The 144,179-nt window shown below is 30.8% G+C and overlaps 9 protein-coding genes and 2 pseudogenes across 13 annotated transcripts in view; 5 read left to right on the plus strand and 6 right to left on the minus strand.

The window, feature by feature from the left end:
* MOT1 (molybdate transporter 1) overlaps positions 1 to 715 on the plus strand; it is a 2,060-nt gene extending 1,345 nt beyond the window's left edge. The window contains exon 1 of the mRNA XM_016306886.3: positions 1 to 715. This exon is cut by the window's left edge and continues 1,345 nt beyond it. Within this exon, the coding sequence (XP_016162372.1) occupies positions 1 to 357 (357 nt within the window). The 3' untranslated portion in view covers positions 358 to 715.
* Positions 716 to 2,436: 1,721 nt separating this feature from the next.
* LOC107605129 (C3H4 type zinc finger protein) lies at positions 2,437 to 7,595 on the minus strand. The gene is made up of 5 exons (XM_016306884.3): positions 7,186 to 7,595; positions 5,886 to 6,749; positions 4,235 to 4,360; positions 3,863 to 4,148; positions 2,437 to 3,248 (listed from the first exon to the last, which is right to left on the minus strand). The coding sequence occupies exons 2-5, from the start codon at positions 6,596 to 6,598 to the stop codon at positions 3,063 to 3,065; spliced, it is 1,311 nt and encodes a 436-aa protein (XP_016162370.1). The 5' UTR covers positions 6,599 to 6,749; positions 7,186 to 7,595; the 3' UTR covers positions 2,437 to 3,062.
* A 9,811-nt stretch (positions 7,596 to 17,406) lies between these two features.
* Positions 17,407 to 20,139, plus strand: LOC107647505 (serine/threonine protein phosphatase 2A 57 kDa regulatory subunit B' kappa isoform pseudogene; annotated as a pseudogene).
* A 664-nt stretch (positions 20,140 to 20,803) lies between these two features.
* LOC107605128 (2Fe-2S ferredoxin-like superfamily protein) lies at positions 20,804 to 30,416 on the minus strand. 2 transcript variants are annotated; one of them, XM_016306883.3, is made up of 6 exons: positions 30,127 to 30,416; positions 29,826 to 29,939; positions 29,490 to 29,543; positions 22,208 to 22,270; positions 21,190 to 21,252; positions 20,804 to 21,015 (listed from the first exon to the last, which is right to left on the minus strand). In XM_016306883.3, the coding sequence occupies exons 1-6, from the start codon at positions 30,274 to 30,276 to the stop codon at positions 20,980 to 20,982; spliced, it is 480 nt and encodes a 159-aa protein (XP_016162369.1). In that variant the 5' UTR covers positions 30,277 to 30,416; the 3' UTR covers positions 20,804 to 20,979. The 2 variants fall into 2 exon arrangements, 1 of the variants encoding a protein (XP_016162369.1); XR_001612468.3 differs by having other exon boundaries at positions 20,852 to 21,015; positions 22,183 to 22,270.
* Positions 30,417 to 39,132: 8,716 nt separating this feature from the next.
* LOC107605125 (uncharacterized) lies at positions 39,133 to 42,274 on the minus strand. Of its 2 annotated transcripts, XR_015885797.1 has the most exons (3): positions 41,469 to 42,274; positions 39,920 to 41,303; positions 39,133 to 39,694 (listed from the first exon to the last, which is right to left on the minus strand). XR_015885797.1 is itself a non-coding variant. In XM_088489752.1 (2 exons), exons 1-2 carry the CDS (start codon positions 42,067 to 42,069, stop codon positions 40,057 to 40,059), a joined length of 1,848 nt encoding a protein of 615 aa, XP_088345878.1. In that variant the 5' UTR covers positions 42,070 to 42,210; the 3' UTR covers positions 39,775 to 40,056. The 2 variants fall into 2 exon arrangements, 1 of the variants encoding a protein (XP_088345878.1); XM_088489752.1 differs by lacking the exon at positions 39,133 to 39,694 and having other exon boundaries at positions 39,775 to 41,303; positions 41,469 to 42,210.
* A 4,534-nt stretch (positions 42,275 to 46,808) lies between these two features.
* Positions 46,809 to 54,416, plus strand: LOC107605122 (polyphosphatidylinositol phosphatase). Of its 2 annotated transcripts, XM_016306878.3 has the most exons (9): positions 46,814 to 46,950; positions 49,290 to 49,391; positions 50,014 to 50,173; positions 50,254 to 50,376; positions 50,873 to 51,078; positions 51,551 to 51,694; positions 51,998 to 52,215; positions 53,193 to 53,451; positions 54,135 to 54,416. In XM_016306878.3, exons 3-9 carry the CDS (start codon positions 50,098 to 50,100, stop codon positions 54,261 to 54,263), a joined length of 1,155 nt encoding a protein of 384 aa, XP_016162364.1. In that variant the 5' UTR covers positions 46,814 to 46,950; positions 49,290 to 49,391; positions 50,014 to 50,097; the 3' UTR covers positions 54,264 to 54,416. The 2 variants fall into 2 exon arrangements, with proteins under 2 accessions (XP_016162362.1, XP_016162364.1); XM_016306876.3 differs by lacking the exon at positions 49,290 to 49,391 and having other exon boundaries at positions 46,809 to 46,950.
* On the plus strand, positions 46,816 to 49,265 carry LOC148563041 (Ubiquitin carboxyl-terminal hydrolase family protein). The gene is made up of 2 exons (XM_088489753.1): positions 46,816 to 46,950; positions 47,844 to 49,265. The coding sequence occupies exon 2, from the start codon at positions 47,863 to 47,865 to the stop codon at positions 48,985 to 48,987; it is 1,125 nt and encodes a 374-aa protein (XP_088345879.1). The 5' UTR covers positions 46,816 to 46,950; positions 47,844 to 47,862; the 3' UTR covers positions 48,988 to 49,265.
* Positions 54,417 to 69,073: 14,657 nt separating the features above from the next.
* On the plus strand, positions 69,074 to 71,646 carry LOC107605124 (gibberellin 3-beta-dioxygenase 1-like). The gene is made up of 2 exons (XM_016306881.3): positions 69,074 to 69,591; positions 70,928 to 71,646. Exons 1-2 carry the CDS (start codon positions 69,116 to 69,118, stop codon positions 71,499 to 71,501), a joined length of 1,050 nt encoding a protein of 349 aa, XP_016162367.1. The 5' UTR covers positions 69,074 to 69,115; the 3' UTR covers positions 71,502 to 71,646.
* An 11,469-nt stretch (positions 71,647 to 83,115) lies between these two features.
* LOC107648447 (putative 2-oxoglutarate-dependent dioxygenase AOP1) lies at positions 83,116 to 89,787 on the minus strand. Its single transcript, XM_016352308.3, has 3 exons — positions 89,283 to 89,787; positions 85,780 to 86,119; positions 83,116 to 83,516 (listed from the first exon to the last, which is right to left on the minus strand). Exons 1-3 carry the CDS (start codon positions 89,729 to 89,731, stop codon positions 83,274 to 83,276), a joined length of 1,032 nt encoding a protein of 343 aa, XP_016207794.1. The 5' UTR covers positions 89,732 to 89,787; the 3' UTR covers positions 83,116 to 83,273.
* A 13,755-nt stretch (positions 89,788 to 103,542) lies between these two features.
* Positions 103,543 to 113,436, minus strand: LOC107605121 (transcriptional corepressor LEUNIG). Of its 2 annotated transcripts, none has more exons than XM_016306874.3 (18): positions 113,097 to 113,436; positions 112,464 to 112,561; positions 112,234 to 112,343; positions 110,908 to 111,312; positions 110,735 to 110,814; positions 110,512 to 110,590; positions 110,351 to 110,426; positions 110,092 to 110,141; positions 109,262 to 109,573; positions 108,961 to 109,155; positions 107,886 to 108,131; positions 107,659 to 107,776; positions 105,846 to 105,955; positions 105,527 to 105,676; positions 104,976 to 105,131; positions 104,710 to 104,826; positions 104,247 to 104,453; positions 103,543 to 103,954 (listed from the first exon to the last, which is right to left on the minus strand). In XM_016306874.3, the coding sequence occupies exons 1-18, from the start codon at positions 113,126 to 113,128 to the stop codon at positions 103,811 to 103,813; spliced, it is 2,685 nt and encodes an 894-aa protein (XP_016162360.2). In that variant the 5' UTR covers positions 113,129 to 113,436; the 3' UTR covers positions 103,543 to 103,810. The 2 variants fall into 2 exon arrangements, with proteins under 2 accessions (XP_016162360.2, XP_016162358.2); XM_016306872.3 differs by having other exon boundaries at positions 107,659 to 107,803.
* Positions 113,437 to 113,869: 433 nt separating this feature from the next.
* Positions 113,870 to 114,435, minus strand: LOC148563042 (dehydration-responsive element-binding protein 1A pseudogene; annotated as a pseudogene).
* Positions 114,436 to 144,179: the final 29,744 nt, after the last annotated feature.

The following is a 144,179-nucleotide window of genomic DNA, read 5'->3' on the forward strand; positions in this document are numbered from 1 at the left end:
TACAAATTTGGAGGGAGGAGTGGCGGGTGCGTGGCGCTTCTCGGCGCCGCGAAATTGGTGTTGGGTTTGGTGTTGGGGACTTCTTTGGCACATGTATTGAACCAGTTTCCGGTTGGAATCTTGGGAGTGTTGTTGCTGTTTGCTGGGATTGAATTGGCTATGTGTTCTAGGGACATGAACACAAAAGAAGATTCTTTTGTGATGCTTATGTGCACTGCAGTGTCTTTGGTTGGATCTAGTGCTGCACTTGGATTCTTGGTTGGGATGATTGTTTATGTTATTCTTAGGCTAAGGAATTGGACTAAGGATAAACCACTTTCTACCATTTGGATGCAAAAACATGATGACCAACTCTGAAGTAGTACTGGAATGTTATTTGCACACTAAAATAAATCGTTTGACAATTTAGACAATAATTTACGGTCGTTTGAGTGTGCACGTAACATTTTTTGAAGAAAAGAATAAAAAAAGTGTGACGAGATTTGATTGCTTGATGTTGCTTATCCGGTGCTATTATTTAGATGTAAATACTACTTGGTGTGTTTAATTTGTATGGATTTCAGTTCAAGAATGATGTTTTCTGTTTTGTTCTTTTCTTTGTATCAAGATTCTAAGAATGTAAGCATAGTGGTAGTTCCAATCCTAGCATACATCATAGTGTATGCGTGGTTATTGTACAATCAATATAAGAGAATAAAGATGCTTGATTAATGTATGATATTCTTTAAATAGCCAAATCATAGTATTTCATATCAAGATTCATCCTAGAACAAGATATTTTAAACCGTGTAATCAACACTTATATAAAAGGTACAAAATATGATGATTCACACGCACAATTTTCTGTACTTTACATGCAAATTATGTGTAACGTGAGTATAAATCATACTAAATTCGTATATGTATGTGTATGTATAAAAAAATTTCTTTATTTGATTTCACAAAATTATGTAAGAGTACAGTTATAACAATTAAAAATCTAGTATAAACTTACGTATAGTTTTTTTTTTTTTTTTGTGAGGTTGATAGTTAAAAATTATTAGATAATTTAATAAATTTGATTAAATTGTTTTTAAATGATTCTCAACTATCAACTTCATATGAAGACGACTACATATAAGGTGTCACTTAAAAATTTGTCTCTTTTCTTTTGTGTCATATGAACTTATTTGTGTCTATGTTCAATGGGTTCCCCATGTTTAATTATGTGCATGTTGTCTAAGGGTAGATTTTCGCCATGATAGGATCAAAGAAGAACAAATAGTCAAAAAAGCAAACAGTTCCTCTCTGAGCTAATCTGATAAGACTTTTTCCACTAAAAATTGAAGATTTAAAAGCCTGATTAAAGGGTGTATTTTATTTTTTGGTTACATAATTGAGTGTAGTTTGACAAAGGCTTTCCAGAAGAGTAATCTGTTTGATAATGTGCATAGCTTTATCCAACATTAAATTGTGGTGTGACTCCATTCCAACATTTATAATATGCCCAACAACCGGGAAAGAACTTGTCATCCCATTGTTAGCACTTAGCAGAGTTAATTTCTTTGTCCTTTTCATTATTTTTCTTTCTGCTATTATCAAGGTGTCTCCATGAATTTGTTTTATAAGAGAAAAAGAGAAATACAAAGTCTTTCAAAATTTAACCTTATTTATGTTTTTTGTTATTTGGAAGGTTTTGGAAGAACTTTTTCAACCCTTCAGAATTCTTCTAAGCATACATTTTCTAGTTTCTAAAATTGGTGGTATTTTAATAAGATTCACAAAATTAGTACAATTCTATTTTTGTCAAATTATGATAATTTCACACCATCTAATAAAACATAAAATATAAAAAAATATAGCAAAAACCAAAAAGCATTTGTTTCCTTTTTCCTCTTGTCTATTTTATTGCCAATTAGAAAAAGTTCTAATAAATATAAAGTCTGAACTTCTTGTTCACTTTCTTTTTCTCTAAAGCTCTCACTTTCCTAATTAATTCCCTCAAACTCACAAAATACATTACTAGAGAAAGACTTTAGAAAATAGATTTTAAGCACTTTGTTAAAATTGTGCATAGCAGAAAAAACAATTACTAGTTGCAAAATTGCAACTTAATAGTTAGAATAAAAATGTGATTTTAAAACCCTCAATTATCGGTGTTAATTATTAACTAATCTCTTTGAAATTTTAATAATCAACTAACATAACTAACATAAATAAAACGACTATGCTACTTACACACCAAAAATAAACCATAAAATCGGTCATTCGTATAAAATATATGTTTAAAATATATGTTTGAAAATGAGTTAAACAATACATATGTTTATATACACAATGTACCTGATTTGATGGTTGATTTTTTTTGTATAGAAATAGCATTTTTGATATAAAGAAAAGGGGGCCAAATAATAGTATCCATAGTGAAATACCTACCAAAATATCTCCCAAGACACATAATGAAACTCGCAGAAATTTCACTTAATATATTTCTGAGACTGATCCATTTACATGAAATGATGTGTTTTTTTACTTCTAATTGGCAGCACCACGCATCATATGGCCAGTGATGAGCATCCCTTGAACAATCAACTCAGAAGACTACGAATGCGATGAGATGTATCAACCAACTTACAGTTCTAACAAGACGGGAAAAAAATATAAAAAAAAAGGATACATCAATGAGGATGAAGTCAGAATCAAACATCCCTCAAAGTAAGTAGTAAGAAAAAAAAAGAAAGAAACTGATGATGCTGAAGCATACAAGAAGCTTTACAAAAATGAAAGTGTGAATATGTATACATATATAAGGGACTCGAATGCTCGAATTCTTTCAGTGCCCTTGAAAGCTTGTATTATGAGAGAAAAACACAATTTATTGGGGAGGGACCTACCATTACCTTTGCAGGGTCCACCAATTTTATAGATATGCATCTTTTGTCTCCCTTTTCCAAACTCATTAGGGAAGAGATTATCCAGTTCAAAAGGAAAATGAGAGACCCAAAATTGAATACAAGTAGATTAATCTCCGACATTTGAATCGGTTTTAGACATTTGAATCGGTTTTAAACCCTGAGCTCGCTCTATTGGCTGGCACCTTCTGCAGCGCCCGATCCGGTTAAGTTCTCACCAACCTCACTCTTGCAAAGAGGGCACAATGCATTTATCTTTAACCACTTGTCTACACAGTCTTTGTGAAAAAGATGAGAACAAGGCAATTCTCGCAGCTCATCATTATTTTCATACTTTGCCAGGCAGATGCAGCAAACCTGCAGACATCAACAGAGCCGGTAAGGTGCAGCAGATCAATAAGGGATTAGGCAGGATAACATGAAGAAGAATTCAACAATAGCATCAAACCAAACCAAGTGTAGATTACCTGATTTCATGAACGCTAAAACATTTATACCATAAAAAAATAAATAAATAAGACAAGATTTATAAATGGGAAGAGGTGTAGAAGCTAAGGTATGATAATTGTGAATTGTAACATATATATATAATTTTCAAGCTCATTATTTTTTAACAATATCAAGCTTATTATTTATATTTATAAAACTAAAAAATTACACCATGAACTCTCTTAGATAAATTTTGCCAAATTATAGTATATGTAAATTACTATCATGGACATTGCATCGAATTTAAGAAATAAAGGTTGCAAGAATCTTTTTGTCCAATAAAAGAGTGAACCTTGATAAACTTTACCCCAAGGAAAAGGTTAGCCTTCCCCCCATATATATATACACACACAGATCTGTTAAAGAATAAAATCTTCGCGGATAGAGGGACATGGTGTAACTAGACAAAAAGAGCTAGCATGCCAGAATTTTCATGAAGTACTCCCAAATAATTAAAGATTAGATAGTAGTATAGTACTTACTGCATCATCTCCAGATATCACTCGCTCCTTTTCAGTTCCTGCAGCTACAACTCCCCCATCAACAACAGCTGAGTTACTGTCGCCACTTCTTTTATTTTTCTTCATCTTGAACTTGTAAGTTGGCAGGGCATTTATGGATTCAGAAGTTGCCCCTCTGTTTTGTGACATATCCTCTCTAACGCCAAGGATGGAGATAATACAAGGGAGACAACAGCAGATTGTTGAACAGAGAATGAAGGGCATAGCATAACCAATACAGCTAAAGGCGAGAAACACTATACATAACCTGCAACAAAAGGAAGCAGACATTAGTTGAGAAATCCTTGAAAAATCAGATGAAATCAAGAGCTAATGGAAGGTTATACGCCTAACCTATACAAGTTAGGAGCTTCATCAGCAGACGAACGTCCTCCAAAGATCCATACATTTCCAACAACAAACCATATAGCAAAAAAGCAATCTAAAGATATTTTGAAGTATTCCACTAGTGTCTTCATTCTGCAGAACAAGTATTAATACAGGTTTAGGAGTTTCATAAACTACTTACAAGTTACACGGTTAAGTTACAAGCATAGAAAAATAGGGTAGGAGTAAACAATGACAAGCATGATAGAGGAAAACAACTGCTTAAATTTAAGAAAGATTGTCAAATTGATCCATCAGGTTGCCAACATTCAGAAACTCTTAAATCTTAATGAAACAAAACGTCAAGATTTATTCAAAACACGGAACCATAAGTAGATTAACCTGTTAAGTTGGAGACTTGTTGGAAAGCTATACTACCTTACCATTACTGAACAAAATATTCCTTTGTTTTAACTGCATTTAGTTATGTCCTACTTTCTCCATGTGATACCCATTGAGGTTATACAATTTGAATAATTAGGTAGAAAGAATTACCAGGTGCAAGACATTTCTAAATTGGTTTTTGGACACAAATGAGGCTATGTGACCCTCACATAGACAATGCACTTTAGGATACTGCATAATGATTGGAATGGAGGCAACTGAGTTTATTTGGAAGAGAAACAATTTCAAGAACCAGTGCAAAAGTAGCGTACTGGGTCATGGCAATGGTGAGTAACACGTGAACTTAAACTACAGAAACGTTTCCCCCTAAAATTGAGATCGAGGCACTGAGAAGTTAAGAAAATGCAAGTGCTTTGACATAATAGGAAAACCTTGCACATTGTTAGAGACTTGGGTAATATGGGGTGCCCAATGTCCCATATCGTGTAATATGGGATGCTTGATGTTGCATTTAAGAAGAATGGTTCTTTCTGCTTAATATCTAGCTTTTAAGGTGTGGCTTCCTACTTTTCCTAGATACCTAACAATGGCATAGAGGCTAGGTTGTTGGTAGCACGAACGACTACCTATAGGCTAGATTAAGGTGAATACTAAATATTAGTAGTCAATAGCAAGTGGCTACCGCTGGTCAAAGTCGAAAGAGTGAAACCTCCATGGACGTCAACTCTCAGCTAGTGTATTGTTAGGGACTTGGGTAATATGAGGTGCCCCAAGTCCCCCATCAAGTAATATGGATACTTGATGTTTTATTTAAAGAGAGTAGTTCTTCCCCCTTAATAGCTAGCTTTTAAGGTGTGGTTTCCACTTTAGGTACTTAAAACACATTGCCTAAAGTCTGGTGTTTAATATGTAGAATAATAATAAATAACAGAATTCTCACTTCAATATTTCATCAGAGAAGACTTTGCCTGAATATCTGGTTACTACATGTGTCAACTGCAATCATTATATAGCATATGCATTCACTAAGTCCCTAACAGGACATCAGATTAGCTACATTTGGAAAGGGGTTAAAGGGGATGTATGGAGATGTGGGTAAAGATATTATTTACAAATTCCCTCCCTCCTTTGTTTAAACATCCATTTTTACTATCATAACTAGAATATTGCAGGACCATTTATTTTGCTGATTCATTTCTGAGTTAGTGATTTTTCTATGATTATATGAAATAACGTTATCATAAACGATGAGCAACGATAACTAACTCACTACCTTCTGTTTGTCAATGGTGAAGCTTGATTGCTTCTGGACAGTGAAGCAGCAGCTTGACCATCTGCTCCTCCATTACTTCTGGAACTGGAATGAAATGTCCCCGAAGGATCATTAACCCGAGGAGATGTTTGACGGGTTTGGGGTGAATCTTGATCTCGACTTTGGTTATGATGATAATACCGCCAATAAAGCAGAGGTAGGGTAGCAAGACATCCACTTGCATAACCCACAATCCACGCAAACAATGGGGAACGTGGATGCTCGTGCCTTGACAAAGACAATACAACAATTGATGCAACGATTTGACTTACTAAGAGTGCTAGTTCTACAGATATCCACAACCCCGAATGCACTGGACTCCTACTCCGGCGTGAATCTCCACGTCTGATGAACGAAGAATTCCTGGAGTTTGATCCATTGGATCCATTGTTGGATAAAACCGAAGGCTGGGAAACAGGTACTCTCACACTGCCCGCTCTCTCTACATGCTGTGATGTATCCACACCATTAGAATGTCTATCATGAGCTGAGCCTGAAGTGGAAGCATCACCGTTTCCAGCTATGTTAATGTCTATGATATGCTGATTGTCATTCAACCTCTCCGGCTGCACGATCATATGCTGATTGCTGTTCAAGCTACCCAGCCGCTCCATCAACAACGGAGATGTGTCAGGTGGACCTTCAATATGCACTTCTGGTGCGAGAACATGCATCTAACTCCAGCACCAACACAAGAAGCCGCCAATGAAGCATGAAACTTCAAAAACCAGGAAACAAAGTACAGAACCTTTCAAATACAAATCTCTGAGCTGTGTGGAAACAAATGGTGAACCGTTCTGATTAGCACAACTCTGAGACTTCCATCTGTTAAGCAAATATTAAATTGTCAATTTCCAAAGCCATAGTTGCCTTCTGTTATCACAACACATAACATATACACTAACAATATTAACATCTGTCCACATAAAAAAGATATTTAAATTAAAACAGTATAAGATAACAACATAAAGCATCTAATGGTTGCTTACAAAAGGAGAAAGGCACATTCCCGAATTAATGTTTCCCAGTTATATATAAATATCATAAAGTTCATAAATATCTTATAACAAAGATGATACTAAACCCTCTCTGCATCTCAAAAACCTAAAAAATTAAATTAAATTAAATTAACAAAATTGGACACAGGAATTTCTTTCAACAAAATACCACCGCTAATTTTCATCATCGTCGACGTGTCTTTCATCTTGTTGAAGAATTAAGCAAAATTCAGTAACAAAAATTAAAAATTAAAAGGCGATACCTGAAGAAGAAGTGAAGGAAGCGGTGAATCCGGTGCTTGAATTTTTTTACTTATGAATCGGTGAAACTCGAGAGAGAAGAGTGAGATGGAAGAGAGGGATAGAAGCGGCGTTGACTAGGAGCGAATTAGAGAGCAAAACGACTGCGTATAATGAGATGGGAAAAGCGCGTCGGAGAGGAGTAGAGGACCAAGAAATGGAGATTGGAAACGACAGAGAGAAAAGGGCTAAACGGCGCCGTATAAAGTAAGGGGTGGTGACGGAAGAAAAGAGGGGAAGGTGTCGTAATCAAAAGGGTGCCAAGCGCACCTCCACTGCTTCCCTTCCAGGTCATGCCTCACCGTATCTTCTTCTCCCTACATTATTAGTGCTCATTAGGCAAAAACTATCTTATTGTTGTATTAAGTTGATTGATGAAAATTGTTAAATATAATATAATTAAATATATTAAATTATTTAATAATTTTTAATTATAAATTTTATATAAAAATAATTATATGTGAATCTTTATATGTTTATTATTATTTTTTTTAGTAAAAAAAATAAATAATGTATTGAAAAAATAGAGAATCTAATATTTTTTGTATAATATAGTAATTTTTTTTAAAAAGATATAAGTATAAAAAATTAATTTTTAATTAGTTAATATAAACTTATTTTTTATTTATTGTAAATTGTTTTAACCCTATTTTTTGGAGAGTTTAAGATTAAGATTTAGAATTTAAAATTTAAAATTTAAAAATTTATTAGAGTTTTAACTTTATAATAAAATAATAATTTCAAAAAATTAGTTGATACTTGATAATAGTCAAGAAAAATTGACTTTCTAATTAAAGGATTTTTTATATTATATTCTAAATTAAATATTTAAGTTCTAATATATGATATAGTATATATATAAAAATATATTTTTTGTCTTTAAATTTTTTTAAAAAATTTTTAAAATATTTATAATATTTAATTTGATTAAATTTTATCTTTAATATTTTTAAATAAATTTTAATTTTATCTTTGTCAATTGTAAGTAGTCAACTATCTTTTTGTTTTTGTCCTTAATCTCATCTCATTATCATCATCATTTGTCTCCTAATACACTTTTCCACCACTATAAGAAAAACGGTTAATACTGTCGAATTTAGCGTCAGATATTAGTGACGGATTTATGATAAATCTCAATTTTAGAATTTATTTTGTGTTGAATTTAGTGGGTTTCATCAATTCTTTTCACACTTATTCATATAAGTGGCATACTTTTATGATTTCTTCCTAATTATGCTTTATAGTTGAAAACATGCTTTCAACACCTTAAAAATACTAAATTTTAATTCTCTCCTATTACCATTCGATGCCGTAATATGTTTGTTAAGTGATTTCAGGATCTATAGGGAAAGAATGACTTAGAGGATGGAAATGAAGCATGCAAAAGTGGAAGGAATATGAAGAATATAAGTTTTGAGAAGCTGGTTCTTGCGCATACACGTCACTTTCGCGTATGCGTGACATTTGCAAAGTTTAACTGATGCGTACACGTACGCGTGACATGCAGTGTGTGATCTCATCAGAATTGCACGTGCTAGCGATTTCTGGACCTTTCTTGGGTTCAAATCAACTCAATTATGAATGGAGAAAGGCCAAAAATTGAAGGGGAGAAGGGAGTCAATAAAGCATACACACAATTAGACTTAATTTAGCTAGTTTTTGTTCTTTATTTTCTAGAGAAAGAAACTCCCACTTCTCTCTAGGTTTAGTGCCTTTTGATTATCTTTTGTTTGAATTTTTGAATTAGAACTTGTTAATTCTAATTTTATTGTCTTAATTTTAGTTTCTCTAGTTCTAATTTTACTTAATTCCTTTGTTAGTATTGTGTTCTTCTCCTTAGTTATCTCTTATTTCTCATTTTGTGGACCTTGTTAATTTTGAATTCTCGTTAATGCATTGAGGTTTTTATGTGTTATAGTTTTAGTTGAGTTGTTATTGTTGATAATTGTTAGTTGGTAGCTTTAATTTCTATTTAATTTTGCAATTTAGTTATGTCTTAGACTATTACACATCAAGTGTTTGATAAATTGTTTTCACTAGTTATGGAGTAGTTTCATATAGTCTTGGCTTAAGCTAAGGGAATTGAGTAATTTTGAGTAACTGGGTCTAATTGGATTGATGATTTGGGAACTCTTGTTGGTCAATTTGATATCCATTAACACTAGTCTACTACTAAGTGTGTGTTTGGATTACAGTTTGCAAAACAGAGTTTACATAAAATTGATTTTGTAAAATTGATTTTGATGATAAGTTAGTTTGGGTTAACGTGATTTATGTTTGGTAATCTTTATATCAAAATTGATTATAATAAAATAAATGTTGTTTGGATTATACTACTCAAAATCACTTTTAGATGAAAAATTACTAAAATAGACATCAATTTTATATACCTGCAAAATCAGAATACTATAAAAAATAATATAAAAAATATTTATCATATAAATAAAATAAATACAATAAAAAATAAAAATATAAAAGAGAGTACTATAAATTTTATAATGTCACACAAAAAGAAAATATTCTATAATTTTTTTTAGTATTGTCAGTGCTCTTTAATTTAGTATTATTTTAGACTATAAATTTTTATTATTTATGACTCTATTATTACTTATAATTAATTTTTTATTTATTTTGTCCTTTTTTTATAGGATCATAATTTATATTATTCAAAATTTTGATAATAAACGTAGTATATAATAATTACAATTACAAATTTTACAAATTCAGAATAAAAAATAAAAAAATTAATACAAAACAAAAATAGAGTACATCAAAGAATAGAAAAAAAATTATACAGATAAGAAATAATAAAAATTCCATAAAACCAACAACATATATCATATGAACAAAAAAATACCATAAAACGTAAATAAAATTCATATGAATAAAATCAAATAAAAATAAAAAAATTTCAATTTGTCAGTGATTGAAATAAATATGAACGATTTTGATGAAAAAAAAAATGGAATTAAAAAATTATAAAGAAGTAGGAAGAACTACAAAGAATGACTGTGAAGATAATAGTTACTAGTATCATTCTTATAGAAGAAAATGAAGGGTAGGATTGGTAAAAAAGAAATATTTTAGCTTCTCCTAAACGTGAAACGTGAAACGTGAAACGCAGAAGCTACAAATTTGAGCTTCTCCTAAACGTGGGTTCAGAGGCAGAATCAATTCTGCATTCACAAAGATAAAAATTGCCAAACATCAAAGTGAAACTTTCAAGAAGCTCAAACGAGCTTCTCTCCTCCCCAACGTGTTTGCCAAACACACCCTAAGTTAATTAGTAGCTAGGTTGAGATTTATGGATTGATGTTGATCAAGCCTATTTGACATATTTCAAGCATAGAAGTAGACTTGATGGAATTGGTCCCTCATAATTGTCAATATATGATTATTAGACAAGGATAGTGATCTCAATTCATATGCCTTAGCTAAGAGTTCTTTTGCAATTCATATTCGAAAATCCAATTTCTAATTACTCGGTTCTTACTTTAGTTAATTTTAGTTGTTTAATTAGTTCTACAATAGAATTAGATTTATATATTATCTTGTTAGATTGCCATTTACTTAGATATTTCTTTAATTGTCTTGATTTAATTTCTTGGGATTTTAGTTTCCTATGTTAAGCTTTGCTAGTTTAAATCCATGCTTATGTCTTTCAATCCTGGATTTCTAACCAACTTTTATACACACTATTGTCCATTCTCTTGAGGACGACCCAAGAGTAATACTCTCGGTTAAATTTTATTAGGTTGAATTTGTGACAACCAAATTAAACTTTGATTGAGAACTAGTTGTCGGTTTAGAACTATACTTCGACGTGATTCTTATTGACAAATTCTAGACCGACGATCGCCCTCCATCAATTTACCGACGGATTTGCCAATAAATTTGTCGGGTAAAAAATTACCGTTATATTTAGTTTTTTAATGGTAAATAGTTGGTAATAATTGGAGGAAAAAATTTGGCGCGATCATTACCGACGGATAAATCCGCCAATAATTTGAATTAGTGCAATGCTGTGTTTTAGTCATTCACAAAGTGTTACCGCCAGATTTATCCGCTGGTAAATCTGACAGTAATCTTACCCTAAATTCGAATCGCGAACCATCTCCTCCCTCATTTTTGAACTTCTCTCTCTCTCTCTCTCTCTCCCTCCCTCCCTCCCTCCCTCCCCCTCTCTCTCTCTCTAAATCACCTCTGGCAGCCTCTCCACCAGCGTCAGCCACCACCAACAGCGTTAAAAGACTACGTGAACTCCTTTGCATTGCATTGGTCACTCTATCGCATGTGCTTTTGTCGCTCCCGTCACTGTTGTCGTTGCTACTCCTTATGTTGTAGGAGTTGCCTTCTTCCTCTCTCCAAGTATGTTGTCCTCTTTCTTTTTCTATTTTTTTCAATTTATTTAAAAAAAAAATTCTACTGCAGCCGTGCTGATTGGTTACCTTTGTCGTCTGTATTGCCACCACGCTAAAAGAGTCTTCTACACTGCCACTCCAAATAACTCACTAATTAATTTTGAGTAGTTAAATCTAAATCCTAATTTATCTAATTTTAATTTGTTGTGTATTAAAAAATTTATAATTAAAATGTTTATATTAGAAATTTAACTATGTTTCAGATTTAGTTCATCTATGTTTTTTAAATTGTTTAGCTAGTAAGCACTTATGAATACTCCCAGAATTAGATCATGGGGCAATCATGGTACAGAAATATCCATCATTAGCAAAGGTAACATTTTACTTAATTTATGGTAGTGAAAAATTTCAAGTAATAAAATTTTGATTATTAGGTTGCAACTCTAACTGGTCACGGTATGAGAGTGCTTTACCTTGTAATGTCTCCTTAATCCTGATGGTCAGATACCCTACATAATGTAATACTAATCCTTGAACTTTCAGGTCCCGATTAAAGATACAGATCTTTGATTGATTATGCCTATTTTACTTTAGTTCTTTCCTCTTTTACTTTCTTTTTATTTTTTGCTTATTTTTTGTTCATTTTTTTAGTTGTTTATGCCTATAAAATTAATGTTCATATCTTATTTTCAAAAAAAAAAAAAAAAAAAATCAAAGTCACATACAATGATACCAGACATTGACACAGTGAACATTGTCTCTAAATTTTATATTCCATTTTCGGTTCTTTTGGAATCTTAATGGGTTATTTTTTATTGAATATTTTCTATAAATTTTTAGTCATAATACCGTGGTCATTTGTTAGTGTTAGTGTGTTACTACAGGAATTATCTTAATTTCTCAAGGGTGTTATTGAAAAATGGTTATGAAACTTAATTTTATCTTAATGTCGTGGTCATTTGTTTGTAGATTATGGGGTTACTGTTGTATAGTGCAGTTGGTTATTATATTTTTTTTGTACTTTAATTTTATCTTTTTTACTTATTTATCTGGTTGGTATGAATTATTCTTTTGTTCTCTTCTACTTTAGAAAAAAGATGATGTGTGTAAATTTATAAAAAAAAAAAATTAAAATTTAAGTTTACGGCAAATTTACTGTAGGTTAAATCTGCCTGTAGTTATTAATTTAATTATTAGTAAATATTATATTACCGTCAGAAAAAATTCGACGGTAAAAATTATCGAAAAAAAAAATTCACTAGTAAATAATTACCGACAAAATTTATACCATCAGATTTATTCTGACAATAAATAAGTTATCGACAAAATTTTTAGATAAATTCACCAATAAATTCGATGATATCCAGTAAATTTTTGGTAGTGCATTCTCATCTTTAATATAATCTAATTTGACCAGAATTAATGCGAATTATAATTATAAATTTTAGTGTCCAATTTGAATTTATTGGAATTTCGAAGTTCAAATTGAGTTTAATATTAAATTTCAAGAACCAGATTGCATTGTGGAGCCTGAATTTCAAACAATTCTTCTAATTAAGTTTCATGTATTTTTGTTTTTAAGAGTTTCATTTTTTTTTTCTCTTATATTAATGGTTAGTTGTATAATGTTGGTTTCCAAAATTTTCTACTCTCCAAAAATATTGGGACTAGAAGTTTGGTGATCTCCATAAACACATTTATTTTTTCGAATGATTTTATCTTTAATATTCTTAAAGATTTTTAAATATACTCTCTAGCCCTCTCCTATCTAGATTTGTCCCTTGTTGCCTCTTAATCTAGTAAATCTACAATGGTGAGTTCCTCTTTCACTTTTTTCTCACATATAGGAATTCTAACCATTGGAGAAGAGAAGGAATGAGTTCCCGCACGGGTCTCAAGGTGAGGGAGTCCCTTTAAACAGGGACTCAAGTTAACCAATAATAACTTGCCATTTGGCAAATTATTTTAAAAAAAATAATAATATAAAATTTGAAATAATTAAATAATTATATTAAATAATAAAATAATAATTAAATTAGTAATAATTATAATAAAAATTATATTAAATAATTATATTTTTATTTAATTAATAATTTATATTAATTATTAAAAATAATTAATTAGATTAAATAATTACATTTTTATTTAATTAATGATTTATATTAATTATTTATATCATAATTAATATTAAATATTATTTATATTATTATATTAAATTATAATTAATTAAATTTACTTACATTAAAAAATAAATTTAATTTTTACACCTTACAAAATAATTCTTAGTTGAGTTAGTTATTTTTATTTTTAAAATTTAAAATGCTAACGATATTATTAAAATTAGCAATTGTAAACACAAAACTATAAGTTAGTGTAATCTCGAATTATATATTGTGTATTATTATTATATATGAATTTATTTAATATTAATATCTTTTAATAGTGAATTATTTTTAAATTTATAAATTTAAATAATATTATTAAAAAAATCAATTACATTAATTTTAAGTATTTTAATTAATTAATTAAATGGGACCACAGCAGGGACTAAAGTTAGTTCCTCCTAATAGAGAAGAGATAGATGCTTTAAGTTCCTATTTACTGTTTATGACGCAAAAGCTGATGTGGAATTATTTTTTATGACAGGTGGGCCATAAATAGAAACTAGATGAGTTCCCTACTGAAGATGGTCTTAGTCAGTTTATCTCTCTCGCATTGCCTTCCAAAATCACCATCCTCATCATCTTCATTTTTATCTCACCTCCCTCACTTCATCCCTCTTTCTTTCATCATACTTACAGATATATTATTTGTTGACTCTCTAAAACAATTTCTAAAAACATTTTTAGTCAAAAAATTTAATCCTCAATAAATTTTAATCATCAGATTAATTTTTAAACTTTTATTTTATTAGACAATTCAATCTTTAAGTCAAATTTTGATAAAAAAAAATAAACAAATCAGTCTATGTCATTATATATATATATATATAAGAATTTTTAAAATTTTTAGTTTTGTTTTACATAGATGAATAATATAATGTGTGGATTGATTTATCTAACGAAATAAAAGTTTGATAACTGATTTGGCGATCAAAATTTATTACAAACTAAAGTGTCCGATTAAAAATGTTTTAAAGACTGATTTGGAATATTAAAATAATTGGTATTTTTAAAATATTATAGTATATACTGTTTTATTGTGTTTATATATAATTATATCAAACCAGATAAACGAATTTGTCTTATTTTATATTTATGTATCAAAGTCTTATGCCATAAATAAACCAACTTAGCTATAATCACTTTTTAGTGACAATTGGTATGGTATTCAAACTCGTGCACTTTTATAAGAGCGGCGAGCGCATTTTAACCATTTTAACAAAGGTGACGATATAAAACATTTTATTATTTAATATTATCAAAAAATAATATTCACTCTTCATTAAAAAACAATCCTCACTGTAATATAATAATCCTATCGTATCACTAGTAGTAGTGTTATTTGTGATGCTAGTCCCTTGTTTCCCTCATTCACTACTTTCATTTTTCTTTTTTTGTCCCGCGGATATATATTGGATTGATTTGATTCATCTGTTATTAGAAAGAAGTTGAAAAATAAAAGAAACCACATTAGAAAAAAAAAGAGTTCCTATAAAAAAGGATATCTATCTTACTATATTTGCGGTGGGCGTCGTAGAATCCCATTTTGAAAAAATTTACGAACAACTAAGGGTAAAATATTATTTTGATTTCTAACATTTTAAAAATTTTATTTTAGTCTAAAATTTTAAACATCTTAAATCAATCCAAAAAAAATTAAATAAGTTCAATATGGTTTTATCATTAAATTTGACACAAGCAGTTTATATATTGAAGAGTCAATAGCATTTAATTTTAATATGTAAGTAAAATCGATCTACCAATAATCATTAATATAAAAGTTTTTTCTTTAATTCTGAAATGTTGATGATTGATGTTAAGATTTAAAATTTTGTACAAAAAATAAAATTGAGAAGAAGAAGTGTTACAAAAAGGTTTTGGTTTTATTTTTCTAACACATGAAAGAAGATATAATTAACTAATAACGTTATTAATGTAGACGTCACTCATTTGATTAACTATTAATGTCAAATTTAACGATAGGACCATATTGAACCTATTTAAAATATTTTGGGACAGAAATAAAACTTTTAAAACTTTAGGGACCAAATTAAAATTTGACTCAAACGTTGAGGACCAAAATAGCACTTTACCCTACAACTAAATATCATACACAAATTTGATATAATGAAACGTATTTTTTTTAACAAAAATGTTATATATATACAAAAAATTAATTATCAAATCAATTATTATATATTTGGAGTAAATTTTTAAAGTCGTTTCTTGGATTCACAACTTTCACCATTTTAATCCTTCATATCCAAAATTTACTATACTGGATCAATCCCAAGATTTAGGTCTAGTACCATATTAGTTTTTGGATTTTTTTAGCACTGAGTCAACGAATGAAGTACTGAATTAGCTTTGACTTGTCGCGCTAGACACAAAATGATGTCATTTTGTTTTGGTGCTTAAACAAGACAAAAATAAGAAGATGAAGATCGAAGAATTTATACGATATATATGTACAAACCATTTTACCTCCTCTCATTCTCTAAAACGATCTTGTTTTGTCTTGTTTAAGCGCATAAATGAAACGACGTCATTTAACCATATGTCTAGCATGACAAATTAGAGTTAACTCAATATTTCATCATTTGTTGACTCAACGTTGAAAAGAATTCAGAGACTTAATACTTAGAGCTAAATCTCGAAGATCAGTATAGTAAATTTTAAATATGAAAGACTAAAATAATGAAAGTCATAAATTTAAAAACCACCATAAAAAATTAGTCATGTATTTATGTATATTTATACAAATCGATTTATAATTTTTTTAGTTAAATAATCAACTACTAAAATAATTAAAATCTAACATAATCAAACTTATCATAATAGAATAATTAAATTTATTTACAGTAGTATAATATTTTTCATGAAAAAGGAGCATCTAAACTAATAAACAACAATAAAAATATTAAAAAAAAAACTAAAATCGGAACTTGCATTGTGAATAAATTTTAATTATTAATTTTGCAAGACAAAGGAAATGGATAAGTAAATTAACAGCTTTTATTTGCTGCAGATAGAAAGAAAAACAGAAAACCCATTATACTTTTTGTTTTGCTTTTTTCTTTTTTTGTGTTATTTTAACGTTTTCAGTTTTATAGAGAGAGAGTTGATATGAATTATCATTAACAAAAAAGTACAAATAATAATAAGTTCGTTCCTTAGTTAAGCATCAGAATCATCACCAATGTCTAGATCTTATTTGTTCGCCAACAATCTTCCTTTTCCAAATTTGAAAACGGTTTGTCTTTTCCTTTTTGTCATATTATTAGTTCTGAGAAAAAAAAAAAGCGAAGTTGAATTCATATGTAGAAAAGTTATTATCATTACTTTCAATTCTTCTTCTTGAGTTATTTTGTAAAAAACATAACCATTATTTTCAATCATTTCCGTTTATTTTCTTCTAAATAAGACTTTCCGTTCCTCTTTTTGTTCATCGTTTGGTTTTCTTTTCCCTCAATGCATGCCTCAAAATCATATATTTCCTCCTACCCGTCTCAAAATGTGCACCTTAATTTCACGCATTGCTAATTTGTAATTTCTAACCTCTTTTTTTTTAGGGTTCGACCTTATTCATTAATTTTCTTTGTTCATCATGGCTCATATCTAAAAGCTTTGGATTCTACAAATTTTATGTTCTAGGTTAACAATGCTCAAGCAATTTCTTAGCAAGAAGTCTCAAAAATCGCTAAAATATGATTCGGACAAGTCGAGTCGAAGCGACTCTTCACCTTCCACCATTGATTCGTCACGCGCCCTTATTAGAACGGGCTGTTGGTCGCACATTGATGAAGATTCTTCCTTAGCACAAGCTAGCACCACAAAAGAATCTTCAGTTCCATTATTTCTTTTGATGAATATGACAGTTGGGATTACTCAACCTTCCATGCCATTCAAGGATGTTCCCAATAATGATGAAAAGTTGAATCTATTCATGAGTAAGTTGAGCCTTTGCTGTGTCACATTTGATTTTACAAACCCTAATTGCAACAAAGACATAATGATGCAAAGAGATCTAAAGAGGAGAATTTTGATTGAACTTGTTGATTTTGTGGCCTCTTGGTATGATGGTAATAACAAGTTTAATGAAACTACCATCCTTGCCATGCGTGGGATGTTTACCATAAACCTATTTAGGGTTTTTCCACCGAATTATAGTGATGATGGCGAACCTAGATTCGACTCGGCCTGGCCTCATCTTCAATTTGTTTACGAGTTATTGCTTAAATTCATCACTTCACCGGGTCTAGATGTAAAAATTGCGAAGAAATACATCGATTATTCATTTATATTGAAGTTGCTCGATTTATTCGAATCCGGGGATCCAAGAGAAAGAGATTGCTTGAAGACAATTCTACATAGGCTCTATGGGAAATTCACAATGCATAGATCATATATTCGAAAATCAGTTAACAACATATTCTACAGTTTTGTGTATGAGAATGAGAAACACCGTGGGTTTGGTGAGTTGTTAGAGTTTTATGGAAGTGTGATTAGTGGGTTCACTTTGCCATTAAAGGAGGAACACAAGATATTTTTGTGGAGAGTTTTGATCCCATTGCATAAGCCAAAATCTTTGGGAGTGTATTTTCAGCAATTATCATATTGTATAATGCTATTTATAGAGAAAGAGCAAAAGTTATCAAGCATTGTGATAAGGGGTTTGTTAAAATATTGGCCAATAACAAATAGCCAAAAGGAGGTGTTGTTCTTGGGTGAAATTGAAGAAATTTTGGAATCAATTCATATGGTAGAGTTCCAAAGGATCATGGTCCCATTGTTTTGGCGAATTGGGTGTTGCATTAATAGCTCACACTCTCAGGTAAATCTTTTATACTTTATTTATCCATAGTTGAATAAATTTAATGTTGATATATTAGCAGTATAAAATAGTTTTATACGTATATTTAATTACATAACATCATGTTAGTAAAAATAATTATTTTTTATATTGACTGTATGAATAGTTGTAAAAAAAACAAATATAATTAGATGAATGTGTAAAGACGTTCTACAGTATCAACGCATCTATCAAAATTAAACTCTTATTCCATAAATATAATAGAAACTAAATATTTGCATAACATTTTTGGAAAAAAATGCCTTTATGGTCATGTTGTATAACTTATAACATGGTGCTCTACATATGTCATTATTGTCATGCTTTGCCAATTTGATTTTCAAAAATATTTCGTATATAAAAAACTAGTTGTCGCATATTTATGCATGTTTTATAGATATTATTTGAATTTAGTTTTAACGTACTACTAGTATAAAATAATTTAATTTTATACATATATTTAATCATATAATATTATATCAAAAAAAAAAATTTATATTAATTGTGTAAATAGTCATCCAAAAGAATAAATATAATTAAATATATATATAAAACGTTTTACATTATCAATGTATCAAAATTAAACTTATATTATTTTACATATTTGAAATGAGGTAAAATGGAGTTTGATTCTTGAAATTCTCAGTTTTGGTTCACTTTTAAAAATGACCAAATTGATTCTTAAATTTACAAATCATGAATATCGTTTTTTTCCTAATTCATCTGTCGCTAAATATGACGCTAATATGAATCGTTAAAATGCTAATGTGGCACCTGCAACACTAAGGTGACATAGTTAAAACTTCAGTATGATTAAATAAGTGTCTTAGATTGGTAAATTAAACTATTTTAGTTAATTGATTTTATATTGATATAGACATTAAAATGAGCTCAATTAACTAATTTAAAATACTTATTTGATTATACTGAAATCTTAGCCAAATTATCTTACTGTTAGGATGCTACACTGACACTATAACGCTTCAACAGTAGTTGAATTAGGGACAAACAAAAATTTATAATTTGTAAATTTATGGATCAGTTTGGTTATTTTCAAAAGTTAATGACTATTTATTAACGAGAGCTGCCCATATATCCATTGTTCATATTGTTTAATATTTTCATTCTTTATCTATACTTTTTCGATTATTAAACATTGATGGATTATTTCAGGTAGCTGAAAAGAGTCTTTTGTTATGGAACAATGAGCGCATTGCGAATTTAATTGCTCAAAACTGCCAAACAATCCTACCTATCATATTTCCAGCTTTAGAGAGAAATATTAAAAGCCACTGGAACTCAGAAGTTGTGACTTTAACTCATAACATTAGAAAGACTTTCTTGGACATGGATAAGAAGTTGTTCCTTTCTTGTCATTCTCGACTCAAGGAGCAAAAGGTCATTTTGAACTTAGAAGCTGAGAAGCGAAAGGAAGCTTGGAAACGACTAGACCATGTAGCTAGTCTCAAGCATCCTCTCATTGGAAATAATAATCATAATAATTCTACTATTTCTTCATTTTCTCCTTCTAAGACCTCATGATCATGGATTTCCCTCCATTTATATGGTGTAAAAAGCATTTACAAATATGAATGGTTGTTATATTGAGATTGGCTTTTGTTTTTCTCATCTTGTGTTTTTTTTTTTATGATGTTTCCAAGCTTAAGCAAGTCAATATGTTAGAAATTCGGAATGTTAATAGATTGGATAGAGTAAGGTTTAAGTTTTATTTTAATTTTATTTGCAGGTGTAAAATATTTTTTAAGTTCGGAGTTATTTTATCCGGGAATTTAAAACTCCTTCACTCGTCAAATTCTATTCGCATTAATCATTTTCGATTCGATCCAATTCTTGTAATCTGTCTAACTCTTAAGAAAAAAGTAAATTTATTATTCTAAAGCAAACGAACATTTAGTTCTTTAAAATTTTATATATAAATATAATAGTAATTAAATATTATTTTTATATATTTAATAACATACATGTTTAGTTGCCAATAAGGTATAGCTCAAATAGTATAGTCTTCTCGTACTCACCTAAAGGTTGCGGACTGACCAACGACAAACCAAACACACATATATTACAGAATTTTAAAGTTTCTTTGCTTTGTATTTATATTTTTTGTATACAATCCTAAAAGTAAAAGTCACTAGAATACTGAAACAATGAAATCCTTTTCTGTCTTTTTGGTTAAATACTTTCATTAGGTAGAAACATGATATAAAAATTGTTGATTTTAGCAACAAATCTAATATATATATATTTGCAGATCTCATTGATTTTCAATAATTATGTTATGAAGTTTGAACAATGTTAAATAATAATATCCAGCAGTTACATATGTGGACTTCTTTCAAAGCTTGCATCATGCTGCTTTCTCTATTATTTCTTCCACTGAGGAATCCTTTGAACAACAACCTGAAACCCATCACATTATCATCATCGTCATCCGTTTTTTTTTATGACCATTTACGCAGTCAAGGTAAAAAATAGTTATTTTTATCGATATGTCATTGTGTAATTAGAAATTTATGTAAAACTATTTTGCAGTGACAGTGGATCAAAATTAAATTCATATATATATATATATACCTTCCCAGAGTTTTCCTTGTTTCCAACAATAGTTTGACAAGCTAGCCTCCAAGATTCAGGTTTCTGTAAAGAAACACCAAAAATCAAATGATTAGCACGTAATTTCAGGTTTTATAAATAGTGAAAAATAATCAAACAAAAATTAGTTTAGCTGGATTGAACTGTGTGTAAATCATTCAACAACAAGTCTCTGATTGATCATATCATCTATTGGATAGAAGTAAACTTATTAAAATAAAAATAAGGAAATATATATTTTTTAAATTCATTTGATTTGAAATGGATTGAGATGAATTATTGTGTATGTAATAACTTATATAAAATAAAAATAGGAAAGTATGAGGAGCAAATGGAATATTTGTAAAATGTGTACAATAGAAGTTTAGGGAGTATTAGAGATATAATTATTAGTGTTACCTTTTTGCACATTATCTCAGTAAGTGATTATGTACCATTAGTGTTACTTTTTGAGAAGATGTTTATTATTCCTAGTACTCGGATGGTTATTCTAGATAGTATGGGGATGTTCATTTTGTAACTCAATAACTCATTGTACACATTGTACAAATAGTCTATTGTCTTTCTAGCGAGATCAAAAAAAAATTGATTTGATTGATTTACTTATATAATAATTTGATTTTATATTTTTATTTTTTATTTATTACACAATCTTTTACCACTACCAATAACTGCTGTCACTGGAGACTAGACTATTGTTGTTGGTGGCAGCTGGCAGGACCACCACCTCTTCCATCTCCAAACTTTTTTTTTCTTTTATATTAATACTTATAGAGTAAAAAAATGATTTTTTTTTATATTTTTAACACACTAAATTATTTTAATTTTAACAAAAATTTATAAAAAAATTGATAAGATTTGAGATAAGTAATAAAGTAAATTAACAAGATTAACAAATCAATTTAATTCTTCTAAGTAAAAAAATTTTGATTTATAAAATAAATCAATTACAATTTTATTGCATTCCATACACACCTTAATTAAGGGATAGAATACATGCCTTCTTAAGATATCGAAGCTCAGTATTTGTTCTCTCATTTAAAAGATCCTTTCCTTCAAGTATCTGCAACACACCAATAAACAAATAAATAATTGCAATTAAAGAATGAATAAATGTGGAGAGAAAAGTTTAATGCTGGCCTCCCATGTACTTTTTCATCCCTTTCTCTCTGTTTTCTCTTGTAAACTAAATATCACTTCTTTTTCTATCCATTTTTCATTTTTTAGTTTCATCTTTCATTATGCTTCCATATTCTCTCCAACCAAACAATAGTCCTAAAAGTAAAAAAAGAAATCTCGTAGTAGGTCATTTATGGAGGATTTTTTTTTCAAGATATTCTTCATTTATTGAGGAACTAAAATATTTTTACTGATATTTCTAATTCCGAATGTATATAAGCTTCAAACATTGTTATGCATAGTGGAAAGAATTTCATATATTTGTTCATATTTGGGTTAGAGATGAGCTATTTGTCATAGTATATAGTCTGTTTAGCTTGGAATTATGGATTTAAAGAGATTATTTGTGAGACGAATTGCATTGATAAACTATTTAGATGTTCATCTTGATTTCACGGTCAAGATTCAAGAACTGTGTAACAGGTCTTAGACTGTGAATTTGGCTCTAATCCAAATAACTGCGAATGCGGCGGTGGATTACATGGCAAAAACTGCCGGTGTGTTGCAATATTTTTTTATGAAGAGTAGTTGTTGTCCTAGTAGAATTTGATTGAGTTTTTAGCAGAGAATATGTCTCTTTCCTCTTAATTTGTTTTTTTTTTTTTTGTGTTTCTTTTATTCTTAGTCACAAAAAAATATATTTGGGTTAGGACCGACCCAATTTAAATTTAATTTGATCAAGTAGTCACTCCTCAGATTGAGCTGTTGCTCTACAAATTGGTCTAACATTGGTGAGTCCATAATTTCCGGCTTCATTTATACAGGTCGAACCGACTAGAATATAGGATCTATTACCTCTATCTGACTCAATTTGAGAAGCAAGTTAGATGTTTTTCACAATTTTAATTTTTTTTTTATCAAAGATAGAGAGATTAGAACCCGCAATCTCTAAATGAGTATGAAGAGACTATGCTATTTAATTATTACCTAATTACTTTAATATGAATATAATTGTGTAACTTTTCACTTTGTAAAAGAAAATCAAATAACCACTTATGATTATTTAAAGTCATCTCTAAAAAATGATTCAGTGTAAATATAATACCCACAACTTAATTGGCCCTAGAATCACTCACTCATATAAAAGACACTATCATATTTTTATCTCTCAAACTCACTAACACATAAAGCAAATGAGAGAATTTCAAAACATACTCATTTCATTATGGAACACACAAAATACACAAGACATATGTGCCTTTATATAGGCAATGCTTCCTACTAAATAATAATTTATGAATCACAAATCAATTTTGTAATGACCACTATTTTATGAGTTGGCTTCAATGAATCTTCTTTCAACTTGCATTCATGTTGTTTCCATAATCTTCTAATTTCAATTCAAATTGATTTTGGATTTCTTCAATGTTGTAGAATGTTGTAGTTGTGCTATTTTCTTGAATGTTCTTAGAAAATCTTCAAGCTTCCAATATTAGCTTCTAGCAATATCTAGCCAATTGATGATTATTATATTCAACTCAAACTTTACTTCTTCAATTCTTTAACCATGCTTCATGAAAATTCTAATCCATGCAAGTTGATAGATAGCACAAGAAGTTTGTAGAATCTTGGTGATGAACCATGAACTTGTAACCACTTTGAATTCAAATTGAATTTTGCCTTTGACTTTTCTAAACTTTTGTTACTTGCATACCTCTTGATTTAATTTTCTAACATTGCCTCCCTTAAATCAAGCTTGTAGAATTAATCATTCCAAGCATCTTCTTCAACTTGTAAAATAACTCAGTCTTCAATGGCTTTGTAAATATATCTGCAACTTGTTCTTCAGTTGGACAGTACTCGATCACAACTTCTTTTTCATTCACCAACTCTCTGATTTTGTGAATCCGAATATCAATATGCTTCGATGTTCCATGAAATACTGAATTTTTGCAAAGTGCAATAGCTGACTTGTTATCACAAAATATTGTTGTTGGAGTATTTTGTTTCTCGTTCAATTCCTCAAGAATTCTTCTTAGCCAAACTGCTTGTGTTGCACAACTTGCTACTGCTATATATTCTGCTTCTGCTGTAGATAGTGCTACTACTGGTTGTTTTTTTTACGACCATAAAATTGCACCAGAACCAAGATGAAATACAAACCCTGAAGTACTTTTTCTTGTTTCTATATCTCCGGCCCAATCACTATCAGTGTAGCCAATAAGGTTTACTTCATTAGTATTTTCATAATAAATTCCATCATTTAAAGTACCTTTGATATATCGAAGAATTCTCTTTGCCGCTTGCAAATGGTTGGTACAAGGCTCCTCCATAAATCTGCTAAGCAAACCAACTCCAAACACAATATCTGGTCTAGTCGCAGTTAAGTACCTCAGACTTCCAATCAAGCTTTTGTAGTATGTGGGATTTACTGCTCCTCCTTTATCTTCTCTCAACAATTTGAACTTCTCTTCGACTGGAGTAGAAACTGGTTTTGAGTGCTCCATCTGAAATTTCTTCAAAATATCATTTGCATATTTCTTCTGAGAAATGAAAATACCATCATCTCTTTGAACCACTTCAATGCCAAGAAAATAAGACATCAAGCCCATATCCGTCATTTCAAAGTGCTTTATCATAGCCTCCCTGAATTCTGTAATTATCTTCAAATTGTTGCCAGTAAAGATCAAATCGTCAACATAAAGACACACGATCAAGATATCTCCAGGTTCAATGAACTTGATATAAAGAGTATGTTCAAATGGACATCTTTTGAAACCATTTTGAGTGAAATAAGAATCAATCTTCTTGTACCACGCTCTTAGTGCTTGTTTTAACCCGTACAAAGCTTTCTTTAACTTGTAAACTTTATCTTCTTTTCCAAGAACTTCATATCCTGCAGGTTGCTCAACATACACTTCTTTTTCTAAAGTGCCATTTAGAAATGCAGACTTAACATCCATTTGATGTATCTTCCATTTATTTTGAGCCGAGAGTGAAATAATCATACGAATAGTGTCTAATCTAGCAACAGGAGCAAATACTTCAAAGTAGTCGATACCTGATTTTTGTTTGTATCCTTTTGCAACTAATCTTGCTTTGAAACGATCAACTTCACCACTGGGTTTGTACTTAGTCTTGTAAACCCACTTTACTCCAATTGGCTTCTTATCTGCTGGTAAATCTGTCAGCTCCCATGTGTCATTTTTCTCAATGGCATGAATTTCTTCATCCATTGCTTTCTTCCAATTATTGTTTTTAGAGGCTTTTTCAAAGTTCAATGGTTCACAATCTGAAAATAGAGCAAAATTTATGATTTCTTCATCGGACGGATCGTTGTCATTGCCAACTTCATAATCTGCTAATCTAGCAGGTAGTCTCCGTTCTCTTTGCGATCTTCTAGATGATTCTGGTTGTTCAGTTGTGTCAGGTTGTCTTTCTTCTACTTCGTCACATGTATTTGGAATTATAGTCAGCTGCTTTTCTGTCTTTGTGTTCCAGTTCCACATGTCTTTCTCGTCGAACGTCACGTCTCTGCTGATGATTACTTTCTTTGTTTCTGGATTGTACAACTTGTATGCTTTTGAGTCTGTGCTATAGCCAATAAAGATACACTTCTCGCCTTTGTCATCTAACTTCTTCCTTAATTGATCTGGTACATGGGCATAAGCGATACACCCAAATACTCTGAAATGATGGATGGAAGGCCGCTTTCCACTCCAAGCTTCCTCTGGAGTTTTATCACGAACACTCTTTGTTGGACACCTGTTTAAAATATGAACTGCTGTTGCAACTGCTTCTGCCCAAAACTCTTTAGGCATTTGTTTTGACTTGAGCATGCATCTGACCATATCCATGATGGTTCTGTTCTTTCTTTCAGCAACTCCATTTTGTTGAGGAGTGTATATAGTTGTTAGTTGATGCTGAATCCCGTGTTGCTTAAAGTATTCTGAACATGCAAGATATTCTGTTCCTCTGTCTGTTCTGAGAATTTTGATTTTATAGCCACTTTGTTTTTCGACAAACGCCTTGAATGTCTTAAAGACATCACATGCTTTTGATTTCTGCTTCAGAAAGTATACCCATGTATATCTACTAAAGTCATCAATAAAAGTGATAAAGTATCTGCTACCACCATTACTTGGAATTTCTACAGAACAGAGATCTGAATGCACAATTTCAAGTAATCTTCTAGCTCTCCAAGACTTTCCTGTAGGGAATGGATCTCTGTGCTTCTTTTTCAGTTGACAAATCTCACAAATATAATTGGGAATATGAATCCGTGGTAGACCAGAAACAAGTCCTTTTCTTGACAAGTAGTTTAGGCCAGAAAAATGAAAATGCCCAAACCGCATATGCCACAACCAATTATCATCAAGTATCATAGAATTCATGCAAGAGGGATTAACATGTTGAATTTTTAATGAAAATATTCTGTTTGAAGTCATCTTTACTTTATCTATGAACCTTCCGTTGTTGTCAAACACAGTGCAATAACCATGATAAGTTATCATCTTATATCCCTTCTCAGTTAATTGCCCCATACTCAGTAAATTGTAATCAAGTTCAAGAGCATAAAAAACATCAGAAATATAACTCAGAGAACCATCCTTCAATCTAATTGGTATGTGCCCTTTTCCTTCAATAGGGATCTTTGTACTATTACCAAACTTCAATAATAGTTTAACTGAATCATCTAGAGAAGAAAATAACTCCTTTCTACCAGACATATGATTACTGCAAGCATTATCCAAGTACCATATATTTTCATCTTCAGCACATGAATTACTTGTAAAAAATAAAGTTTGAGTACCCGGATTATCATCAGTATTTTGATGCTGATTTTCTGCAACGTGTGCTTGATTGTTATTCACCATTTTGAATCTGCAATCTGCTGCTTTGTGTCCATACTTTCCACAATGAAAGCAGTTGAAATTGGTTCTTTCTTGATAAAAATTGCCTCGACTTCTTCCTCGGTTGACAGGCCTAAAATTCGTTCCACCTCTTCCTTGATTAGGTGGTGTAAAGTTATTGTAACTTCCTTGGTTGTAATTGCCACGACCTCTACCTCTGAAACTTCCTCTGCCTCTACTTTGAAAATTAAAACCACGACCTCGTCCTTCTTGTGTACGGCTTGATTCTGCAACGTTGTTGAAATTCACTCGGCTTTTCAGGGCTTTCTCGGTTGATTTTTCTGACTTCTCCAGTATTCTACTGATGTGGCTTTCCATGGTTCCTTGCAATTCTGCAATCGTCATAGTATTCATATCGTGGGACTCTAGTATCGTAGTCACCACATGGTCATACTTCATTGGCATGGTGCGAAGAATTTTCTCCACTACTTTGCTATCGGGCATATCTTCTCCATAGACTCTCATCTTATTGACAAGATCTGTAATACGAGTAAAATATTGCTCAACAGTTTCTGAGCTCGACATCTCATACCTTTTATATTCTCTTCTCAAAGACTGTAGCTTTGCTTTTTGAGCTTTATCTACGCCTTTGTATGACAGCTTCAACGTGTTCCATGCTTCCTTTGCACTTTTGGCATTTGCTATTTTGCCAAACACCGTATAATCCACTCCTTGATGAATTTGAGATATCGCCAATTGATCTCTCCTTTGTTGGGTAGCATCTGCTCCTTCTTGCAAACCCGGTTCAATGAAATTCCACAGGTTCTGGGCCTTCAAATGGGTAGACATCAAAGTCTCTCAATAACTATAATCAAGTTTCCCATCTAACTTGGGACCGGACCACACAATATTGAAAGTGTTTGCCATACCGACTCTATGAATAAACAACTATGTGAGAACTCTCTCAAACCTTACAAACTCTCAAACACCAGGCGCTGAATTAACCAGCTTTGATACCAAATGTAAATATAATACCCACAACTTAATTGGCCCTAGAATCACTCACTTATATAAAAGACACTATCATTCAGTCTTATTATACACTTTATAAATACTTTATTATTCAAGTATTTTTTTTCAATTCAACTCACATTTAATCTACTAAAATTCTTATTAACTTAAATATTAGAATTTTTGTAGATATTTTCAGTGTTTAGGTAAAAACGTCGACAACACTTATAAGGTATTTAAACCTTACCTCTAGACCCAAAACCACCCTCCAGATAACATAATTGTTACTTAATAGAAGAATACTTTTGGGGCAAAACATTATATATGTATGTGTGTGAGGGAGAGAATTTCAAAGTCTCAAATTATAGTTTTAAAAGTTTAGTAAATAACTGACATATGAACCAATGATGGAAGGTAAATTGTTTTTTACCCAAATTTTATTTGAGAAATGTGTGAGCTTCCATGGAAGTTAAATGTTGAGTAAATTATCATTTGGGCCTTGAAAAATTCATGCTTTGAGTTCTTGAGTCTTGACCCTCTCAACAATTATCTTAATCTAACAAAACATACCAAATATGAAGAGATATGCTCTAACAAGGTTTTTTAGAAATTATTAGATTTTGATGTGGTATATTTTAAATATATTTTTATATTCTAAACTGATAATTTTATGACAACTAAATTCTGTTTTATCATTTCTTTATATACAAATGACAAACAAATTTTAAAAAAAAATATATGAAAAGGGTGTTTTGCCTTAGTTTTTTAAAATGACTTTTAAATAATTATACAAATATTTTCACAAAAATTAACTCGTTTTCTATTATTTATAAAAACAAAATGAGCAAATGGTATATTCTATCAAGTTGATCATCATTGAAAGACAAAAATGGTATTTCTTTCTTTTAAAACTCATTTAGAAAAAAAATGATCTTTTTAAAACCCAATAAAATAGTACTTTATATAGTCTATAAAGCTGCATTTATTGACACGAAACATTAAGACAGAAATACAAAGACACTAAATCATATTTAATAGATAAGATATGAATAAAGATATTAACAAAAAACATAATTTATTATTTTTTATTATTTTTATTAATTTTTTATAATATATTCTTTTATTATTAATCTTTTTATTATAAAAATAAAAATAAATTAAATTTTTATAATCTATTATAATTTATTATTAAACAAAATATAAAAATATTAAATTTTATATCTCATTTTTTATGTATTCTTTTAAATATTTTATATTATTTTATTTCAAAACTAAACGCAATCTAAATGTCTTAATTACCTCTACTATGCAAGTTCCACAGCTGCCACCTCCTCCGCAATTCATCACCTTGCCCTGTTGAAACGGTGCTCAAAAGTCAAAAGTCAAAATCATATTGCATTGTAAACATTAATAATAGACATGAACTCATTTACAGTATTACTTTTATGTAAAATTAATAATTAAATTTATATAAATTTTTATCATAAAAATAATATTAATAAGGCGGTATTATTTTAGCAGGTGCATGTGGTTAATTTTAGAAAGCGTATATGTATATATGTATGCGGTCTAAAATAATCGAAATTCATAGAAGAAGAAGGGTAAATTATGAAAGGAAGGAAACGTTACACGTACATAGGTGGCATAAAGCTCAATCTTATTATCCAACATTATGTTCCTCAACAGCTTCTCTCCACTTATTTCTTTTGCTTTATCCACAGGGTACGATCCATCACTTGAAGCCTTCGGCTGATGAATAATACATTAACAATAATTCCAATCATATTATTTTTATTTCTTCTACTTTAAATTATCTTATAAATATTCACAATTCATACACTACTACATAATTGTTCAATTAACAAACTTTTCATCACCTTATTTTTATCCAAAATAAATGTATAGATATATGGCACTAATAATAAAAACAACATACCCCAATGAATTCAAGCTCTATTTCAGGCTTTGCGGGAGGAGATTCCGGCGGGTTCACGGCAGCAAAAGGGGCTGAGATGGGTTGTCGCCGGCGGGAGAAGTAGCTGTTGGAGGGGAGTGAAATGGGAGTGAATATATTCATGGAAGCCATTAATTATTGTCTCTCCCACAACCCTTTTTATTCACTTAGCTTGTTGAATCTTTTGTGATGATAATAATAATAATAATAATAGCTAGACATGTACGTGTATTTTAATTAGAACATAGTCTCTTATCCCGTTTTTTATTTGCAACTCTGGAATACTCACTCGTGAGTCGTGACTACTAGAAGAGATTAAGAAAATATATTAGATCATCCAATTTTATTTATTTATTTTTGGAATAATTTATTATTAAGATTAACCACCAAAACTGTCTCTGAATTATTTTTTTTGGTTGGCCACGGTATTCTCCAACTCGACAAGTTAATGACTAATTCGTCGCGGATCGAAGCTCCAGGTCTGTCGCTGGCCAATGAGTTATTTACTATCAACATTGACTAAAATATACTCAAATTTTACTATCAACAAAAATGTTTTCAAATAATTTAAAAACACAATAAAAATATCCAACAATAAATATATATTTTCAAAAAATACCTTAAAAATTAAATTTTGATGCAATTTTTTAAAAACATGATTATAAAAATAAGATATTATTATATTTAAAATTTGGTAAATTTTTATTAAGTATATATATTTTTTTGTTAACAACCAATAATACTTTAAAAAAATCACAAAACAATATATACTTTACAAAAAATTACTAAATTTTAAGAATAATAATATTTCTTTTTTTAATCCTGCTTACAAAAAATCGCATCAAAATTCAATCTCTAATGCATTTTTTGAGAAATACATATTTAATGTTAGTTTTTTTGCAAGATTATCTAACATTAAATATGTATTTCTCAAAAAATACATTAGAAATTGAATTTTGATATAATTTTTTTCAAGCATGATTAAAAAAATGAGATATTATTATCCTTAAAATTTGGTAATTTTTCGTTAAATATATATTTTTTGTAATTTTTTTTTGTTAACAACTAATAATACTTTTAAAAAATCACAAACAAATATATACTTAAAAAAAATCACCAAATTATAAAAATAATAATTTTTTATTTTTTTAATTATGCTTGTAAAAAATCACATCAAAATTCAATTTATAAGACATTTTTTGAAAATATATATTTACTGTTGGATATTTTTATTACGTTTTTAAATTATTTAAAAATATTTTTATCAATAATAAAATTCAGATGCATTTTTATCAACATTTAAATAATTTGAAGACGTTTTTTGGTGGTTAACTCTTATTTTTTTGTTAAATTTGATAGTTTTAACTTAATCACCATCAAATATCGTTCAGTAAAATTTCAAGGAATTAACAAACTGTGTTTTGTGTTTATAATAGTGAGTAGTTGCTCATCGATGTTAAAGTTTCGACATAAATAAAATGGTAAATTCTATCATATTTTTTTATAAAGTAATATGTAATTTATTTTATGTGATGTATTATTTTTTAATTGGTTATTGAGTAGTTAACCATGGATAAACTATTTTATAATTAAATTAGTTTTTAAAATGGATAATTATGCAATTTTTTAAAGTATTAAAAATTAAAATTTGGCTTTTTTTTCTCAAATCATTTTCAGAAGATGTATCCTAACCCTCTTTAATGGCTTTCGGTCTTTCACTCTTCCCCCATTCCTTCATCTTCGTCGTGCCTCCCAAGTAGTACCACCTCGTTGATTGTAATCAAATTATAAGTCAACTGAATAACTAAAAAAATTGATAAGGAATTTAAAGAATGCAGAGAAGAGAGAAAATCAACCTATCCAAGCACGGCGAAGCATACTCTGGTCAGGAGTGACAAGAGCGATAGACGAGGACGCGACGATGAGAGACACACCGGAACAAAGAGATGCAATGACGCAGAGCAGGAGAGCCACAGACGCGACGGCACAGTGTTAGAGACGCACCGGAGCTAACGAGACGAATCAGGGGAGCTGGCAATTGTGACTTCTGGACTTCAGAAGAGGCTGACTGGTGAGGAAGAGTTGCTGAATGACATTGAGAGAAAACAAAAAAGAAGAAAATTTGAAAAATTAAAAAAAAAATAGTTTCTAATTTTTTTAATAAATTATACATTTACCCTTTTTAAAAATTTAATTACAATATAATCTATGATTAAGATAATAACTCAAATTAAAAATAAATATTCAAGTAAGATGTGACATATCATAAAAAATATTTTACATAATATTTTAAGAATGATGGGTAAAATTCACCAAATAAAATACAACTGATCATAAAATTTTTAGTATTATATTATGAAAAACAAATTTTAACATAAATTATTACAGAAAAATTATTGGTGTCAACACTTTTTCACCAATAAAATAGTTAATAATTGATAATTAAAAAAATAAACTAAAATTAAAAATAATAAAAACATAAAAAAATCAACTAAAAAAATATTTGAAAACAAAAAAAGTGAAACTAACTTAAAATATAAAATTTATAATTTAAAATTTAGGGTTACCGACAATGGAAATTGAGAGTGGTAGTACGTTGTTACCGGTGGTGAATAAAGTTGTAATGTTGAGAGAAAAAATAAAACATAATTTTAATAAAAATATGGCTTTTATTTTTGTTTTATTACTTTTTTTTTTTTGGTCAATTCATTAGGCTGCATTTTGAAGGGAGACAAAGACCAAGATTAAATTAAATTTTTATAATATATTTAGGATAAAGTGTATAAGATTACGATATATCCTAATATCCTATTTAGTTTAAGATAATATGAAAATGAAATAAAAATATTTACTAAAATATTTTTAAGATCTTAATTATTAAAAAAATATTATTAAATTTTTAATTTCTATTTTAAAAATTTTTAGTTTCTTATATTCTCATTTTTTAAAAATATTAAAATAATTGAAATTTTGTGTTTCAAAATTACCATTTTTGTTCTCTAACTACTAATCGCTAAAAATAAATACTACTTTCTTCTCCGAAATTAAATTATTGGTTGAATAAGGGTGGTTCTCTAATATTATTGTATTTTTTTTTTGTGAAATGCAAACTTTTGTCCATATGAATATATCCACCCACTTATTGACTTGGTTCTTTTCCTCCTTTAATTATGTAGTATTATAAAATTAATATTTTTTAGTCAAATATAAACAATAATACTTTCTATTTTACAATTAATGATGAGCTTAATTAATTTTATACGTATTTTAACCGTAAAAATTAACATCTAATTGTCATTTTACTTAGAACAAAGCTTTTTTTTTGTATTATCTATGGTATTTTTTAATTTGATCAACTAAAGACTATTAATAAAAAATGAATCATTTTAATTTTTTAATTAAAAATATAAAATATAATTTTTTATTTTTTAATATATTTTTATTTTATTTATAAAATATATGATAAAATATTACATTTTATTCTTTTAAATGAGAAAAAAATTAAGAGGATCTAATACTTTATTTACGGCACATTATTATCATTATCGTTATCATTATTTACTGCACAATATTTATCCGCCAATGGAGAAGCTAGCTTACACCTTAATAGTGGCAAAGAGTGGCGGTAGCAGTGGTGGCTAGTGCGAAATTTATAACCCACAAACTAACCGGCAATTGTATCGGGTCGTACCAAGTAGTACCTCAAGTGAATGAGGGTCGATCATACAAGAATTGATGGACTAAACAACAATGATGGAGTGATTTACTTAGTTAGGCAAGCAGAAAGGGTGTTTGGGCCTCAATTGCATTATACCGTAGATTCAGAAAATCAGAAAGCAAGCAGTAAATGAGTTGTGAAATATATGAGTAAAACAGTTAAGGTTTTAGATATGTTTATTTTTCGGATTAACTTTTCTTATCAACTACTTTAATCATGCAAAATTCAATTCATGACAAACTATATGTGACTAAACCCTAATTTTTTGGACCTTTTTAGTCTCCTCTAACCTTCATCAACTTCCAATTCCTTGGTCACTTGATTCCGATTAGAGGGTTAAGTTCAAAACTAGTTTATGTGCCACAGAAACCCTAATTATCCAAATATAAGAGGATTATATGTCGCGTATCCCGTTAAGTCTAGATAATTAGTGATTTAGGATAATTTGTTTTTAAGTTGTTGTTCAAGTGAGACTCTCTAGAGAACTACAATCGAGCCTGTTGTTCAAGCGAGACAATCCTCTAGAGATAACTCTCCCGAGATTCACAAGAACTCAAATAGAATAAGGGTCATACTTTCATTCCACCCAAATTCATAAGATGAAGAACGAAAACAAATTCTTGAAATTGAAATCAAAACAGTAATTAAAATAGAAGGGTAATAGTATTAATCCATACAATAAACAGAGCTCCTAACCTTAACAGTGGATGTTTAGTTGCTTATGGTTCAGAGAGAAAACAAGGATTCTAAAAAATTGTAAAGTGCGGAATGAGGTAAGAGAGAAGAAAAGTTGGGGAGAAGAAGAAAAACCCTAGGTCAATATCTCTTCTCCTTTTATATCTAATCCTAATTAATGTAAAATATATTTTCTAAAACTAAATAATATCTTTTCCTATTTGTAATTAAAATAAAGTTTTAATCAAAATTAAATAATATCTTCGTTGCTTGCTTTAGTTGGCGTGGGGACCATTGGTTGAGCTTAAACGGGCGCCTAACTTGAAAAATTTTAAGTTAGGTGCCACTATGGCAACGTGGCTTGGAGGCGTCCCTTTTGTCTTGGCGCCTAACTTCAGAATTCTGAAGTTAGGTGCCACCCTGGCAGCAAGTAGTTGAAGCTTTGTTCTTTCGGCGCCTAACTTGGGGAAAGCCAAGTTAGGCGCCAGTATGGCCGAGTATGCTGGAGAAGAAGTGTATACTATTATATATTATTGGAAAACTCTAGAAGTTAGCTTTCCAATGCCACTGAAATCATGTCAATTGTACCTTTGTAGCTCAAGTTATGTCTGTTGGAGTGCAAGGAGGTTAGGGTTGACAGCATCGTTCACTTTCTTCTCTTCTTCTACAAAAATTCTGTCAAATCCATCCGAATGCTACCTAAAATAAACAGAATTTGCACACAACTCAAAGTAGCATTCATAGTGACTAAAAAGTATTTAAATCTTAATTGAACTTAACAATTAAAATGCAAATTCACTAGGAAAAGATAGGAAAGATACTCACGCATTAGAGTGGTAGAGGGAGGAGTGACAGGAGAAAAAGGGAGTGGCAGAAGAAGATAGAGGAGGAAAGAGGGAAGAGGGAGGGAGAGAGAGGAAGAAACATTATTAGGGTTTAGGGTTAAAATTGAAATTTAAAAATTATTCAAGGATTAAAAAGAAAAAAAATTAGTGTCTTGTGTTTATGTCTTAGTGTCTCAATTTAAAGGTGGTACACAAATTTTATGTATTTATGTCCATCTATGTCCTACCGTGTCCATTAAATTTGTGTCTCATTCAACAAAACAGAGGACGTGTATCACCGTGTCCATGTCTTAGAAAGATATAGATAGCAACCAAACGCTGTCTATATCGCAGACACAGATACACATGAATACTTGTAGTCCGTTTAATTGTTAAGACACTAATAAAGAAACAAAAATACTATTTGTATGCCAAAATTAGCCACTAAAATCAGCCACCAATATATTTGTGTATAAATACATGTGTGATTTAATTTATTTTCAATGTGTATTTATATTCCAACATATATTTTATACTGATAGCTGATTTTGGTGTACATGTAGCATAACTCATAAAGAAAAGGGTAACTGGAGTAGATCTGGTAGTGGTGGGTAGTGGAGACAACTAAAACGAAGCATATCCAAGCGTGACACAAATGCCATGAAACCCGTGAGACAAAGACGGATTCTAGTAGAGGAGGGAAAGTTGGTAGAGGGAATAAGGAAGAGAGTGACTAGAGTAGGAAAAAAAAATGCAGTGGAACATGAAGACAAAGGCGACGGGGAGGACAAGTAACATGACTTGGAAGAAAAATTATTAACTTAGATTTGTTTATATTAATTTTAGTTTAGATTTATTGGTTCAAAATTTTTTTTTAGTTGTTACTGTGATCTGGGGAGAGAGAGTGGACATTCAAAAAGTTTAAAAATAAAAAAAATCATATCAGGTCTAACATTATTTTTAATAACTAATTAACATAAATATAATTAGCCTATTTAATCAATACATCATTTATATGTTACATAAGATAAAATATATTACATTTCACCTGCAACATGTCAAATTGTGTCTTTTTAACTACTCTCTTTTTAAATACTTGTCAATTATCATTATATCCTTTTGACAACACAAATATACACATATAGAAAAATCTTTTTTTTTATTTCATAGAATTCACCATATATGATACATGATATATGTATATTTTAATTTCAATTTTAATATTTTAATTTTAATTTTAATACAATTAAAAAATGTTATGTTATACATTTTAATTGTCAAATTAGTAATTAGTCATTGATATTGATAATGATATATAAAATAGATAGAGCGGTTGAAGGAATGAAAGAAATAGAGAAAGGAAGAGGGAGGAGGGGAGAACTCTTTAATTTTGGAGGGAAATATTTGATTTCAATTACAGCGAGAGAGTGACATGTGACACATTTTGGTTGTAAAATTAGTAAGAAAGAGAGAAAATTTTCTTAATTTTGGAGAAAAAATTTTAATTCTAATTATAATAAAAAAAAAGTGATATGTAGCATATTTTAGTTATAAAATTAGAGATATATAATATAATAGATAGATAATAGATATTATCATTATTATTATTATTATTTGTTCATGTTTTAACAATACGTGAAAAAAAAAAAAATCAAAACCAATAAATATGTAATTGGGTCGAATTGACTTTGGGATTGTTAGAATCAGAGTAACTCATAACTCTCTTACATTCATCTCAAGTTACTAGCGGTTGTGTTTTATCAAAATTTTTGTGATAAATTATTTTTTGGGTTAGTTTATTATTAACCTATACTACTAGGTTTGGACTTAGTCATGGGTCATAGCCTAATAATTCTAAAAGAATTTCTACATTATAATAAAAAAAAAAATATTACTCTTTTGTTTTTGTTCAGCTTTGGATTAAATCCTAAATTTTTAGAAAAAAAATATAACTCTATAAAAAAATGAGTCAAATACTCAAATGTGAAGGTATAAACTGCAGATAAACAATATAAACATATTTTGGTTGATATATTATCCTTATAAAATCTTTATTAAAAAAATTTAATCTACATTCCAAATATATATATATATGAATAAACGTTATTATCCTAAAATACACATAACCAAGTTAAATTTTCTTTAAATATATCTTTTGATATTCATTTCAAATAAAAAAGTATATTAGTATATTTTAGATATGATTTTTTTTATGATTTTACTATTATTTTAATTGTTTGCTCTCATTATTAGCCTTCAATATAATTTATTCAATTTATTTACTGATTTAACATTTCAGAATTTTTTAATATTGATTTTTATTGCTGTTGTTTTTTCTTCCTCAATCAATCATATATCATCATAACTAATGATTCTTGAGTGATATTTCTCAATTTTAATATTACAAAATTTGTATAAGATTACATTTATTTATATCTCATCCTCATTGTTTTTATGTATGTATATTATATTTTTTAAGAATATCTTCAAATAAGGAAAGTGAATCAAATACTAAAAAATTAAATATAACACTTGTTTTAAACCATACAAATTCTTCTATATATACCTACTATACTATAATAGTTGTTCAATACATTCTTATTATTTATTTTACTATTTTATTCTACATATTTTTCTTACTTGAATATTGAATATTGTTCATCATGTCTGATCAAGAGAAGAAATACGAGTGTGATCAATGTGATAAAAAGTTTTCAACTTCAAAAAATTTGCGCGCCCATAAGAGCAAGTCTCACAATCCAGTTACTTATAATCCAAGTAATTGTAGTATATGCAACAAATACTTCGAAATTCCATCATTGCTACAAGTTCATATGAAGGAAGAACATGCGTATTATACATTCTTGTGAATGTTAAGGTATTTGAAATAAGTCTATGAATTATATTGAATTTTAGAATAAGAATCAATATTTATGGTATTTTATTTATTACTTTACTAATAATTTTTTTAAAGAATTTAAATTAAAAATTGTTATCCTATTAATTAGGATTTTAGGGTTATAGTTTATCTTATATGAGTCTTGTTATGTACGTACGTATTTTTTTTTTATTTGTTAAGTTTGCATAATTATATTTGATTAATAAAAAAAATTAGAGTTTAAGGTCTAATCTATAAAAGTATTTTTTATTTCTTGTTAATATATGCTCAATATAAATTTTCACGGGTAATGTCTTTAATTTTATTTATCGTGATATGGCAATTCTTTGTAATTATTTTTATTAACAAAGTAAAATATTAATTAAAACTTTATGAATTTAAATAGTATACGTTTATCAAGTTTAAGGCTTATATATTGATTCACACTGTTAAATAATTAACCTTGTATGTAATATATGTTTATAAAAATGTTAAGTATATATAAAAAAATTAATCAGTAACTAATATATATTTGTATATATATTTTTTTATTTATTGTGATTTACATATTTAATATATATTTTATACAAATAATTAATTTTTAATAATTTTAACAATCTAACAGCTATTAAATTATGTTATATATTTTTTTAATTAAATAAAAAAATAATATCAACAAAACGGTGTCGGATTCTCCCACCAAGATCAACTACACTAATTAAATATTCCAAATATTATTTTAAAACATCAATAGATATATAATTTAATAAACTAAAATTATTTATATTTTTAAAACGTATATATATTACAACTTTTTCATGCGTATCTACGTCTCTGCGAATTAACTTATTACAAACAAAGGGATTGAGCTATAAAAATAGTTCTTTTGTCACATTCTTTTAATAATAATAGCTTAGCCTTAGAAAGAAAAATAAATAAACTACCAAAATATTTTCAAAACTTTAGTTGCTAAGAAAATTAATTTCAAAAGGTGAAAACGACAAAAAACACTCTTGGAAAAAAAATGTGACAAAATGACCAAATGTGAAATAAATACATCTATGTTAGCAGAAACAACTAGATAGCAAACATCAATGCTTAGAGCGGCAACTGCGAAGTTGACATGATCTTAAAACTTTCCACTTGTTTCCATTTCTTTTTCCTTCGGGATTATTTTTGTCTCCCGCCTAAATTTTTGCATTTTTGGGTGATTTCCTTATATATATATAACTTCCTCTCGCTGTTGTAAAAATATTGACAACTTTTAGTGTTGGGATGACAAAATGGTCCAACTTTCTTCATCGAAGCACCCTGCCTAAGATTGAATATTCCCACCATTCAGAACAAAATCATTGAAGACATGATCCTCTTTGGGCTAGTTTTGGTCACCATTTTGTTCTTCCTTATTGATATTCCTGCAATTCACTTGCTCCATATATTCTGCAGCCATGCGCTCTGCATCAGAACACCAAGGCTTTACACATAATTATATGAATTTGGATCCTCTCATTTTAAAAATGACCAAGACAAGTATCTTCACCATTTATTGTTTCTCATTTTAATTTCATTTTTCTGGAGCAATCGAATGAAAGGTAAAAATGCAAAGATGACAAGGTCACATTAGAATATCCAAATCCTAATTATATAGACATCTCTAAATCAGTTTACTTAACCACTTACTGCTGACTAATGCAGAGCAGATATTTTGCGTTTTGTTCTGGATATGTCCCTCATTATGTAATGTGGTTCAGTGCTCAGATGCGAACTGATTCTCATTCGCACAGTCAGTTTGGTTTTGCTCCCGGTTGATGACGAGATCAGATCACAGAAGATGTGCGTTTGGCACTTATCTTTCTCTCAATATCCTCTATCAAACCGTTCGCACTTGAGACATCATTTTCAGAAGAACATTTATACTTTTCGAGTTCTCGAGGGTCGTTACAGTTTTTCAACATATCAGAAAATGCTTGGGCCTTCTGAATTATAGAATTCCTTCTTGCACGCGCATCATTGTTGTCTTCGCTGTAAGTATTTGGGAAGCTGGTAGAATGGGGAATGGAAGACATCAAATTGCGAAGCTTTTGTGCCACTTCATTCATACCCTGTTTCTTTAACTCCGCATTCAGTCTCTGGAAAGTAAGGTACTGAGGAACTATACCCCTTCGTATCATGTCCTCGAATTCAGCAAAAGCCTCTTCCAACCTACGCATTTTGCATAGCAAATGAACTAACATGGTACTTGTAGCCAAGTCCATGTCCAATCCTTTATGTCTCATTTCCTTGCTAACTCGAACTGCCAAGTCTAACCTTTCCTCTTCACATAACATCTTCACCAAAAGATGGTATGTTAGCCGATCAGGCGTATAACCGGACTGGATGATCTTGGTATACAAGTTCATCCCTTCCTCAATCTTCCCGCATCTTGAGAAGTATCTAAAGAAGTAATTATAGGTGGTGGAGCTTGGAAGGAAACCCCTACTTATCATCATTTTAAGAATCTTACTAGCACCTACAAGATCTCCTGCCTTACAAAACCCCTTCACCAGAGAATTATATGTCGATTCGGTAGGGCCAATTTCTAAAACATGAAATCGTTCCATCATCCCCAAGGCCTCTTTAAATCTCCCAGCTTCTGCCAATGCATCAATTATCGGATTATACACTATTGCATTTGGTGCAATTCCTTCTTTGATCATGTCGCCAACCATCTCTAGCGCCTTTTCAACTCGACGCATTCTACAATACCCTTCGATAAGGGTACCATATGTCACAACAGTTGGTCTTACATTCTCCTTCTTCATCTCCTCCCAAAGTCTCTCACCGTGTTTGAGTTTCCTTGACCGAAACCATCCATTTAACATTATGTTATAAGCCCGAATCGAAGGAACCCAACCCTGGTTCATCTTCTTTCTTAGACATAAATACTCGTGAGCTGCCCTAACAGACCCTTCTTTGCAAAGTGAATCCAACAATATGTCAAATAAACTCAATTCTGACTCAGAATCTATAATTGAATTGTGCTTTCTTGCAAACTCAAATGTACGAATTGCAGGTTGCACCATACCTGAAAATTTTCATTCTTTTAAGTTAAAATTAAACCATTTCTCTATACTTTCCTAAGAGTTAAAATTCTCACTCGCAAACTATCAACATTATTATCTTATTCTTTCATAGATTCAGATTGAAACGTACGAAAACATAAACGGAAAATATTCGGGTTTTTTTTAACCTGCACGTGCATAGCGTCGAATCATGATACTGAAGGTGGCAACGGAAACCAAAGCTTCTCCCTCGTCGTTTCCATCATCGATGTGATGAAGAATCAGCGTCCAAGCGGAGTCAAACTCCCTGGACTTAGCGAGAGCGTTGACCACAGCGTCGAACAGCTTCGAATTAGGTCTGAACCCGGGTTGCTTCTCGGCCCACAGGAACAGCGAGTGAAGCAGCTTGGGCGACGAACCGAAACGGTCAAACATGGCGAGCAGTAGCTCTGAACCCGGTTCAATCCCGGAGCGATCCAGTTCCGCATGGAGGAGCGGTCCGGGAGAGATTGAAGAGTCGGCGAATATATCGACAATTGCGGAGAAATCGCGCGTTGAGAAATTGGAGTGGGGTTGGGGTTCGGAGGATTGGGGTTTGGGATTGGGAGGGTGTTGAGGGATTGGGAGGGTTGGCCATTTAATGAGGGGGTTTCCGCGAAGGGAGAGCCAGGAAGAAGAGAAGCGGTGGTGGTGATGAAGAAGGGAGAATGAGAATGTAGGAGTGGGTTTTTGTTTGAGTGTGAAAAGTAAGGGAGATAGTGAGTGACGAAGAGGGTTGTGGAAGAGCATTTGGTTTGGAATGTTGGGAGCGGCTGGAAAGGAATTGAAACAGGGGAAGAGGGAAAGTGGCAATGGAGCTGGCGGACGAGTGACGGAGGCGGCTCAAGTCAAATTCTCAAAGGAACGAACGGTTTCATTTCTTCCGTTCATAGAGAGTGCTTGAGATAGAAGCAAAAGCTCTTTCAAGGATTCATATTGTTTATCTGGCTTCTATATTTGATTTAGGTTGGTATTGTGTAGATTTATTATTCTTCTTCTTTTAATTTACGAACGGTAGACTATTTTCAATCAAATTTTCTTTATTGAAAAAATATTATAATGCAAAAAAAAAAAAAAATCACTTAGTGAAAATGCAGAGATGGGAGTTTTTAAAATGCCATTATTTATTCATATTTATGACACACCGAATTTTCTCTTCCAAAATTGTGTCTAGAATACTTAACTTTCTACCCAAGAGATGCAATTTCGTTATGAACGAGACTTTTTTTTATATAATTTGCCTAAAGGATTTGACTTTTTCTTCTCTGTATAATTTGGTCCATAACAAAATTCAGTAGGTGTAATCTTAGTACTTCAGTATTTTTGTGTGTGTGTTTTTGTTTGTTTTTTGTTTTTTGGCATTAGAACTGTGAAATTCATCGATGGACAATGAAGTATGAACATTAGCAGGAACAGGTGGAAATAAAATAGAGAAGAAATTTTTATGCCCGAGAATTGGAAGGGAGGCAGTGACCGACACGAGCACTGAATTAAGTTTTATATTATATTTAATGTAAAAGTTATAAAATTAAATTAAGATTTATTTATTATATTAAGATTATAAAATAAATTTTTTTTATTAAATATATAAAAAATTTAAGTTTTAAACGTATTTATTTTATATTTATTAAATAAAAATATTTAAATTTTTTACTAATAATAAATTTATTATGTATTTTTAGGGTAGATGTTAGTTAAATTCATATTATATATATATATATATATATATATATATATATGACATGTGAAATGATTAAAAAACATATATGAAAAATCAACTAATAAGGACAATTAAGTAAATTTATGAATTTTGAAAATTAGTGGGGACGGGGTGGATCTCCGCTTAGGTTCTCACGCTTGCTTCAGAAGGATTTGGTCTCCCGTCTCTATCTTTGTAAGAAAAAATTTTCACAGTCAGATTTTTATTCGGAACAGTCTCCGCAAGATTCCCCACGTCTCAGAAAGTTTTGGCATTCCTACTTAGTAGCTTTCTTTTTCTATTCTCTTTTGGCAATTTCTCTTTCTCTTCTAGCAGTTTTTGTTCTTTCTTTCTTAGCAGTTTTTCTTTTTTCACATTGTGTTGTTCTATTGTGTCGCACGCTCTTTTCCTTTCTCACACGCTCTCTTTGTCGCGCTCTCTCCACGCTGTATCGCCTTGTTCGAATGCTGTCATGCCGTGCTTTCTCTAGTTCTCTCGAGCTACAATTTTGTGGCGTGTTGTGCTACTTCTGTTGGACTGTGCCGTCGCGTTTGGGTCCGCCGTGTTGCTTCTGTTTTCTGCTGTGCTCGTCGCGTCGTCTTAGTTCCAGTTTTGCGCCGCCTCAATCTCTCCCGCTATTCTTCTCTTTTTTTATTCTAATGTTAAAATCTCTTTGTTATGAGTTGGTGATTTTGATTTTGATATATATTGATAAATTTGATTTTGATATATGTTGACAAGATTGTTGTTGTTTTTGGAATTATTATTGTTGTTGTGGTAAAATTTGGTGATGACAAAGATGTGGTGATTATGCTTCAATGATGATAGAGGTGTGATGGTGGGGTGAGAGATGTGATAGAGTTGGGAGTGAAGGGTAGACTTAGAATATGAAATTTTGAATGAGGATATTTTAGGAATAAAATATTATTTAAATTTCAGTCCCCATCTCTTGTGTCCTTATATTTTAGAAGTACTGAAAGAACTGAAATTTTAAGGATAGAGACTAAAATTTTAGTTCCAGCCACCAAAGAAAATACTGAATTCTTCTAGTACCTCTTACCAAATGCTACCAAATTGGTACCCAAAAGATTCTGGCGCTGAAAAAATGGTACTTGACTTTTGTTATTGACAAAATAGTTCTCGAAAGATTTTAAAATTTGACAAAATCACCCCTAACATGAAAAGATGACGTCACAGTGAACGAAAAATACTAACGTGGCCGTTGGAAGAGAGCTCCGACGGTGGCAGAGAGCTCCGGCGACGTTAAAAAGCACCACCAACCCCTCCTCCTCCTCCTCCTTCCCACCACCAACCCATTATTCTTCTTCTTCTTCAGTGCCAGCAAAAGAGGACGCATGCGAAGAAAAGGTTGAAGAGCTGGTCGAGCCGGCACCTTCTTAACCGCGATGCTGGAGAGTGTGGGGTGCGAGGTAGCAGAGGCGGGAGGCTTCGAGGTCATCATAGATTCCAGTAACGCCACACTCTTCACGTGGTTTTTGTCGTAATCGGAAAAGGAGAAGAGAGACAAGTGTTGGTGCTGTTGTGGCTTAGGGATTGGAGAGTTGTAGTTGTGGAAGAGAGGGAAAGAAGAGGGTTTGGAGATATAGTTGGTGGTGGTGGAAGTGGCGCGCAGCAGTTGATGCGAGAGGAGAACAGAGATTCGAAAGTGAAGAACGGCCATGAGAAAACGTGTCACCCTCCTCCATTACGCCACAGTGGGTCGTACTCTCTTGCGTCGCCGTCGCATGCGTCCTGCCTCCCTCGCCAGTGTCGGAGAAGAAGAAGAAGAAGAAGAAGAAGAAGAAGAAGAAGAAGAAGAAGAAGAAGAATGGGATGGTGGTGGGAAGGAAGAGTAGGAGGAGGAGGAGGAGGAGGAGGGGGAGGAGGGATTAGTGGTGGTTTTAACGTCGCCGGAGCTCTCTACCACCGTCAAAGCTCTCTTCCGACAGCCACGTTAGTATTTTCCGTTCAAGGTGACGTCATCTTTTCATGTTAGGGGTGATTTTGTCAAATTTTAAAAGCTTTTGGGGATTATTTTGTCAATAACAAAAGTCAGATACTATTTTGTTAGTGCCAAAATCTTTCTGGTATCGATTTGATATTTACCTCGTTAATTTTAATTAGGTGTATTTAAAATTTTTATACCTATATTTAATCGTTGGGTAACATGTTAGGATAAATAATTATTTTTTATATTAACGACAATAAAAATACGAATAAATTTTAAGTATTTGATTTTGATTTAACATTAGATCCATTTTTGAAATGATACTCGTACTTTAATTTAGTCAACAAAATTTTAATTTATTCAATTTAATTTTTAGTTTAGTATTTTAATTTATAATTGATTTTTGACCTTATTTTTATTATAAAATTGTTAATCACATGCTGAGATGGATCGACAATAATTTCTCTAAAATTTTTAATGATTATATAAAATAAGGGTTAATATTTAAATTAGTTCTAAAAAGATAATACCTTTTTAAATTTATCTCTAAAATTCTTTTTAATCAAATTGATCCATTAAAGATTAAAATTTAATCATATTTATTCTTGAACTCACATTTTTCATCAAGTATTAATGATGTAAAATGTTAAGTGTTGTGGTCCAGCCCAACTGGCCTCGTGGCCAACCCGGTTCAGCATGCGCCCTCACCCGACCCGGATGGCCGGTCTATGGGCATCACACGCCCGGACCTTGACCCGGGTACCTCTCATCCAGGGAGCCAGCTATCTGACAGCTGGAGCAAGGAAGGATCCAGAAATGTGGGTCTGCCCTCTTGGGACCCACCCCACTGACAAGATATAAAGGGGGAGGACCCTACCCTCCCCCAAGGTACGCTACCATCATTTTTACTATTCTCATAGTCGCCTGCAAACTCTCTGACTTAGACGTCGGAGTGTCTTTGCAGGTGGCACCCCTCACTTCTCGAAGAGTTCAGAAGGTCACCGGTCCGTGTGCAGACTCAAACCCAAGCTGGTTCCCCCCACTTCACCCGAAGCACCACTCCAATCTGTCCGGAATTCCGAGCAACCGAACATTAACTGATAGTATATATGACCCTTAACACGTCTAATTGGACATTGGTCAAATATGTTTTTAAAAATTTATCAATTTAATCGCTAAATCATATCCAGAATAGAGTTTATGTAATTGGAAAAAATGACTAAATTAATAAATTTTTATAAACATATTTAATCAATGTCTAATTAGACATGGTAGATAATACATATGTTTTTTTTCCAAAGTTACAAGTGAAACTCGAACTGGAGAGATGATGTCATTTGAGTTATAGTTCGTTGACTAGATAATAATATATATGTTGTCGAGCAACGTTTAACAACATTAATTTTTAAAGAAAATTATTAAGAAAGTGACTGAACGACAAATATGATTAAATTTTAATTTTTAAATGACTAATTTAATTAAAAAATATTTTAAAAACGAATTAAAAAAATATTTTAGTAATTATAATTATAATTGAATCACGAATTATAAATTAGAATCGTATTGAATAAATTGAAAATTTTAAAATTAGGCAAATTAAGTATTAAAATGTTTGATTAAAAAAATGTTACGCTACGCATACCAGATTAGAAAATTATCAAGAAAATCACCTGACACCTCTGTGCCACAAGCCCACAACCCATTTCCGATTCACTTACCAGTCTTCCAAATCCCTAATCTTCCCTAACACCGAACGGCAGCCCACTTCTTTGTCCAGAATCACTCCCACCTCTTCACTGAGGCTGCTGCTATGTCTTCTCTCTTCACCGTTGCTGCAGCTATGTAATGTCTCTCCAGCGAGGCTGCAACCTGTGACCTCATCGCCGATCTGCTCCCCTCCGGTATTATGCGCCTCTCTCCGTCGCTGTTGTGCTCTCTGCTCACCCAGTCTCGGTCACTTCCTCTGTACTCTCTCTCGCCGCCGGTCAGATCTCTTCGCCGATCTCCTCTCTTCTAGTTTGAACTTTTCATTCTTGCTTGGTGATCAATTTTTGGTTGTTGAGGAAGCTTAGAAAAATAGAAATATGGAATGTTTGCATTTGCTGTGATGTGTGAACTTCGAATTTGATCTCTGTCTTCTTTGCATTTGTAAAATATAAGTGACTAATTGACTTTGGCCTTGAGTTACATTTTGGCAATTCATGTGATTTCAGTTCACACTGCAATTGCTGTCCTATGCCGTTGTGTCAGTGATATTGCCTAAGGCAGTCCACAATTGGAAGCATTCTATATGAAGTCTGGACCCTTTTTTTTTTTAAATCTGTACTTTGGAATTTTCGCGTTGTGTATTTTTGGTGAACAGAGTAAGGAAAGTATCTCGTCTCTGTTTGCTGCATTGGGAAGGTGATGTTGTGGTGTTGCTAACTGTGATACTGAATATTTTATCGTGTAACCTACTTGTAATAGAATCCGTCCTAGATTCAAATGTTTCAACTACACATATGACCCTTACGGCTTGACTTGGTCTCTCCCTTCACCGGTTGCAATTTTCCTATAATTTGAGAATTCTTCTGTAGGTTATGTTTACACAATTTGAGTAGATTAGGGTATCACAAGACTTACACGTTGTTGCTTTAACTGAACATAGTTGACAAAAACAATTAAGTGTTATTCCAGTGGGTGGTGCGGGTTACATGGATTAGGCAATGCTATAGCATTCTATTAAAATAGAACATAGTTGAATGGCACAAAAGTTTGTGCTGGACGTTTTGTTCTTTGGTCAACTTTATATTGTGTTAAAGTTTTTGAGTTTAGCTGTGTAAGTTTTGAAGTCTATTGAAGAATTGGACCCTGGTGACAGAGTGTTTTACTTTACAGGGTAGTGAGCTGGTCATTCATGGCTCTCCCCTCCAAACTTCCTCGTCAGTTCATCCTTGTTAGGACTTTTGTGAATGCAAAGGTCAAATGGGTTCGGGACTTGTATCTTGATAATGCAATCCTTAAAGAGAAAGATCTTAAACAGGTCGTTTCCTTCAAGAATGAAATAGTTTCATCTACTTCCAAATCCCTCTCCTTATACAATGCTTCTCTGTTGAAAGATCCCCTTAACCTTTCCATGACAACCACCAAATTTATAGACAAGTATCATTGTATTTTCATGCAATTCCAACCAGATCGTGGCTTCCCTCCACATGTTAAGCTCACACCTCATGCTTTATGCCTACACAAAGAAGAAATGGATATCTACAATTGTCCCATTAACCGTGTAGACTTTGTTCATAGGATTGCAAGGCTTCTGATGCTTGCTGGTATGGGAAAATTGCCACTTTATGTAATTGATAAGCTAAAATGGGATCTGGGTCTTCCTCATGATTATGTTAAGACTCTTTTGGCCGATTACCCTGATTATTTTGATGTTTGTAGCATCGAAGATCCATCATCCGGAAAAGAAATGCTTGCTTTAGAGCTTGTTTCTTGGAGAAAAGAGCTCTCTGTCTCTGACTTGGAGAAGAGGGCAATGAGCTTGGACTATTGTGGAGACAAAAGAAGACATGATATTTCATTTCCCATGTTTTATCCAAAAGGTTTTGATCTTGAAAAGAGAGTGAAGAGTTGGGTTGAGAATTGGCAAAAATTACCTTATATTTCCCCATATGAAGATGCATTTCATCTTGATCTAAGTAGTGACCTGGCAGAGAAGTGGATAGTGGCAATTTTGCATGAGTTGCTCTGTCTTCTAGTGTCAAAGAAGACAGAGCGAGGGAACTTACTTTGTTATGGAGAGTGTTTGGGGTTGGACTCAAGATTTAAGAAGGCTTTGGTTCATCACCCTGGCATATTTTACATTTCCAATAAGATTAGGACTCAGACAGTTGTGCTTAGGGAAGCTTATAGAAAGGATGTCTTGATTAGGAAGCATCCATTAATGGGTATGAGATTTAGGTACATTCACCTCATGACTAAGACTCAGAAACATCATAGACAAGTTGAGTTGAAGGATAATTCACAGATTGAAGCTTAGCTATTGAATCTAAAGTAGTCATTGATTGCAATTTGCAAATTTGCACTTCACTTGGCTGTGATTGTAGCAGGAAAGTTAAATGTAGTTGGTGTAAGGATTGGCTGCTTTTGTATCCTATGATTATTGCAATTAAGTTTCTTGGCAATTTAAGGCCTTCCTTTCAACACCCCATCAAGTACGAATATAAAAGATGTGTTCCTATGAAAGATGTTGCTTTCAACTTTGAGTTCAGTTGTATAAACTTTATGTTCTTAATATTTATACATTTTTCTAAATATGTAAATCTTGCAATTTTGCATTAGTTGACACTAATTCTACACCAGTCACAAACTTGTAATGAAGAGCAAGTTGGGTAGGGTATCAAATGCTCATGGAACATATGGTAACTTTCTTTGCAGTTTCAGGTTGGTTTTAAATTTCAACCATTCAAAATGCCTTGTTAAGATTTGTTCTTTTGAAAGACATTGATTTCCAGTTCAGGATCAACTTGCATGGATTTGACTTCTATAATATTTATGCAACTTTAGTTGACACTAATACTACAATAAACAAGTGTTACTTTGAACACCCCATCAAATGTTTGGAACTTAGGAGACCTGATTTTAAGTTTCTTTGCAATTTCAGTGTTGCTACCAACACCCAATCAAATGTTCAATAGTAATTTCTTGTTCTTTTTGGTTATCACATGAAGACAGCGTAGTCATTTTAAACTAGCAAAAGGCTTTTGCTATTCTGGTGGAGCTAACTGAAGTAATTCACTTGTTATTTGCCCATGATATTTTTCAAAATTTGTTAAATCACACATTTTTCATATGCATTTTTCTTTCAGCGAAACCCTTCCTTGGACTCCCACATACCAGGACCCTTATAGCACCAAACTGCCCTCTATTATTTTTCTCTTTTATTTGGGTGGTTGAACTGCATGCCTTTTTAATGAAAAAAATTGATTTACTTCTTTTTCCCCTCCATCTACATTTTGTTTTCGTGTCAAGCGTGATCCTGAATTCTTTTTTATCATTTATGCAGCTGAGACGCAAGTGGTTGCGGGACCTATCTTAGTTTCTTCCTTGTTCCTGTTTCCGTTAAAATTGTATTCTACATCTATCGGGCATGAAAAGGATGAGGGGATGGCACCGTTTTCTTTTTGGTCTTCCTCTAATTTTATTGCTTACTCATCTATTTTCTGGTGGGTAATACCTTCTTTCCTTTTTATTAGTCTTTCTGCTTTCAAGTGTGCTTTATAAGTAAACTTCATGCTTTTTTCAGTGAAGGAGTTGCAGCAGAGTTCACAAACGATGGAACCTCCCGAGAAACTTAATAAAAAATTTGATCATCTGGTTCTTGGTCCTGCGGCTGGACAAGGCTTATCTAATCGATTGCAATGCCAAGGTATCTACGTTTATTTGTCTCATTTCCTTATATGCTTTGATTCAAAAACATGTAACTCCATATATGTCTGTCTTGGAACTTATATTATCTAGAATAGGGCTACTTGTAAAATCTACTTGTGAATTGGGTATTGAAATGCAAAATTGTATGTATACTTCACATGGTACTTGGATTTTAGACCATTGGCCAAATGATTTTTTTAAATAGCAGTTTATCAGGTAGTAGCCAATTTGTAATTATATTGTTTTGGATAGATCCATGTCTGTCATGAAATCTCTCCCCAAGGTTGACTTTTCCATCAGAGACAAATGAATCACTTTTACGGTTTAATGATATATGTAATGATATCTGGATAATTACAATTTCCTTTTGCTGATTTTTTTATGTTTACAAGTCAAGATTATATTCACTACTTTCATATCATTTATTAACTTGGTTACATTACTTCAGATGTTCATAATTCTAGTGTTGTCTTTTACATGTTAACAATTTACAGGAACAAAGGCTCTTAACAGAACACATGGTTCTAACGGAAGATCATCTTTGGAGGATAGTGTTGCATTTGTCACTGTTTTTACAATTTATAATTCCTCAGTCAATACTGCAGATGATAAAGCAATAAAAACAGAAGTTGGCAGTGCTTCATATAATAAGGTTGAGAGGTCAATGGCCGTGCTGAATGCCTTCATTAACTTCATTAAGGTAATTATTGAATAAAACTTTACTTCACTGTATCAAAAGAAATTTATTGTTTTTGCTTATTGTGGCCTGTACATTATCTGTTACCTAGCAGATTGATGAAGTCCTTCATCTTTTTCTATAATTTTATACTTTTGGAGTTCATTAAATGGAACTAATACTAGGAGTGAGCTTGGAAGATGAATCATAATGTAACTTTGTAGCTTGAAAGATTAAATAGTGCCTAGACAATCCTATAATTCTTTGATCTAGCCTTTCTGACTTTTTATGTCTGATTTGTTCTAACCATCAAGCAAAAGTCATGCTATGTTGCATACTTTTTTCTTCGATCTACTTATATCAAAGGTTGATCAAAATATTTGGGCGTCTAACTTATTGAAGTGTATTGTTATTGTCATTTTCCTTTAAGCATATATTGCGATACAACTATATTAGGAATAATTTCTTCAACGTTTGGTATGGATGACATCTGCAGGTGGCAATGCCCCGGAGCAATGTGATTATTCTCACGGATCCGAAGTCTGACTTCTCAGTACAGAGAAGCCAAGTTACCCTTTATCCTATACAAGGTGAATATTCACGAGACAAATTGATGCTCCAAAGGATCAGGTCTTATATTGTAAGATCACGTTGCTGTATAGAAAATATTTTGAATAAAACTAGTTGATCATCTGTATGAGTTTATTTTGAACATTTCTCCTTATGTGTCTTTGTAATCTAATTAAAATTATTACTTTATAAATTTGCCAGTGGCTGCAATCTCATGCACAAAAATAGACCAATGGTTCTGTTATCTTTGTCATTCTTTCTGTTTGATATTCCAATTATATAGTCACATCATACTGTTCTTTTGTCATTTAACATAATAAGAATTTATGATGTAGCTCTTAAGGGTAAGATATTGTCTTTTCCTTCTTTACAGGCCTTTTTGGATTCACGGCATAAGATGCTTTCTCAGAGGCCAGGGAATATCACTCACTACATCTTCACCGATTCTGATATGGCAGTGGTTGATGATTTAGGGCAGATTTTTCATGACCATCCGAATTTTGACTTGGCTCTAACATTTAGGAACAACAAGGGACAACCGATAAATTCGGGATTCATTGCAGTCAGGGGTACTCCTGATGCAATTTTAAGGTAAACAAATTGGACTGTATGTGATTTTCATTTAACTACATTTACTTCATATATAACCTCCATGCTTTATTCCACATAACGGGGTTGCTTGTATGGATCAAATGATACCCTTTTAGTTCTTTTATTAAAAATCAAATATTTAATAAATCATGACCAATCTTGTCTCTATAGTTTCACTTTAATTGCAAAAATAAAGAATTTCCAGTAGATCGTTTGTCTGTTGAACTCACAATACATGTCCTGTAACACATCTCTTGGTAGTTTCAGGTTTTCTCAAACATGAAAAACACTGGTATTGTTTTTGTTTTGGACATGGTTTCCATAAACTGTTGGTGTAATTAGGTTCACACTAAATAAATCATATAGCGCCTCTTGTTTATGATGATTTATTTTCTCTTTGACTACATTAGACTTGTTAAGGAGAAACTCCTATAAAAGCTTAAGCGGTTAGATGAACGTTTAAAGATCTGACTCAATTCTGCTAAAACATTTGTTCGGAGATTGCTTATGAATGATTCCTATGAAGAATTAATCAAACTTAAACTCTACCATTTATGCTAGCATTCTGCTGTTTTCATTAATGCTACCGAAGTCATTTTAAAAGATGGAAAATAGTGAGGACTGAGGAGTTTTGATATTACATGTAAAAGTTTATACCAGCAAATACTTTTGATATGCTTCTTTCCCCCCTTGCAAGTTAATTAATAGTACCATCAATTTCATGATATGCTTTGATATTACATGTAAAAGTTTATACCAGCAAATACTTTTGATATGCTTCTTACCCCCCTTGCAAGTTAATTAATACTTTTGATATGCTTCTTTCCCCCCTTGCAAGTTAATTAATAGTACCATCAATTTCATGATCTTCTATTTTCTCATTGTTTTGCTGATCATTTTTCTTCCATTTGCATGTTTGAAAATCAGTAGCTCTTCCATTTTCCTAATTCCTCCCTCTAATTTCATAATATATGAAGGGCAAAGCTTTTTCTACAAGATGTTTTGAGAGTTTACCGCATGGAATACATGAAAGCTTCACGGATGCTTGGAGATCAGTTGGCGCTTGCTTCGGTTGTGAAGTCCAAACCTCAATTTGATGCCAACAGGTTTTCCAAAACTGTTGCTTTCACCGAAGACATTCGCGGTACTAAAGTATTGTTCTTACCTTGTGCCATGTACAATTGGACTCCGCCAGAGGGTGCTGGACAGTTTCGTGGCATGCCATTGGACGTCAAGGTATATTTCAGACTTAAATGTGCTTTGTATATTTCGAGTTCGAAACAGCTTATAATCAATGTTTCTTGAGACGGCCATTGAAAAGAGTTAAGCACCACTTTGAGCCCCAAAAGATTAAAATGCCATTATTTTAGAGACTCAGAAAGATGTTATATTCTCATGTGTTATCAGAATGGTTAATATAGTAATTAGTCCTTAAAATGTCTTTTCATTAATACTTTTTAAAAAAAAATAACAAGTCTTTTGGGGGTTGATTTGTAGATCCTTTAAGGATCAAGCTGGTGGTTCACCCCGCCCCCGTCTCTTTTTTTTCCCAGAATAAATCACCATTTTAATCCTTGTATGATTCGGTATCCTTAAAAATTGATAATTATCACTAGGTACGCAAAAGATTATGTTAACAGTTAAATTAGCCCTCAGAATTTTAGTTTGCTAACAAATCGGTTCTCACTTTGGTCGATTTGTCAAGTTAAATCGATCTTTCGAGTTTCGAGTACCATGAGAGAGTAGTGAACTAATATTTTGTGAGTCAAAATGGTAATTTACTGGGGAAAAGGAAAGATATTTTTTATCTACCATTTCGGTGATGTATCTGAATGCACTTCATTTGGTGTTTTAGAAAAATATCTACATTGTCTTGTGAGATTTTAACCCTAATTTATCCCTGTGTTTATGATTCGCAGGTTGTTCATTTTAAAGGATCAAGAAAACGATTAATGCTCGAGTCTTGGAATTTTTATTCCTCTTCTCTTGATATCCCAGATATGTTGTGCCTCATTTTAGCAAGCGGAAGAACAAAATACGATTTTTGAAAAGTGTTTACTTGTAAAATGTTCTTGGGAGTGCAAATACCCAATTGAAAAATATTTTTGTTCATATAAATCAGACGATTTGTTATGAATCATGTCAGATTGTCAGTATTCAATCCATTTATGTTTCTATCACTTTTCATCAACTTATTTAGAGTCTTTTTATATGTCTCTGCTCTTAACTATCATATTATCATTTCATTTTATTTATCTTCTTGATGTTGTCCTAATCTTTTTCAATATGGTCAAATAACCTAAGGTGAGATTTTACTATCTTTTTAATAATAGACATCACTTTAACTTTTTTTTTTTATATCCACTAAATATTTTGTGGAAAAACAATTATTCGTACTCATAAATTTTACGAACATTAATAAAAATACTCATCAAACAAGGAAATTAATGTTATACCCATGAAAATAGGTTGTGTGACAAAAGCATTCAAATTTTAATTTTTTGTTGATTTATGGATAATTTGAAAATTTTATTAAAAAGACATCAAAATGTTAGGTTTTTATATTTTTGTCACATAAAATCTATCTTTTATAAGTATAACGTTAATTTTTTGTTTAATGGATATTTTTGTCAGCGTTCGTAAAGTTTATAGGTACAAATAGTTATTTTTTTCTTATTTTTATCTCTTCAAGTATTAGTATTTATCTTTTGAAGCACCCACTAAATTTATGTTTTTATGTTCATTTTCATACCTAATATTTTGTCCCATACAAGATATTTGTCCCATACAAGATAATTGATCCAATAGTAGAGCGAAAAAATTTAACCTTGATTTTTAAAAGTAGTCATCTTTAAAGTAGTTATTGACACTATTTTTTTTTGTCTAACATTACTTACTGTTAAATGAGTATTTTTTTTTGTTGGTGACTTTTAAAAGTTGTTTGGTGACTAAATGAGTATTTGTTTAGTTATATTAAAAAACCACTTCCTTTTATTTTAGAGAAAATTTTACTCCTTTTTTAAAGAGATACTAAAATGACACTTTTATTTTTTTCTCTCTATTTATAAAAAGTATATTTTTTTTCGTATAATTTGTAAAAACCTCTTCTTTAATTCATTTGAAATTTTTTGTATTAACTATAGTCAACTTTATTTATTTTTTAAGAAAAATAAATTATTTTTTTACAAAAATACCCTTTATCAAAAATTTAATTTTTTATAATTAAATTTTGTTTACCAAAATATCTTTTAACAAATTATTTTTCTAGTGGCTAAATTACATTTTTACGAAAATATTCTTCAAAATATTTTTTAATGATTAAATTATTTTTTACTAAGATACCTTTTAATAATTTTTTAGTTACTAAATTATAATTTAACCAAAAATTTTTTAACAACAATTTTTTTGCATGTTTTACTGTTAATATCATGATATCAATGCATATTATTAAACATGGTTTTGCAAGTTTGGTTTAATATTTTTTTTTCTATTAGTCTCAGGAAGAATTTTTTAATTTAATGTAAAATTAATATGCATTGACATCATAATTTAATCATTACAAAATATTTTGAAGGATATTTTAATAAAAATATAATTTAATCATTAGAAAAATAATTTGTTAAATGATATTTTGGTATACAAAATTTAATCACAAAAAATAAAATTTTTGTTACAAGATATTTTTGTAAAATATAATTTATTTTTTAAAAAAAATAGATAAAGTTGACATTAGTTAACACAAAATTTTAAATAAGTTAAAGAGGAGATTTTTTAAAAAAATTATAAGAAAAAAAATATATTTTATAAATAGAAAAAATTTGAGTGTCATTTTAGCATCTCTTAGAAAAAGGGAGTGAAATTTTTTCTTTATTTTATGATACATACTAATAATAGTAGTTGTAGTAGTTTGTTTATTATTTTTTCATGGTATCTCTCTCGACAAGCCAAAGGATAATTCGTTTTATCGAAGACCAATTAAATATTGTATATATAAAGTGAAATTTAAACTCTGGATATTTGATTAAGGAGACAAGTGAGCTAATCATTCCATCAACAACTTAGTTAATAGATTACGTTATTATTAGACATTAAGTTGAAAATGTATATAAAGTTTTATTTTAAAAAAGAAGAAGATATGAGCCCATCTACCAAAACCACGATACAAATCAATATAGTTGGCCCATTCTTTATTGGCCAGCCAGGTAGTACGCCCACAGTGAGTTTCAGTGTCATTTGTTAACAAACAAAATTTTACTTGAGATGATAAGAATAATAATTAATGGGATAAGTACGATTTTGGTCCTAACGTTGAGGGCCAGAATCAAAATCGTCCTTCTTGTAATTTTCGACTTAAAATCGTCATTAAAGTTTTTTTTTGTATTAAAATCGTCCTTTTTAATAAATTTTTTTGTTTTATTCCTAAACTACCCCTATTCCTATTTTAATAATAAAAATTATAAAATTAAAAAAAAAAAAAACGCGTAAAAACGCGTTGGGGGGTGGAAGAAGAAAAGGGTATACGAAGGGGGAGGGGAGGGGAAGGGAAGAGGGGAAGGGGGAATGGGGACGGCGCCGGGGAGGGTCCGTGGTCGCCGCCGTGATCTCGTCGTCGCTGCCGCCTCCTCCAGAACTCTGATGATGATGACGATGAAGGGGGAAGGGAAGCCGCCGTCCCGCCGCCGCAGTCTCGCCGTCCCGCCGCTGCCTCTCTTTTGTCCAGATCTCTTCTTTGTGCTTTGAATTTCTGATTTGGCTTTGTGTTTCTCTGTTTTGAGTTTGTTAATTTGTTACTTGAGTTTCTGTTTCTCCGTTTCTGTTTCTGTTTGGGGGTGGGGGGAAGGGGAGGCGGGGATGGGGGGAGGGGGTGGGAGTGGGGTGCTGGGAAGGGAAGACGGGGAGGGGGGTGACGCGGGGTGGGAGTGGGGGGGTGCTGGGAAGGGAAGACAGGGGATGGGGGTGACGCGGGGTGGGGGTAGGGGTGCTGGGAAGGGGAGACAGAGAGGGGGGGTGACGCAGGGTGGGGGTGGGGGTGCTGGGAAGGGAAGACGGGAAGGGGGACGGCGGCAGCGTTGGTGGTGGTATTGGTGGTAGTATTGGTGGTGCTGGTGGTGGTGTATGTTGGTGTTGGTGGAGGTTGTGGTGTTGGTGGTGGTGGTTTAGGAGGAAGTAATTATGTTAGTAGTGGTGAGGGTATTTTTGTCCAAAAAAAATAAAAAGGACGATTTTAATATGAAAAAAAAACTTTAATGACGATTTTAAGTCGAAAATTACAAGAGGGACGATTTCGATTCTGGCCCTCAACGTTAGGGACCAAAATCGTACTTATCCCATAATTAATTAAACCAAAGCACCACAAGTTTATGCGAAAGTAAAAAAAAAAGTCATGCAGACCGTCGATTTCAAAACGACATCCATTGAAGAAGTTGACTAACTTCATCGGAGCAAGAAAAAGCTCAGGAATGACAAATGGGGATACGGAGGAGAGACTCCTAGAGTAGGGAGAGAGGAGGACTGAATGATTGACAAAACAAGGTTCACTAGAGCCAACGGAAAAGGCAGATCCTATGCTGATCTCGTGATGAGGGGTAGCGCTGAGCTAGAGTAAGATTAAGAGGAATCAAGTGACGGGAATGACTCCTCAGAAGAAGACTCAGATACAGAGAACCTATAGGATCTTATGGAGGTGATTGAAATGAGCCAAGTTCAAAGGGAAGTTCGTAGGAGAGAAAGACGTGAAGAAAAAGCTATCCAGCCATCTTACTAAGAGATTGGAAAATGGAATGATAACCATTGATGTCAATAGAGCTGAGAAGGCTGGAGCAGTCCTGAAAACATGCACTCATAGTCAAATTCCAGGGCAAAAGTGTCTCATATGGAGAGGATTACTCGCACATATGGAGGGAGGCTCGTGGTTGCTATTAGATCACTATCTGACGACCAGATACCGGACTCCAAATTTCAACCTCTTTGGGACGAAAATTAACAAGATTGCAGCCTGGATACGACTACCTGACCTCCCCATTGAATACTACGATAAGAAATTTCTTGGATTGTAGGGAATCAGGTAGAAAAGACGCTTAAAGTAGATATGAATATAGCGAATTAGTCTAGGGACAAGTTTGCGAGGTTATGTGTAGAGCTTGATTTGAACAAATCCCTGAATGCCAGATATTTAGTAAATGAATGTAGCTATTACATTGAGTATGAGAGGCTCCACATGATATCTTTTGCATGTGAAAGATTCGGCCATGCAAACGAAAGCTGGACAAAGAAGAGGCAAGAAGTGCACCAAAAAGAAGATGACACAGCGCATAGAGACCACCCGCCGTCAACAGGTGCTAGTGGGAGAGGGATGCAAACATCGGTGGAACGCATTTTGAAGGAAGGAAGTGGAAAAGACAAGGATAAAAGCATAATGTCAGATAGTCAGGCATTTAGGAAATGGATGATTGTCCAGAAATAGAAAAGGACAAGGAGACAAATGGCTACCAAGGACAATAGTGGAAGGAAGAATAAGGGGGACAAGGTTGAAAGAGAGATAGTGGGGGATAATCTCAGTACGATGTACTGGCAAATCATGATAATGACGAGCTTATTAGTCGGAATCATCATGCCAGCGATAGACAAATATAGGAGCCTAAAAGAGAGCCAGAAAAGAGCCTAAAAGCTTTCCTTACAAGCATCCAAATGAAAAAAGTAAGAGCAAATGAACTAGGACAAAATCCGTACTCCACTAAGATGGCCGATAACGTCATAACTCATACCCCAAAAGGAACATTTTTACTCATAAAAGAACACTCTTTGAATATCTTTCCGCCAATAATAAGATAATCAACAAGCCCAATTTAGATAAGACATTCCTTCATACAACTAGCCCAATTGTCAGTCCAATGAAAATTATGGTAGATAATAACCCAAAAGAAACCTTGTTGGGAGAAATATCAATGGATCAATTGGACATAGCAATGGGCCCTGAACCACTTGACCCATGAGGCCCAACTTCTCAGGGTCAGATTTGTATGAAATTATGGGATAAGGAACGGAGGTGGTCATAGCCTAGGAAAATGACGAAGCCTACATGGCCCAGGTTCATGAGGAAGCCCACATTGCCCAGATGGCCTAGATCTGTTTCAGCACCCTAAGAGCTGAGTTCCTGGACTTTTTTTATAGGAATTCTATTACTCTTTTTGGTTAAGATGATAATTCTATCCTGAAATTCGAGAGGGGCTATGAGCCCAAAATTCACTAAGGCTCTAAGAGAATAGTATAGTTAATATAAACCTGACATAGTAGTAATTCAAGAAACTTGTTACAGGGGACAAATAGCTCAGAACTCTATCAAAAATACAGGATTCTCTTTCAATACTACTATAGATGCTAATGGATTCTCGGGAGGGATTTGGCTCCTTTAGAACAACACGAATATGAGAATTCAAGATATTACTAGGCACAGCCAAGTTCTTCACGTCCTAGTTTATGATAGAATTGAGAAATGGTGCCTCACAATAATATATGCACATCCACAGGAGAGTAAAAGAAGAAAGAGCTGGCAGTTTATTTGAAATATGGCCACTCTCCCATAGGTGGTATGTGGAGACTTCAACAACATTGCGGAAGCTGGTGAGAAGAAAGGAGGGGCAGTCCTTGATTTGGCTCAGATTCGCAGATTTAGAGACTGAATGGAAGAATACAACTTTATAAATTTGGGTTTTGTTGGAACTAGATTCACTTGAAGGGGGCCGAGATGGCAGAACGAAGATTGCATCTTTAAAAGGCTCGATAGGACATTTTATAATCAGAGTTGAAGACTTCTCTTTCATGATGTTGTGGTGGAAATCCTTCCCCGTAATAAACCTGGCCACTACCCCATTATGATCAAATGCAGGGCAACCAACCAAAATCCAAATCCAGGATGTTTAAGTTTGAGTTTATGTGGATGCAACATGTGATTTTAATTGTTTTCTATCACAGAATTGGTTAGCAAATCTTCTACTAAATCTCTCTACTAACTCTTTTGGGGAAAAGATAAAGGAGTGGAACAAGAACACCTTCGGGTACCTTTCAAGCATAAGAAAACACTTTTGAATAGGTTGAAAGGAATACAACAATCTCCAAGATATGGTTGGAGTGACTACCTAGACAATCTAGAGAAGGAGCTAAGTGAGGAACTTGAAAAAATTCTAGACAGAAAGCAAATATTTTGGCTTTAAAAGTCTAGAGAAAATTGGATACTTCAAGAGGATCAGAATACCCGCTACTACCATACTAAGATGATTATTAGAAGAAGGCGCAACAGAATTATGAAACTTAAAAGAGAAGATGGGAGCTAGATTGAGGATGTAAATGTACTAAAGTCTCAAGTCTGTAATTATTTTATCAACCTGTTTAGAGAAACAGAAGTGAATAGGTGTTGTGTGAGAAACGCTAGCAACTTTTACCCGGAGGTACAACATGAAGATATCTTAAGACTGGAAGCTCCTGTGACCAGCATGAAGTGGAGAGAGCTATATTCTTGATGGGCTCACTTAAAGCCCTAGGGGATGATGGATTTTCAGCTGGCTTCTATAAGATGAATCGGGAATTTGTGGGTGAGATTTTGATCAGGTTTGTAAAGGAGGTGTAGGAATGTACAGATCAAGTTAGTGCGGTCAATAATACCTTAATTACCCTTGTTCCAAAACGTTGATCATTCGGAATTTATATCCCAATTTCTCCCTATTACCTTGTGTAATGTTACTTATAAGGTGATTATGAAGATTGTTGCGAATAGGATAAAGCCAATCTTAAACGATAGAATCTCTCCCAATTAGTCTAACTTTGTGCCTGGTAGGAGGATTCACGAAAATATTATTATTGTGCAAGAAAGTGTTCATACGATAAAAAGGTCTCAGAATAAAAGAGGCTTCATGGCCATTAAGATAGACCTTGAGAAAGCATATGACCATCTCAATTGGAACTTTATAGAGTGGTGCCTCATTGATTTTCTAGTCCCTCAAGAGTTGGTTAGGCTCATCATGCATTGTGTAAGAACTTCTAGCTTCCAGGTTCTTTGGAATGAAAAAGTGACGAATAGATTCTATCCCTTGTCCGGTATTAGGCAGGGAGACCTATTATCCCCTTATCTATTTGTTATTTGCTTGGATATAATTTCATATATGATTGAAGATTTGGTTGATGAGGAAGAGTGGAAGCCGTTTATGTTCAATAGAAATGGGATCAAGATTTTTCATTTGATGTTTGCGAACGACTTGATGCTATTTGCAGAGGCAACCCAAAGTCAGATGCGAGTGATAAGAAAGTATCTGTAGGATTTTTTGCAAGACCTTGGGACAGATTGTCAATGCTAAGAAGACACAAATTTACTTCTCTCGTAGAGCTCCAGATAGGTATAGGAGAGATATAATGGCAGTCGTTGATTTTAAAGAAACTAAGGAGTTGAGCCGTTATCTGGGACCTTTTTTGTTGGAAGGAAGGTGGAAGATCAAGAGATACAAATATATCATGGAGAAAGTCAAAAACAAATTGAAGGGGTGAAAACAAAAGAGCCTCTCCATGGCATAGAGAATTATCCTGGTCCAATCTGTCATTTCTCCCATGGCAAACCATGCCATGCAACACAGCAAAGTGCCTAAATTTGTGTGTAACAATGTGAAACTAGCGTAACGGAAATTTATTTGAGGTACAAATGAGACATTCAGGAAGGCACATTTAATCAACTGGAGGACCCTTTGTCTCCCCAAAGATGCTGGAAGCTAGGATTAAAGAATTTGGAGGATATGAATAAAGCTTTTCTGACAAAAATTTGTTGGGAGATGATAACGAAGCCTAACACGCTATGGGCAAAGGTATTATGAAAAAAATATGGCAATGAAACCCCGAACAATCTTAGGGAAGTTAAAATTGGGAGCTCTGGTTTATGGTGATCCTTATACTACTTATGGCACTTTGTGGACAACAGTAAGATGCACAGAATAGAAAACAGGAAAAGCACCAAATTTTGGACGGACTAATGGTTAAGTCTAGAGAGCTCACTGTTAAATTTAGCCTAATCCAATAGGTTGATTCATGATATCAATACTAATGTGCAATGTTATGTTACAGAAGAAGGAAAGTGGAGATGAGGAGAGTTGAAGGAGATTCTCCTGCAACAAGTGCTAGACAAACTAGCAACTACTCCCATCCCGAAGTTTAATGATCCCCTGATGCTTTGGCTTAGAAGCATTCTCAGGATGGCGAATTCTCGGTGAAATCCACCTATTATGCTCTCAGTGCTCTCCCCTTGGAGTAGAAAGGTGTGGAAGCTGATCTGAAAAATTAAATGCCCTAAGAAAATCAAGACCTTCCTCTGGCAAGCAACTCACATCAAGCTCTTGACAAGCGATAAAAAGCATAAATGGTATGGAACCTTTTCTCTGTGTCATAATAGTTGCAATGGTATAGAAAACATCTTACATGTCTTACGGGACTGTAAAAAGGCTAAAGAGGTCTGGAGAAAGCTGATTAACTCTTAAAGGATGGTAGAATTCTTTAGCTAGAACCTCATGGACTGGGTGAAAAACAGTTATGCTGATAATTAGGGTTGTTCTGTCAGAGTTGATTGGAACTTTGTTTTTCCAGTAATGTGCTAGAGACTCTGGAAATGAAAAAATTTAAAAATATTTCAGAGAAATTTTAGAAAGCCATGGAATCCTCATATTCATATTTTAGATTTGGCCTACAACATACAACAAGCCATTGAGAAGAAAGGGGAGTCTCCTTTGCCAATCCCCAGAAAAAAGATTCAAGTCAAGTAGCAGCCTCAGCTTGAGAATTGAGTTAAAATAAACTAAGATGGGGCGGCTAATAGAGAACCAGGCAATGCGGGTTGTAGTGGCTTAATTCGCAACAATGAAGAGAAATGGATTATCGGATATACAAAAAATCTTGGATCATACTCGGCCTTCATCGCTAAACTATGGGGTTTTTATATTGGTTTGGAAATGGCCTGGACTCTGGGATTCAGGAAATTTGGGTGGAAAGCAATTCTCGAGCTATTATAGATAGTCGCTCAACCTCGAAAATAAATTACAAGGAAGGAATTGTGCTCTATTATCGGATCAAAGAGCTTCTGAACAAAAATTAGAAGATCCATATATCCCATACTTACAGAGAAACGAAGAGTTGTACCAATTAGTTAGCAAACTAGAGCTTGAAGAATGGTATAGAGACAGAGTACTAAAATGAAAGAGTCTCTCAGTTATTGATGAATGATGCCATGGGGATTGTTATTCCCCGGATGGTTTTCTTGATTATTTAGTTTTGTTTTGGGCCTTTACTCTCTCTTGTAAACCAAGAAAATTTTTTTTACTTGAAATTGGTTTCTAGAGTGAACATGGTTGAAACAAAATATTTGACACATCAAAAATCATATAACAAAATTCAGTTATGAGTAGTGTAATTTAGTTGGACTTAAGGTCTGTTTGAAAACTTTTAAAAATTATTTTTTTTGAACTTTTACTTATAAAAAGTAGTAGAATTAATATCTGGTATAATTTTTAAAATTAAATTGTAGCTTTCTAAGAAGCTATTTAAGTGCTTATAGAGAAGTTAAAAAAATTATTTTTCTCATAATAAAATTTTTTTTATCACATTTCTTTTAAAATAAATATTTTTAGAACTAAAAAATCAAATACAAAATAACTTATTTATAAGTTATTTTTAATATAAACATTTATTATTTAAGTTATTTTTTAAAAAAATTTAATTAAATTGTTTATCCAAATTAAATCTCAATTTATAAAAAAAGTTAAATATGTAATATTGTTCATAATGAAATTCCTTTACGATAAATAGAGTGTTTATTGGGACTAAAATTATAAAATAGATTAAATCATAATTAACCTCCCCCCAAACTTTGGAAAATTTAAAAATAGAGGTTCTGGAAGTTTAATGATATCTTTCTTCATTTATTATTAATTTTACTATATCTTTCATCATTAAATGTCTGCTATATTGCTCTTTCTTCATTTATTATTAATTTAACGATATTCATCATTAAGATTGCGTTTGGTTCGGGGGAGTAATACTAAAATTAAAAGACTGAAATTTAATATTATGTTTAGTAGTTAGAGATTGAAATTAAAATTTTAGTTTTTATATCTAAAAATTTAGTCTTTTTAATATTTTTAAAAAGTAAAGATACAGAAAATTGAAATTTTAAAAATAGAGACTGAAATTTTAATAATATATTTTTTAAAAATATTTTAATTTAATTTTTCAAATTTTAAATTTATTTTTCAATCTCTATATTTATTTTAAATTGAAAATAATACTGAGTCATAACTCAATCTAATATATTTTATACCAAATATAATACAAAGACTTAACTCAATTTTAGTCTCTCAATTTTTATTTTCCAATCTCAATCTTTCAGTCTCAATTTTCTTTCTAAATGTAGCCTAAATGTATACTATATTACTATTTCTTCATTACATTTTTTTTTAAAATATGTTGTATTATTCTAAAAGAGTAAAATATTGACTAACAAATAAGCAAACTCCTGTTATATAAGAGTAATGTTAGGAAGATAAAAAAATTAATATAAACAATTTAAATTTATTTTATTTAATATTTATTTATTATATAATGTATTAAATAAAATTAAAAATAATAAATTTTGATAATTTTTATTAATATTTTTTTTATCATCAAATATATCTGATTATGTAAATTGTGTAAAATACTTTTACATTATTGTCATTAAATTTAATTGCAAGACTAAACAAGATATGAACGATGAATTTATAATGCTAACAGTTATTATATAAATCTTCAACAACGATTATAATAGAGAGTCAAGAAGAAATATACTTAAAAAAGAGACCACTTTAATAAAGATACTAAAAAACATTTTTTTTAAAGACGTTCACACATATTATATTATTATTAGATATTTTTATTAAATCGGTTAATAATTTATTTTTTATTATAAATCAGAACAAAATCTGTTTATTATAGTAATAATATAAATTCAATTGTCTGCATTATAATTATTAGACCCGATTTGATCCGATCGAATTATACCATCTAAACCGAATATCTTTAAATTGTTTGATAAAAAGACAATCATATCCCTTACTTTTTGTTTTTCGAACATTTAAATCCTTAAAATTTTAAAATGGATTTATTATTATTGTTATAAAAAAAATCAATTTTATTCTAATTTATTAAGAAATTCAAAAATAACTGGTTTATTAATACGTCTAATAATAATACGACACGTAAATGTCTTTATAAAAAGACGTCTTGCGCATCTTTATAGGAGCATCTCCCATATTAAATACATTGAAAATTTTAAATTTACAATTAAAATAAAATAATTTTCCATTCTGTATTCCATAATGCGGAAATTGTTAGAGAAATCGCTCATTCACTGTTTTCTTTGCATTATTTCTTTGTTCATTAAATAAATATTTAAACTAGTCTTTAATAAATTTTAGATTGAAACAGTTTAATTTCTAAAAAATTTTATTATTTAATAAGTAGTATTGTGAATTACTTTTGTCACACAAATTAATTCTCTTTAAAAAATTATTATAAAATAAATTTATCTCTTTATAAAGAGTCTATTTTGTTTCGAAAAGTTCTAAAATTTATTTTATTGAGATTAATTTGAATGTTTACTCTAATATTAATAGTTAACATCTATTGCAATATATGATTTAATTATTTTTTAATATTGTTAGTTATGAACTTATGATATCTATTGGATATCATATACTAGCGAACAATTTTATTATTATTATTATTATTATTATTATTATTATTATTATTATTATTATTATTATTATTATTATTATTATTATCAATTTTCTTACTAATCATTAAGTAGTTTCGAAAAATGTGTTTTGATTCATGCATGAACAATTATCAATTATATTTCTTACCAAATTACAATTATCCATGATTAAATTTAATTTGTTTTTCAATCCTTAATTACGTATTATTACCAAATTTGTTAATTTTTTTTTCAATTCCGTGCCAAAATACGTATTACCAATGAATATATTTGCATCAAATATTATTGTTTGTGTGTATATAATTATTTTGTTTTTTCATCCTTCGCTGTGGCTGACAACTATTATATTGAATCTTTTTTTTATAGTATTTTTTATTATGATAAATCTACAAAGTAGGGAGATTTTGTTGAATTATCGTGTCCGTGTATTTGGATATATTTTGGACACGACATTCACCAACAATCGTCCGACACACGTATTTACTGTGTCTAACCGTATCTTAATAAAAAATAAAAATTCTTCTCTGGACGCACTTGAAGATACACCTAAATACCATCACGTGTCAGCGTATTCAGTCTTATTCTTAACATATATTTTTGAAATAAATTTAGATATAGTATATATTATTATTTATTAAAACAAAAAATATTTTTAATATTTAATATAATTAAAATAAGATATTAAAAAATAATTAAAAAATTAATTTATATTCTAGTATCAATAAAATATCAAAATATCATTATAATTTATCTAAAAAATACTTTATATTTCATATGTATGTTCCCGTGTCTTATAAAATTTTAAAATTCGCGTGTCGTCGTATCATGTTCCGTGTTTGTATCAGTATTCGTACATCATAGTGATAGACTAAAAATTAATGCATCATAAATTTAAAATTTATTTAAAAATTATTGCATGCACAAACTAAAATTCAAATCTTAATATTTATTTAAACAAATAAATAAATTAATTATTTGACCAACTCAAATGGATTATTATGATATTGGATCTTATCCATACACTTGATAATAATCCATTTTGATTATATATTTCCATAATTTAGTTAATGGTATTAATAATTAATATTTTCTAAAAATTGTTTTCTTATTCACGCATGAATCTTATATATTTGAGATATTTCTAACCATATCTATTGTCATTATCCACCGTTAACCTATAATTATTAATTATTAATTATAAATTAATGTATATTGATTTTTAACTATTAATTCAAAACTATTTATTTTTTCATTGAATTTGAAATATGCATCTAAAAATATTATAAATATATTTAACTTATTTAACATATTTTTTATTTATGTGATTATATATATACTTAATAAATTATTTTGTAAAATTTTTTTCGAATGTGAATCTCAATTTAAGTCCACTTCTATAATACATTAAGACAAATTTAAAAACAACTTCTTAAATCAAATTTAAAAATATTTTATAATTATTTTAGTTTGCCACAACTCATCTAACACACAATAAAAATATCGCACTGTTAAATTTATTATAAATTTTTTTTCAGTTAAAAGTTCTATCATATCTATAAATTAAAAGCACAAAATTTTACCTCTAAAAAATTCATCAAAAAATATTAAAACCAACTAATTTAAATATAAATTGTATAACTCATATTTATCAAGTATGGATCATCTCTTTTTTTAGGAGTATTTTTTTTTGTTTGGTTTAAAATAAAACAAAATTTATCATAATTAGAGAGTCTTTAAAAGAGTACAAAATAGTATTTTTTTCTGAACTAAATTCTATGTCTTTAAGTAAATACAAAATAATATTCTTTGTGAAATAAATTCTTTATTTATGGCTAGTTGGTTTGAACTTAATCTTATTTTAACTGATAATAAGACTGATTATATCATAAATTCTTTTTTATGATATATTTTTTTCTCAAATAATAGAGATATATTTAAATTTTTAATTGTGCACTATATAAGTGGTGCATTGTAAATAATTACGGTAAAAGACAATCATTAGATGAAAAAAAAGTTTTTGTAAGAATAGATTTCAAATTATTAAAAGAATAAGAGAATGATTGTGTCAATAAAAAGATCATAAAAAAAATTATAACTTATTTCTTAAAATGATTAATTTCGATGAAAAATAAAGGATACATTTATATTTTATGAAGTAGTCAAAGAAAAATAAAATATTTAAAAATTAAACAAAATACTTTGACTCTAAAATTTAGACTCGTGAAGGATAAAAAAACATTATATATAATCTTTAGTCGCACAAAAATAATTATGAGAATATTCAATCAATATATTTTTTATTAATACATACGTACATAACAAAGTTATAAATGCGTGTAAATATCATATAAATACCAATAATATATGATTAACAATTATATTAGACTGATTGATAATAAAAATAAGGGTAAAGTATACTTTTTGTCTCTGAAGTTTGACGAAAGTTTTAAAAATATCCCTAAGTTTTATTTTATTTTAATTTTGTCCCAGAAGTTTTCGATTTGCATCAAATATACCCTTGACGGCTAAATTTTCAAAAAATTTAAGACCAATTCAACAATAATTTTATAATAACAACCCCTCAACACAAGTAAATCAAACATAATTTTCATGCATTATTGTTAGATTGGTCTTAAATTTTTTGAAAATTTAGCCGTCGAGAGTATATTTGATGCAAATCGAAAATTTCTGGGATAAAATTGAAACAAAATAAAACTTAGGAGTATTTTTGAAACTTTTGCCAAACTTTAAGGACAAAAAATATAGTTTACCCTAAAAATAATTAATAATTAGAATTAGAATTATTTATAATTAAAATGATTGATAATTAATAAATTGTGAGAGGAGATATGCTAATTTTTATATAATTATAAAAAAGATATATTCTTAAAATAAATTAAAAAAAAGAGATATATATTAGTACCAAAATATGTTACGTCAATATTTTTTGCGCTAAAATATAATCTGTTATAGAATAATATAAATTCTCAAATTTAATTTGGTATATTTCAATAATGGTTCCATACCCTTATAAATATCCCTTATAATATATCATTAACTCATCAATTAAGTTCTAATCTATTAAGCATATTGCAAAAGATCTCCATAACCTTCCTATAGAAAATGGCGACAATCGAGTCTTCTGGTGTTGAAACCAAAACCCTCCCAATCCAACTTCCCCTTGACTTTTCTTCAATTCAATCCGTGCCTGAATCTCATGCATGGGCTGAATCAAATGAAGATAAAGTTGAAAACAATGGAGATGGGTCAATAGTGTTACCCATCATTGACCTGAATGATCCAAATGCCATGGAAATGATAGGGTATGCATGTGAGAATTGGGGTGCTTTCCAATTGAAGAACCATGGCATATCGAAGAGTGTTATTGAAGAGCTTGAAGTTGAGACAAAGAGGCTCTTTGATCTTCCAAAAGAGCAAAAGTTGAAGGCTCTTAGATCTCGTGATTATCCAACAGGATATGGAACTTTTTGGATTACACCTTTCTTCCAACAACGTATGTGGCAAGAAGGATTCACCATCATTGGTTCTGCTGTTCAAGATGCCAAAAAGATTTGGCCTAATGACTATCAACCCTTTTGGTAACTACAATTATTCTTACACTATCTAATCATTTTTTTTTAGAGAAAAGGACAAATAGGTCCGGACCTTTTGCTCCGACGACATTTTCGTCTCTTACCATTGAAAAATACTTTTAAGTCTCTGACCTTCACAAAACTTGGACGGATCAGTCCCTGACGGAGGCATTTGGACGGAGGAACTGATCCGTCCAAATTTTGTGAAGGTCAGGGACTTAAAAGTATTTTTCAATGGTCAAGGACAAAAATGTTTGTAGGACAAAAGATCAGGGACATATTTATCATTTTCTCTTTAGTTATTTTAAATTTTAGATTAAAAATCTCAAATTTTTTATTCTGAATCTAAAATTATAAATCTAAATTTTAGAGTTGAGTAATATTGACTAATAAAAAATTAATTTTTTATACTTTTTCTTATTATTATTTAAAAAAATAAGGAACCAACTTTAGTCAATTGTTTTTTAGGATTTATAATTTAGAATTTAAAGAATTAAAGATTTAAAATTTAGAATCTAAAATTTAAAAAATTTAACTGATGTTATCTAAAAAATATTAATTTTCTAACATTACTTAATTATTAACTAAAATATATTAGAGAGCCAACAAAAAATCTGCCAATTTAGTTAATAATCAATTATTGAGTCTTAGCTAAACAAATTCACTCATTTTTTTGAAATTATTATTTTACTCTTCTGACTTCTTTTTCTTTTTTTTCAATATACAAAATAATTTTACTCACCATTAAAAGTAAAAATAGATCTAACTTATTATGTAGTTAATTAGTCTAAATTTGACATATAATCTATTATTAATTTTTTTAGTACTAAATTTGACTAATTATTGAGTCTTATCTAATTCGATGTCTGTTAAAAATCTGATAAGTTTTTTTATAAAACTAAAAAAATTAAAAATATTATTTATAAAAACTATTTTTAATAAAAAAAGTACTTATATGTAATATGTAAAATTTAATGTTTACAAAATTTTTTAAATTTTTAAAGTATTTAAAATATAAAAACTATTTATAATAAAATATAATAAATTTAAAATATCTAATAATTTTGTTAATAATAAAAATTATTTACATATTTATTTATATTTAATGACAGAATAAGTCTGAATTTAATATGTTAATATATTAAAATTTTTATAATAATATGAGCCTCGACTTATTAAAATAGGTGAAAATTTAGGCACAGTTAAACTTCACGTAAAATTGATAGTTAAAAATCGTTAAATAATTTGACTGATTTGATTAAATTTTTATCTTACTAAAAATTGATAGATGAAAGCCGTTAAATTAATTGCTATATTGATCGAAAAAATTCCTGTGTGGTAGTGATGCGATGAAGAAGTTCGAAGACGAATCAAGGGTGTTAATAGAGAAATTGATACACCTAAGCTTCAAATTCTTGGGAATTTCTGAAGAAGAAGAAAAGAATTGGGTTGGCCCCAAGAATCATGCTGGTGCAATTCAATTGAATTCATACCCTATTTGTCCCAAACCTGAAAACGCCATGGGCATAGCTCCACACACAGACACTTCAATCTTCACACTCCTTCACCAAAGCCAAAGCAGTGGCCTTCACATCTTCAAGGATGGTTCAGGTTGGTTCACTGTGCCACTTGTACCTGACACCATTATCATCAACACCGGCGATGTTCTTCACATGTTATCCAACGCAAGATTCAAATCAGCACTTCACAAAGTTTCAGTGAACAACGTTAAGCATAGGTACTCTATGGTCTATTTTTATCGGCCCACCATGGATCAAGTAGTTTCTCCTTTGGTTCCGAATAATAACTCTGATGAGGAACCTCGTTTTCGTGCGTTGACTTTCAAGGAGTATGTTGGAATTAAGGACAAGTATCTTGACAAAGCCTTGTCAATTGTTAGCGTCAAAGAAGATTAAAGAGCGGGTGAAAATAACTCCATATGAATTTTCATTTTACTAGAGTTAATGCTATTACCTTGTTTTATTTTCCTCTAATTTTTTTTTTTATGTTAATGTGGTTTGTGTTTGGATGAGATGAAATAAAGATATGCTCTTATCGTGTCCCTAAAATAATAAATTTGAAATTATGTATCTAATCTTATTTGTGTTTATTTATTTATTTTTGAACGTATTGGCAACTTCTAAGAAATTAAAAAAAATGACAATACTATCTTTTAACAATTTATTTTCGAAAATAAATCTTAATATTAAAACAAACAGATTAAAATTGTAAAACATCAACTTTTTCTAAAATATTTTAGTACAATTTTTTTTAGAAACTTATAAATTTATTGTAAACTTTTTTAAGAATTTACTTAGTATTTTATTATTTTGAAGACTTATAAATCTATTACAAATTTTTTCATAATTTTATTACCCTTTATTTATTTATTTATTTATTTTGAACAGATGGTACTGCACAGAACACTCCAATTCGTGTGACGTATTTTTTTAACACATTTTTCAAAACATCACATATTTATTATAACCTACCCGAAAAAAATTTATTTGTGTATTTTCTTGAAAAACAATAAAAATCAATTTAAATCGACCAAAAATTACTTTTTTTATGTTCAATAAGTATCATTTAAATAAATTAATAATAATAAATATATAATTATTATAAATATTATATATAAAATTATAAATATTAAATAAAATAAAATAAAATTATTTTAAATTATTGTCGGTAGAATTTCTGCCACGCAACTATGCAAGCCATTTGCATCAGTAGGTTCTTTTATCCTTTATCAATAATTAATTACTTAAGTTGACTATAATCCTATATAAGTTAAATACAATAAATGTCTCATTAATTTTTCCGATTCTCATCCTTCAATTACGATCATATCAAAGACAAAGAGATAAAAAAAAATCCGTTCAAATATTTAAAATTAATACCAACGCAAGTTGGCACAGATGGATGATGGTCTGTGTCCCTTAACCATCTCTCCCGAATTCGATACTCATTGGAGGATAGGAATGGAATTTGTTTGCTTGGGAGGGTCGTCCACTTTACCTCTGCAGTACTCGAGGGATTAGTCGTTAGGCTTCCGGCCTGATAGATACCCTAGTGCAAATAAAAAAAAATATTTAAAATTAATAATTTTTTACTAATATAATTTTAAACATTCTTAATTTTTCATTATTTCTTTTGGTTGGCAATTACTACTATACTTTGCGTGTAGTAAATTGAGGCATTCATAATGTGAAAAAGAACAAAATAATTTATGAAAGAATTCAATTAGTCTTGTATAATATATACTATTATATTAGAGAGAGAAAAAAAAATTATTTTTCATATTCAAACGATTTTAACATCTAAATTTATCTAAGTGATTTAGAGTCACGCACTTCTTTTTTTTTGCTTTCTCTTATTTTCTCCTTCTTCTTCTTTTAAATACACGCATGCGCTCTTCTTTTTCTTCACTCCTAATATTACGTCTTCTTCTTTTTCTCCTTTTTTTTTTTTTATTATTTTTCACTTTCATTATCATCATCACCATCACCACCACCTCCTCCTCCTCTTCCTCTTTTTTCTTCTTTTCTCATTGAAAGTTCTTCTCCTCCTTTCTTTTCATTCTACTCCTCCATCATCATCATCATCATCATCATCATCATCATCATTGTCGTCTTCTTCTTATACATATTGTCGTTATCGTTATCGTTATCGTCATTATTGTTATTGTTGAATTTTTGCTATGTCGATGATGTTGTTTGATCTAAAATTGATTTTGAATGTATTTTTGTTCACGATTCAGTCTTGTTTGTGTGCTTATTTTAGAATTGAGTTTATGTGTCGCAATCACTATGTAATTTCGGTTCATTTCTAAATTAATTATGTCACAATTGTTATGTAATTTCGGTTCATTTTTGAGTTAATTGTATCGCAATCTATTATGTAATTTTGGTTCATTTTTGAATTAATTGTGTCGCAATCATTATATAATTAATTTCGGTTCATTTCTGAATTAAGCTACATTTGGACTCGTTGTCCTGCACAATTCAAAACTCGTTCTCCTCTTCCTCGTCATATCTACTGCTTCTTCTTTTTCATCTTTTTCTTCTTCATCATCATCTTCTCCTTCTTTTTTCATTTTCTTATAGTTCTTCTTGTTTCACTCTTAAGAGGAATAAAACCAAGAAAAAGAGAATAAAATATCAAACAAAAAAAGAAAAAAAATATATTAATGACGTTATCTGATCTAAAATTAATTTTGGATGTGTTTTTGTTCATGATTCAGTCTTGTTTGTGCATGTGCTTATTTTCGAAGTGAGTTTATGTGTCACAATCATTACGTAATTTCGGTTCGTTTCTGAGTTAATTGTGTCACAATTATTATGTAATTTTGATTCATTTCTGAGTTAGTTGTGTCACAATCCATTATGTAATTTCGGTTCATTTCTGAGTGAATTAAGGTCCATTTGGACTCGTTGTCCTGCACAATTCAAAACTCTTTCTCCTCATTTTTTCTTTTTCATCTTTTTCTTCTCCATCTTCACCTTCTTATTTCATTTTCTCAAAAAAGATTTTATTTACTCTCTTGAGAGGAATAAAACAAAAAAAAAAAGAGAAAAAATATCAAACAAAAAAAAGAAAAAATATATTAATGACGTTGTCTAATCCAAAATTAATTTTAAATGTGTTTTTGTTCATGATTCAGTCTTGTTTGTGTGCTTGTTTTTGAACTGAGTTTATGTGTCGCAATCATTATGGTAAATTTTGATTCATTTCTGAGTTAATTGTGCCGCAATTATTATGTTATTTCGGTTCATTTCTGAGTTAATTATGTCGTAGTCCATTATGTAATTATTTCAGTTCATTTTTTAGAGAATTAAGGTGCATTTGGAATCGTTATCCTGCACAATTCAAAACGCTCATCTTCCTCCTCATTTTCTACTGCTGCTTCTTTTTTTCATCTTTTTTTCTTCATCTTCTCCTTCTTATTTCATTTTCTCAAATTTTTTTTATTTACTCAAATTTAACATCATTTTTGAATTTATGTGTTAAATTTGAGTTTAGATCTTGCACAAGACTTTAGAAAATCAATAAAATTAAATTAAAAAAAAAACAAGAAATAATGGATACAATGAATATTTTTCAAGTATTCTACAAAGGCAGAGAAAAAAATATTTCATCGACCTTCACAATCCCAGAAAATGAAATCTCTCGAATAGTTCTGATATGAATTATAAATTTAATATAAGATACCATGAATATACTCCTTTTCTCTAAAAGGCCTTTTTTATAATCTTTTTCTATGTTGTAGCTAATAAATTCTCCTCAGTTAAACTTGGAATTCCCATACAAAAATCTCTAAGTTAATGTTGAAAATCTTTTATTATTAACATCCATTGCTTCAACCTACAGATTCTTTATCATTGTTCTCTACTTCTCTTTCTTCTGAGTTAATTGTGTTGCAATCATTATGTAATTTTGGTTCATTTCTAAGTTAATTGTGTCGCAATCATTATATAATTTTGATTCATTTCTGAGTGAATTAAGGTGCATTTGGACTCGTTGTCCTGCATAATTTAAAACTCTTTCTCCTCACCTTTTACTGCAATAACAACAACAACAACAAAAAATGACGATGAAGAAAAAACACGCGAAGAAACAACAACAACAAAAGAATGATGATGAGAAAAAAATACACGAAGAAGGAGAAGGAGAAGGAGAAAGAGAAGGAGAAGGAGAAGGAGAAGGAGGAGAAGGAGGAGGAGGAGGAACGTGAAGAAGAAGACAACGGCGACAATAATGTAAAGCCCCGCGCGTGAACGTAAATGACTTGGTTGGAAGAATGATATGTGTGCGTGTAATCACGCTCTTTTTAATAAGAGTAGTTTTTGTTGGTGTTGGGTCTACTTGGTTGGACTTAGATAATAATATTGCTTGGATGTGTAGCAAATCTCCAAAAAAAAAATAACTAGAACTTATCTTATTTAGTATTTATTAATTATTATAACAATTAATGCATGTTAAATAAAGTAAGTTCTAACTGATTTTGACTAAATTTTCTTTTGTTATCAAATATTTAATGCTAAAAAAAAGTCAAAACTTGTCTTATTTAATAATTATTAATTATTATAATTAAATAAGATAAATTCTAACTATTTTTTATTAATATTTTTTAGAGGTAATGACCAAATCAGTACCCGAAAGATTCAAACGCTGACATTTTGGTACCTCACTATTGTTATTGACAAAATGGTCCTTAATAGATTTTAAAATTTGAAAAGCGTACCCATGAGTTCACCGGAGCACATTTCCGGCAAGCACAGTGCTGACATGGCCACTGCGTTTTGATGACATGGCAAATGCCCTTCCCCACCCTAATTCTTCTCCTTCTCCTTCCCCCTCCCCAACGCACTCCCCCCTTCCCCTTCCTGAATGCATTCTCCCCCCTCTCCAACCCTAATCCTTTCCTCCCCCTCCGTAATCCTAATCCCCCATCTCCAACGCACTTCCCCCCTCCTCAATCCAAAATCCCCCTTTCTGAACCCTAATCCCCTTCCCTTACCCCTTTTAATAAATTCATCAATTTTCGCTAACCTTTCAAAATGATTTGCAGATTCCATTTAGCATTTTAGATTAAAACCATATATATTGAATAATTTTGTGATTTGGCATTTCACATTCCAAAATCAAACACTTTTTTCTCATGCAATTCTCAACGATGTTAACAATTCAATCAAGGAGAAAATCACACGATTTAGCAGAAGGAAGAAGAAGGAATGGTGAATGCAAGATGATTTTAACAATTTTTTTTTAAAAAAGAACAAAACCAGCAAATTCGCGAGAAGGAGAGAAGAGAATCTGAAGCAGGACGGCGAATGAAGCGGTTCCGAATGGCAAGGGAGGAGGCAGTGTAAAGAGTGACGGGAACCACGGGAGGGAGCTACTTGCGAGAGAGGAAGCAGTGCCAGAAGTGAGACCTCGTCTTCGATACACGGAAGAATGGGAAAGGGGACGGGGGCTAGCAGCAAGCACATACAAGTAGTGAAGGCGACAGCAGTGAAGACGAAAGAGAGAGAGAGTTGAGAGTGTGAGACACTGTGTTGGGAAGGGGATTAGAATTCAAAGGGGTAAAGGAAGGGGATTAAGGTTCAGAAAGGGAGATTTTGGATTGAGGAGGGAGAAAGTACGTTGGAGATAGGAGATTAGGATTAGGGAGGGGGAGGGAAGGATTAGGGTTGGGGAGGGGGGAGAATGCATTCAGGAAGGGAAATGGGGGAGTGCGTTGGGGAGGGGGAAGGAGAAGGAGAAGAATTAGGGTGGGGAAGGGTATTTGCCATGTCATCAAAACGCAGTGGCCATGTCAGCACTGTGCTTGCCGGAAATGTGCTCCGGTGAACTCGTGGGTACACTTGTCAAATTTTAAAATCTTTTAAGAACCATTTTGTCAATAACAATAGTGAGGTACCAAAATGTCAGTGTTTGAATCTTTCGAGTACTGATTTGGTCATTACCTCTATTTTTTATTACTAAATATTTTCGTTCCGTAATATAAGATGTGCTCTATTTAACAAAACTTTTGATAATTAAATTTAATCAAACCGTTCAAATTTATTTTATTTAATATTTATTTATTATAAAATATATTAAATAAAATTAAAAATAATAAAATTTTTAAATACTTTTTTAATAATTATCAAATATTTTTGTTTAACTAAATTGATTTAATAATTTATTAATCTAACCAAAATTATTCACACAATATATACATAAATCACAAAAAAAATATTTATTTTTTATTTGATTTTTTTTTTCTTTTTTTCGATAATTTGTTGAGTAGCTCGACCCATAAAGGAGAGAAATATCAAGACATACAAGAGTTGCTTACACAATATATCGCACTCACAACATGAGCATCACTCACATCTAGACACACAATACAAAAACTTAAGAAGAGTGCCGACCAAAAAATAAACTTGCATGGTTCACAAAAATAATGAACGTGTGTCCGATCCGTTCGACATGGCCAATAAGACGGGAAATTATTAATATACCCTATAGTCACATCTCAACAATCATATACGCCAAGTTATCCTATTCATGACACTTTCATGTTTCGCCTCTCTTCGATAGACAATAGAAAATTTGAATAACTTCAAGAAGGAACTAAAAATTTGGTCCAATAAAATTAGAAAAAAAAAACATTCTACTTAAATTATCTAACTAAAAAATTTTATTTAGTAATTCAAAAATTAATATTTTTATCCGTAATATTATTACGAGAATATAAATTTTTTAAAATAATAGTTTTTGTTTTGACAATATAGATTATGCATAGTATAAAAGAGTTATAAAATCAAACTATTTTTATAAAAAAAAATAGTAGGTTAACAAAAGTCTCTGACTAAGAAGACCAAGGTATCTATACATAAAAAATTAAATAATAAAATTTTTAGTTATTATTTTTATATGAAAAGTATAATTTTTTATTAATAATTAATTTTAATATTCTTATCTAATATTTAAAATAATTTAACATGTATACTTCTACATTTAATTAGGTGTTGTTAACTGTTAAGTCTGTTATACAAATAGAAATAATTAATTTTTATACTTGCTATTTAAAAATAATATTTTTTCTCTATGTATATAAAAATATAATTTGATATTAGTATAAAAAATTATATTGCTATTTATAAAATTAACTCAAAATTAATTTTTTTAAAATAATTAAATCTTGATTCTAACTTTTAATTATAACATTAGTCTTTTTTTCAAATTATATGTAATAAATATTTGAAAGAAGAGAAATGAAAATATAGATTAGAAATATAAGCGGTGAAAATTTAAAACTAAATAAAAAACTAAAAAATTATGTATATAATAACATTAATAATATTATTTTTTATTTAAATTATATTATTTTGTTAATTTTGTTTTCTATAGAATAGAAAGATAGAAAAAAATAGAGAATAAGAGAAAAGAGAGTGAAAGATAAATTTATGGAAGAATGAGAGTGAAAGTTTGTTAATTTTAGAAGAAATTTTTTTATTTTAATTGTAAAAAAATATCGGATGCGATGACAAAAATAGTAGAGAGAAATAGAAAAATTGAGAGAGGTAGATAAGAGAAATTAAGAAGCGAGTTTATTAATTTTGAAGAAAATATTTTCTTTCAATTTTAATAAGAGAGTGTCATGTGACACATTTAATTATTAAATTAGATAGTAATATATGATACATAATATAGGTATATTTTAATTTTAATTTTAATGCAATTAAAAAATGTCATGTTGCACATTTTGATGGTCAAATTAGTAATTAGTCATTAATATTGATAATGATATATAAAATAGATAGAGTAGTTGAAGGAATGACAGAAATAGAGAAAGGAAGAGGGAGAATGGGAGAACTCTTTAATTTTGGAGGGAAAGATTTGATTTCAATTGCAATGAGGGAGTGACATATGACACATTTTGGTTATAAAATTAGTAAAGAGGAGGAAAGAATTCTTTAATTTTAGAGAAAAAGATTTAATTTCAATTACAATGAGAGAGTGATATGTGTGTGGCACATTTTGATTGTGAAATTAATAAGGAGGAAAGGAGAATTTCTTAATTTTGGAGGAAAAGATTTGATTACAATTGCAATAAAAAAATGACATGTGACACATTTTAGTTGTAAAATTAGAGATATAATATAAGTGAGTTCTACTATGTAGATAGTTGTTGACTTCTATAGGTGTTGAATTGTAATGGCAAATATAGATGAAGACATCTGTCCCAAGAGAAGACAGAATCTGAATTTTGGCAGGAAACTTGCAGAAGAGATTTAGTGGTATTCATGTGAGGAGTAGAGGAGATTAATGCTTTGATTTGATAATTATATTTTATTATGATTAGGAAAAGTCTAAGGGACCAGCAACTTTGTTAAATTCTGGCCAGCATGTAACCAGCAAAGAAAAGTGAGCCATTGGATGAAATCTCACACCAATCTCACACCATTAAAATCATTATTGATGGCTATTTGATAGCTACAAATCACAAAAATTGCTACCCCTAACATTCCTCTTATGATTATTAAGTTAAAGTTGATTACCGTAGTCATGTATCTTGGGCTTTTCACGTTTTTAGAAGGATGTTTTCATATTTAAGTCTGAAAATATTACTCTTATTTAGTACCCAAAAACAAAAATATCACTACTACTATTCAATACCAAAAAAAAAAATACCCTGACTACTACTATGTATCCCATTTTCTTATTCATACATTACCCTCGTAGTCATCCATATGCAAAAAAATTAATATTAAAATAATAATAATAATAATACGAATAATTAGAAATAATTTTGAACACCATTTAATTAAATCTGCATGTGTTATATAAAACAATTTATAGTTAATTTCAGTTATATTAATTTAATAAATTATTTTAAATAAGAATTTTATAATAGTAAATCAAATAATAAAGTTTGATTTCTTTTATATTTATTTGAATTTAAAAAAAAATACTCAAGTATACAAGAATAGTAAAAAAATTAATTCTTCTCTTATAGAATTGCAAATTTTTTATATTATTAAATATTATTTGAACACATTATTATAAACAAATATAAGTAAAAGAAACAAAAATAAAAAATATATAATTGTGAATAAATACTAAAATATATATGCTTAAAATATTATTTTAATGAAATTATTTATATGATTTAAATCATAAATATTAATTATTTTTTTATAAAGTTATAATTTATAAATAAGTTATTAAAAATATTAATATACTATACTCAACAAAAAATTTAAAGACCAAAAAGTTATTAAAAATTTGTTATAAAAAAAATAATATTTGTTGGTATGAACATAAACAAAAAAAAATTCTAATGATAAATTGATAATTGTAGTATATATGTTTTCACCCTAAAAATGTTGTTATAGAATACGTTTGGATAAAAAAAATTGGATATAAAAGAATAAAAAATTCTTTTTAGCATATCTCAAATTAAAAGACATTTATATAAATATTCATCGTATATTTAATAACAAAAAAATATATAATATTAGAATTTATGGCCTTACATTTTGAAAAACTACTTAAAAAAAACAAAGAACTGAGACTAAGAGCATGCCTTAAACAAAAGAGGAAAAAAAAATCAAAAACTTGTAATTACTTCACATATACTTTTTTGTAAACTAAGGCTTTTTTTATTGTTAAAAAGAGACAAAAATTATGTTAATCCAATAGCTATAGGTCCACTATTAAGCATTTATTAATTTATTGTATTAAAATTAATTATTAACACAATAATTTCTCATCACATGGATGAATAGTATAAAGTAAATTGTCTATTCTGTAGCCATGCTTTAAAATATTCAAAAAATATCTCCTTCTGTGACACTTGTCATAACCACAAGTTACCACTACAATTCTATACCTATAGAAGTCAACAGCCATCTACATAGTAAAATTTACCATATATATAATTTTGAAGCAAAAAATTGTCACATAACATCTCTTTAATGTATCTAAATTATAAATGTTTTTTGCCTTTTTACTGCAACTGCAAATATCTTTCAGCTTTTTTATTCCAATTGTAAATTTCCAATTGTAAATCTATCATATATCATTTATCATTTATCTATCATATATTATAGGTGAATTCTACTATGCATCTAAACAGTAGAACTCACTTATATATATATATATAATGGATTTTAACCATTCATTATATTCTAATTTATCAAAGTACTAACTTCTTCCTCAAATTCTCTGCCATCGCTGTTTGACTTGTCACACACCGTCATCAGAGTCGTTCACCCCCAATAAAAATAACCATCCACTTAAGAATAAAAATAATCACCTATATACCTAATAAATTGAACATCTAGTATAATTTAATTATATATAATTAAACCTGATCCAATCAAATAATCATCCACATAAAAATTAAAATAAACATTCGCTTAAAAAAAAAGCAATTTGCTTGACTTCATGTTTGGTGGTATCCCAATCCATATAGTATGATACAAGAGAATGTGAGATTTCGAGTGCAAAGAGTAACATCTATGTTCCAGCAAACAAATACACACGATGTCCCAAAAATTCCATAAACCCAGTCAAGATCAATCATAGAATATAGCATTCTTACTAAAACATGCTTTAGCTTGCTTGTATTTTCTTGGTCGCAGATCCGTCCAATAGAATTTTCATCGGATCGAAAACTACTTCCAAAACTTGTTGTTGTGAAACGACACAACGACTAACACTGTTATTACTCCTTCAACGGTTCGATAACTATCGGCGACGGCCACCAATGAAGATGGTGGTAGGCAATTCCTTTTCGTGGTGGTGAAAGATCGGTGCACCTCGGCGGTCACGTGCCTCTTGAGCCATTGAAGGGGTGCAGCGGCAAGGGAGATGCACGGGTGTGGGTGCGGATGTGGAGGGATCTGCATTTGCTACGGAAGGACAGTGACACCAAATGAGACTTCGGCGGTGTCGGCGGGAGGCTGCTGCAACGTCGGTACGGCCGGCAGGAGATGCAACTGCGCGAGGTGAAGATCAGAGAACGATGACGGCAAGTTTTGGACGTATATAAAAGGTTATTGTGAGATTAGGAATAACCGTAGATATTGTAAATGTATTTAAATGCTAATCCTAATTTTTTTAAATTTTAAAATCTAAAGTTAAATAATTAATTAATAATCTAATTTTTAATTTTAATTTTTTCTTTTTTTTATCCATTATTCTCACTGTTCACGGTTATCATTATTGTCCTATACTTTCTCTTTTTGTTTTGATCACAAGTCCTCTATTGGTCCCAATGACTCTTCCAATATGAATTGCACAACGGCACAACCATTTCTAAGTTCATCCAAAAGGAAACCACCTGCCGCCATTGATTGCTTCTCATGGATATATTGTTGATTGCTGCCTTGTTAGACTATTTGTTGAAATTGCTTCTATCTATATTTGATGTATTTTTCTTTCTGCTCTTTTTTTTTTTTAAAGAGAAAACAAAAGAAAATAAATAATTGAATAAAAATGAGAAAAAGAAGAGAGTGGAGGGGAAAAAAATAGAATTTATGGTTTTTGTTTTAAGTTTATGTGTTCATCATCAAAGAAGAAAATAAGAAAATGTTGAATTATTTAGATATTTTCATCCACAAAATTCTGTGTTTTCTTATAAAAATTTTTATTTTTTTCTAAACGTTATTACAAAGGTGAAGAGAAGGAGGAAAAACAAAAAAACAATAGAATTTGTGTTTTTGTTTACAAATTTTTATACCTTTTTTAAAAAAATTATATATTTATCATTAAAGCAGAAAAAAAAAAGATGTAAAATTTTATATTTTTATTTACAAATTTATTTTTCAAAAAATTTGTGTATTTTTTAATATTTGTTAAAAACATTTTTACTAAAATTAAAAATAAAAAATTTAAAAATTTATGAAATTGAATATAGAAATTTATGAAAATGAACATAAAATAATTACATACACAAAATATGAACTACATAACTTTACTTAGAATTACACCCATATATTCACATCGCTATAAGAGTTGGCTTACAATGAATTCGTTCATAATCAATAAATTTAGAACACTTTATTATCAGACACACATACATACTTTATTGATAAAATAAAATCATAATTAACTATAAATCATATACACACACAAATGCCATAATATAATAGCATGCATCATAAACAAACAAACAAATAAGAATGAAATTAAAGAGCAGCAAATTCATCAAGTGCATTCTCATTGAGATTGGAAACAAAGAATTTGATGTAGTCTCCATAAGTGAATGGATGATAACGTAAAGGATGAGTGTTGGCATCAACCAACTCAGGTGGCACCTCAATCTTGGCTTCATCCTTAGGCATTGTAAACACTCCAAATGAGTATCTTTCTTTGTCTCCTTTCATTGTCACTCTATGTCTAACCGCATGTAATCTACCATTGCTCCATGCCTATACACACAAAATTAAATAAGAATCATTATCATTGATATAAAGTGAAAACTCAGGTGCAGTCGACTTCACGTGAAGTTGATAGCTGAGAGCCGTTAGATGAAAATTTAGTCAAATTAGTCAAATCATCTAACGACTCTCAACTATCAACTTTATGTGAAGTCGACTGCACCTGAGTTTTCACCTTGATATAATCATTCTATTTAGTTACTATAAACATAGAGCATGAGCATAATTATTGGACCAAAATTAGTTGTTAGTGCTAATTAAAAGATTGTTCCATTATTATTATTCTTTGCAAGATAATGGCACCCACAATTTAAAAACCATGATTAAAAGACAGCATAATAATACCCTAAAAATTTTAATATATGTTTAAGGTTAAATTACTGAAATTAATTATATGTAGTTTATATGTACTCTAAATTCTCAAAATATGTAATGTGACCCATGAGAAATATCAAATGATACAAATAAGATATTTTCTTAACTTCATTTTCCCAAAACTATTCTTCTACTATTAAAAAATTATCTATACAAAAAACACATGCATCATCATGTATATGCAAAAGAATAGTTTTGGAATAGAAAATTAACGGAATTTTTTTCATCATTTAACGAACTTAGGGCATCAAATCAACTCATTTTAAAAATATATAGCAATGCTACATGCATGGGCGAAGCCTCTTATGCAGGGACGGATCCAGAAATATTATTCTGGAGGGACCAATAACATATATAATATTAAAAATTATATAAAAAATTATATAATGTAAAATGTATTACAAAAATATATCGATAGAGAATATATTTTAAAGTACAAAAAATATGTATGTACTTTTTATTAACGAAGTGGTTGATTCTTCTTCATATCATAAAATTTATCGATAATAGAATTTGTGTCAAAATTTTCAACAATTTTCTTTTTAATATAATTAAAAGACATTAGCAAGAAACTAACCTTTCCTTTTGTTTATGAGTTATTCTTCATAATATTCATCGCGGAAAAAGATCTTTCAGTTGTAATAGTTGAAACAAAGAGAATTAATACCAAATGAATCAAGAAAGACGCTCACAAGAAGAAAAAAAATCCACTTTATGGGATTTAAAAAAATTTTATTTAATTAAAAAATATTAGTAATAATATATTTTTAGATTTTTTTAATATTGTTACTTATTTTTTTAGATATTAGAAATCATTAATATTTAGGTTAGACTGGACTTTTATTTATATTAGACTAAATACTAAATAAATTTTAAAAAAAATTAAATCATACTTAATAACTTATTACTATTAATCTTTTTTTAGAAAAGTTGGGGGTCGAGGCCTCCACTCGCCCCAGTATATCCGTCCCTGCTCTTATACGAGTCTCAAGGGGGGTAATACTCCCCTAAACTTCAACTTTTTCTTATAAACTGTATATAAATTTAGTTTTGTATGTCTTCATTAAAATTTTTATTTTAATTTTTTTATATTCAAAAATTACACTTTGGCTCCATTCCAAACTTTATGCTAGCTCCATTGTCACTTACATGACGGACAAATATTATTATTTTAGGTCAGTTTAGTCAACAATAATTTATATTTATATTTATAAAAATTTATACACAAAAATACATAATTTACATTTATATTTATTAGAATTTATAAATATAAATTATGAATTAATACAATTTGTATTTATATTTACAAAAAAATGTACATATAATAAAATAATAAATTTTATTTGTTAAAAACAATTTGATATATCAAATACTGATTAAAATTATTGGAAATGGCTGATACCCAAAAAAGTCTATTTTAAAAATTTAAGATAAAACATGCACATAAGATGAAGTTCAAAGCCATTATTTACATTTTTCATTGTTTTTATATAATTGATAAAATTATTATCTCATAAAATCATTTACCTCTAAAGTTTAATTCGTTAAATAGATTACATAAGTAATTACATCTTTAACATATTTTTTTGCCTAATTGCCTCTTATAATTTAGGCTTTAATTATGAAATTTGTCTACGCATTTACCTTTTTTTTAGTTTTGTCTTATATTAAAATACCTTTTTTGAGATAACAAGGATCAAATTTTAGAACGACCATTGATAAAAAAAAAAAAAAAAAAAAAAAAAAAAAACATTTTTTTTTCATATCATAAAATTATTTATTCTAAAAATTTAATTTAAATTGTCAGAAAAAGACATATATTTATATCTCTATCAAATTAATTAACATGCTATATATAAGTAGATAGAGGTATATATACCTTCAATATGTCACCAACAACGACCACATAGGCATTTTGGGGTATCTCCAATTGAATCCATTTTCCAGTTTTGGTTTGCACCTCAAGACCTTGCACATCATTTTGGCAAAGAATAGTTAATGTGTTTTTGTCAGTGTGAGTCACCAATCCAATTTCACCTTCTTTCTTGTTTTCTTTGCTTGGAGTTTTGTACTTCATTAGACGCAAATAAACGGTACCCTTCATTAGCATGTCTTCAATGTCAATGTAGTGCTTTGGAAGCTCATAACCCTCTTCAATCATCTTCAAGATCATGTAATTCAGTTCCAGCAACTTTGAACTTATGGAATTCATTGTCTCACTACAACATCGAATCAAAACAATTTATGTATATAACATAGATATTTTCTTTAATAAGTTGCACACATAATTGTAGGACTTTCAAAGTAAGGTTTTTTTTTTTTTTAAAAAGATAAAGTATTGTTTTATTCTTTAACATTTAAGTTAAGTACTAATTTTATTCTTAATATTTAAAATATTTTATTTTTATTATAAATTTTTTTTTTGTTTTATTTTAACTTCTGGTTAAAATTAATTTTTTTTAAATATTATTTTTTTTAGGTAACAACAAAAATTATAATAATTATAGTGTTGATTTTAGTAATTTGATAATAAAAATAGATAAAAAAATAAAAAAATAAAAGAAAAATAGTATTGGGGGGGATTATTTTAGAGAAAAAATAGAATGAAATATAACTTGTGGAAAAAAATAAGACATTTTAAATATTAAATAAAAAATAAAATTTAACCGAACTATAAAAACTAAAATATAATATTTTACCCTTTCTTTTATATGGCTTGTATATTTTTTAAAAGAGTACATGTTTGACAAAATCAATTTCATTAGTATTAATTTTGTAAAAAAAGATATATAGAACGAACCATATATTTATTATTTTTAAAATATTAAAAAAATGGTTTTTTCTTTCGAAACATTTTGTTTACTTTATTAAAATATCATTAAATGAGCTATATATGCTAGCTAGGAGAAGCTCGGAGCTCTATGCATGGGAGAGAAGCACCAAGGTAACAATTCATGAAATTAAGGAAAATTTTGGATGATCTTGATTGCTGAACATTGGTTTTATATATATATATATATATATATATATATATATATATATATATATATATATATATATATATATATATCTTTTTCCATGTTAAACTGAAAATGAAATTATTGCTTCGTTCTTATAAAAGGTTTTGTGTTTTGATGCTGACTATTCAAAATTCCAACTTTGAAGAACTCTAGAAATAATGAACAAATAAAAATAATAAGAGAGCCATAAAACATCTTTTCTTAAAGACTTTATTTTTTAATAATTAAAATTTAATATATATAATCGATTAAATTATATTATTTTCTTAAATTGAGTCAGACAAATTAATTTAATAGAAAAAATAGTGAATCAAATCTTGAATCGATCTAAATTAATATTATTTTTTATAGAAAATAACTGCAATACTCTTATTATAGAAAATGATTAAAATACTCTTATTATATATATATATTTTAAAAATTCTAAATCCTAACCCGTGGCAGAAAAGTAAAGGACTAGAATTTAAGATTTTTAAAATTAATATGTATAATAGATTATTTTAGTTATTTTTTATAATAAGGGTATTATAGTCATACATTTTTTATAAAAAATAATATTAATTTAGACCAGTTTAAGATTTGATTCACCATTTTTTTGGTCAACTTAATTTGTCTAGCCTAATTTTAACAAAAATAACACGAATTAATCGATTATATGTGTTAAATTTTAATTACTAAAAAATATTTATAAAAAAAAACGTTTAGACGTTTTCATCTAAATGACTCATAAATAATAATGGATTTAAATGAAGGGTTAGCTACACATGGCATGTCAACTTGTAAGGTTATCCAAGATACATAATTTCAATTTCTTTTCTGATATTTTTTATTTTGTGTCTTTATTTTTGGTATTTTTTTTTCAAATTTTATATTTAAAAAAAAGAATAAATAATAGAACTTTGATTTCGATTTTCTTTTAGCATTTTTTTTTCTCTTAACAAAATATTAAAAATTCAAACAAACGTACGTGCCATAGATTTTTTATTCCATAGAACACAAACATGCCCATCATGCAACCACTAATAGATTTATTTAGATTAAAGCTTTGTCACATGGTGAGAGAAATTTTATATTAATCAGCGTTTACTTTGCACTCTTATGTCTTTTCAGCCACCCCTCTCTTCCTAATCCAACTAATAAGCGATATATAATAAACTCATATTCATATATACGACTAAAGCCTAAATATAAAAGACTTTGTTTTTAATTAGGGGTGGGAATTCGCAAATGAGGCACAAATCAAGCAGCAAAATTAGGTTAGTTCAAACATAATTAAATTAATTAGTACGGTACAAATATTATTTACGAAAAATCATATCACTAGTAGTTTGATATGAAAGAACAAAAAATTTTCTGATATATTTAAAATGTTTGAGGGCAAAGTACTTAATCAACATCATACCTCAAACTAATGATCATAATAATATAGCAACTCTGTCAATAAGAACGAGAGGTGCTCTCTCATATATTTAAAATGTTTGATTTATTTGACAAATTTATACCCCAGAAAAACTAGTAGTTAGTTTGTCAACGTGATTTTTATGGGTATAGAACTTTTTGAAGAGTTTAGATTTTTAGTTTAATTTTGATATTCTAACCATTACAATCGTTCAATTACATCTATATTTTTAGATAATCATTTATCCAATCAATATAAAATATAGTTATTTTACTAATGTAATATTACGTAATTAGATACATATATATAAAAATATTTTATATTACAATACATCAACATTAAATTCTTAATTTACTCTATATAAATAATTCAAAAACTAATCACTAAATCATTCTATATATACAAGTTTTTAGTCAGACATTTTATCTTTTTTTATATATAAAAGGCTTGTTTTTTATATGATTATAAAGCACAAAATTAAGCAATGTCTAGTAATTAAGGGTTGTGTATAAACAAATTACGTACATAGTCTTAAAATACCAAATTTTAATTCCCCATTATCATTTTGGTTAGTCACAAAAGCCAAGGATTATTTTAGAAATTATTTGCAATAAGTTTGGGTTTAAAAAAAATAATGAAAAAAATACTTTTAATTAGTGTTAAATTTTAAACTTTTTTACACTATAAATCCTTTTTCTCTCTCTTTCAAAATTCTAACCTAATTAGATTAGTAGAAACGGATAAATCTAACATAACATCGAATAAAATATGAATGACGAAGACTCATATACAGTTGTCTTAGTGTGAAATTGACAATAAAAAAATGGTTAAATAATAATTTAATTAAATTTATCAAATTATCTAACTATTTTTGATTATCAACTTCATGATTACTGTAGGTGAGTTTTCTTCAACATGAATGGACACAGCATTGAACATGCAAAAAAGAACATGAAGTCATACCAGAAAGATGGGTTGCCATGAGGCCACATGAGATTGGTGAATTGTTGAGAAACATGGAAGACATGGCTATCACAAACACCAAAGGTTTGATTGAGAGGAATAACAGGGCAATCACTAGTGTAGCTACTATATGGCTTTGTTGTGCTTTGGTGCTTCATTTTTGTTTCTTCAGGTAAATCAAACAATTCCTTTAACCCCATCACCATCTTTTCTCTTAAAACCTTTGGAACTATTTCATCATCATCATCATCACACACTAACACAAAGTAACCATGCTTTTCACATGCTTCTCTCACTTTCTTGCTCATCATTTTCTTCCACTCCTCTAATGATCCCAACCCATTATTATTTTTGTTATTGAAGGAAAAATCCAAACATGGAATCATCATCCCAACCTCATCATCATCACTCTTCTTCTCACCATTGGATAATGGACCCTCTTCTCTCATTTTCTTTCTTTAAATTCTTTGTTGCTCTTTATTTGGGGTTGTTGATTCTTGAAATGTTACACACAATTTTATTTATAGCAAAATTAGCACACAAAAGCGTGTCTGCTGAACCCAAAAGCAACGCTATTATTATTAGGGAAAGGGACAATATATTCAGACGAGAGACCATAGCTGCCGTCATATATATATAAAACAAAAATGTCAACTTTATTATATATAAATTTAATTTTCACGTTCTATTGTATTTTATACGTGTATCGAATTATATAATATCATATTAATAAAAGTAATTATTTTTTACATTAATTGTATGTCATTCGAATAAATATAATTAAATAATTATATAAAATATTTTACACTATAAGTGTATCAAAATTAAATTTATATATATTATTATTCAATGTAAGAGTAACATTTAATATACATTTTCTTCCATAATTAAGTGTATTTTTTTACTTTTTACTTTTTTTCTTTTGAAATTGATGTACCTAGACGCTCTCTTTTACCTAAATATATTGACTTGAGCGTCCAAATACAATAATTTTTTAAAGAATTCCCCAAAACCTAGTGTGAGGTCGAGTAACTTGATTGCCTAAACTCATAAATTCGAATGAACACTCAGTTTGACAACCATACAAAAAAAAAAAAAAAAGATCAATTAATTTAAGGTTTTTTTTAAAAAAAAACATTAAGCTTATATTTTTTGTTCATTATATTTGTTATTCTCATTTTCTAAATATTGTTTATTATCTATAACCTATTATATGAATATATTTTTGCTATTTCAAAAATTTGAACCCATACCTTTTGATTATTAGAATATAAGATAATTGTCATATTAAATAATTTTATATTTGTTATATTATACAATTATATTTATTATTTATGCATAAGTACTATTGTTTATAATTACTTGTAATTCCTACAAAAAGGAAGGTAGACCCAAAAAATGAAGAAGAAGACGCACAATAATCTTCAATGATATTATTTTATCACTCAATCTTTCAAATTATTAGAAATAAAATTAAGTACTAAAAAATATAATTTAAACATAAAAAAACTTAATATATGAAGAGTTATCATAAATTAACTTATATAGGATAAAAAGGATAAAATTTATATGAAAAAATATAAAAACTTAAATAAATAGAAACAAAATAAACGAAATAGAAGAGATAGAGTACAATAATGAATAATAATGCATCATAGTAGAAAAAAAAATTATCAAACAGAGGAGCAGTTGGTAAAAAAAATAAGACTTTCTTCTAGCATATATTGACTAAAAAAAATAAGAGTTTCTTCTAGTATATATGATTTTTTACAGTGAATAAATTATAAAATATAAAAAAAAATAAAAAAAAGAATTGTATTTTTTTAATAAATTAAAAAATAATCACGATCATATAATTAACGGTGGACAAACAACGATTTAACAGTAAGAAAATATTAATAGAAATATTAGATTGATATTAAAGTAAAAAAATATAAACAATGAATAAAAATTTAAAATTTAAAATTAAAATATTTAAAATTAAAGAATAAAATAAAAAAGAACTTCTGATAAATAACGACTCAAATATTAACGTGACAATAAATTAAATCAAATAACATATATTTAAATTAATTAAATTAAATAATTGATATAATAAATTAATTATAATTGTTTGGCTCAATAAAGTAAGTTAAATAAATAAAAAAATATCTTATAAATATATCATGTAAAAATTATAATTCTTTTAAAAAATATTAATTTAAACTAAAACAAAATTAATTTATTATTTATTTCAATCAAATCAAATAATTAATATAATTAATTAGTTATAGTTAATATGATAAAAAAATATTAAATAATTTTATATTTATCTTAAACAAATAAAATAAATTATTAATTATGATACTGGTAAAAATCGTTAATCAAAATACATAAAACAAAATAATTAATATAATTGATTAGTTATAGTTAATATAATAAAAAATTTTAAATAATTTTTAAATATAATAAAATTTATGACTTAAAATTTAAACTAAAAAAAATAATTTTAAAAGAATTAACTGATATCATTATCAGTACACCACATATCTAAGGTTAGAAGATTGCAGCGACCATTTAACAACAGTTATGCAAAACCATCACTAAATAGAAGAATTGTGATAGTTTTGTCAACGGTTTTTAATTGTGCAGCAGAATCTAATAAATTAGCATCAATTTTATGAGTAACTGTTAGTTAAACACACAATTTTAATTTGAGAAGTTAAATTAATCCATCTCTCCCTCCCTAATTGAAACATGCAAAATCGCACCTCTCTCATCATCTAGCAGGTTTATGGGTTCGTCATTTTAGTCTCGTATATATATTTTAATAAATCAAAATAATAGATTAAAAAAATTGAGTCAATTTAGTTCCACAGATAGGTTCCGTATTGATTTAGTACATTAAACTATAAAGTAATTACTTGGGAGGTCTCAAATTTAGGTCTTTGCTGGTGTCATCACATGCATGCTTCTAAAGGAATATACTTAGCTTCCTCCAATATAATTTATGTGTATTCAGTTTTAAAATTTTATTTTCACAAATAATTGTTTGTACAAAATATGGACTTAATTTTGAAGTACCGTCAATCTAATTACAAAACGTTGTATTAACAAAAACAACTTTAATTTTTATATATATTAATAGCATTGAATGATGATTTAAAATATTTTAAATATGATTATACGAATGTGTACAATATTTTACACCATAAGAGATTAATAAGAGTATCAAAGTTAAAATCTAAAAATATTTAAATAATATTTATAAATTTAATTTTGATGCACTATTAATATAAAATAGTTTGATATGTGTATCTAGTTATATAAAATCATATAAAAAAAACCAACTATTTTTATATTAATCAAGTAAATAATTATTTAAAAGATCAGTATATCAAAATTAAATTCAATATTTATTTTTTTTTATCAAGTACCCTTATTTTTAATGTAAATTATTTTAATTCTAATAATAGTACTATATGATGAACACAATTTATTATTTTTGATCCATAATTAGTCAATAATATTTAAAAATATTGACTAAGAAAATAGTATTAAGTTGTTGGATTAGAAATATTAAATTGCTGGCTAAAAATATATTAACCTATAAACTAAAATTGTTAATCCTTAAGCCTTTCTTCAACTACTATTCATGCTAAGGAAAATTTTATAAATATTATTTTGATTTTTTTGTAATTTCAATATATTTTAATTTTTTATTTTATTTAAAATTAGATAATATGTTTAAGTTTTCTAATAAGTGGTAAGAATTTTTCTAATGAAGAATGACTTACCATGACAGAATTATGTCATTCTACAGAGAAGTTCCGTTTTCTTTAATATTTATTTAAAAACTATTTATAATTTATTCATTCTCAATATTCATATATATAATTTTTAATAAAACTAAAAGAAAAGTAATTATAAACATCAACATTAATACATGCCTTCAATTCGCTTTTAATATGCAAAAAAAATATTTGTGTATTCCAACTAAGGCTGAATATGTTGGTGCTGTCGTGCATGCAAGCCATTTGTATTAGCTTCATCATGTAAATACAATAAATGCATGTTAATAAATAATAATGAACATTTGCCAGGGTGTTTAGTAGAAGTAAAGTAAACTAATAAGGTTTTTAAGTGAGAGGATTATATTTAAGTTTTGGGTGTGAGTTAGAGTTTTTATTTTATTTTTTGTCCAGTCTGGATCATATTCATGGGTTTCAGGAGTTTAATTTGATTCAATACAAAAAAAAAAAAAAAAACAAAAACAAAAAAAATTGAAATGCCTTATGTTACTAAAAAGATAAATAATTTGATCCAGTATATTTATTTATTTATTTATGTATTTATTATTATTATTATTATTATTATTATTATTATTATTATTATTATTATTTGTTTTTGATTTTTGAGTAACAAGTATTTTATTGATAACTCTTAAATTATAATTTTTGTCACTAATATCTATATTTAGTTACTATTTTACTCTTAATATTTTATTTGTTACAATTCAATACAGTATGTATTAAAATTATTTCAATTATATTATTAATTAGATACTAATATTTTTAAATCATTAATGGAGGCGTGTAACGAACAGTTGCGTGTCTGCTGAAGTGAATTTAAGCATAAAATATTAACATTTCTTTCCTGACTAGTAATAAAATCTGGACTAAACTAGGAATTAAGTCACTAAAAGGTAAATATGACAATAATTTAGTTTATGAAATATTTATGATATCACTACAAAGGTTGTGAAAATAAAATACATATGCCAGCAGGGACCAGGAGTTTTATTTTTAAAATATATATTTCCTCCGTTTAATTTTTATGCTTTTTTTATGAATTTATTTTATATTATATATATATTTTATAATAAAAGTTACTCTATAAATATTAAAAATAACTACTAAATCATGTTTTTATATATTTATATGTATTTCACCTATTTTTAAATAGAATAATCAATCACAAAAATAATTAAATATTCTATACCCAAATATTTTATGAACCCTAAAAATCAGTCACTATTGTGTTTTTGTAATGTTACTTATATTATGATCATAAATATCAATATTATTTGATTATGTTATTTATATAATTTAATTATAAATATAAATGTAAATTAAGTTTATTATAAATATATATAAATATAAAAATATTTTATATTCCTATATGAAAGGCTGATTTCTATTGTATCATTTTATGTACCAAACTGAGATTAAAAATTTTTTAACGATTAAAAACTATTGTACATAAAATTAACATTTTAAACCTTAATTTCAAAAGCGCCAAAAAGTTTCCCCCATTTTCCTACGAAATACGAAAGAGTCATATATTAAGTCCAAATAATACCACAAATGAAGTCATTAAAAAATATTCACTCACAAAACTTTAATTACTATAAAATAAATCAAAGTAATCCATTTCTTTTTTTCGTTTTAGTTTTAGGGAGCTTTTGCCTTTGGATATATAGCCAACCATTATTGAACCGCAGCTAAAAGTAATATACAATTAGAGAAAAATTCGAGAACAAACAGAATTTATTATTTTTTATTAATATTTTTAGTTATTAATTAATTTTTTTTAGTTTAATAATTTAATAATATATTTTTATTTTATATTTTTAAATATTATTAACTAAAAATAATAAATTTTATTAATTTTTTAATATTTTTCATACAATAATATATATTTTGTATTAGTAATCATTATTAGTATACATTAAACATATTTTAAAGAACAACACTACATATTTTATACATAAATTTAATTATATAGAGAGGTTTTGTTAAATCTTACTTGAAGAGAAAGTTTTTGTTGTAATTGTTTATGTTGTTGATTTTTTTAGTGATTAAACTTCTTTCAATTGTAACAACATTGACTTGTAATTAATCAATTTGTAGCTAATAGTTTAAATAAAGTTAAGGAATCATGGAGAGAAAATTAAAGAATTATGAGTCACTATTATATCAAAACGTCAACTCCATTAACGCTATATATTATTATTCTTAATTAGTAGTTAGTATTAGTATTATTTTATGCAATAATGTTTAGAAACCAATAAAAAAAATCAGTTTAAACAGTTTAAAATTATTTTATTTAATGTTTATTAATTATTATTAAAATAATTATATAATTTAGATATAATAAATATATATTATAAATGTTATATATAAAAAATTATAAATATTATGTTATATATAAAATAACATTAGATATTATATATCTCCTTAGCGTTATCATATTTTATGGAACGATGACTCCACTCCAGCACTAGCATTATAGTATAGTGCATGTTGCATTTATATTATTGCAAAATTACTAGCTGAGGATAATTAATTAACTTACCTTGTCATCGTATTGTTTCAACTTTATAAACAAATTAAATAAACATGTGCACCAATATTATTGGACTTGATTGTTTTAACTTTTAATTCAAACTTGAAAGCTACCTGTCAAGTATTAGAATTGAAATTGAATTTGTAATAAATATGATTATTTATATGTTTTTTTATTTTGAGAGAACTAATTTTATAATATGATATGAGAATTTTTAGATTGAAAAATTTAGAATTTAATCTTTGTTAAACAAAAAAAAAAATTAGCATAAACAAATTTAAAAAAAATCTCTACAAAAATTTCAAATAAATTTAAAGAGATTCTTAATTGTAGAAAAACGTTAAAGATATATTATTTATATATTTTCTTTTTTTATCTGTTCGACCTTTTAAAAAAAATGATTTCATGACAAAGTGAATTTAACTCAACTCGAAAAGGTAGTTTATGGATAAAAAATATGATGAGACTTGTAATATACCTCTTTGTACCCAAGATGATCATCTGTAGTATAAACATTTGTAAATAGTAAATCTAATGAACTCAACTCTAAAAACTAGTTTATAGAGCAACAAATTCTGTTAGTAAAATAATGGTTATGTAACAGAAAGTTAGTTAAGGATAGTTAGCTTTGTTTTTGTTTTTAGTATATATTAGCATTTCTTAATAGAGAAATAACAGAGAATCATTAAAATTTATTGTTTTTAACTATTATTTTTAATCATTAATCCAATTCTTTTAATTTAGTCATTTAACAATATACTTTTGTCTACAATTTTAAATATTGATAATTAATTAACGATAAAAATAAGAATAAAGTATCATTTGTATTCATAAAAGATATAAATGCTAACAAATATATCCATATAAGAATAAAAAAACAATTATACCCACAGAAGATAGCTTCCGTGTGCCAAGAATACGCTAACGGACCAATTATGTAACCAACGTTCGGGTACTCTTGGCACACAAAAATCATTTTCCGTAGTTATAATTATCGTTTTATTCTAATATGAATACATTTATCAATATCTGTATCTTTTATGGTACAAATCTTAATATATATAGTGTAACTAGCATAGCTAGTGTAAGCTAGCTATGATTGAATATTATATTCCCTCATGATTTTCCCTTTTCCCAATTTGGTTTGGAAGGAAAATTTGTTATCTAGTTAAGTTATCCGAACTAGAACATAGTAAGTTACAAGAAAAGGATGAGATAAAAGATACAGTGAATGAATGTATCTGATTGCAAAAGGATAAAATAACACATGCATTTTCTAGGGTGGTCCAAATTAATTATTAACAGCAACCAAAATGATTATATATAATAAACTTGTGTCTCTTCTCCCATTCAGTAGTCGCTTTTTTTGTGCAGTTTGATAAGTATATACAAGGTGCAAAAGATAGTAGTTCCAGTAGCAAGTTGTTCAAATGTCATAATTAATAATCTTTATACTTTATGTGGGACCATAAATAAATATTATTGTTGTACATCTTTTTTTTTTTTTTAATTTTCTTCCCTTGTTTCCTATTTAAGACCTTCCTAAATACTCATAACATCAATGCATGACATGTTTTAATTTTCGGTAGAAAGGTTAAAAAAGGAAAGACTTGCATAATCATGTATGTGTACTAATAAAAGATTATTAATAGATGTTAATGATTATGATATGATCTCAAGTAGTTCATGACTTCATGGTGAATTCCATGCATAGTACAATTTTTATCATCCATTAATTTAAATAGTATTATTCCTCTACGTAGATAGATGATAGATCAATTCTCTCATCTCTCATAATATTATAAGATGAGGAAGATGAAAGTCGAACATACAACTTCTAATTCAATTGAGATGTATAAGAGATTTAACCACTAATATAAAAGGTTGGGGAGGAAATAATTTCTCTTTATAATTACTAATTAATATATTAATAGGTATTAACGTGTTAATTAATTTATTATATTTTTTAAACGTGACTAATATATAATAACAAAAATTATATTAGTTAAAATAATAATAAGTGCATACTTTATGCCAACGAGCTATAAGCTCAAATAACATAATCTTCCCATACGTATTTAGAAATCGCAAATTTAAGTCTCATTTTTAATTTTGAACAAAAAAAAAATAAATACGTACCTTACATATATTTTAAATAAGAAATTGTGAACTTCTCGTAAAATTGTCTATTCTAAAAATTTAAATTATTAAATAGAGGTATATGAATAATAATTACATATTTAATATTTTTTATGTAAATATTATTTTTATATTATAAAATTATAATATTATATCATAAAACCATGTTCTTATTCAAAAACTTAATTTGTCATATATATATATATATATATATATATATATATATATATATATATATATATATATATATATATATACACACGTGTGTGAATTATTATACATCTAATAAAAGTTTTGGATTCAAATATTAAAAATAGTAATTCTTTTTATAAATTATATAAGATGAAAAGTATCTATTTAAAAAAAATTGACACCAAATTTTTTTTATATCTTCTTTGTATATAATAAAAGTATAAGGATAAAAGTTTTGAATAAATAATAAGATAATCTCATCAAAATCAACTATTAGTATAAAATATATATATATTAAAATATAAAATATATATTAAAAATAAATTAAATTATATATATTTATATATAAATTTATAATAACTAATTTTAATATCCACATAACATTTTTTTAAATAATATGATACCGCGAGTTCATACTATTCATTAGTTTTGCTGATAATCCAATTATCAAAGTCGGTAGAATGAACTATATTTCTTTTTAAAGGAGTCATAATATTTATGAATTATTGCACATATATATATATATATATATATATATAAAAGACATTTTTCCTTCTATAGTTCAATACGTAATGCCAGAAGAAGCGAATAAGCATTAATATATGATCTCTATGCTTTTTGTATGTCATGCATGGCCCTAATAAGATTATCAAATCTTAAGTTGAATATTGGTACGACAAAGGTTTACTATTCATGATTACTTGAAAGTGACTGCGCCAAAATATATTCTGTCCAGGCTTTTTTATTTAAGAGGAAAAGCCTTTTATTCATGAACCAAAATTTAAAAAAAAAAAAATGCTTAACATCACACGTAAATTGATGATGAACGTATTATATTGTTGCGTGTATTTGGCGCTTTATATTAATGAAATTTGATTCTTCGGAAAATATATGTATATATATAAACCAAATATGTGACTTTAAGTGTTATCCGACCAAAGATTATCCATGTCTAAAAATATAAATAAACAAATTAAGATAAGTACGACTCTGAAAAATTTTACGATTGACTTATAGATTCCTAAGAAAAAACTAAAGTAAACATATCAATTAAATCATTAAGAAAATTTAGGTTTCTGAAAAAAAAAACCAATTTCTTAAAAAAAATTATATTGTAGCTATAGATTTACAGCAGTTTTTGTGTTTTTGACAAAAAGATGAATCATGCCCAACGTTATAATTTTTTAGGGAGCTATACATATAATATTTTAATTATTCAAAAACTTATTTGATATATTTTTTTTCAATATATATATAAGCAATCTTTTATGTCCCTAAACCTATTCCTGATCCAATGTGAAAATAGGGTATGTATGTTAGTTAAATCCTTCAATTCCTTGCGTTTTTTAGGAATAACGAATTCATGGGGTAGTTGAAGTATCACATGAGGTACTACAACGAATCTAGGTATTTGGAGTTAAGAAAGTGTGGCTAGAAGAGCACATATTGTGTTTTTTTACGGTTATTTGACATTGGATCTATTAGAATCTAAAAATCTTTTTCTTGTTTTGGTTTTGGCACATTTCATATAAGGGAATTGTATGATCCTGAAATATGTAACATCACATGCTTTATATATTTCTTTTTTTTTTAGTAATTATTTATTTATTTATTTATTTGCTAATTTAATTGAGCGTCGGAGTCCCTTTTGCAGGTACCACGTTCGGGTCCGAGTTCACAAGGATAACGTCGGCTCAGGAGCATTCGCTGGACAACCAGACCGACGTATAGATCAAGCACAGTATCCTTGCTAGAATATTTGGCGCCCACCGTGGGACCGGCGTTAATTCCTCCCCGGAAGATATATCTATTTTTAGCTTACCCATATCCGTTGCACATTTCTGTTTCTTTGCAGGAAGAAGACTATGACGGATCATTCAGAAACCCAACAACCTCCCCGAGCCAATGCCGATCTCATTGCCGCGAATGCCGCACTCCTGGCAGAAAACCAACGGATGGCCGAACTGTTGGCGGCAATGCAAAACAACGGGGATCGAAAAGTCGATAGTAAAAGGGCAAATGCCGAATAGCACGAAGAGCATCAGTCAGAATCCAACGCTAAAACAGCAGAAACTCCCCCCAAATCTGGGAGGCAACGAGCTAACCCATTTTTCGAAGAGATAATGAGCTACGAAATGCCTCAGAATTTTACACTCCCGATGACCCTGGCACCAAACAAAGGGATCGGGGACCCAAAAATTCACGTCACCAAGTTCGAATCCATGATGTTCCTCGACAGTGACTGCGACCCAATTTTGTGCCGATCTTTTCCTACTTTTCTGGATGGAGCTGCTTTGCTATGGTTTTCTAATTTGCCTGCAGGATCCATAACTAGCTTTGACGAATTCGCCAAAATGTTCATCAATCACTTCGCGGCATCAAAAATCTACGTGAGAGACTCGGACTACCTCAGCACAATCAAGCAAGGCCCGCATGAAAGTCTCAAGGAATACATGACGCGATTCACAACGGCAGCAATGAAAATCCCCGACTTAAACCCAGAAGTACAACTGCACGCTATCAAAAGTGGGCTCCGACCAAGGAAGTTCCAAGAAGCCATAGCTGTGGCCAAACCAAAGACGCTAGAGGAATTCCGAGACAAAGCCATGGGACAAATTGAAATAGAAGAACTGCGTGAAACGCGAAGGAACAAAAGGCCACCTTCACGAAAAGACGATGACAAGCCGAACAGGTCCAATACTAAAGATCATAGAAAATCTTTTAAACTAACTCCAAAATTTGACTCATATACTAGGTTCAACACAAGGAGGGAGGACATCATAAAGGACATATTGCACAACAGACTGATAAAACCGCCAGTCAAGGCCGGAACGTACCAGGATCAGAAGTATGTAGACAAAGGGAAGCATTGCGCTTTCCACCAGAAATTCGGTCACACCACGGACGAGTGTGTAGCTGCTAAGGATTTGCTGGAGAGACTGGCAAGACAGGGGTTATTGGATAAGTATATCGGCTCCAGGAGTCAGAAGGAAGCAGACACGAGTAAACCGAAGTATAACTCGGAACGCAGAGACAAAGGATCATGGAGAGACCCAGTAGAAACCCCTACTTCCAAGGGAATCATAAACTACATCTCGGGGGATTTCGCAGGAGGAGGAATAACAAACACAGCAAGGAAGCGAAGTTACAGAGCCATGATGACGATGAATGGGACTCAACAAGACTCTCCAGCATCAACCTCCTCGGCCACCATCAACTTCAGTACTTCTGATTTCAAATCAAGAACCCCAAACCTAGACGACCCAGTCGTGATTTCAGTGAGCATGGGAGCACTGACCGTGAAAAAAGTGCTGCTCGATCCAGGGAGTAGCACTGATGTCCTGTTCTACTCCACATTCAAGAAGATGCAATTGAGCGACAATTCACTACAACCATCAGGAGGAGAGCTGGCAGGTTTTTCGGGCGAAAGAGTCCCTATATCAGGTTACATCTGGCTGAGAACGACATTAGGAGAACCTCCAAACTCCAAGACCCTGTATATTCAATTTCTAGTGGTCGACTGCGCCAGCCCTTACAACATCATTTTAGGGCGCCCATCCCTAAACTCTTTTGGAGTCATTGTCTCCACCATCCATTTGTGTGTCAAATTTCCTTTGCAGGACAACACAATAGCAACGGTTTACGCCGATCACAAGGAGGCCAGACAATGTTACAATGCGAGTTTACTGAGGATCGCAAAAGAACCCATCCCAAGGATTAATTCGGTGTATAACTCGGAACATATCCCACGACTAACCGACATGGATCCAAGAGATGACCACAGCCTCCCTTCTCCGACGGATGATCTGGAAAAGGTAGAATTACATACAGATAATCAATATACTAACATTGGATCAGCTTTTTCTGCAGGAAGAAAGCAACATTTGAAGAGCATCTTGAAAGCTAATGCTGACCTATTTGCTTGGACACCGGCCGACATGCCAGGGATCAACCCAAACTTTATCTGCCACAAGCTGGCAGTTAACCCGAATGCCCGACCTATACGGCAGAATAAACGCAATTTGGGGGGCCGAAAGAAGAAGCGCAGCAGCAATAGAAACACAAAAACTTCTCGATGCAGGTTTCATCAGAGAAGTCCGGTTCTCCTCATGGTTGGCGAATGTGATTATGGTCAGAAAGAGCACAGGAAAATGGCGGATGTGTGTGGATTTCACAGATCTGAACAAGGCCTGCCCAAAAGACTCGTATCCACTGTCGAACATCGATAGACTTGTAGATGATACCTCAGGTTACAAAGTGCTAAGCTTTATAGACGCCTACTCGGGATACAATCAGATCCAAATGCACCCGAACGACGAGGACAAGACAACATTCATAACCGACCAAGGTAACTTCTGTTATAAAGTAATGCCCTTTGGACTAAAAAATGCAGGTGCCGCTTATCAGAGACTAATGGACAAAATATTCAAAGTCCAAATCGGAAGAAACATTGAGATATATGTCGATGACATGGTCGTCAAATCCAGCTCGAAGAACAACACGAGGCTGACCTAAAAGAAGTTTTCCAACAGCTCCGAGCACATAACATGAGGTTGAATCCCGAAAAATGCGCGTTTGGAGTAAAGAAAGTAAAGTTCCTCGAGTTTTTGTTAACAAACCGAGGTATAGAGGCCAATCCAGATAAGTGTCAAGCCATCTTAAATATGCAATCACCAACGACAATCAAAGAAGTGCAACGATTAATAGGGCGCTTAGCCGCCTTATCAAGATTCTTACCAGCTGCAGCAACAAGATCTTATCATTTTTTCAAAACCATAAAAAAAATAAAAAAAGTTCATATGGACGACTGACTGTGAAAAGGCGTTTTCTGAATTCAAGCCAATTTTAGGATCGCCGACTATATTGCAGAAACCAGAACAAGGTAAGCCACTATTACTTTTTCTCTCAATTTCAGCTAACACTGTCAGTTCTGTGCTCGTAACAGAAACATGAAATGAGCAACACCCAATATACTTCGTAAGCAGAGTCCTACAAGACGCCGAACTAAGGTATCCAACAATAGAGAAGCTAGCACTTGGTTTGGTGGTTACTGCTCGGCGCCTGAACAGTATCCTTGCTAGAACACTAATAATAGCTAAGCATTTTTTGAAAAAATATCCTAATTACCTCCAAACCATTTCATAATAATAATAATAATAATAATAATAATAATAATAATAATAATATTTCATACAAAAGTTATCTAAAAAATTATTAAAAGTAATTAGAATAAATTAAGACGAGTGAGTGAAAGAGAATTAAAAATGGTAATGATGACTTGTAGAGTTTATTGTTGATGTGATTTGTATTGGAGCTAGCTTCATTTATGACAAGAAGAGAGGAATGAAAGTAGGTCCAGTGGGTTGGTCCTGAAAGCAATGGTCCAATTAATTGATTATATGCCATATTATCTAAGGTCACATAAAATGGCTCTCAAAATTAACTAAATATAACAACAAAATTCTACAAGAAGCATTATTCCAACTTTCTCCCTTATATCATATTCTTTATTTTGTCTGGATAAAAGTTAACTAGATAAAAATATTACATAAAATAATTGGTCCTTAATTGTTTGAATTTCCACTTTACATAATCATAGTTGTTTGCTGCAAATTCAAGTTACACTACTAATCGGAAAAAATGATGCAACAATAAGATCCAATCGAAATTATACAAGGCCATAAGTTTAAAACACCAACCAAACGTTACAAAGTCTCTAGCTAACATTACATTACGTGTAAAATAAAATTAGATATTACACCAAAAGCAGCAGCCAAAAAATATAAAAAGGAAAAAAGAAAAAAGAAAGAAGCGAAATAAACTACAAGCATGTTACTATCAACATTGATCCAACACATTCAGATTCTCTTTTATTTCCAGAGCTTGACATACTTGTCATGACTCGCTGAAGCAACCAAACCATTTACAGTTGAAACTGCCAACGCGGCGACCAGACCTTCATGAGCAGACAGAGTCATTGTCTTGTTCTCTGACATGTTCCACAGCTCCAACGACTGCATAAACATACGGTCGCTAACATGAAAATCAAAGGACATGGTTGTCTCTAAGAATTTGTTGTCCTTCCAAACAAAATCCGCAAGGACGAACTTGTTGGGTAAGGGTCAAATTGTGGGGGACTACTAAGGGTTTTTCTTTTATAAAATATATTATGGATCAGATTTAATTGCTATTCATTCTGGAGATATATCCACAACAAACTCAAACAAATTGAGGTATTGATGAGCAAAGAAAAAACATTGCGATTCCAAAGATACTCGGAAAAAGAAATAAAGGGTGTAGACTTGCCTGATAACAACCAATGACGAGCAGCGAAGAATACGTTGGGTGGAAAACACACGAGTGGAACTTGTTGCCGTTACAGCTAAGCTCGTGAACACATTCGCCCTCAGTTCCTGTTCCAAGAGTCCAAACCCTTACAGAGTCCTCACTGACAGATGCAAGGAACTCCCCAGATGGGTCCCAACACACGGAATGTATCGGCTTTGTGTGTCCCTAAAATCATAGTAACACATTTAATAGTAAATCAGTAACGCTGAATTACCTAGATCCAAGTTGTTTTCCTTAATGGAAAATAACAATAAATTCAGCTTCCCAAGTTGAATTTCTGATGGTTAAATAGATATGCTAAAAAAGGAGTAACTGTTTGTCTATCACATAATAAATTTGAATATATCAGTCCAAAGCAATAAACACTTATTTATGATAACTTCAACAAATTGATTTGAAAAACAAAAATATTAAAACCAACCTTTAACGAATATGGGCATGCTTGTGTCTCCACATCAAGTATAGATACGACATTCTCTGCAGCCGCAGCAAGGTACCTCCCGAGTCGAGGTTGAAATCTCATCTGCACAGTCCCACCCTAATTGGCAAGAAAAATGTCAGTTTAGTAAACTAAGTACATTATCACTCTGCCACAATATTCGACATGATGTATAAATCATCCATTGACAAAATCGTGTATTTCACTTGCAAGTGAACCCCTTAGAAGAAGTTATTGAGAAAACTTACCTTTGCAACTCTAGCACAACTGCCATTGTTTATGCTCCAATATCGTATCTCACCGTCACCATCACAAGAGCAGATAAGGTCATCCTTATTCGGGTGAAAATCTAGAGACATAACTGATGTTGAATGTCCAGTAAAGGTGCGAAGAGAATACCCCGGCTGCATAGGTAATTTCAGATCAGCTAAAGCACAATAGCAACCAGGGAGTACCAAAAAACATGATCCAAAAAAATAGACAGAAGGCAGAAGAACTAATCCCCATTTACATATACATATAATGGATATTAAAGTCATAGGAATTTTAATCTAGTAATAGAAATTAGTGCACATATCCGATGATTTTATCCTAAATGTGAACATTAGTTAAGTTAAAGTACTAAGAACACATTTTTATAATCTCAGACCGACACTAAACAAGCAGCCAAAAGAGGAAATAAAAACTCAATACTTGCAATGTGGATACAGAAGTTACTTCAAACATATATTCTGGATCTACAGAGAAGCTAAATCTCAAGAAATAAAACATAAGAAAAAAGACATAATGATGGACTAACATTGTCAACATCCCAAACTCTGACAGTTTTGTCAAACGAAGATGTTGCAAGGCGAGGCATGCTTGGGCTAAACCGGACATCAGTGATTAACGATGAATGCTCTTCAAGGGTAGTTTTCTGCTTCAGAGAATCTGTGTACCATAAAACAGCCTGCATTGTGAAATGAGAGCATGTCACATTCTATAAAGAAACATGGCATACATATATATTTCAATTTCCAAGCATGTCTATTCAAAAGCTGATGCCTAAAGTCAGTATGTCAATTGAATGGATAGATTACGAAATAAAGCAACTTTTCAACACTAATGTCTAAAGTAACCTTCTTGTCATGTCCACCACTTGCAAGCAATTTCCCATCAGATGAGAAATGGCAACAGACGACCTTGCTTGTGCTTGCCCGTACTGAGTTTACTTCAGAAAATGTGAAACCTGTAAATAAGCAAATCGCACCTTCAGTTTGTGAATCAACACCCCGTAACATAAAGTAGCCATTAACTAAGGAGCAACAAAGTATCTATACCAACCCAACAAATATAACCAACCACTGCCCTTTCTAAATTATAATGCTAACAATAGGTAATCATGAGCAACTTAAGGTGGCTTGGTTTCATGACCATTCAGGGTTGTTTTGTGCAAATAACTTTTAAAGGAGTTGAATAAAGCTACTTTAAATTGTTATAAGGGCAAATCTTTAATTTATACTGCAATTCTAAGCAAATTATTAATAATGACATGTTGTAGTATCCACTTTAGGCCCTTCTCCTCTTGACAGATTCAAACATAGGCACTCACCTGGGGTAATATTTTAGAATATAAGTTATGCCTTACTTATTCCAGTCCATTAAAACTGGGTTTCAATATGGCATCCAAGAATTAGTTACTGCCAGAAAAACATGAGAGGGTATAGAAAGCTGCACAATACACTGCCACTTGTCCAAGTCTACATCCAAAACAAGGTATATATCTTGTACAACCAACAAGCTGCTCTCTGTCTTTTCTAGTTTTCAACCATTTCTTTCCAACCTGTTATTTCTTTTACTCTAAATTTGTTTTAAGTTTATTCTGTTTTCTGATGCTTCATTCCTTTTCATCATACACAGATACCCAAATTAGAAGTATAAATGAATGAATAAATGAATAGTACAAAACTAGTGAATGAGGAGAGTGATGAGCCCTAGTATATACCAGAATATCTAAGAAGGAACCGGTTGTGCCTCAATCAGCAGATAATATTGGCTGCAGGGATCCAACAATGAGGAACTGACTAAAGTGTAGGAGAAAAATGAGGATTGTGTAATGACAGCTGACAGTGTTATTGAAGAGTGACAGGAATCGTTTATTTCAGATAGGAGTCGTAAGAGGGTAGGGGGAAGGGACTAATGTTGGTATGTGATTGTTATTTTGTCATTTGTTGAATTTTGTAGTTTTCCTATTCTACCCTGGAGTGCACATGATTTTTTACAAGGTTTCCTCTCATGTTAAAAGATTGAACAGTTCTATCTCATTGATAGTTCTCTCGTTAGTTCTGGTTCTTGGAGAGAGGATCTCCCGTCCTCCTTTCTATTTGTATTTTATTCTGTCATCTGTTATACATCAAAAAGGAAAACATATGTACAAAACATAAATATTCTAAAGCAACTATGCAACTGCACTTAAGATTTTTATTCCTGTTTATTTAAGATCATTTATGCATTATGATCTACCATTCATACACGTTAACCCACAAAAGACACCTGATTTTTTATGTATAGCACCGCATACAAGTAACAAATGGAGCAAGCCAGCAAGCATAAACAGTTATTGATTAACCAAAATTAACCACATATTCAAACAAGAAGCATAAACAAATACATGACATACATATTCTAAAGCAACTTTGTACTTTTTAGGGAGAAAAAGAAAAAAGGTGCATAATTTATTAAGGAGATCTGCTTTGTGTTTAACTATCAAGATTTATTATTCGTTCGGGTATACTTCAATAACAAAATTACCTATGAAGAAGAAATAAGTTATTGATCAAGACAAAAAAAAAGTACCGGGAAAATTTTCACATGTGCATACACTTGAGAACATTGATTGCAATGACGATGACAAATATTTTGTAATAAAAAAAACAATGGTGTTTTCTGCACCTTTGCTTACATCCATACAACGACCAACTGCATCTCTAGCATCTGTATCATCATGGGATAAAAAAGACTCAACATTGTCATCAAGAGATCCATCCTCCACAAAACGATCCACGTCAGCCTGCAATTCAAGATCCTTATCATCCCACTGCCAAAATGGAATGGCAATGAGTCTATATGCAAGGAATTTATATTCCTTCCATTAATTGAACCAAAGAGGAGCTACTCACCAACTGGTTTGAGGGTGATGTAAGAGTTCCGGTGCCATCGGTACCAAACATCATTAGAGGCTTTGTTGAACTACTACTATGAGGTAATGCAGGCATTGACATCACATCACCAGGTGTATGAGTGGAGGGAGTTGATGGCGCTGAACTTGGAGATGGGCCTGCTGTATTTGCTGTTCCTGAGCTATTGGCAGGTCCAGAAGAAGATACAGGCTGCTTTCTCTTTCTCCCAGTCTGGTTTTTTGAAACCTTATGGTTCATTTAGTAAAACAGTGTTAGGAATCTACTCTAGACTCTACATGATGCACATAAATCAAATCTGTAACAATTTCACGACAAATGCATGCTCATGTTAACCAATAAAACTAAAATCAGGTCCATCGTAACCATATGGAAAAGTATCATGCAATTTATTCCATATATATGACCAAAGGATATCCTAAAAATGTAACTTAACAAACAAGTAGCTGAAGTTGCAAAGTTTGCAATTTCTCATTGCTGTATTATTTATTTATTAAAAAAAAACAAATGGAACATGCTTTTTTGCTGTTACCAATGGTCAATGGATCAAATCTATTGCTTCACATAAAGATCTTTTTCTAGATCCTATACATAAAAACTTGTGTAATGAAAGCATTATTGTAATGCTTGCCTACTAGATTTAGGCAAGTGGCAAACTATATATCAGAGTGAAGTTAATAAAGGACCATCTAGTGTATTTAACAAAATAAGCTAACTGACTACATTAATTTACTAGTTGTGATAATATGTCCAATTATCAATGATCTTTCTGGATACTGTACAAAAAAGGAAAAGTCGTCTGAAGCATTAAAGACAGAATTATTAACTGTTAAAAAATAAAAATGAGAAGAAAAATTAAAAATACGAAGTGAAAAAAAATACAATTACAATTCATAAAATTCCCCAATGGCATACATTAGTTTCAGACTTTTAGTTAAAGCATCAATGTTTCAACATATCCAACAAATAATTCCAACATATCTGAAGGGCATTTACAAATTTGAGAAAGCTATGCCTACAATATGCGTTGTATTGGGACAATCATAAAAGGACTGACCTGATCATTTCCTCTAAAGGAGTTTGACATGCTTCCATCCGCAGTGACACTGCCAGCTCCTGCTACTCTGTCTTGTTGATGCATGCTATGATTTGAACTCTGGGATTGCTGATTTGAAAGAGCATGCTGTTGAAGCTGCTGCTGCTGCTGTGGATTGGCATTTTGATGCTGCTGATGTAACTGAGCCAGTCTCAACTACATATGAAAGAACATTCAGAATATGCAATTAATAAAATTCACTGCATATCTTAAGAAGCTTACAAAACAACAGTGAAGCAAATAATGACAAGGGAGCAAGCACCTTCATTAACATATCTGTATCTCCACGAGGAAACGGGGGACCACCACCTGGAAGTGGTGATCCAACATTTGGTACATCCCCCACCGGATTTGAAAGACCATCCTTACTTAACCCCATGTTCCTATTATTCATCAGCATTCTGAGTCTTCTACTATCATCACTAGCAGATGGTGATGCCAGATTTTGTTGTGCTTGTAACATAAGATGTTGCTGATGCTGGGGTGTCAACATTGGAAGCTGATGAAAAGGCTGTGGGGCTTGCATGAAAGGTTTTTGCTGCTGAAGTAGACCAGACCGTAATTGCTCCAACCCCTAGGAAGCGAAAGAAGAAACCGATAGTTCAAATTTAATAACTCACTTAGCTAAGACTTTCATCATTATATGATGTCAAAGAGACATTCACTATGGTTATTGCATACAGTTACAGCCATAAAAGATAAAAATGTCTTTAAATTGTTAAAAAAAAAAACCCAAATCAATTCACTTCCCTACAAATCTTTAAAAAAATGACATGATTTCATAATTCAAATTATCTAATTCCAATGGATTATAATTTAATTGACTTCCATTTTTATTAGATGCCAAACTCTGAATTAGATTTATAATTCGATTAGTTTCCAATTTTTATTGATTCCAAACACACTCAAAAGGAAAGAAGCCTACAAGTCTCACTCTGCAAAGACACTCCAGGATACTAAATCTTTCCAAGGAAAAGAGTTCTTTATTCAGAAAAAATGACAAAGATTAGCAAGAGCAAAAACATGATTATGTGTACAAACAATTACATGCAATAAAATGAAGACTAAGTTAAACTATAAACAATTACTCACTGTGAGTGGCCACCCCTTCAAAGTCAAATTGTTGCTGCCTTGATTTGATCCTGACACAAGAAAAACTCCTGTTAACTAAATCTGTGCACGAGAATTGTGCAAAACATCATAAAACTTTCATCATTAAATACCAAAATATTCTCAACAGACAGGGTTAATAATAATAAACTGCAAAGAACATACAAGACAGGTACCAAATACCACTTCAATGGAATAATAGAAACTAGTTACATTAGAAAGAGAACATGATCAGTAATACCAGGCATTCCTATTAGTGATCCTTCAGGCCCCGCAGCTCTGGGATTTAAAACAGGATTAATCTCACTCTTAATGTCCTGTTTCCAGATGAGAAGTCAGAGGAAAGCAGCTATCAACCAATGTAAGAAGTAACCAGAAAACACTCTAATAACAATAGCATACCGGAGTAGACCCTGGTAATTGCTGACTACGACCTTGAACTTGTGGAGACATCGCACCAGCAGCACCATGCAAAACTTGCCTGAATTCAAAAAATTTCAATGCAAACAAAGTCAACATCAACTGCTATAGAGAATACCATAACACACTGTAGAAAACATAATTAAATGCCAACAGAATGTGTGTGTGTGTTTGTGTTAATTTTCAAAGGTTTCAAGAAAATCACCCTGAAGGCTGGCCAGGAGCTGCAGATGACTTCAATATTGAGGCATGATTTGGGTCCATGAGTTGGTCTCCGAATCTTTGCTGTATAAAATACCATCAAGAAACCATGAATACGTGTCATAAAATCAGTACTTCATACTATAACTAATTGACTAGGTAACCATAACACCTTACCTTCATTGCTGCTTCATCCAAAGAATCCCTCTGAAGGGGCAGTTTTAACCTGTCCTCGATCATCTTTGTTGCCATTGCATTAGCAGTGCCAGGGTTTCCAACTAGCCCATTGGTACCACCATTCAAGAGATGAGCCCTATCCCTACCCTGTTGTTGTTGGGGTGGTTGCTGCTGTTGCTGCGGCTGTGGCTGCTGTTGTTGCTGCTGTTGCTGCGGCTGCTGCTGCTGTTGTTGTTGTTGTTGTTGCTGCTGCTGCTGGGCCTGCCTCTGCAACAGGAGCTGTTGCATCTGCATGTGGTGTTGTTGCTGCTGCTGCTGCTGTTGATGTTGATGTTGTGACTGCTGGGGTTGTGGCTGCGGCTGCTGTTGCTGCTGCTGTTGCTCCCTAGCCTTAATTAATTGTGTCTGCAAAGTGAGTTTCAAAAAGTACCATAAAAGTCAAGGGTCTCTCAAATAAGAAAAAGTGATAAATTGATCACAGTTCATTTCAAGGAAGGGAAATCAAGAGACATAATGGAGAAGTAAGGCTAAATGGGAAATATTATTAAACAAGTAAACTAAGAAGTTGAGATATAACAGGTTCAAACACCTCAAAAAATGTAGAGACCCAAGAAGCCTACTATTCATCTATTCAATTTTTCTTTTCCTAAATTTGCGCATGCATTCAAAGTTGTCTGTAAGCAACCATTTATGTTATGCTGGTGAAAATGAGAAAAGTCAAAAGCCATTAAATTATCACCCTAGCTAGTACATAAATCATCACATGCTGAAAAATATTGTCTGGGGTCAAATAGTGTGGTTTAGAACAATGCCAAGACAAAGTATATGATTTATGAACGAGAATACAATGATTTGTGAACAAGAATACTTATTGTCTCAGCTTTTACTTTCTCAATTACCCCTCTTCATCACTTAAATTTATGCTATTGTTACTAATTGATATTCCTAACTACTCAAGCCCAGACCCATGATATCAAACTGCTAACCACCTGATCAACAACTTGGATAAACGATTAACATGTTTCTAGGAACGTGTTCAATAAAATAAAATCTGAACCTAAAGAAAGTACCCCCAACCTCCCCAGACAGTTGCATTACACCTAGAAGCAGCTAACAATTTATTAGTCAGGAAGCACAATCTTGGAAGTTGCATGCAATTGAATGTATAAAAAATTCTTATGAATTGGTACAGTGAAAGTTAATCAACAGCCAATCCATCTCAATTCAGTTGTTCCATCAACAAATATCCAGCAATAATCACCCGACCTAGGCGTAGTAGTAGTATGCAAATCACAAAAAACAGTGAGAACCGATTTTCAATTCAACCTCAATATACGAGGCGGCAACCTCTGAGTGCTTCTCATTAGTCCTGGCAATAAATATGTCCCAGAAAACCGACCACCACTCGAATAGAAATCCTCCGGGAGCATCGATAGCTGAAATCGCAAAACAAAGGAACCAAATTAGTAAAATGAACTTCTATCGCCAGTAAAAAAGATAATAAAATGGACAAAAAGTAAGCATTAATTAGCTTCTTTGTTTTCCAAATAGCTCACCAACTGGGTCCGAGGATACTTTCCCTTCAGCTTGAAAAGCCTGAGCTGAAGCCTTCAAGTCCCTCTTCACAAGGTAATCATGGATGTAAACATCTAACCTGAAATCTCACACAGTATAAAGAGCATGTTTCATGAGCCAGTTCAACCATGAGAGAAACCAAAGTTTTCACCTTTGCATCGAATATCATCACAGAACACATCACAAAACCCCAGTAACAAAAAATCATCAGCAAGCCCCAAATGCAGCCAAGAATGAAAGAGTTCAACAACCAGTAGCTACAATTTTCTTCAGCTTAAAGAACAAAAAAAATAAAAATTTCACCCTTGTACTTCCACATGGTTATGAAAACCCTAACATACCCATCAAAATATTCACACACATTTGCGAAATACAATACGAATGGAGCCAAAATGAGACAGATAAACCAAAACCAAACCCAAATCGAAAAAGAACACCCCAACCCCAGAATCCCAAATCACAAAAAATAAAGCACAATAATTTGTAAGACAAAAAACCCATGTTTCAAAACTGTATTAAAAAGTAGAGATAAAACATGAAACAGTGAAAACAAAAAAACGAAAATGTTAAAAAAGAAAAATAGAGAAAGAGAGAGAGTGAAAAACATATCTTACATCTTATCAGCCTCCCAGTTAGTTTGAGACATGATGAGATTGAATGGTACTAAGGGAATGGAAGAGTTTGAGCTCGAAGGTTTGTTTAGTTTGGTTGCGGTTGCAGTTGCAAAGGACTAGAATTTGGGTTGACACAGAAGAGAGAGAATGAAGAGAAAAAAGGAAAAAGGCACTGTGGAAAGAGAAAGAGAAAGAGAAGAGAAACGAAGCTAAGGAGAGAGAGAGAGAGAGAGAGAGAGGAAAATCCAAAGGGTATGAAATGAAGGTGTGAACAAAAACGACGACGCCTCGAAAGCTTTTAGGGAAAGAACATGGAAACATAAATAGGGATTCTAATTAGGATTCCAAAAATCAACCCGTCTCATATTTATGATTTAATTTTCAACTTGACCGACGGTTAAGGTAAAAGTTTGATTCGGCTTAATTAATTTTGGGTATGATTGGGAGAATATAAATCAAGGGTGACGTGCAGTGAAATGATTAATGAATAATGATTAATGATTAATGTTTAATGTTAACTAATTAAATCATAGTATTTGGATGCTAATTTTCAAAGAACGAGCGGCATACTTGACTAGGGACAAGGTCTCTCTTTTTTTTTTTTATTTTGTTATTTATAATTTGGGTTAAGTACGATTTTGGTCTCTAACGTAGAGATAAAAAATTTATTTCGTCCTTAACCTTTTTTTCACTATAAAATGATTTTGAAGGTTTTAGTTTACGAAGGAGTGGGGAGAAAGAGAGGACGGAGGTGGGGGTGGGAAAGGTGGCCATCATGACGCCGCCTGTGATGGAGAGCACGTCGTTGCCGCCACCGCTTCTTGCTCTTCTGCCGTCTCCGTCACCATGGTCGTCTCTGACGCGCCTTTACCCCACAGCACCCTCCTGCCTCACTTCACCAGTCTCCAATTCCGTCACGGGACGGAATGCCTCGGCAGCTTCCGCTGCAGCCTTTTGGATGTTTCTTGCGTCTGTCGTCTCCGGCACGAGAAGGCGCCACGCCGAGTCTGCGAAGTTGAGGCAGGCAGACCTCCCCATGAGAGCGATAGCGGCCACATCATGCACACACGCTGCCACCTATGCAGTGGCGAATGTCCCAAGCGATATCCTCGTCTTCTTGTTTGGCTCCCTCACCTCACAAACCTACTTGCCGGAGTTCTTCCGCCGCACGCCGCGGTACAAAGGGTGGCGCGTCTCCCTGAACTTTTTCCTCCCGCTCTCTTATTGGAGTGGCTATCCGCTAGCACTACCTCCCCTCCGACAACGGCGATGACAAGACAGTGTTCTCCGATGAGCTACTCGCACGCTGGTTATTGACAATATGATTGATGGGAAACATGCTAATGGATGGAAAGTTTATAACTTTGAAATTCTTCTAGTTGTTGTTGTTTCATTGTTGTTGTTGTTTCACTGGTTCTGCTTATGCATTCTACTTTTGCATGCTGCTTCTGCATTCTGCTTCTGTTTCTGCATTTTGGGGAAGATGGGGGAAGGGCATTTTCGTCCAAAGAATGATTTTTAAACAAACTGAAACCTTAGGGACCATTTTGTAACGAAAAAAAGGCCAGGGACGAAATAAATTTTCGGCCTCTACGTTAGAAACCAAAATCGTACTTAACCCTTTATAATTTTCATTTCTAATTCTCTAAACTTATGGGTCAAATTGAGATATATTAAAAACAATTACATGGTATTGAAATATAAATGAAAATATTTGTTGGTGAAAACTCACGTGTAGTCAACTTCAGGTAAAGTTGATAGTTAAGAGTTGTTAAATGATTTGACTAAATTTTCATCTAATGACTTTCAACTATCAACTTTAGGTAAAGTTGACCGCACCTAAATTTCTACCATATTTGTTATCCAAAAAAATAAAAAATAATCCGAACGTACTTTATTTAGTTTTTATTATTTATTATAATCATTAATAAAAATTAAATAAAATAAATTTTGATTATAGTTTTTGTCTTTCTAGTATTATGAAAATATAAAATACCTATTAAATATGAATTAAACTACATAATATGTATGATTAGGTATAATTTTTGTCTCTATAATTGTGGTCGAAAATCAAAATCGTCCCTAAAATTTTTTTATTTAAAATTATTTCTAACGTAATAACATTGAATTTTATTTTAAAATTATTATTTGGACCAAAATACATTTCTTAACAAAAATAATAATTATGTTTAAAAATATAACTATCTTCTCCAATTTTTTTCTAATTTCTCTTCTTCTTCGTCCACTACCAACACATTTCTCTAACAATCTTCTTTATCATCATCTTCATTCCACTCATTACATATACTACCATCATCTAGATCTTCGTCAACATCAAAATCATCCCCTACTCTCTTTCTTTCTCATAGTTTTTTTTTAAATTAAAATAAGTTAAATATTATTGTTGTTTGTTAGAAATAAGAGAGTAATTTAAAAGAATGTATTATTCAAGTTGTGGAAAAGTACAATGTACAAGCGGTATATATAGGTGCTAGAAGAATCAGAGTAATAAAAGTATACAATCCTATAATTAAATATATACATATGCTATATAAATATAAATGATACTAATTGATCTAATATTAATTCTAATTTATTCTCTAACATCCCCCCTCAAACTCAAGTGGGAGTTAAGGATACCATCTTGAGTTTGGATACCAGAGTCTGAAAACGAGTCGGATGATGAGCTTTCGTGAAGATATCAGCAGTCTGATTCAGTGATCCAACCGCGATGAGACGAACATCATCAATAAGGATGCGTTGCCGAACAAAGTGACAATCAATCTCAATGTGTTTGGTGCGTTCATGAAACACATCATTATGGACAAGCTGAATAGCACTGCGGTTGTCACAAAAACTATCAATGGGGGACGATTGCGGTGCACCCAAGTCTTTGAGAAGCCAACGAATCGAGATAACCTCAGCAATGGTGTTAGCGAGAGCACGGTATTCATCTTCCATGCTTTATCGAGCAGTGAACGTTTGCTTCTTAGCTCGTCAGAAAATGAGAGAGTCGCCAAGAAAGAAACAATAACCAATAATAGAACGATGATCAATGGGATCACCAGCCCAATCAGCATCTGAGTACGCCTAAAGGGATAAAGATGAATGAGCAAAAAAATAAAGGCCATGACATAGGGTGCCTTTGATATAGCGAAGAACGTGAAGAACTGCCACATAGTGAGTAGTACGAGGATCTAACAAGAATTGGCCGAGAACATGAACCGGATAGGCAATGTCTGGTTGGGTGATAGTTAAGTAGACTAGTCCTCCAACTAACTACCGATAAAGAGTAGGATTATCCAAAATAGTGCCATCCATAGGAGTAAAACGAACATTAGGCTCAAGAGGAGTAGACTCAGTGCGACTATCTGTAATACCAGCTCGAGCAAGAAGATCCAAAGCATACTTAGCTTGAGAGAGATAGATACCAATACCATCATTTGTGGATATGACATCGAGACTAAGAAAATAACTGAGAGAACCAAGATCTTTCATCTAAAAAATATGGTGAAGGGAGGCTTTGAGATCAGAGATACCATCAACATCATTTCTAGTAATGATCATGTCAGCAACATACAAAAGCAAAAGAACAACTCCACGTTCACTTTTACGAATAAAGAGAGCATTCTCATGAGGTCTGCAAGTGAAACCGAGATTACATATAGTGGTGCTGAACTTGTCAAACCATTCGCAAGGAGTTTGCTTAAGACCATAAAGTGCCTTGCGAAGGAGACAAACTTTGCTAGAAGGACAAGGATAACCCGGATGGGGTTTCATATAGACATTCTTTTTCAAATCTCCATTAAGAAATGCATTCTTCACGTTCATCTTACTGAGAGACCTTTTTTTATCGCAGTAATGGCAAGAAGAGCTCGAACAGATGTGAGACGAGCAACAAGAGCAAAAGTCTCTTCATAGTCAATACCATACTCTTACGTACAACCTTGAGCAACCAAACGTGCCTTATAACGATCAATAGAACCATCAGAGCGAGTCTTGATCTTGTATATCCATCTACTTTCCACAACTTTCTTATTAGAAGGAGGATCAACCAAATCCCAAGTGTGTGCTTTCTCAAGTTCCTGTATTTCTTCCTGCATTACTTGTTGCCAATTTGGATTTATGGAGGCTTCTCGGAATGATTGAGGTTCATGTTAATGAAAAATAGTAGAAAAATAATGATAATCAAGAAGATGAGAAGGCATATTTCTTACCCTAGAAGAATGAGTGGAACGAGGAGGCATGACGATAGGAGTAGGATCGTTGTCCGATCTGAAATTATCGGGAGATGGAGAAGGCAGAAGAACAGGAGACTGTAGAGGGTGACTCGAGATAGAACTTGTAAAATCATCACTAGGTAGAAGATCAACATTGGGGTTAGTGAAAAAAAGGTGACTGAGTAGGAGGAATGGACTTAAAGGTGGAGAACCGAGAAAACATGTGATGCTCCCAAAATACAACATGATGAGATATACGAATATGTTTAGAGAGAGGATCCCAACAACAATAACCCTTGTGTTCAGTGCCATAACCAAGAAAACAACATATACGAGTCCGAGGTTCAAGTTTACTATGTTCGTGAGGCTAAAGAAGAACAAAATAGACACAACCAAAAACTCGAAGAGAACTGTAATCAGGAAAGGTATGATAAAGACGCTCAAAGGGAATAACGTTACCAAGAATAGAATAAGGGAATCTATTGATAACATGAACAGTAGTGATAACAGCTTCACCCCAAGTACGCTCAGGACACGAAGAAGAAAGAAGCATTGCATGAATAGAGTCAAGAATGTGACGGTGTTTGCGTTCAGCTCGTCCATTTTGTTGAGACGTAGCAGGACAAGAAAACTCAGAAAAAGTACCATGTTCTGCAAAAAAAGGTTAAAAGTTTGGAATCACGGTATTCCATAGCATTATTGCGTCGAAAAACCTTAATGACCTTGGAAAACAGAGTTTTAATCATAGTGGCAAAGTTAATATAAATCTGAGGTAACTCATGGTAATTAGTCATCAAATAAATCCAAGTAAAGCGTGAATAATCATCAATGAAAACGACAAAGTATCAAGCTCCTCTCATAGAAGCGGTGGGAGCGGAACCCCAAACATCATAGTGGATAAGATCAAAAGGAGAGCAAGTAAGAGAGGAATTATTGTGAAAAGATAAAGCAGGTTATTTGGCAGTTTGACAAGAAATGCAATGAAAAGACTCATTAGGAACATAACCCAAAACACCCTGAGACACAAGAGGACGCAATTTTTCTAAGGAGCTGTGGGCAAGACGTTGATGCCATAAGTGAAGGGTAATGAAGAAGAAGTAGCACAGAGATTTGGCACAGGAGGAATACGAAGATTCTCGAGTTCAAACAACCTTCTGACCTTACATCTAGTCTCGATGATTTGTCATGTCTGACGATCTTGTACACGACAACTAGAAATGGAAAAAGTGATATAAAAACCCAGATCAACAAGTTGACCAACAGAAATAAGATTAAAGTTCAATTTGAAAATATAATAAGTATCAGGAAGATTAAGAGTCGATTGGGAGATAGTACCCTTGTGTGTTGCATGCAAGAGGGATTCATTAGCAGTATTGACAGAAGGTACATTTGAAGTGGTAAACAGGGACGAGAAAAGATTACGCAACGGAGACATGTGATTAAATCAACTTGAGTCAAAATACCATTTAGAATTACCTGGAGGAGTCGAAAAAGTAGCAGGAGTATTACCAGAAAGTGAGAGAAGACGCTGAAGAAGATACCCAATATCAGATAGAGAGACAGGAGACGGGTTGAGAGGAGCAGAAGTGGTAGATTCAGTAGTAGCAACAACAGCAGAAGCAGGCACAATATTGGAGAAGTTGGAACGAGAATGATACTTGATTTGATCAGGACGTGGTGGGCGAGTAGGACAGGTAGTAATCAAATGTCCCAAGAGCTTGCAATAATGGCAGAACAGTTGTGAACAATGGTAGCTAATATGACCTTTTTGGTGGCATGTGCGACATTCAACAGAAGGATAGTCGGAGAAGAGGTGCCCGGAACGGTTATCGTTTCAACAGAATTTACCCTTCTTGTTTGTGGGAGCAAAAATATCTTACTTTTCCATAATAGTAGATACAGAGATCAAAGAGAGGAGAGAAAACTGCAATTTTGGAGTAGAAAAGGAGAAAAATAGAGTGCAAAATCGGAAAGAGCTCACCAAAAAATCTTAGGGAGGGTCCCACTGTCTGCCACGTTAGCAGCCACGTCAGCAAGCGATAACACGTGGTGACGTCAGAATGGAGGGACAAGACACACTGGAGGGTGGCTGGAACGCGGGTTCGAACAACGGGTCGGACCGGGTCATACGCGGGTTGCTGGGAAGGTTGCGGCGCGACACGTGGAAGCTTGTGGACCATGCAATCGTTACCAAAGATCCAACGGTTGCTGAAGCGTCTGGTCAGGAGAACAATGGATGTGGGCAGGAAGATTCTAGCGGCGCGTGGCGGTGCGTCCGGCGGCGGATGATGGCGAATCTGGATGCGTTAGAATCACGACGACGAGACGAATATGGTGAGAACGGTTATGACGAACCAAAGCATCGGAAAAAGAACGAAAAACGAGGCTAAAGAACACTGCTGGAGGAGAAGAAACAAAGGGGCTACAAACGAATTTACATGAAAAAAAAAGAACATATGCTCCTGATACCATGTTAGTAACAAAAGAGTAATAAAAAAGAGTGTATTATTCAGGTTGTGGAAAAGTACAATGTACAAGGGGTATATATAGGTGCTAGAAAAATCAGAGTAATAAACGTATACAATCCAATAATTAATATACAGATATGCTATATAAATATAAATGATACTAATTGATCTAATATTAATTCTAATTTATTCTCTAACATTGTTAATGTTAAGGTGAAACTCAATGACCCGGTGAGCTCATACAACATCGAGTAACAATGGTAGAACAGATGTGAAGCATGGTTGTAAACTTATCCTTTCTCCCTATCTCTCCATTCGCATTCTCCTTTCTCTTTCTTCTTCTCTTTTGGTCAGAAACTCTGCTATAGAAATAGCGATGGCGAATGCATCCTCTCTCATTAGCGTCATTGCCACCTTCTTCTTTCTCTACATCTCTCTCTTCGATTCTTGCTTTGTTGTTAATCTTCTCGAGTGCTATCTCTCTTTGTTCCTCTATCTCTTATCTTAGTCTATCTTTCCATTGTTCTTTTGCTCGACGGTAATTATAATAGAAAGAGCAGTAACAAGACGATAGTGTTGGATAGTTTCAGACATTGTCATCTTTTCTTTTTCTTTATATTATTCTTTTTCTCCCATGCTTCTCTCTCTTTTTTATTTTATAATTATCTTTTTAGGAATGATTTAGTAAAAAATTTTAAAATTTAAGCAAAATGATGATTTTAAAATAAAATTCAACGTTAAGGCAATTTTAAAATAAAAAATTATGGGCGTTTGATTTTCAAAAAAAATTATAGGGACTAAAATTATATTTAACCTTAATATTTATATACAAATACATGACAACTGATTTAATAGCTAATTTTTAATATACACGTATTTTTTTTTATTCAAAATCACTTCTGAAATAAATTAATAGTCAAAATAGTTATATTGTGTGTATCTCAATTTGGTATACAAAATATCAGAACATATTTTAAATATTAACAAGTTAAACCCTAATCTCTTAAATAATAAAATTTCGATCCACAACAAATTAATTTTTAACTTGTCAAGTTGGAGAATATTTATGAGATTCATTAGTTACATATTCACTAAAAAAGCATAATTTGATCAATTTTTCATGTCATTATTTAGAGATTTGTTTTAAGTGCTTGTTTGGGCGTCATTAAGTTGATAAAAAATATTTTTTTAATAAAAAAATATTTTTTTTACGTATTTAATAAATTTCTAGAAGTAAAAGTAAAAACATTAGAAAAATTTAAAAAAAAAAATTTTAATAAGTTACAATTTATATATTTTTTTTAAAAGATATTTTTTCTTTTAAAAAATAATTTTCACGTAATAAATAAATAAAAAAGTTCTTTTATATGGTTATACATAATTGGTAAATAAAAAGATCTTTTTGTATGAGATATCCAAACATAAAATTACTTTTACTTTTCTGATACGTGCTTTAATGTTCGTGATATGAAGAGTTCAAGAATTATTTAGAAGATATTTTAGTTTACATTTTTAGAATATTTTATTTAATGTATTTTGATTTTGTTTATTTAATTACTAGATTGGGCCTTATGTTTATGGGCTTTAGGGTTTTCTTTGTTTTAACCTAATAAGAGGTTATAAATACCTCCTTAGCTATTGTAGTTATAGTATAGAATTTTTAGAGGTTTGAAAACCCCTTTTTGGTTTCGTGATGAAACCATGGTGTGGACAATTGAGGTTGAGGAGTCCCTCTCTTGTTACATCGGGGAATTGAATAGAAGGTTGAGGAGTCCCTTCGATTCAATTTCCAAACTATGGCGTTGACAAGTTAGGTTGAGGAGTCCCTTTCTTGTTGCGTCAAGAAATTGGGTAGAAAGTAGAGTGATTCTCTTTGTACTCAATTTCAACTTATCTTTTTTGTTCCTATTTTAATTTCAATGTATCTTTTTATTCAGTTTGAATCCTTATTTTCTTATTTATCTTTTATTTCCGTATCATTTGGTATCAGAGCTCAGGTATTAGATTAATTCTTATTAATTTATATTTGTTCTTCTTTTATCATAAAAAAAAAGAGTCCAGTGTTTGTTGCGTCTTTCATTTTGTTCTTGTGTTCTTGTTTTCGTTTGCGTTTCATTATTTAAAAAAAAAAAGAAGAAGAAGAATAAAGTGAAAAAAAAACAAAAAAAAGAAGAAAAAAACTAAAAAAAAAAAAGAAATTATCTTCCTTATAATTATTGTCCTTTTCATATATTATTTTTTTTCACCTACAAGATTCGAGGACGAATCTTTTTTGAAGAGGAGGAGAATGATATGTGCTTCAAATGTTCGTGATATGAAGAGTTCAAGAATTATTTAGAAGATATTTTAGTTTACATTTTTAGAATATTTTATTTAATGTATTTTGATTTTGTTTATTTAATTACTAGATTGGGCCTTATGTTTATGGGCTTTAGGGTTTTCTTTGTTTTAACCTAATAAGAGGTTATAAATACCTCCTTAGCTATTGTAGTTATAGTATAGAATTTTTAGAGGTTTGAAAACCCCTTTTTGGTTTCGTGATGAAACCATGGTGTGGACAATTGAGGTTGAGGAGTCCCTCTCTTGTTACATCGGGGAATTGAATAGAAGGTTGAGGAGTCCCTTCGATTCAATTTCCAAACTATGGCGTTGACAAGTTAGGTTGAGGAGTCCCTTTCTTGTTGCGTCAAGAAATTGGGTAGAAAGTAAAGTGATTCTCTTTGTACTCAATTTCAACTTATCTTTTTTGTTCCTATTTTAATTTCAATGTATCTTTTTATTCAGTTTGAATCCTTATTTTCTTATTTATCTTTTATTTCCGTATCATTTTCTATAAGATCTTTGAAAAAAATAGAAAAAAAATATTTTTTAGAAATTCACCCAAACAAACCCTAAATTATAAGGAGTTTAGCTTTAACAAATTTACGGTTTTTTTTTATTTGCCTTTTACCACACAACTCTTGATTCATCTATATAAATTTTTTCATTAATATTTTTTATTCAAAAATGCAATTTTCATTTTTTTTTTGTGACAAAACAGAAAAGAAAGAAAAAGTCAAAGACAAAAACTAAATTAATTGACTAGATTCATATCTAAATTTATTAGATGTTGAAATTTACTGCATAAGTTGACACTAATTCAAATGAATGTCTACGCCAAAAACTGATTTAGCTATACAATTTTCACATTCATTTTATGTACAACAAATTTGAATATAAATTCAATAACAAATAAAACTGTAATAATTGCAATTATAGCTAACATGTTGTGATAGGAATGGGACGTGGATGCCCATTTCCTATATAAAGTTTACATTCTCAAAAGAGAATGAAATAAATGAAGGTTGACAATCTTCCTTCCATAAGCCTATAAATAGGAGGTGAACCTCCGTGAATGTAACACAACAAAAATAACATTCTCCCTTTTTTTTCATACACAAGCAAGTAATAATAAAATCACTTCTCTCTTTTATGCTGCAATCAAATACTCTTCTTATATTTCTACTACAATTCTTTCTCTTCTTTTATTTTATAAGTATTTTAAATTCTATTTTCTATTACTCTTTACATATAATATTAATAGCAATATTAATCATCTTTATTATATTGAGATTGTAACAATAAACAAATGCGATTCTCTCTCTCTTTATTTTTAATACTTCTTTCTATCTTTGTATATATATATATATATATATATATATACATTACAACATATAATATTATTATATATATATAAATTATTATTGTGCTAATTATTTTAATACTAGAGTCTTCTATTTATACATCTCTATTATATATATATATATATATATATCTTTTATTTCACAACACGTTATCAGCACGAGACTCTGATCAAATTTTTAGGAAGACTCAGGTAACAAATTTTCATTATGTCAAAGTTCTCTCATCTTGAATTCAATGCTCTTGATATATCTGGAAACAATTATTTATCATGGATACTAGATGCTGAAATCCATCTTGATTCAATGGATCTTGGAGATACCATTAAGGCTGAAAATAATGCATCCCAGAAGGATAAAGCCAAAGCCATGATTTTTCTCCGTCGTCATCTTGACGAAGGATTGAAAAATGAATATCTTACATTAAAAGATCCTGCAGATCTTTGGAAAGACCTTGAAGAAAGGTATAATCATCAGAAAACGGTGATACTTCCTCAGGCCCGATATGAATGGACGCATTTGCGTTTACAAGATTTTAAATCTATAAATGAATATAATTCTGCAATGTTTCGAATCACCTCACGAATGAAATTGTGTGGGGAAAAAATAACTGATCATGATATGTTGGAGAAAACTTTCTCAACCTTCCATGCCTCGAATGTGCTCCTGCAGCAGCAGTATCGAGAGAAAGGGTTTAAGAAATATTCTGAGTTAATTTCTTGCTTTCTTGTTGCCGAACGCAACAATGAGTTGTTATTGAAAAATCATGAAGCGCGCCCAGCTGGCGCCGCCCCATTTCCTGAAGTAAATGCGGCAAATCGTTACCCCAGAAGAGGTAAATAGCAAGCTTTTAATAACAAGAAAAATTATGGAAGGAAAAAGAATTATATTCAAAAGAGAGGATCTCACCAGAAGTGGGACAAAGAAAGGAATATCGGGCAGAATAAATCAACCGAGGAGAAGTGTTTCCGCTGTGGTGGAAAGGGTCATTGGTCACGTACCTGTCGTACCCCAAGGCACCTAGTCGATCTTTACCAGGCATCTTTGAAAAAGAACGACAAAGGAAAGGAAACAAATTTTGTTTCAAATGATGCTGAGAACTCCACCACTCATTATGATGTATCTGATTTCTTTGAGGACCCTGAAGGAAATATTGGTCATTTGATCAATGATGGAATAGTTTAATATGTGAAATTGTGAAGTATTTATGTAAATAAATAATGTAAAAAAATTTATTGTTAAGTTTTATTTTCTATGTATTTAAGTTTCAAATGTGATGTACATAAATAATGAAATATTAATATGAATTTTGAAATTATTAAATGTGTCAAATTTTAAAATAAAATTTTAGTATATGACATTATTTTATGTACAGTGTTTCTTAGAAAAATAATTCTGATAAAGTATTCAATTTAACTGTGCATACTACTCATTTTATTATTATTTGTTTTTGAAGAATGGCAAGGATATGTAATGAAGATGTATGCCTTGCGGATAGTGCAAGTTCGCACACTATTCTCAAAAGTGATATATATTTTACCCATCTTGTGCCAAAAGAGGAATATGTTAACACTATTATTGGCTCAGGCAATGTGATAGAAGGCTCCGGAAGAGCTATAATTTTGTTTCCTGGAGGAACAAAATTTATAATAAATAATGCACTATTATCTACCAAGTATCTGAGGAACTTGTTGAGTTTCAAAGATATTCGCCGAAATGGATATCATGTTGAGACGATGAATGAGAGAAATCATGAGTATTTATGTATCACAACTCATGATTCAAATAAGAAAGTTATATTAGAAAAATTACCCTCACTTTCATCTGGGTTGTATTATACCAAGATTAGTGCAATTGAATCACATGCCACTGTAAACCAGAAGTTTATTAGCCCAAATGAATTCATAACTTGGCACGACTGATTGGGTCATCCGGGAACAACCATGATGAGAAGAATTATTGAAAACTATCATGGACATTCACTAAAGAACCAGAAGATTCTTAAAACTAGTGAATTTTGTTGTGCTGCATGTTCTCAAGGAAAGTTAATTTTAAGGCCATCACCAGTAAAGATTGGATTTGAGTCTCCTGAATTCCTGGAAAGGATTCAAGATGATATATGTGGACCTATTCATCCACCATGTGGATCTTTTAGATATTTTATGGTCCTAATAGACGCATCTTCGAGATGGTCACATGTGTGCTTATTATCTTCTCGCAACCTGGCGTTTGCGAGATTATTGGCTCAAATTATTCGATTAAAAGCACAATTTTCAGAAAATCCAATCAAAGCAATTCGTCTTGATAATGCTGGTGAATTTACTTCCCAAGCTTTTGATGCTTATTGTATGGCTAATGGAATAAGTGTTGAACATCCAGTAGCTTATGTTCACACGCAAAATGGGTTAGCAGAATCACTTATTAAGCGCCTCCAATTAATTGCTAGACCCTTGCTTATGAGAACAAATCTCCCAACCTCGGTTTGGGGGCATGCTATTTTACATGCCGCAGCACTTATTCGTTTGAGGCCAACGAGTTATCATCAATTCTCTCCTATGTAATTAGCTTTTGGCCAGCAGCCAAATGTTTCCCATTTAAGAATATTTGGGTGTGCGATATATGTTCCTATTGCACCACCTAATCGCACCAAAATGGGACCCCAAAGAAATTGGGAATATATGTTGGATATGATTCTCCCTCTATAGTGAGGTATCTTGAGATACAAACTGGTGATGTGTTTAAAGCCCGGTTTACGGATTGTCATTTTGATGAATCAAAATTTCCTACATTAGGGGGAGAGAATAAGCTTCCTAAAAAGGAACTTAATTGGAATGCATCATCGTTGATGCATTTAGATCATCGATCAGGGCAATGTGAACTGGAAGTTCAAAAGATTATACATTTGCAAAGAATAGCAAATGAATTGCCTGATGCATTTTCCGATACAAAGAGGATAACCAAATCTTACATACCAGCGAAAAATGCCTCAATTCGAATTGACGTCCCAATAGGACAAGTAGCCACTGAAGCAAACTCACGCCAGAAGCGTGGCAGGGCGGAAAATGCCCCAATTCGAATTGATGTCCCAGTAGGACAAATAGCCACGGAAGCAAATACACGCCAGAAGCGTGGCAGGCCTGTCGGTTCCAAAGATAAAAATCCTCGAAAGAGAAAAGAGGTAAATAATATTCCTGTTGAAAAAGACATAGTAAAGACACCGGCAGTTGTCCAAAATTCTGATATAACGCCAGAAGACGTTCAGGTACCTGAAAATTGTGAAAATGACGAGATCTCGATAAATTATGTCTTTACAGGAGAGAAATGGGACCGAAATAAGACAATTGTCAATGAAATATTTGCATATAATGTGGCATTAGATATCATGCATGAAAGTAAGGATCTTGAGCCAAGATCAGTCGAAGAATGTCGACAAAGGAATGATTAGCCAAAATGGAAAGAAGCCATGAAGGCTGAATTAGACTCACTTGCAAAACGTGAAGTCTTTGGACCTGTAGTCCGTACACCTGAAGATGTAAAACCTGTTGGATATAAGTGGGTATTTGTGAGAAAACGAAATGAGAAAAATGAAGTTGTGCGCTACAAAGCTCGACTTGTGGCACAAGGTTTTTCACAAAGGCCCGGTATAGATTATGAAGAAACGTATTCCCCTGTAGTGGATGCGATAACATTGCGCTATTTGGTCAGTTTATTTGCATATCATAAATTGCATATGCATTTAATGGATGTGGTAACAGCCTATTTGTACGGCTCATTAGATCGGGATATCTATATGAAAGTCCCTGAAGGACTAAAGATATCCAAACCATCCAATGAATATTCGCAAGGGTTATACTCAGTCAAATTGCAAAGATCTTTATATGGTTTAAAGTAATCTGGACGAATGTGGTATAATCGTCTTACTGAGTATCTGGCCAAAAACGAATTCAAGAATGATGATATCTGTCCGTGTGTTTTTATAAAGAAATCTGCATCTGGATTCGTTATAATTGCTGTGTACGTTGATGATTTAAATATCATTGGGACTCCTGAAGAGATTCCAACAATTATAAAAATTCTAAAAGAAGAGTTTGAGATGAAAGATCTTGGAAAGACTAAATTTTGTCTCGGCCTGCAGATCGAGCATATAAAAAGTGGGATCTTTATTCATCAAACAACATACACAGAAAAGATATTGAAAAGATTTTATATGGATAAGTCACATCCATTAAGTACCCTAATGATCGTAAGATCTTTGGATGTGAAAAAGGATCAATTCCGTCCTAAAGAAGAAAATGAAGATATCCTTGGTCCTGAAGTACCATATCTTAGTGCCATTGGAGCGCTAATGTATCTTGCTAATAATACGCGACCCGATATATCATTTGCTGTGAATTTACTAGCAAGATATAGTTCCTCTCCAACCAGAAGACATTGGAGTGGAATCAAACAAATCTTTCGATATCTTCATGGGACGGTTGATATGGGATTGTTTTATCCCTATGGATCCAAGTCACAACTAGTTGGTTATGCAGATGCCGGATACCTGTCTGATCCACATAAAGGGAGGTCTCAAACAGGATACCTATTCACATATGGTGGTACAGCTATATCATGGAGGTCCACGAAACAGACGATAGCAGCAACCTCCTCTAATCATGCTGAAATACTGGCGATTCATGAAGTTAGTCGCGAGTGTTTTTGACTGAGGAGTCTGATTCAATATATTCTGTCATCATGTGGACTGATTGATCATAAGATAGCTCCAACTGTCCTGTTTGAAGATAATACAGCATGCATTGCTCAACTTAAGGGTGGATACATCAAAGGTGATAGAACAAAGCATATTTCTCCCAAATTCTTCTTCACTCATGACCTTCAAAATCAAGGGACAATTGATGTCCAACAGATCCGTTCAAGTGACAATCTGGCAGATTTATTCACGAAGTCACTCCCAAAATCCTCCTTTGAAAGATTGGTACATGAGATTGGGATGCGCCGATTTCAAGACATCAACTGATGTCGACAAGAGGGGGAGACTGTACTCTTTTTCCCTTGGTCAGGTTTTTTCCCATTGGGTTTTTCTTGACAAGGTTTTTAATGAGGCAGTCTCTATCACTAAAGGATATTGTACTCTTTTTCCTTCACTAAGGTTTTTTTTCCCACTGAGTTTTTCTTTAGTAAGGTTTTAACGAGACAATAATCCTAAATGGTCATCCAAGGGGGAGTGTTGTGATAGGAATGGGACGTGGATGCCCATTTCCTATATAAAGTTTACATTCTCAAAAGAGAATGAAATAAATGAAGGTTGACAATCTTCCTTCCATAAGCCTATAAATAGGAGGTGAACCTCCGTGAATGTAACACAACAAAAATAACATTCTCCCCTTTTTTTTTTCATACACAAGCAAGTAATAATAAAATTACTTCTCTCTTTTATGCTGCAATCAAATACTCTTCTTCTTATATTTCTACTACAATTCTTTCTCTTCTTTTATTTTATAAGTATTTTAAATTCTATTTTCTATTACTCTTTACATATAATATTAATAGCAATATTAATCATCTTTATTATATTGAGATTATAACAATAAACAAATGCGATTCTCTCTCTCTCTTTATTTTTAATACTTCTTTCTATCTTTGTATATATATATACATTACAACATATAATATTATTATATATATATAAATTATTATTGTGCTAATTATTTTAATACTAGAATCTTCTATTTATACATCTCTATTATATATATATCTTTTATTTCACAACATAACAGACATATGTATCAAAATGATTTGCATCTATTTATTATTTCTATCCTTTAGCTCCTGATCTATATATCTTTATATATTATCAATACTATCATCTTTGTTTTAACTTTGAAATACTCATTTGCATTTAGATTAAACATGTAAGACTCTATTTTAACATTTATACATTTTTTCAAAACGAATCATCAAGAGAAGACATTCATTATATGAATATGATAAAAGATTATTTGAAACAAGATAAATAACATAATAATCACTAAAGTTATTTTACTTTTCTAATTCTCTTGTTTCTTATTATGTTATTATCTTATTAATTAACAACGCTATTAGATAAAACATACATGCCAATAAAAAATTATTTCATTTTCAAACTTTATTAAGATATATATATATTTAAAAAAAATACATTACAATATTCAATTATAATATTATGTTTAAATATATCACTTTTAATAACGAAGAATCTATACATGTTATTATCTTAAGTATATCTAAAAAATACACAATCACATGTTCTTAAACTTTATTTCTTTTTCTCAGGATCCAACAATATAATCTTAGCCTTTTTCTCGCCATCGTTTGCCTAAATCAACATCTACTCCATCTATACTATATTTGTCTATGTCTCTTCATCTTTGTTTTATTTTTTTTATTTGATTTGGTTAATTGATGATTGAACTAGAGTTGTTGAATTTACTGACTTGGACTAAATTGAAAATGTAGTAATGGTAATTATGTGAGTTTAAAGGCAAAATTGACATTTAGATTAAAGTGTAATATGGTGCACATTATCACCAAACATACAAAAGATTTGAGTATACTTTGATCAGTTTTTAAAATTTTAAAAAAAATGACTCATGCATATTTTTTAGAAACTAATTCGGCTCCATATAAATTTATGACATGTTAAGTGATACTAAGTATACCAGGTGTTATTGACATGACATGTAAACTAATTATTTTGTGGTACATAATATTAACATATTATATGACATCATATTACATGTCATTTAATATAATATATCATCATCTAATTAATAGAATAATCAATTTAATTTACAATAGTATTTTTTACGAATAAATTTAAACATTTCTAAAATTGATATTTGGATTAAATTGCAATACCTTGTACATCATCACCAAATATCCAAAAAATTTGTGTATTTTTATATCTATACCTTTTTGTGTACCTGTATTTGTGTTTTAAAGACTAACCAAAACACAATCTTACTTAATATTGTAAATTTACTTAGAACAAAGTACTGTAAATGTCTCTCTTTTTGTAATTTTTTTTGGTAAAATATATGTTTTGTCCTGAAATTTATCAAAATTTTTAAAAATATCTATAAGTTTTATTTTGTTTCAATTTTATCTTAAAAATTTTCAATTTGCATTATATGTACCGCTAGAAACTAATTTTTTTAAAATTTTATGATCAATTCAACAATAATTTCACAAAGATAATCTTTAACACAAGTAACTAACTCCTAATTGTCAAATATTATTGCTAAATTTAATCATAAACTTTTTGAAAATTTAGCTGTGAAGAGTATATTTAATGCGAATTAAAAATTTATAAAAAATTTAAAATCAAATAAAATTTAAGAATACTTTTAATATTTTTAACAAATTTTAATGACAAAAAAATATAATTCTTTTCATTCCTGGGTTCGATCCACGATTTCAGTCTTTTTAGAAAATAAAAATATAGTCCAGTCCATGGCACTTATTTCAGTCATGTAAATAACCTCAATGGCCTTTACTTAATGATTAAAAGTTGATGCATTCAGCATCCATAATGTTTCTCTTTTTTTTTTAACCATAAATAAGTATTTATGGGTCACAACTCAGTTTTTGTAGTTGGGTAAGTCCTTTTCTTTTGGTTAAGGGTTAGTCCTTTATATTTCGTTAGCCCAAATTTGTAAAGCTAAAGTAATACAAAGCCCAATACCATAAAAGAACAAAAGTATAAAGCCCAAAATCAAATCTTCTTCATATTGTAGCATTTATCTTGACCAAAAAAAAAAAAGTCCTTTCATTAATTCCAGCAACTACAGGTGCATGCATTGCATTGGATTAAGTTATAAGAAATTGAGAATTTGTACCCCAAAGGCATTTTTGGGTGTTTATACTTTATACCCAAAAAATGGTAACAAATTCTAAAGAAAAGGACATGGTGTATTAGTGTATATAGAAGATAATTATTAGAAACAATTAATTGCCAAAATAGACTCGAAAGAAAGAAATAACAAATAAAGCCCTCAAAATGTATAGAACATTTGCTATAATGGTCTAATTTATGAGTAATTCAAAGCAATTGTTCAATAAAAATTTACTTATGCTTAAACTATTTTGGCAAACATTTTATATTTTTTGGAAATTTATGTGTCATTTAATTTTTTTTTTATAAATCTTTTGTCTAATTTTTATTAGGATTCTTTTTATGGTTAAACCTATTAGAATATCTTAGTTGTGACAATATACACAATAGTATAAAAATTTTTGTTTAGACAATAATAATGAAGTGCTGTAAAATTTTTATTTTATTTTATTAATAAGTGCCCACATTTCTAAAGTGTATTATTTTCATAAAAAAATCAATTATGAAAAAGAAGGGGCTACTATGCATTCAAAACTCTACTATTTTGACTGAAATGAAACAGTATAAGGCAAAGTACTTTGGCTCTTATTGACTGTGCGTGTGACTGTGTGATGGGTGCAAAATAAGTTCAAGAGAGGCTACATGCATGAAATCCTAGCATTGATAAGTCTTTCTCTTTTGCTGTAACATATTTAATTATATTAGAATAAATGCAAAAAAGAGACTAGTGTATATAATCTGGATTTATATTAGAAGATAGATAAATAAATAAATAAGGGGTTAATAGTTAAATTAGTCTCTAGAAGATAAGACATTTTTTAACTTCATCACTAATTTTTTTTTCAATTAAATTGGTCATTCAAAAATTACGAATTAATCATATTTATCCTCCAGCCACTCCATTAACAATTTTCTTTAAAGATTGATGTTGTAAAACATTAATTGATAACATATATAATACTTAATATGTCTAATTAGATATTAACTAAATATATTTATGAAAAATTATTAATTTAGTTATTTTTTCTAATTACAAAAATTCTATTTCTAATATGACCTAGTGACTAAATTGATAGATTTTCTTAAACATATTTAATTAATGTCTAATGAAACATGTTATGTGTTATGTATACTATTAGTTTAACATTTTACATCATCAATCGTTGACAAAAATTGTGAGTAGAGTAACTAAATGACAAATATGATTAATTCGTAATTTTTGAAGGATCAATTTAATTAAAAAATATTTTAGAAACAAATTTAAAAAATATCTTATTTTTTAGAAACAAATTTAACTATTAACCCAAATAAATAAGTGTAATCACAAAAGGTGGTTTCTACTTTCTACAATGCACTATATACTTGTAAAATACCAAATACACCATCTTCTAATTAAACATCATATCTATTATCATAAAAAAAATTGCATTATATGTATTTACCGTTAATAATAATGACTAATCCCTCTAGTTAAAAGGTTACATGAGTAGTAAAAAAATTGTTACATATTTATACTAGTTAAATATGTAACAAAAAAATTTGAAACATTTTTTTAAAAAAATGATACTAAATATGTCAAAAATAAAACTATCAAAGTTAAGGTATAAGTCAAATATAATCATTCGAACTTTATATTGTTGATCAATAAATTATTGCATATAAAATACGAAATTCATTTAAATTTTTTATATTTGTTTAAGCGAGGATATGTTTTTGTTGTTGTTGTCCATGGTATCTCCCAGTTCGACAGGTCAAGAACTAATCCGTCGCGGATCGAAGCTCCATTTAAGGGTCTGTCGCTGGCCAATGGGTTGCTGCATGCACAAGGCGAAATTCGAACCTCTGAAACTTACTTAAGCGGACGAATGAGTTGACCACTCGACCAACCCAAATTGATTAAGCGAAGATATGTTGTTTATTATATATAGGCCTCCATTCTCCGTTTTCATTCTCCATTGTCCAATATGATGTTGCATGAAGTTTGAAGTGTGTCAGCATAACCCAAGCTGGGTGCAAAAGCAACATGGCACTGAGATCATAGGGCCCATAAAAGAATACAAAAGAGGTCCCTGATCATAATTTCATACATTAGCAATGTCCTTATGTATAAAATACAACAATATGTGGGGGACCCTTTTCTTATTCCTATATGTCATCAACACCTCATCACTGCCCACAATATTTAAGTAATAAATAACAATCTCTTTAATTAATACGTACCTAATTACGTATGTATAGTGCCTCAAATGAGTATGTGTCATGCCTCATGTGTAGTTCTGTACGTACACTCACAAGTACATTCGCTTCTACGAATAGCAAATAGGAGACCTCCTCCGTCTATTTTTTTAGTTTTATTTTTATGAATAAATTATTAAAATAATATCGAAAAGTAAAAAATAAAAATAAAAAATTTAAAAAATACAAATAATAATTAAATATCTAAATGGCTTTAAAGTAATTAATAATATAAATTTTCAGGTATTATTTTTTAGTATTTATTTAAAATTATATATATAAAAACAAAAATAAAAGGTATTTTTCAAGGTAAAAGTTATTTTATAAACACAAAAATTCAATTATTGAATTATTTGTATAATATTTGTTTATATATATATATATATATATATATATATATATATATATATATTCTATTTCATAATGTTTTATCAAATAAATTATTACTAGAATAATTAATTTTTCGCGACAGAATAATAAAAACTATGATAATAATAATCACATTTTATTACAATAATATAATCTTTTTTTTTATAAATCAAATACATATATTCTTACCCAAAAACTAATTAATAGCTTATTTCTTTTATATCAATATATAGTATAGTCGAATAAAAGCCCGCAAAAAGGAATGAAATAGGTTATTTTTTTTATATTGGATTGTTATCGGTGTTTTTTTATTAATATTATGATATTTTAATATAATATAATAATATATAATAAAAAAATTGTAAATATTAATTTTAAATAAGATAAAAAATTAAAAAAAATAAATAAAATCGTAAATTATGATTTTAAATAGGACAAAAAATTATAAATCAAAATTTTAATTTTTAAATATAAAAAAATTATAATTTATAAAATTATAAATAATAATTTTTTTTATTATATAAATTGTGAGTATCAATTTATATTATACATCATATTTCTAAAATATATCCATTTTAATTCATATAAACGTATTACATTGCTTTATTCATCATATAAAAAATAAGGTAGAAATTCAGATGGGATCGATTTCACGTGAAGTTGATAACTGAGAGCTGTTAGATGATTTAACTAAATTTTTATCTAACAGCTCTTAACTATCAACTTTATATAAAGTCGACTGCATTTGAGTTTTCACCCAAAAATAATTAGCGGATGAAATAAGAGAACTATAAGGTGTTGTTTAATTATTATGGATTTATGGATTTATATCACATCATTCACATGGTAGGCATAGTTTGTATTTTATTTTTTTGGAATATATTTATTGTTGTTTTAATATGGTAGTGTCCTCACAGCATCAGATTCTGATCTGAGTATGATGAGTACATATGCATGCCATGCCATGCCAATATATACTTTGCATAGATACGCCCCCCTGCTCTCCTCCCTCTTTACTTTCACGCGCGTCAACTGCGCGTCTCCTTCTACTTCTACTGCCATTTTGACCTAACATAAGTAATTCGCATTCAATTATACTACAGGTGAACATTAAATTAATAAAAAAAAAATAGGAAGCTAATGAAACAACAAGCACTTTGTATATAATTTAACTTTGAACTACTTAATTATTATTTAAATACTAATTTTTTTATTTAAATTACTAGGTCATTATTGAAACGAAGCTAATGACAAAGATTAAAATTAAAATTTTTAAATATATATTGTATAAAAAAATTTTAAATATACTTAAAATATCAATATTTCAATAATTGTAACTATTAATTTTAATTAATAGTTAAAATTAGTAGAACACAGTATTTGAAGTAGACTTAAAATTTGTGTGTTAGAAATTGGTAATAGGGTGAAAAAGTGGAGGAGGATGTGACATCATTGAAGCATGCAAAGAGTTATGAAATGAATCTATCAGAAGAAGAATAGGCATATGGCATATGTGTACATAGATAGCCACAGCGAATAGAGAAAGGGAGAGAGAGGTTCAACCTATTTTGTCTCCTTACTTACCAATAATACTATTGCTGAACATTATTAATTAATTAATAATAAAAGTTGAAAATAAATTGCAATGTGCCCCCTGGCATTGCTTAGAATGGGTCAGTACTGATGAGTCAGTATCCTCAGTTGTGCATGACGTAGTTAGTGGAGATACAAACACTCTGAAAAGCGTGCTTGCATTGGAAGCGTGTCATAGTGCTTCTGGAATTCAATGCCCAATATATCATTTTTGGATATATAATCTCTTAACTCTTAGCTTGGATTTTTCTTCATTTATTGTCTACGAAACTTCACGCTCATACTTCATGTGTGTGGAGGACCCCTAGTATGGACTAAGATAGTAATAGTATTGTATTATATGGCGGCACAAGTAGAGTATAAACACATTCTCCTATGCTATAAACAATACATTAATAAGGTAATCAAAACAGAGCAATATTATTTTCTAAAAAAAACATATCTTTTAAATTATTTTCAATTTTTATCTTTTTATATAAATATTTTTATAAAAGAATAATTAATAATTCACCCACAAAACAAGGAAAAAACGTACTAAGACTAATAATGATAAGAGGTGAAAAAAGATGAAACAGTTTGTTAGGCTCGCCCTAATTAAAAATAGGTCCAATCCCTAGGTCTAGGCCTCACAAAAGTCTAAAGCTGAATTGGTAAGTATTGAACTTATATTTTTTTTTATGCTCACAAGATCTTAGTCTAATAGTAATAATCTTTGTCTTGTAATATGTGTACTTGAGTTCAAAATTTAGTTGGAGATTAATAATAAAAAAATCCTTAGTATTGTATAGGGTTGGTATTGGGTAGGGTAGGATAGGGTTTGGATTCTACCTTAATTCTATCTGTAAGTTGAAAATTTTATTAAAACTCTACCCTACCTTATCTGCGATTTCTCAACCCTAACCCTACCCGCACCCTAAAGTTCTAAACCCTATCATATTCGCAGAAATATTAAATTTTTTAAAGTAAATATAAAATTCAATTATTTCAAATCTTATACATATTAATAACATAAAAAATAAAAAATTAATGCTCTAAATTACTAAATTAACTAACTAGTTTAGTGATTGTTCACTTATTGTAAGTCATTATATAAGGGAGGTTGTAGTTTAACTTTCACTTCCTTCACTATATACCTATTTTTTAATAAAATATATGTTATATATGAGATACAGATAGGGTATAATAGGGTACATCCTAAACCTATACCCTACCCTACTCACAGTGGGTCGGGTAGTCTATTATATTCGAACGGATTGGACCGAATTGGATACCCGCGGATAGGGTATGAATTGCCAGCCCTAGTATTGTAATGTGTATGATGTATATTTTGGTACTAGAATGGAATTAATGTATTAGAAATAAAATGAATGTGGATGGAGTACGAAGAGGAATAGGAATATAGGAACAGGAGTGTGAATCGTGATGGGGTGAGAGCTGTCAATCGAGGGACCTGAGGGAGGGTGTCCGTACAAAACGTTCATGTGTTCAGAGACTTCACAGCCCCATCATTGTCTCAATTATCATCCTCACCCCTCAACACACACATCTACTCATCTATATCTATTTATACTACTATTTACTATATAATTAGAATACTAAAAAGGTTTGGTGAATCATTTTTTATTTTTTATATATTCTTCACCTAATAAGGATATAATTTGTAAAAATAAAAATTATTTTTCTTATTAATCAATAGTATATGGTCTCATGAATTATAGGTTTTTTTATAAAAAAAATAAAAAATAAAAGTTTAAATTAATATATAATTAATACTCTCATTTTACTCATTTTTTGACAAATAAAAAGAGAGAATAGTAATTGATTTGTTTATTTTTTTTATGTTAATTACAAAATTATTAATCATATATAATATATAGAATTTTGATCTTAGTTTTTATAATTTTTTGGTTTTAATTCAAAGAAATTTAAAAATATTTTTTAAATTCTTTTTGTTAATTTATACTGTTAACTATGAATTAATAAGCTAAATAATTGTTTTAGATCAAAACTTTTTTCCAAAAATAATATTGAGCCAGCAGAGGGTGTATATAATCTCCAGCAGAGGTGTATATAATATGCTGTTGTGGGACACAATTTACAAAACTGTCAATGATAAATTGTATTTTGTTGACGGTTTTTTTTTATAAAACGTTACTGATATTTTGTGCTTTTAAATTTTTTTTTGGATAAAATATCATTGATAGATTGTATTTAAATTGTGAATGAATTATAGTTTAAATAATATAGTCTTTCCATACTTATTTAAGAGATTGTAAGTTTGAATTTCTCTATCTTTAGTAAAAAAAATTGTATTTAAATTAAAAAAAAATTTTCACGTACATATAAAACATGTCAATTAGAAAATAATTATTGTGAAAAACATCAAATAACTTCTACTAACTAAAAAATTCAGATATTATTTTTAATATAAAAATAAAAAATATTTTAATTGAATATTAATATTTAAATTGTATTACAGTATTATAGATGTATAAAAAATATCGATATATGTGTCCAACATATATTCTGTATTTTGGCCAAAATTTTAACACGTATCCAATGCGCATTTTATGTGTTACAATACACATTCTATGTATTAATTCTCTATTTACAAAATTTATCTGTATATAATTACATCAAATAATTATATTTTTAATAAAAATATTAATATTTTTTTATATAAAAAAAATTAGTCTCTATTTTTTTTGAAAAAAAAATAAAATAATAAGATGAGAGAGGTTGGTGGATGTGATGCAGGCGTCACTCCCAAGCTAACGTACAAAACCTGGTCCAATATATGTATCCCTCGCTCGGTTCTTCATTGATGATGAAAGCTAGCTAGCATGATATATACATATAGATATAGACCCATTATTCTACACTAATTCTACATTTCTACGTAATAACTTAACGGAAAACTGTCTTTTTCTATTATCAGACGTGATGCAAAATATTTGTAGCTATTCAAACGTACACCTCTCTTGTAATTACTACTATTTTATTTTATTGAATTTGTTGCTAACAGTATTTTTACGCATCCAAATATTTTTATTAATTAAATTTAATTAAATTAATTTAAATTCAACAAAAATTATTTACATAACATACATGTAAATTATATTGTTTTTTTTATATTTTTTTTACATGTTTTTTCATAATTATCATTTTTTTATTATTGTTATTATTGCTGTATTTTTTTTCTTTTTTTGATAGCATAAATTGAGAATAAGAATGATGAAAAAAGTCAATTACAAGTAAATTAGTGTAGTTAAGGGTTGTTAAAATTAGTTATGGGTTACTAGAGTTGGTTATAACTATTGTCACTCCAACTCTCTATAAGTATTAGGATAATCACCTAAATGCAATTTGCTTGTGTATCATTTGAATAGTTAATCAAGTTTAGAAAACTCTATCCTTTTCAATTTTCTCTAAAGTTCTCTTTGTCTCACTCTCCATTTTCTTTTTTTTCTTTTTCACTGTCTGGTATCTTTCATGGTATCAGAGCTATCGATTATGATCCATCATGGCTAAAGTTATAGAAGTTTCATTAAATTTAGCTCTAAACTTTACATCGTCACCGATTTCTATGAAGCTCGATGAAAATAATTTTCTATAGTAGAAAGATCAAGCAGAATTCACGATAGAAGGTCACAATCTCTTGAACCACATCACAGGAGAAGACATACCAAAGAGGTCTACTGCTTCAGGTAAAACCAATCCCGAATTCTTGAGATGAAAACGGCAAGATACATTACTCAAGTCATGGCTATTGGCATCAATGTCAAAACCTTTCACCACTATAATGGTAGCATGTCTGTATACGTACCAGATCTGAAAAAGATTAGAAGATCATTTTACATTTCAGATCCGAGCCAAAATCATGCAATTAAAATGTAAGTTAAGCAGCATTTGAATTGGAAGCTCTGTGAATGAGTATGTCCTAGCACTAAAGGAAACAATCGATGCATTAGTTTTAGTAGGTGAACCAATAAGGGAAAGTGACCATGTTAGTGCAATTCTAAATGGATTGACAGAGGAATATACACCTGTTATTACATCTGTGGTTGCTAGATCAACTAGCATTTCAATAGGAAAGTTGGAAGCACAACTCCTAGCTCACGAAAGTATGCTCGAGCATTTTAGAAGGTCAGAGCCTCCTCCCATACTTGCCAATTTTGCTCAACATTCAAATGGATACAGTACGAGAGGAGGTTTTCGAGGAGGAACTCAGGGCGACTACAGAAGAGGCAGATCTGGAAGATTTAGAGGAAGTAATGGCAAATTTAGCGATTTTGATGCACGATTTAGAGGAAACGATTGAAGATCTGGTGGATTTGATGCACGACTTGAAGGAAACTGTGGTAGATCTAGTGGCTTCGATGCAAGATTTGGAAAAAACAGTAAACGATCTGGTGGCTTTGGTGCACAATTTGATGGACAATCTGTAGGAGACGATGCAAGGTTTGGTAGTTCAAACACACGATCTAGTAGAAATGGTGGCAGATTTGGTGATTTTGACAATATGCCAAGAATCACTTGTCAAGTGTTCGAAAAATTAGGACACAATGCAATTTGGTGCTGGTTCAGGTATGATAAAACTTATGATGAACAAAGATATGCTCACAACAGCTCTAGTTCAAATTTCAGGTTACAACAAGAACAAATTCAGCCTCAAACTTTACAAGCAAAACAAGCTAGCATGGACAACACAATAGCTACTCCGGCAATAGTGCATGATCAGAACTGGTATCCAGATTTTGAAGCAACTCATCACATGACACCAGATCCTCAAAACTTGATGGAAGGAGAAGATTCTGGAGGAAACACTCAAGTTGTAGTTGGCAGTGGCTTGGGTTTGCACATCACCTCTATTAGAATATCTTATTTTGAATCTGATTTGAGCCCAAAGAGATTTTTTTATTGCAACAGTTGTTACATGTACTAGAGATTACAAAGAATTTACTTAGTGTGCACAAATTCTGCTGTGATAATAGAGTGTATTTTGAGTTTCATGCTGATAAGTGTTGTGTAAATTCCCAGGACACTAGTGAGCTAGTGCTTTGTGGAGGAGTAGCAAATGGCATGTATAGATTTGATAACTTTGTACCATCAATAAAGGCAACTGCCTATCACACTACTGTGATTATTAGTGATAGATTTTTGCTTTGGCATACACGATTAGGCCATGCAGCTTGTGTTGTTGTTGCTTCTGTAATGAAATCCTGTAACATTGTGGCTGGTGAGAAAAATATATATGCACAATTTATTGTATAGGAAAGTCTCATCAATTACCTTTTCCTGTATCCACCATTGTGTACGCTGCTCCCTTAAAACTTGTATTTTTGGATATATGGAGGCCAACCCTGATTTCAGATTTGAATGGCAACTACTATTTTGTGATCTTCATAGATGCATATTCGCGCTTTACATGGTTGTATTGGATTAAACACAAATCTCAGCTCAAATAAGTTTTTCAAAATTTTCAACACATGATTGAGTTGCAACTTAATGCCAAACTTAAAACACTTAAATCTGATAGTGCTGCTAAATATCTTAGTTTGTCTAAAGATTTGCAGACCAAAGGTGTCATTCACAGGTGTTCTTGCCTATATGTACATCAACAAAATGGTTGTGCAGAAAGAAAATACAGACATATAGTTGAGATGGATCTGACATTATTGGCTAGAGCTGGATGTCAATGAAATACTGGGTAGAAGCCTTTACAACTACAGTTTAGCTTATCAATACTTTGCCAACACCTGTGCTTAACAATATCTCTGCAACTGAGAAGCTACTTGGAAAGAAACTTGACTATAAGAGCCTCAAGATTTCAGGATGCTTATGCTTTCCACATCTGAGACCATATAAGAGACACAAGCTTGATTTCAGATTAACTCCCTGTGTATTTCTTGGGTATGGCACCACTCACAAGGGCTATAAATGCTTAACCAAGCAAGACAAAGTGATCATCACTAGGAATGTCGTCTTCAATGAAAATCAGTTTTCCTTCAAGGATGGTACATTTCTTGGCAATAATATATCTGCTGCCGCACCTGCTGTCACAAGCCAGGTGCTCATAATGCCTTCTATTCCCATCATTCCACCACAACGCCATGCTCTAGTTACTATGCCATCACTTTTAAGTACTTCCAACTTCTATAAGCAACTTCACACACATTCCTCTAATCCAATTCCCGCTATTTCACAAGTCTAGTTTCACTCTGATCATCACCGCATCATACCTACCACCACTTTATCTCACCCAAGTGTACCTCTTCAACCACAACGCACGTTACTTTCTCCTTGTCATCAACACCCATCTCACACTGTATCTCCTATAACACCATTAGATTCACCCATCCCTATCCCTATCCCTATCTCAGACTTTGAATTTGTACATCCCATTTCTGAACTATAATCACAACCATCTAACACTTATCATATGGTCACGAGGAGTAAAGCCGGCATAATCAAACCAAAATGCTTCAATTCTGTAGTTGAATCCACATTATTAAAGAGGCCTTTCTACAACCAAAATGGAAAGCAGCGATGGATGCAGAATTTGATGCCCTCCTAAGAAATCACACTTGGAAGTTAGTCTCGCTACCACCAGGTAGGGAAGCAATTGGCAGCAGGTGGGTTTTTTAGCAAAGTATAATTCAGATGGCTCACTTTATAAGTACAAGGTGCGTTTAGTGGTTCAAGGGTTCTCCCAGTGACCTGGTTTTGATTTCATCGAGACCTATATTTTGGTCTTTAAACCAACCTCAATCCATGTTGTGCTGTCTTTGGCTTTAACGAACTCTTGGTGCATTAAACAATAGATGTTAACAACTCCTTTTTGCATGGTGATCTTCACGAGGATGTATACATGATGTAGCCACCAAGGTACTTAGTTGGAGATTTAAACACAGTGTGTAAACTAATGAAGGACTGTATGGTCTAAAATAAGCTTCCAGAGCCTAGTATAGCAAATTGTTTACAACTCTTCTACACTTAGGCTTTTCTTGCACTAAGTCTGATGTGTCTATCTTCAGTAGGTTCCGCAATGGCTCGGTCCTCTTTGTGTTGGTCTACGTTGATGATATCATCATCACCAGTAGCTCGGAGAAAGAGATTAGTGATGTAATCCAGTAGTTGAATGTGAAATTTGCATTTAAGAGCATGAGTGATCTTCATTACTTCTTGGGAATTTAGGTAGCAAAGGGTGCAAATGGTGGTCTGTTCCTTAGTCAAGCGAAGTATGTTCATGACATTCTGCTAAAGGCAGGAATGTAGGGCTGCAGTGTGTGTAAGACTCCTCTTCCATCTTCAGCAAAATTCACAGCGTGTGGTGGTAGTTCTTTTGCAGATCCTAAGTTGTATCACTTTGTGGTTGGTAGTTTCCAATACTTGACCGTCACAAGGCCTAAGATCTCTTAATGCGTAAGCAAAGCCTCACAGTTCATGCAACCTCCCTTGACCACACATTGACAGCTAGTGAAGCGAATTTTACGGTACATTAGTGGAACATCTGGCTATGGGTTGCATCTGCGCAAGAGCAATTCAATCAATGTCAAGGCTTTTAGTGATTCTGATGAGGGAGGTGACTCTAATGATAGAAAGTCTACTGGTGATTTTTGTGTATTTCTAGGCCAGAATTTGGTATCTTGGTCCTCCAAAAAACAAAGTGTTGTTGCCAAATCCAGCACTGAGGCTGGGTATAAGGTCATGGCTGATCTTATTGCTGAGCTAATTTGGGTCAAAAATCTATTGTGTAAGCTGAAGTTCAAAGTTCCAGAGTGTCTCTTAATTTACTGTGATAATCCTAGTGATGTTTTGCTAGCTGCCAATCCCATTCTTCATTTAAAGTCGAAACACTTAGAAACTGACTTTCATTTTGCAAGGGAATATGTTAACAAGAGAGTTGTTTGGGTCAGTCATGAACCTGACTATGTACAAATAGTTGGTGCCTTAATCAAAACTCTTTCTTCTGCAGCATTTCTTTATTTCAGAATTGTTCTTACAGTCAAGGATGGCAAGGGTGTGTGTGGTGCTACCAGCAATAGAGAAGGAGTATTTAGCAAGGAGAACAAAACAGATGGGTGCATAATAGAGAAATTGGAAGATTCAGAAGCAGGGTGCATGATAGCACAAATTGAGAGTAAAAGTTATGAGAAAATTCAGTTACAAGCAAGTTAGTATAGTTAAAATTTATTAGAATTAGTTATGGGTTATTAAAGTTGGTTATGACAGCTGCCACTCCAACTGTTTATAATATAAGGATAGTCAGCTAATTGGAATTAGCGTGTGTATCATTTGAATAGTTAATCAAGTTCATAAAACTCTTTCCTTTTCAGTTCTCTCTCAAGTTTTCTGTGTCTCACTCTCTACTTTTTCTTTTTCCTTCTTCAAATGTCTAGTACCTTTCACTTTCTCCTCTGAGTAGTTATTGTAGCATTTTTATTTCTTTTTCTTTGTTTGTTTTTTCTTTTTTTTTCCTTTAAAAAGATGGAACAAGAAATATTATGAGAAAGTAAAATAAGAAGGAGAAGACAAAAAAAAAGATGAAGATAATGATTATGATAAAAAAGAAGAAGAAGAAGAAAAGGATGATGGAGAATTTTAAATTATGTAAAATTTTTTAGAAAAATAATATTGAAACT

The sequence above is a fragment of the Arachis ipaensis genome, chromosome B6 (genome assembly GCF_059453495.1).
Source record: "Arachis ipaensis isolate K30076 ecotype BB chromosome B6, ASM5945349v1, whole genome shotgun sequence".
NCBI classification, from domain to species: Eukaryota; Viridiplantae; Streptophyta; class Magnoliopsida; order Fabales; family Fabaceae; genus Arachis; species Arachis ipaensis.

Excerpts from the sequence above, each read along its gene's own strand:
- LOC107605129 (XM_016306884.3), bottom strand. The coding sequence starts at position 6,598 with ATGCATGTTCTCGCACCAGAAGTGCATATTGAAGGTCCACCTGACACA. Across the intron at positions 4,149-4,234 it reads GAAGCTCCTAACTTGTATAG|GTTATGTATAGTGTTTCTCG; the intron begins GTTAGGCGTATA and ends CTTTTGTTGCAG. Across the intron at positions 3,249-3,862 it reads TGATATCTGGAGATGATGCA|GTTTGCTGCATCTGCCTGGC; the intron begins GTAAGTACTATA and ends TGATGTCTGCAG.
- LOC107605128 (XM_016306883.3), bottom strand. The coding sequence starts at position 30,276 with ATGGCTTCCATGAATATATTCACTCCCATTTCACTCCCCTCCAACAGC. Across the intron at positions 29,940-30,126 it reads TAGAGCTTGAATTCATTGGG|CCGAAGGCTTCAAGTGATGG; the intron begins GTATGTTGTTTT and ends ATTATTCATCAG. Across the intron at positions 21,016-21,189 it reads ACAAGGAAAACTCTGGGAAG|GTTGTTGTTCAAAGGATTCC; the intron begins GTATATATATAT and ends GATGGGTTTCAG.
- LOC107605125 (XM_088489752.1), bottom strand. The coding sequence starts at position 42,069 with ATGCTCTTCCACAACCCTCTTCGTCACTCACTATCTCCCTTACTTTTC. Across the intron at positions 41,304-41,468 it reads TCGACGCTATGCACGTGCAG|GTATGGTGCAACCTGCAATT; the intron begins GTTAAAAAAAAC and ends GAAAATTTTCAG.
- LOC148563041 (XM_088489753.1), top strand. The coding sequence starts at position 47,863 with ATGGCTCTCCCCTCCAAACTTCCTCGTCAGTTCATCCTTGTTAGGACT.
- LOC107605122 (XM_016306876.3), top strand. The coding sequence starts at position 50,098 with ATGAAAAGGATGAGGGGATGGCACCGTTTTCTTTTTGGTCTTCCTCTA. Across the intron at positions 50,174-50,253 it reads GCTTACTCATCTATTTTCTG|TGAAGGAGTTGCAGCAGAGT; the intron begins GTGGGTAATACC and ends TGCTTTTTTCAG. Across the intron at positions 51,079-51,550 it reads CCTTCATTAACTTCATTAAG|GTGGCAATGCCCCGGAGCAA; the intron begins GTAATTATTGAA and ends TGACATCTGCAG.
- LOC107605124 (XM_016306881.3), top strand. The coding sequence starts at position 69,116 with ATGGCGACAATCGAGTCTTCTGGTGTTGAAACCAAAACCCTCCCAATC. Across the intron at positions 69,592-70,927 it reads AATGACTATCAACCCTTTTG|TGATGCGATGAAGAAGTTCG; the intron begins GTAACTACAATT and ends CCTGTGTGGTAG.
- LOC107648447 (XM_016352308.3), bottom strand. The coding sequence starts at position 89,731 with ATGAGAGAAGAGGGTCCATTATCCAATGGTGAGAAGAAGAGTGATGAT. Across the intron at positions 86,120-89,282 it reads CATGGCAACCCATCTTTCTG|TGAGACAATGAATTCCATAA; the intron begins GTATGACTTCAT and ends TCGATGTTGTAG. Across the intron at positions 83,517-85,779 it reads TTGTTGGTGACATATTGAAG|GCATGGAGCAATGGTAGATT; the intron begins GTATATATACCT and ends TTGTGTGTATAG.
- LOC107605121 (XM_016306872.3), bottom strand. The coding sequence starts at position 113,128 with ATGTCTCAAACTAACTGGGAGGCTGATAAGAT. Across the intron at positions 110,427-110,511 it reads AATTACCAGGGTCTACTCCG|GACATTAAGAGTGAGATTAA; the intron begins GTATGCTATTGT and ends ATCTGGAAACAG. Across the intron at positions 103,955-104,246 it reads TCGTCATTGGTTGTTATCAG|TCGTTGGAGCTGTGGAACAT; the intron begins GCAAGTCTACAC and ends ATGTTTATGCAG.